The 144179-nt window shown below is 42.7% G+C and overlaps 3 protein-coding genes and 1 non-coding gene across 11 annotated transcripts in view; 1 reads left to right on the top strand and 3 right to left on the bottom strand.

Annotated features, from left to right (window-relative positions):
- Positions 1–409, bottom strand: part of LOC105480915 (uncharacterized) — a 1468-nt gene extending 1059 nt beyond the window's left edge. Inside the window, exon 1 of the mRNA XM_071097878.1 lies at positions 1–409. This exon is cut by the window's left edge and continues 1059 nt beyond it. Within this exon, the coding sequence (XP_070953979.1) occupies positions 1–208 (208 nt within the window). The 5' untranslated portion in view covers positions 209–409.
- A 36953-nt stretch (positions 410–37362) lies between these two features.
- On the bottom strand, positions 37363–42269 carry LOC105480914 (dopamine receptor D1). Of its 3 annotated transcripts, none has more exons than XM_011740107.3 (2): positions 42212–42269; positions 37363–40903 (listed from the first exon to the last, which is right to left on the bottom strand). In XM_011740107.3, exon 2 carries the CDS (start codon positions 40417–40419, stop codon positions 39079–39081), a length of 1341 nt encoding a protein of 446 aa, XP_011738409.2. In that variant the 5' UTR covers positions 40420–40903; positions 42212–42269; the 3' UTR covers positions 37363–39078. The 3 variants fall into 3 exon arrangements, with proteins under 3 accessions (XP_011738409.2, XP_011738408.2, XP_011738407.2); XM_011740106.3 differs by lacking the exon at positions 42212–42269 and adding an exon at positions 41965–42090; XM_011740105.3 differs by lacking the exon at positions 42212–42269 and adding an exon at positions 41020–41958.
- A 5838-nt stretch (positions 42270–48107) lies between these two features.
- LOC112426511 (small nucleolar RNA U13) lies at positions 48108–48210 on the bottom strand. Its single transcript, XR_003017862.1, has one exon. It is a non-coding gene; the product is annotated as a small nucleolar RNA U13 (small nucleolar RNA).
- Positions 48211–76073: 27863 nt separating this feature from the next.
- On the top strand, positions 76074–123202 carry LOC105480919 (sideroflexin 1). Of its 6 annotated transcripts, none has more exons than XM_011740110.3 (13): positions 76080–76191; positions 77343–77444; positions 83019–83123; positions 89299–89471; positions 105015–105185; positions 106095–106193; positions 107433–107508; positions 108079–108164; positions 109424–109551; positions 112594–112643; positions 118212–118261; positions 118665–118712; positions 122915–123202. In XM_011740110.3, the coding sequence occupies exons 4-13, from the start codon at positions 89308–89310 to the stop codon at positions 123009–123011; spliced, it is 969 nt and encodes a 322-aa protein (XP_011738412.2). In that variant the 5' UTR covers positions 76080–76191; positions 77343–77444; positions 83019–83123; positions 89299–89307; the 3' UTR covers positions 123012–123202. The 6 variants fall into 6 exon arrangements, with proteins under 6 accessions (XP_011738411.2, XP_011738412.2, XP_011738413.2 ...); XM_011740111.3 differs by lacking the exon at positions 83019–83123 and adding an exon at positions 80044–80102; XM_011740108.3 differs by lacking the exon at positions 83019–83123.
- The last annotated feature ends 20977 nt before the right edge of the window (positions 123203–144179 follow it).

Raw genomic sequence — 144179 nt, 5'->3', positions numbered from 1 at the left:
GAGCAAAGGCAGGTGAATACACAAAGCAGCAGCAGGTGGACTCCAGGCAGGTGAGTCGAGGAACAGTGAAACTTGGGAGACATGGTGCATCCCGGGCAACACTACAGGGAGAAGGAGACAGTCCTACCCAAGCCTCGAGGTCCACAGAGGCCCAGGAAGATGGCCGGGGTTTGGTTTCTGTAACCACTCCCGTGAGAATGCAAGTCATGGAAGACCCATCAAAAAGTTAAATAACCAGGAGGTATTCGCTCAAGAATGCAAGGCCCAGAGGTGAGGCATCTCGGGATTGGTTCATTCACCAGCTGAACGTCCTTATCCTCTAAGACTCCAGCGCCCTGCATCTTCCGCCACCCCCACCATCTTCAGCACACGGGCCATGTCTCCCCCCAATGGTTCCCCTGCTGCCACATTTACAGCCACATCCAGAGGTGGAAAAGTGGTGAACCGCTATTCTGTAAAACCTTTTAAGAGTGAGGAAAACTCCCCCAGAATCCCACCCTGACCCCTCAGCCCCCAGCACACTGCTCAGCAGTAAGCGGTCTATCACAGGTCCTTGGTGAAATTAAGACGATTGGCTAAATGAGCGACTCCCAAAATGTGGCCCCTGCATCAGCAACATCAGCGCCACTTGGGAATTATTAGAAATGCAAAGTATTGAGCTTCATCCCAGCCAATAAAATCTGAAACTCTGAGGGCAGGGCCCTGCAGTCTATGGCTTAATGGGCCTTCCTGGTGATTCTGATGGAACCGGAAGTTTAGAACCAGCCAAGTAGCTTAGATTAATAAACATGCATTTCTGGTCCTGTGGTTTGGATGCGTGTCCTTCCAAATCTCATGTTGGAATTTTATCCCCAATGTTGGAGGTGGGGCCTTGTGGAAGATGTTTGGCTCATGGGGATGGAGCTCTCATGAATGTCTTGGTCTCATCCTCATGGTTATGAGTCAATTCTCAATTCTCACTCTATTAGTTCCCCCCAAGAGCTGCTTGTTTAAAAGACCTGACACCTTCCCACTCTCCTTTGTTTCCTCTCTCACCATGAGATCTCTGCACACCTTGGCTCTCCACCTTCCAACGTAAGTGAAAGCTTCCTGAAGCCCTCACCAGAAGCACATACTGGAGCCATGCTTCTTGTACAGCCTGCAGAACTGTGAGTCAAATAAACCTGTTTTCTTTATAAATTACCCAGTCTTTTAGGTATTACTTTATAGCAACACAAATGAACTAAGACATCCGAGTTGGAGAAGATGGCACCATAGGAAGCACCTGCTGGTTGCCTGTCCTGAAGGTGGCTACTTATGCATGAGACAGGTGGACTGGAGAGAGCTGGCAGTATAGAGAGGGGCCCAAGTGAAGCCCACACGCTCACTGCTCGGCAGGACAAGAATGAGTGTGTTCTTCAGTCAAGTGGACTCATGAGAATACCTGGGCTGAAACCATCTTGAGAGGACCCATACTCAAAGGAAAAACATTGGCCCCATGTCCAAAGATTAGCAACTAAATGTATATTGACATGGTATTAAATAAAATGAAATGTTTAAGATACATTTGTAGGGCTGGGCATGCTGGCTCATGCCTATAATCCCAGCACTTTGGGAGACCGAGGCAGGCAGATTACCTGAGCTCAAGAGTTCAAGACCAGCTTGACCAACATTGTAAAACCCCATCTCTACTAAAAATACAAAAAGTTAGCTGGGCATGGTAGTGCACACTTGTAGTCCCAGCTACTCAGGAGGTTGAGGCAGGAGAATCGCTTGAACCCGGGAAGCAGAGGTTGCAGTGAGCCGAGATTGCGCCACTGCACTCTGGTCTGGGTGATAAAGCGAGACTCCATCTCAAAAATTTTTTTAAAAGAGGTACATTTGTATAGGTACTACTTCGAATAAGGAAGGAAACTTAGATACCTCTCACTCAGTAACCAATAGAACAAAAAATGCACAAAAAAGGCATAAAGATTGTATTCCAGTTCTTCAGGGAAAGAGAACCACGTAATATATATAGATAGATAGATAGATAGGTATATGAAAAGAGATTTATTATGGGAGATTGGCTCATGTAATTATAAGGCTCATGATCTGTCAGGTCCAAGTCCAGAAAACCAGGTCTGAGAACCAGGAATGCTGACATTCAAAGGCAAGAGGAGATGGATGTCCCAGTTCTGACAGGGAGAGAAAATTCACTCTCCTTCCACTTTTTCTTCTATTTTGGCCTCAGTGTATTGGATGATGTCCACCCACATTGGTGAGGGTGATCTTCTTTACTGTGTCTATGGAGTCAAATGCTAATCTCCTCCAGGAACACTATCACACGCATGTCAGAAATAGTGTTTTCCAGCTATCTGGATATCCCTTAGCCCAGTCAAGTCGGCACATAAAATTAACTGTCATGAAGATATAGACTATCTAAACAACCAATACAATTAACAAATTCGATGCAGCTTACATATATAGAACACTACACCCAACCATGGAAAATACTTGCTTTTTAAGTATACATTGATTATTTACCAAGACTAGCCATATACTGGGCCGTAAAGCAAATCTCCACAAATTCTAAATGACTAAAATTATTCTGAGTATGTTCTCTAACCACAGTGAAATTAAGCTAGCTATCAGTAACAACACAATTTTTTAACCAGAATGTTTGGACATTGAGCAACTAAAACACCCATTGGTCAAGGAATAAATCAAAAATAGCCATTAGAAATTGTCTTGGGCTGAATGGTAATGAAAATATCACATGGTGCTGGGTCACAGCTAAAACTGTGCTCAGAAGGAAATGTGTAACTTTATTTCTTTAACTTTTATTTTAAGTTCAAATGTACATATGCAGGTTTGTTACATAGGGAAACTTGTGCCATGGCGGGGTTGTTGTACAAATTATTTCATCACCTAGATATTAAGCCTAGTACCCATTAGTTATTTTTCCTGATCCTCTCCCTCCTCCCACCCTCCACCTTCCAATAGGCCCCAGTGTGTGTTGTTCCCCTCTAAGTGTCCATGTGTTCTCATCATTTAGCTCCCACATATAAGTGAGAACATACAGTATTTGGTTTTCTGTTCCTGTGTTACTTTGCTAAGGATAATGGCCTCCAGCTCCATCCATGTCCCTGAAAAGGACATTATCTCATTCTTTTTATGGCTGCATAGTATCCCATGGTGTATATGTGCCATATTTTCTTTATCCAGCCTGTCACTGAAGGGCATTTAGATTGATTCCATGTCTTTGCTATTGTTAATAGTGTTGCAATGAACATACATGTGCATTTTAATAGAATGATTTGGGATTGCTGAGTCAAATGGTATGTCTGTCTTTAGGTCTTTGAGAAATCATCACATTGTCTCCCACAATGATTGAACAAATTTACACACCCACCAACAGTGCATAAGCGTTCTTTTTTCTCCACAACGTTGTCAGCATCTGTTATTTTTTGGACTTTTTAATAACAGCCATTCTGATTGGTATGAGATGGTATCTCATTGTAGTTTTGACTTGCATTTCTCCCATAATCAGTGATGTTAAGCTTTTTTTTTTTTTTTTGACGGAATCTCACTGTGTCACCCAGGCTAGAGTGCAGTGGCATGATCTCGGCTCACTGCAACCTTCAGCTCCTGGGTTCAAGGGATTCTCCTGCCCCAACCTCCCAAGTAGCTGCGATTACAGGGGCACATCACCACACCCGGCTAATTTTTTGTATTTTTAGTAGAGATGATGTTTCGCTATATGGGCCAGGCTGGTCTCAAACTCCTGTCCTCAAGGGATCCACCCACCTCGGGAGGTTTTTTTTTCATATGATTGTTGGCTGCACATATGTCTTCTTTTGAAAAGTGTCTGTTCATGTCCTTTGCCCACTTTTTTATAGGGTTTTTTTTTTCTTGTAAATTTGTTTAAGTTTATTATAGATGCGGGATATTAGATCTTTGTTGGATGCATAGTTTGCAGAAATTTTCTCCCATTCTATAGTCTGTTTACTCTGTTGATGGTTTCTTTTGCTGTGCTGCCCTTTTTTTTTTTTTTTTGAGATGAAGTCTTACTCTGTCACCCAGCTGGAGTGCAGTAGCATGATCTTGGCTCACCGCACTTCTGTCTCCTGGGTTCAAGCAATTTTCCTGCTTCAGCCTCCCAAGTAGCTGGGATTACAGGCACAGGCCACAATGCCTGGCTAATTTTTGTATTTTTAGTAGAGAAAGGGCTTCACCATGTTGGCCAAGCTGGTCGTGAACTCCTGACCTCAAGTGATCCGCCCGCCTTGGCCTCCCAAAGTTCTGGGATTGCCAGCGTGATTTTTAGAATGTTCTATTGGTATTCATAAGTGACAGTGGTCTACAGTTTTTTGTTCATCTCTATATTTATCAGGCTTTATTAAAGTTATTCTCATTATGTAAAAGAAATTGGAAAAATATATTCCTTTTCTTTTGCTCCAGATAAATTTAAACAAAATTAGAATTATCGGTTGTTTATTACTTAACATTTTGTTTTGAAGAATTACAGATTTTCGGAAAAAAAATTATTTTAAAACTACAAAAATTGCTACATACCTAGATTCCCTGGAGGGATATACATATTTTTCTGAAGTGCTTGACAGTAAGTTGTAGATATATTTTTTAACCCTGAATTCTTTAGTGTATATTTCCTAAAAACAAGGACATAGCCTTATGTAACCACAATACAATTATCAAAATCGGGAAATTAACAGATACAATATTATCATCTAATCCATAGGCCTTATTCATATTTTATTAGTTTTCCCAATAATATCTTTTCTAGAAAAATATTTTTTCTGGTTCAGAATCCAATACAGCATCACACACCATTTAGTTGTCATGTTCCTCTAGTCTCTTTTAATCCGGAGCAATTTACCAGTCTTTTTCTTTCTTAAGCCCGATATTTTTGAAGGATGTGGGCTATTTATTTTATGTAACATCTCTCAATTGTATTTTGTCATGACTAGATTCAGGCCACGCATTTTTAGTCACAAATACCACAGAAATGATGTTCTGTGCATTTTATCAGGAGGCACGTGTATGTTTGCCTCATTACAAGTGATGTTAACTTTGATCATTTGTTGTGTTGTCTGCCAGGTTGTCCACTGTAAAGAATGTCTGTTCCTTAATCGTTTGGTAAAATTTCCCTAGAAACCTCATAGCATTTTTTCTAATGGATGGAAAAGTAGCTCTTTCAAAACTTCCATTACTCCCCAAATTTCCTTAAGCTGGCCCTTTGTAATCACTCCATTTCCCAATTCCTAACCACTGACAACCACTGATCTGTTCTCTGTCCCTACAGTTTTGCTTCTTCAGAATGCCATATAAATGAAATCATAAAGTATGTAACATTTTGAGACCGGCTTCTTTCACTCAGTCTAATGCATTTGCAATTTGTCTATATTGTTGCCTGTATCAATAGTCTGTTCCTTTTAATAGCTGAATAATATTCTATTGGATAGCTGTACCAGTTTGTTTATCCATTCACCTGTTAAAGAACATTTGGGTGGTTTCCAGTTTGAGGTGATTATGAGTAGAGCTGCTATAAACATCTGTGTAGAGAGTTTTGTGTGAGCACAGTAATTTTATCTAGGGTAAATACCCTGGGAGTGAATTGCTTGGTTTTTATTGATAGTGTATGCTTTGCTTTATAAGAAACTGTCAAACTATTTTTTCAGTGGCTGTACCATTTTACATTTCCACCAGGAATGTAGGAGAGCCCCAGCTATTCCACACACTTGTCAGTGTTTGGTATTGCCAGATTTTTTCTGCTTTTAATTTTAGTCATTCCAGTGGGCATGTCGGTGTATCTCATCACAGTTTTAATTTATATTTTCTTAATGGCTAATGATGTTGAACATCTTTTCATGTGCTTATTGCCATGTGTATATGCTTGTTAAAGAAGTGTCTTCAAATGTTTTGTCCATGTTTTTATTGAGTTATTTGTTTCCTTCTACTGAGTTTGGAATGTCCTTTGCATATTCTGGATACAAGCTGTTTGTCAAATATGTGTCTTGAAAATGTTTTCCCCCAGTCTATAGCTTTTTTTCTCATTCTCGTAACAGTGTATTTCACTCAGAAAAGTTTTAAATTAGCCCCATCGAAGAGTGGGCAAAGGATATGAACAGACACTTCTCAAAAGAAGACATTTATGCAGCCAACAGACACATGAAAAAATGCTCGTCATCACTGGTCATCAGAGAAATGCAAATCAAAACCACAATGAGATACCATCTCACACCAGTTAGAATGGCGATCATTAAAAAGTCAGGACACAACAGGTGCTGGAGAGGATATGGAGAAATAGGAATGCTTTTACACTGTTGGTGGGACTGTAAACTAGTTCAACCATTGTGGAAGAGAGTGTGGCGATTCCTCAAGGATCTAGAACTAGAAATATCATTTGACCCAGCCATCCCATTACTGGGTATATAGCCAAAGGATTATAAATCATGCTACTATAAAGACACATGCACATGTATGTTTACTGTGGCACTATTCACAATAGCAAAGACTTGGAACCAACCCAACTGTTCATCAATGATAGCCTGGATTAAGAAAATGTGGCACATATACACCATGGAATACTACGCAGCCATAAAAAAGGATGAGTTCACGTCCTTTGTAGGGACATGGATGCAGCCGGAAGCCATCACTATGAGCAAACTATCACAAGGACAGAAAACCAAACACCCATGTTCTCACTCATAGGTGGGAATTGAACAATGAAAACACTTGGACATAGGGAGGGGAACGTCACACACAGGAGCCTGCCATGGGGTTGGGGGGTAGTGGAGGGATTACATTAGGAGAAATACCTAATGTAAATGACGAGCTAATGGGTGCAGCAAACCAACATGGCACATGTATACATATGTAACAAACCTGCACATTGTGCCCATGTACCCTAGAACTTAAAGTATAATTAAAAAAGGGAAAAGTTTTAAATTTTGATTAAGTTCAACTTATCATTTTGTTTCATAGATTATGCTTTTGGTGTCATATCTAAAAATTATTTGCTTAACCTAAAGTCATATAGATCTTCTCCTATGTTTTCTTCTAAAGTTGTTAGAGTTTTTATATTTTACATTTATATTTATAATTTATTTTGAGATAATTTGTCAATAAGGTATGAGGTTTAGATCAAGCTTCATTTTTCTGCAAATGAATATCCAATGGTTCTGATGCCATTTGCTGAAAAACTATCCTCCATTGAATTGCTTTTGCATTTTTATCAAAAATTAATTGGCCATATTGATTGGTTTTTAAACTCTCTATTCCAAACACTGTTTCTGAAGTCTCTACTCTGTTTCATTGACCTATGTGAGTATGCCCTCACCAATACCATACTGTTTGATTATTATAGTTTTATAGTTAATCTTAAAATGCAACTTCATTCTTCTTTGTCAAAATTTTTGTAGCTATTCTAGATTCTTCTTCTTGCCATATATATTTTATAATAAGTATGTCTATATCTATTTTTAAAAATCCTGTTGCAATTTTGATTGGACTAGCATTAAATTCATAGATCAATATACAGAGAACTGTCATGATTAACTCTATTGAAGGTTCCAGCCCATGAGCAGGGCATGTCTCTCCATTTATTTCTGTCTTTCTGAATTTTGTAATATCATTTCTCATTGTTAGTATATAAAAATATAATTGATTTTCATGTGCTGACTTTGAATATGCAAACTTGCTAAGTTCACTTACATAGTTCTAGCAGGTTTTATTTCTTCCTTTCTAATCTATATGCCTTTTATTTCTCTATCTTGCTTTAATCCACTATTACAGGAGAGAACGAGAATGGACATTATTGCCTTATTCCTAATCTTAGAGGAAAGCATTCAGTCATTAAGTATGTTATCTGCCCCTTATCAGGATAAGGTAGTTCCCTTCTATTCCTACCTCACTAAGATTTTTTAATCACAAATGATGGTGTATTTTTAAATGGTTTTTCTGCATCAATCAAAAATAATCATCTAGGTTTTTTTTCTTTACTCAGTTGACATGGTGAATTACATTGATTGGGCTCAACTATTGAACCAGTCTTTCATCACAGCAATAAACCCCAGTTACTCATGGTATATTATTCATTTCATATGTTGCTGAGGTTTTTTTTGAGTTTTCCTGAGAACTTTTACAACAATGTTCATGAACAATATTGGCCCATACTTTTCTTTTCCCATTATTATTTTTGTCTGGTTTTGGAATCAGGATGATGTAAAACTCATAAAGTGAGTTGGGAAATGTTCCTTCCTCTTCTCTTTTCTGGAAGAAGTTATGTAAAACTGGCATTATTTCTTTTGTAAATGCTTTGTAGGACTCACCAGTGAGATCGTCTGGGCCTGAAAATTCTTTCTTGGAAGGATTTTCACTACAAATTCAATTTTGAAAATAGATTTAGGACAATTCAGGTTTTCTACTTTTTTCTTCGGTGACTTTTGGTAGTTTGTGTCTTTCAACAAATTTATTTTATGTAAATTGCCAAATGTATGTACATGCAGTTGTTCCTAGTATTCTCTTATTACCTTTTAATCTGTATGGAATCTATAGTAATATCCACCCCCACCCCCATTTTGTGATCTTATTTTTGCTCCATTTGTTTTCTTTTTTTAAATTTCTATTGTAACTTCTTACGGTTGTAGCTTCATTTGTGTTACCCCTTTTCACTTCTTAATATAAATCTTTTAAGCTGTGAATTTTCCCCTGAACACCATTTATAGGTTCTGATATGTAGAATTCATTTATCATTTCCTTCATATAATCTAATTTTGGTTGAAATTTTTTTTCTTTGCCCTGACTTAAAAGAGTTTTGTTTGTTTACTTCGAAGAGATGAGGGTTTTTTCCGATTTTATATTTAATTCCTACTTCTACTGCATTAAAACTAAGAAATTTTCCTGTACCATATCTACCTTTGGAAATGTATTGGGACTTTCTTTGTGGACTAATATGTGGTCAAGTTTTGCACTTCTTCCATAGGTACATGTTTTAAAAAGAACTCTATTCTTTATTTTCAAGGTAAAAAGTTTCCTTTATGCTAACTATATCTATATTACTAATTGATTATACTGTTTAGATCTACTTGGTTTGTAATTGACTAAGAAAGTTGAATTAAAATTCTTAATATTACTATATATCTGTTATGTATCTGTTTTTTTCTTTAGGTGATTCTTGTAGTTTTCACTTTGATCAATGCTGATACTTTTATTTAGTTCTTCATTGAGAATTATACTCTTTGTTCATTTTTTGTTTCTCAGCTTACTGAATTCCTCAATTTCATATATGTGTCTTACAAATATCATAATGGTAGTTTTCTTTGGTGACCCATCCAGAATTTATTCTTTCATTCATAGGTAAGTATATGAATTTCCTATTGCGGCTATAACAAATTATCACAGACTTAATGGCTTAAAACAACAGGAACGTATTATCTTACAGTTCTGGAGGTCGGAAGTCTGAAATGTGTCTCACTAGGCTAAAACCAAAGTGCTGACCTGGTTGTGTTCCTTCTGGAGCTTCTAGGGGAGAATCTGTTTCCTTATTTTTTTCCAGCTTCCAGAGGCTGTCTACATTTCTTGACTTACAGTCCCTTTCTCCATCTTCAAAGCCAGCAATGGTGGGTTGAATCCTCCTCGGACGGCGTCACTCTGACCTTCTTTTCTAGACTTAAATCTTCCCTCTGCCTCTTTAAGAAACCTTCGTGATGGCATCAGGCCCACAGATAATCCAGGGTAACCTCCTATTTAAGATTGGCTGATCAGGAACCTAAATTCCATCTGCCATCCTCACCATGTAACATAACAAATTCACAGCTACCAGGGAACAGTCCTCTATTTTCTTAGTCCTCTATGTTTTTACTTATTTATGTGTTCTTTATTAGCAAATGTTAGTTACTATTATATTTTTTAATATTTACATTTTAATATTTATATTTGTACCAGTGAAATTTTTGCAGATGCAGCATGAGCAGAGGCATGAAATGTTCTTTACTGGTTGGCTTGGTTGCTTATGCTCTTGTGGTATGCTATGAGAAGATTTCCTCTGGGTATCTGCTGCCCTTTCACCTGGGTCCCGAGCTAATACAGGTAGATATCTAAACCCCGTCCATGGCCTGGAACCAAGCCCAGATGGCCTACAGCCTCAGGCAGGGTTACCTGACAATATCATTTCTAATCAGCCCAAACCTCAGACAAAGAACACATCAACAACAATGATGTGATGTTCTCGTAAACCACTAGCTTCTTGAGGTCGATTGTTACATAGCAAAACCTGGCTATTATGGTTTGTATTGCTACTATTTAGTCAATTTTAAATGATATGTTTTTACTCTCAGCCATTACACGAAATCTTCAATATTATTTTTTTCTCCATCTATTTTTTTTTTACCTTTTCTTCACCCAGTTTGGGTAAGGTCTATCATTTCTATAATGTGTTACAATATATAACATTCACCTTTTGTCCTGCCAGTTGAATACCCCCATTAATATTAGTCTTAGTTCTTCTATCAAATATGTATAATGCTAACCTCCAGCCCTTGTATATAGTTTCTTGAAAAATGGTTGGTTGGTTGAAAGTTGTCATTTTTATTTTCCTCAAGGAAGGCTCATGGGAACACATTCTCTGAGTTCTTGTGTTTTTAAAATTGTATTTTTTTAACCTTTCTATTTAAAGAAATTTTTGACTGGGTATAAAATCATTGATTCATGCTCTCTTTCCTTAAATAGTAAGTGTTGTTCTACTGTAGTTTGGAATTAAATGTTGTTCTAGAGAAATCGGAAGCCAGCTGGGGACGAAGGAAATAAAGTCCTATATGAGGTATAATACTAGGAATCTTTATATTCACAGTCCACTAATTTTTCTAGGAAATGTCTCAGCATTGACCATTCAGAGTCACCTTTCTCGGGCACACAATGTATTCTTGGCAATGTGTAGATTCAAGTGTTATTTTATTTTAGGAATGCTTTTTTGATTTATACCTTTAATATTTGCTCTGTTTTGTGTTTTGTTGTCTTCTTTGGGAATGCCAGTTATGCATATATTTAATGTCCTTTGCCTGTGCACTAAATCTATCACTATCTATTCCTCTTTAACTCTTTCTGTTTACATTTTATTTTGTTCACACTTCTCATTTCTATTTTCTATGTCATTATCTTTTTGTAGTGTTTATTAACACTTACGCTCTTTCAAATATTGTCTTCGTTTTTATCATGGTTCTATTTTTCTTCCCCTTCTTCTCTGAGTTTTGCCAGATCACATTTCATCTTCTGCTGCCCTGCAATCCCATCTCTGAGGTATTACATAATGGTTATTTTTAGAGATTATTGCTTCATTATGATGTTTAATTCATAGTAGAGTGTTTGTTCACAATTCTAATCTGTTCCAAGGCCATTTTACTACTGAACATTTTTATTCATAAATTTTGCTGTTCCCTTCCTCCTTTTTTTCATAGTATCTTCTTAAAAATGCAGCACTAGTGTATTTTTTTTTATCACTTATTGTTAAATGCATTAGGATTTCATGAGCCATGTATTTGCTATAGATGGAGAGAGGCCAGGGTGGAATTATAATCAAGTCAGCTTTCACAACTCAGAGGCTCTCTTCTCCTCACTTGCTACAAAGTGAGGCTGCTTCTCTTAAACATGGATTGTCTAACATAATTCTTCTACATGTAACCTGGTGTGGAAGATTAAATTCCCATTCTCCCTTCTTTTCTCCCTGTAGTAACACCATATATCTACATCTTTGCCACTGCCTTCTGGTGGATGGATTGTACTTTTCTTCCCCTTAACTTTGGACTTGGTCATGCAACTTGCTTTAGCTAATGAGCTATTAGTGAGTATCTCATGATCAAAGGCATGATTCTTGGCTAAGCTGCCATTAGTGAGTATGCCATGATCAAAAGCATGACATATGTTCATGCAGTTGAGTTTATCCTCTTGACTCTTGCTTTTCATCATGAGAAGAACATGACTCAGGTAGCCATTGATTTGAGAAGGTTGAGTTACCTGTGGAAAAAAACAGCACTCAACCTTCAAACTAGGGTCAAACCTAGCTTAGAACAGCCTACATACATTAACCCCAGCCACCTTAAAGATGCATGAGCAAGAACAAATGTTTATTGAGTTTGGGTGTCTTTGTTACCTAGCTAAAGCTGACTGATACATCCAGCCTCCTCACTTCTCTGAACCTGACCAAGCTTAGGGGGACTTCTTCCACCTCTCAGTGTATTCTATTTCTTCACTCTCTTTTTTAATTAAATGACATAGTTTTTTCTCTTCAGAGTGGTTCCCCCAGCTTCAAAACGTTTTTTATAATTTTTTTGGTCCAATGCTTTACTGACCTCGCTCCTCTGCTGTTGGCTCCTCCCTCTTGCACAGCTCCTGGGTGCTCTTGGCAGCTCTTACCAAATATTTTTCAGTCTGTCTCCTAGCTTCACTGAAAAAGGAGTTTGAATTTTTGTTTTCTGTTCTCCTTATTGCTTTGGATGATTTCCAGGAAGAAAAGAAGAGATTATGAAGTTTGTGCATCCATTTTCAAATGGAAGTCTGACTTGCTTCTAGAATAAGAAGCTGGCATGGAGTGTTGGAACAAATGTGGGCTTTAGAATCAGACAGACCTGAATCAGATCCTGGGTCTGCCACTAATTTCTGTGTGAATTTGAAAAATTTACACTGACCTCTCTGAGCTCCAGTTTGTTTCTTCAATCTATAAAAAGGATCTAGTAACACTTATATCAGAGTTATTAAAAAGAACATCTTCAGAGAATGAAAGCTAAAATATGGACAGCATCTAGCAGTGCAAATAGTAGGCACACCAAAAAAATGAAATGAAAACCTATTTTTTTTTTTTTTTTTTTTTTTTTTTTTTTTTTGAGACAGAGTCTCATTCTGTCACCTAGGCTGGAGTGCAGTGGCGCCATCTCGGCTCATTACAACCTCCGCCTCCCAGGTTAAAGTGATTCCTGCCTTAGCCTCCCCAGTAGCTGTGATTACAGGCACACACCACCACAACCAGCTAGGTTTTTTTAAATTTTTTTTATTTTTAGTAGAGATGAGGTTTCACCATGTTGGCCAGGCTGGTCTCAGACTCCTGACCTCAGGTGATCTGCCCACCTCACCCTCCCAAAGTGCTGGGATTACAGGCTTGAGCCACTGCACCTGGCCTGAAAACATAATTATTATAATTCTTTCATTGCACTGTTGGTGGTGACTACAGAACAAAAGATATAAGAATGCAGTTTTTAAAACACCTAGATGAAAAGGCAATAAAAGTACAAAGATACGTCTTCCATTCTGTGAAATCTGCACAGGAACAGTGAGACCTGCTGATTCTTCGAGAAGTTCAGAAAATAATTTAATTCCTTGCATCCTGTCCCTCCTCTCCATACTTGGGTTTTCTATCCCCACCTCTACAGAGCACATGTCTTGGTCTGGAGATGGGGCCAATGGCTAAAGTCAAGCCAATTTGCATAACCTCATTCCCTGACCACGATCCATTTGTTCATTGATGGGCACTGGATTAATTCAGGGCCAATTAGATTGAAAGAGATGTTAGCTGGTGGTTTTAGAAGAGTAAGGTTTTAGTCTTCTGAGGGAATTTCTAGGAACAACCTTGTCCCTCTCCCTTGACAAGTCCCAGAAGATTTTGAGAGCCCTCTGAAAACTGCAACAGGAAAGGGATATGGTCTTGAGATGAGGCTGGCATGGCAGAGAGGAAACACGCAGAGAAAAAGACCCTGGATCCTTGATGATATTGTTGCACATCTGAATCAAACCAACACTGGAGCCCATCCAACCTCTTCACTGTATGGTAAATAAGCCACTTAACCTTCTTCCAATTGGTTATGCCCATTTGAGTTTGGTTGTCTCTTACTTGCAGCTAAATGTACTCCATTACATTATCAGACAGCAAAGTTTCCCAACAATTCCCATCACCATCATTAACACTTTCTCCACAAAAGACCATCTTGAATCCTGTGTCCCAGGTGGTTTCCAGAATCAAAAAACCATTGCTCAGTGTCCCTTTTATAATTCTGTTTTTTTCATAGACTATGCTCTTGCATGGTTCTAACAAACATTTATCAATAATAAAAGCTAATATCTGTTAAGTTCTTAATACATGCCAGTCTCTCCACCAAGCCCTTTGCTGCATTCTTTCATCTAATACTTACAACATTCGTATGAGATAAGCACCATTGCCTCTTCCTACAGAGGGAGTAACTAAGACTTAACCATCTTAGCCTCCGACCTAAGTTATAGATCAATAAAGTGGTGAATCCAAGAGTCAAACTGACTCCAAAGTTGAATTCTTAAACACTAGGCTGAACTGTGTCTAAAAAACATTTATTTGAGCCCCATCTATGCCCAGAGAGGAGTTAGTTTTTCCTCATGAGTTGCACATTAGCTAATGGGATAAGCAAATTTGTACACAAATCATCATAGCACAGCAGGGAATGCAGGAACATGCCTGAAGAGACAAGTGGAGGTCAATTCAGGAAAAGTCCCATACCATGCAAAGCAGCCAGGACTCTATCCTGAGGGTGATGGTGACCCAGGGAAAGGTTTCTGGCAGAGGAGTGACATGATGAGATGGGTTCTATAAACTGTGGATGTGACTGTAATGTGAAAGATAAATGAATGGAATGAGACTGGAGTTTAGCCAACCTATGAGGAAGGTGTGCAATACTCCAGGTGTGGTGCGATGTGCACATGGCCCATGAAAGAATATTCAAATGACTTCCCCTTGAATGGAAGAAAGAAAAGGAGCATAAAGTACTTCCACATTCTGCTGCCAGCCAACATTCAGCCCAGTGGGAACTACAGACGTGAACATCCTATATTAGAGAAGTGCCCTATCACACAAAAACCATATCCCTCCCACCCACAATGAACACCACTCTTTCTAGGTGAGCTGCTGGACTGCCCAGCAAGTGCCTATGATAATTGGATTGCAGAGAATTAGGCCAGTCAGCCAAGGGTGGGGTGTGGCCTCCAGAAGGAGAATGTGCTCCATCGTGCTTTCAACTGTTGTAAAGACTAAATTGACTCTGTGACTCATCCCCGTTCTCACCATGGAAATGGGCCCTTAACCATGCTAAAGCACACACATACGCACACAAAAAAATGTAAACACATCCACACACACACAAGAGGAAATGAAAAGAACACTTAATTGCAATCAGTCAATGACGTAAGCCATTTCTTTATTTCTATCTGTGTCCTAACCTTTGTAGCATTGCTTCTGAGCCAGAGGTCATCATCAGACTACAATTGCTAAAATTTAGTGAGCATGCACATTAATGTATTCATCTCATTGGATCAAAAAAAAAAAAAAGATCCTGTTATGTCAGTATTTCTGTCCTAATTTTGAAGAAGAGAAAACCAAGGTTCAGCAAGGAAGTACCTGAGCTGAGACTCAAATCTAGTCTGTGTGACCGGGACCCCATGCCTTCCAAAAATGAGTACTATCCTTCACATTTATCCAGCACTTCAGATTTACAGTAATACAATGTTATGTTGTTTAATCATCACAGCCACTGTCTACAAAACCATTGACATTTTTCAGGTTCATGGGTTGAGGCTTAGGGAGGGGAAATGACTAACCTGGGATCACACAGCAAGGAGTAGAAGCAAGGTTTATATTCAACCTCCTGAGACAGTGGTTCTAATCACAGGGATACACTGCCCATTTCACTGTAGGAACTTTGCACCTGCCTGGATTGATATACACCTTCTGTTTCTGACTCCAAATGGCTAAGTAATCTGCTCATGTTAATACATCAACCTAAATTACAGTAGAAAAGAATCTAAAGTTGACCACCACCTCATTATCTCACCCTTTTGCACAGAACAAATAAGAACAGTAGAGAATGTAGCCCTTGGCATTCTTTCAAAAAAACACTTTTCTTATTATTGTATTCTAAAGTATCTATGCACCAAAATTGCAAAGGAGTTTAAAGAACTGTCTTGAAACACATTTGGGAGTAGATTTGCTTCTCATTCTTTAACAAGTCCTGGGCTGAGGTAAAAAACATTCATTTTATTCTTAAGGGTCTTGAAATCCATGTCTTTCACTTTTTAAGAACTAGGATTAAAGCATCAAAAGAAAAGTCCTTATTGAAGGGCTTTGCATGGCTGGCCAAGAGTGAATTCACCAGCTATCTCTCCAGGCTCCTGTCAGCTCTGGCCACAGGGGACAGGCCACCATTGCCAGATCAGGGCAACTAGTGAACCAAGAGAAAAGGAACTGCCCTTTACTGAAGGTCCACCACATGCCAGGGGCATACCACTTGCCAAGCACTCTATACAGCCCAGGGGTGCATAGCTAAAGGGCTAAATGCACACACCCTGGAAACAGCCTGTCTGGGTTTGAAGCCCAGATCTGGGCTATTGGCCGGAGGCCTTAGTCAAGTCTCTTAACCTCTCCGTGCCTCAGTTTCTCCTCTGCACAATGAGGGCTGTAACAATAGCTTTCTCGTCGTATTGTTGTGGGTTGGGATATACAAAGAGCATGAAGTAATTCCTGGCACACAGTAAGAGTCCTCTTTCTTTAAATATTAACCACAATTGCTACTACTGTCTTTTTCAATTCTTACACCCACTCTGTGATATAGTGGTTCTCATCTCTTCTGGTAGATAAGGAAACTGCAGCTCAGAGCAACAAGGCAACAGTGGCTGGGGAAGTGATTGGAAAAGCTGAATTTAGCCCTGGTCAGGCAAAGCTCAGGCCTGTGGTCTGCACTCCCTCACCTCCAGCTGATAGGCACTATGCCAATATTTTCAAGTTTCATAATCCCGGTAATACCCCACAAGGAGAAACCCACAAGGTAGAAGTGCTATCAACATAGAACGGTATAAACAGATTGCTGGCAGTCAAACACACACAATAATCTGGTTGTGTCTGGTTCGGCTGCTTATAATCAGTCTCAGAAATTTTAATGACATTGTCTTCCTCCAATCCACCCACAGGCCCACCCATCCATCCCTTCACCCACTCACCCATCTGTCCATCATCCTTCCATCCACCCACACACCCATCCATCCACCCTTCCATACACCCGCAAATCCATCCCTCCATCCTTCCATCCACCCACACACCCATCCATCCATCCTTCCATACACCCGCAAATCCATCCCTCCATCCTTCCATTCACCCACACACCCATGCATCCATCCTTCCATCCACCTACACATCCACCCATCTATCCTTTCATCCACCCACACACGCACCCATCCATCACTTCATCCACCCACCTACCTATCCATCCATCCTTCCATAAATCCATCCCTCCATCTTTCCATTCACCCACCCACCCATCCGTCCATCGATTCACATGTCCATCCATCCCTCTACCTATTCACCCATTCATCTGCGTATCATCAAATATTTACATAGAACATACTTCTTGTCCTTCCTGGTAAAACTGCTAAAAATCTTTAAAATAATTCCAAATTGAACTGCTTACTGAATTATGTGCTGGGTGCTACAGGGATATAAAATGACTATTTGACAGATCTCAACCACAAATGTACACCCTTCAACACTGGCACACAGAATTTATTTATCATTTACCCTCTGTGCCCATCACCACCCCCCAACAGGAAAAGAATTACTCATGAGACAGTTCCTGATTTGCAACCAAGGAAAAGGGCCTTGTTATTTGGACAGCTGACACATCCAACTTTGCTAGCTTAAGATATATATTTTTCTTAATATTCAAATGAAACAACTTCAGTCTCCCACTTTACCTGCTACAGTCTGCATATTTGTCTTCAAAAACTTGCATGTTGAAACCTAATCACCAATGTGATGTAATTAGGAGGTGGGGTCTTTGGGCTGGTTAGATTTGAGAGCTCACGAGTTTAGTGCCCTTATAAAAGAAGTTCCAGAGAGCTGTCTTTCCCCTTCAGACATGAGGACACAGCTGTGAGGACACAGGGAGAAAACACCATCTATGAACCAGGAAATGGGCCCTCAACAGAATCTGACTCTGCTTGATCTTGGGCTTCCCAGTCTCCAGAACTGTGCTAAATACGTTTCTACTGTTTATGAGATACCCAGTCTATGATATTGTATTGTAGCAGCCCAAACTGACTAAGACATTCCCTATCAGGAGCAGGTCTATCTTCCCACCTAGGGTGATCCCAAATACCTGCAAGGTGTCTCTTCAGTCTAAGGAAGCAGGTCTTATAGCCACTATCAAAAGATCAGAACACAAAAAGCTCTGCTTTGCTCAATTGTTGCCTTAGGCAGCGTGGGCTATGGGGCTTTGGTAACTGATAGGGACATACTACTTTATCTCTGAGGAGGCGTAACATCAAGGCCGTGTCCAGTTGGGACATACATTCCCATGGCCGAATAGCATAGGCACTGTTTTCTTCGGATGCTTCATGAAGAGGGCAAGGGGAATAGGGAATACACAGTATCCTCTTCTTAAGTGTCTTGCTTAGTTGTGGTTGCTGCACCAAACCTCCACCTCCACAGTGAAGCTCTTTGGAGACTCAACTCCGTCAACACATGCCACACACACACAGAGTTCTATGCATCATTAATAATCCATAGAGTCTATGTTAGAAAGAATTCAGTCCGTTGTGCCATGTGTTCTGCCTAGAACTAGTCCTCCCCTAAATTTTGGAGAGCTTATACAAAGAGGTGGGTGGGTTTCAGCATGTTGGGTCCAACAGTGCCTCACAGGCCAAATAGATCATCCTAGCATCAGAACTTTAGCCTGGCCTCCACACACACTCCGGTCCAGCCTAGGGGAAGTCCTACCCTCCCCGATCCCAGGGCCCACCCACTCCCTGAGCCATGACGGTTAGCAGCCAGAATGCCCATTCTCTTGCCTCATGTTTCCCTAAAGACTGATATCAGCAAATTGCCCTCAGTTCAAGATCCTCAGTTACCACCCTATATTTCTTTCCAAATTTTCCACCACTTCATTTTCTGGTATCCTCCTCTTTTTCCCTGAGAAGCATCGCTATGCTGTAGGCTGGGGATGGGAGGGAGAATCCATGGGCTGTGGAGACATTTCATAGGCTTCTTCTAGGCATTAAATGAGGAAATGAATGCAAAAGTACCCAGCACAGTGCCTGACACATAAAAACACCAATAAACTTCAGCTGTCTTCCCCCTTCTTCAAACTACTTAATTTTCTGTGAAACTAACACTTCTTTTCTAATTGCCCTTGACTTCACATTCTTTAGCCCATACTTCATTACTAATCCATTCTTGCCTAGTTCCTCCTACATTCCTATTGTTCATGTTAAAGATGACTTTTCTGCTCACCTGTATAAGTCTTGCTGCCTCCTACACTGATTAATTTAGCTAGATTGAAAAGGAGGACTAGTGCTTCCTCCATAAAACTCCAATTAATCAATCATTTTAGAACTTGAGCTACTTTGTGTGATGGTATTTGTGGAAAGAGCAGGAACGTTGCTGTCAGTCCTGAGAGGTGGTATTTACTGGTAGAAAGACCTCAGACAAGTAATTTTACTCCTGTAAGCCTGAATTTGTTTATAGTACCCTAACTCATAAGATTGGTGAGATGTTTACGAATAACCTACGAGAGGTTTCCTGGGCAAAGCCTGACTTAAAGTTGCAAGGTAACATGAAATTACTGCACTGCGACAGATTTGATTCTGAGTACGTTTATGCCACTTAGCCTATTTTTGTGTATAAAATGTACAGAATACTTTATCAAACAAGAATAGGGTATACATTCTTCTCAAGCTCATAGAGAACATTCACCAAGATAGACCACATTCTGGGCGATAAGAATACACCTTAACAAATTGAAAGGGATAAATGCATACAAAGTGTGTTCTGATACCACAATGGAATTAAACTAAAAATCAACAACAGTAAGATAACCCTATCTATTTATAAGTTAAACAGCACGTTTCTAAATTTCACATGGGTCAAAGAAGAAGTCTCAAAGTTAACCAATAGTTCAAACTAAATGAAAGTATGATTATCAAAATATGTGTGATACAACAAAACAGTTCTTCAAGGGAAATTTATAATATTAAATGCATATAAGAAAAAAAAATCCCAAATCAATAAGCTAGGTCTCCACCATAGGAAACTAAAAAAGTAAGAGTAACTTAAGCCTAAAGAAAACAAAAGAGCTAGAGCATAAATCCATGAAACTGAACACAGAAAAAAACAATAAAATTAACATGTGTTCTGCCTAGAACTAATCCTCCCCTAAATTGATAATTTGATAAATTTCACAAATCAAGAAAAAAAGGAGAGACGACACAAATTAAAATATCAGAAATGAGGAGGGGAAATGACTTTACAACTGATTCCATGGACATTAAAATGGTAAGAGAAGAATACTATGAACTACTCTATGCCCAAAAGTTTGATAACCTAGATGAAATGAAAGACGATTCCTTAAAAGATACAAACTACCAAATTCATACAAAGAAAAAGGTAACCTGAATATTCCTAATCATTTTAAAACTTGAATATTCCTAATTATTTCCTAATATTCTTTTATTTAAAAATCAAATTAATAATGTTGCTCTCGGCCGGGCGCGGTGGCTCACGCCTGTAATCCCAGCACTTTGGGAGGCCGAGGCGGGCGGATCACGAGGTCAGGAGATCGAGACCACGGTGAAACCCCGTCTCTACTAAAGATACAAAAAATTAGCCGGGCGCGGTTGTGGGCGCCTGTAGTCCCAGCTACTCGGGAGGCTGAGGCAGGAGAATGGCGTGAACCCGGGAGGCGGAGCTTGCAGTGAGCCGAGATCGCGCCACTGCACTCCAGCCTGGGCGACAGAGCGAGACACCGTCTCAAAAAATAATAATAATAATAATGTTGCTCTCAACCTTCCAAAAAACGAAACACCAGGCTTAGACAGTCACACAAGTGAATGCTACCAAACATTTAAGAATTTAAGGAAGAAATAGTGTCAACTCCTTACAATCTCTTCCAGGAAATAGAAGCAGAGGAAGCAGTTTTTAACTCATTCTATTAATATAAAGCCAGTACCAAAACCAGATGAAGACATTACAAGACATTACAAAAAAGAAACACTGTAGACCGAAATATCTCATGAACATAAGCACAAGAATCCTCAACAAAATATTAGCAAATCAAATCCAGTAGTGTTTAGAAAGAAATTTACATGATGACCATATTGGATTTATTCCAGATACGCAAGGCTATTTCAACATTCAAAAATCAATCAATGGTCTGAAGTCTTACATTTGTGTCTTTAATTCATCTTGAGTTAATTTTTGTATATGGTGAGAAGTAGGATTCCAGTTTTAGTCTTCTGCATATGGTTAGCTGGTTTTCCCAGCACCATTTATTGGGTAGGGTGTCCTCTCTTCATTGTTTATTTTTCAAAGAATTTATGATGAAGACCCCAAAAGCAAATGCAACACAATCAAAAGTTTCGTTAAACTGAAGGAGCTTCTGCATAGTAAAAGAAACCCTCAACAGAACACACAGACAGCCTACAGGATGGGAGAAAATTTTTGCAACGTATGCATCCAACAAAGAACTAATATTCAGAATCTATCAGGAACTCAAATGAATCAACAAGAAAATAACAAAAAAAAAAAACATTAAAAGTGGGCAGAGGACATGGACAGACACTTCTCCAAAGAAGACATACAAGCAGCCAACAAACATACAAAAAAATGCTCAACATCAGTAATCATCAGAGAGATGCAAATCAAAACCTCAATGAGATACTCTCTCACACCCCAGTCAGAATGGCTATTATTAAAACTTCAAAAAATAGCAGATGTTGGCAAGATTGTGGAGAAAAGAGAACACTCATACACTGTTGGAGGAAATGCAAATTAGTTCAGCCCCTGTGAAAAGCAGTTTGGAGATTTCTCAAAGAACTAAAAATAGAACTACCATTTGATCCAGAAATCTCATTACTGGGTATATATCCAAAGAAAAATAAGTCATTCTACTAAGAAGATAATAAGCCAATAAGTCATTCTACATGCACTCATATGTTCACTGCAGCACTGTTCAAAATAGCAAAGGCATGGAATCAACCTAGATTCCTATCAGCAGTGGATTAGATGAAGAAAATGTGGTACATATACACCACGGAATAGTACACAACCATAAAAAAGAATGAAATCATGACCTTTGAAGCAACATGAGTGCACCTGGAAGCTGTTATCTACGTGAACTAATGCAGAAACAGAAAATCAAATATCACATGTTTTCCCTTATAAGTAGAAACTAAATCCCACTTGGGTTCACATAAACATAAAGATGGAAAAAACAGACAGTGAGGACTCCAAAATAAAGGAAGACAAGGAGGGGTCAAGGGATGAAAAACTTTCTTTTGGGTACTATGTTTACTATCTGGGTGATGGGATCAATAGAATGCCCAAACCTCAGCATCATGCAATATACCGTTGTAACAAACCTACACGTGTACCCGCTGAATCTAAAATAAATATATATTTTTTTTTGCGATGGAGTCCCTGTCACCCAGGCTGGAGTACAATGAAGAGATCTCGGATCACTGCAACCTCTGCCTCCTGAGTAGCTGGAATTTTAAAAAATCAATCAATATAATCCACCATATAAACAAGCTAAAGAAGAAAAATTGTATAATATCAGTCGATGCAGTAAAGACATTTGACAAAAATCTAGCAGCCAATCATGATTTTTAAAACTCTTAGGAAACTAAGAATAGAGATTAACATCCTCAACTTGATAAAACTAAGAATATTTACAGAATTCTATAGCTAATGTCATATTTAATGGTGACAAGCTAGATGCTCTTCCCTTAAAATAAGGAACAAGAAAAATATTTTTTTTCTTCAACCACTCCTATTTAATATCATACTAGAAATTCTAGTTAATGCAGTGAGACAAGAAAAGCAAATGCAAAGTATACAGATTGGAAAGAAATAAAAATATTATTTTCACAGATCATATGATTGTCTATTTTAAAAACCTCAAAGAATCTACAGAAAAAGAAAACTCCTGAAACTAAAGTGATTATAGCAAGATTGTAGGATACAAGGTCAATGTACTAAAGTCAGTTGCTTTCTCATATACTAGCAATGAACAATGGAATTTATTTTTTTAATTTCATACAGCACAACAAAACAAAATACTTATATATAACAAAATGTGTACAGAATCTGTATGCACAAAACTACAGAGCAGTGATGAAAGAAATGCAAGATACAAATAAATGGAGAGATTCTATGCTCAGGGATTTAAAGACTCAATATTGTGAAGATGCCCACTCTTTCTAACTTAATCTATAGATTCAATGCAATCATAATCAAAATCCCAGCCAGCAGTTTGGTAGATATCGACAGAATGATTCCAAAGTTTATGTAGAAATACAAGGGACCTACAATGGACAAAACAATTCTGAAACAGAACAAAGTTGAAAGACTCACATTACCCAATTTCAAGACTTACTGTAAGATACAATAAATAAGACAGGGTGATATTGGTGAAAAGGTAAACATAAATTAATGGAACAGAATAAAGAGCACAAAAATAGACCCACATACATGTAGTCAACTGATCTTTGAATAAGGACCTAAAGCAAGTTGCTCTTTGTGTTTTCAACAAATGATACTGGAATAATTGGATGTCTAGATGTAAACCAATGCACCTAGACACAGACCTCACACCTTACGCAAAAATTAACTCAAAGTTGATCATAGAGCAGTGTGACATGTAAAGCTTTAAAATATCTAGAGGGGGACCTGGCATGGTGACTCAGGCCTGTAATCTCAGAACTTTGGGAGACCAAGGCAGGAGGATTGCTTGAGCTCGGGAATTCAAGACCAGCCTGGGCAACATAACGAGATCTTGTCTCTACTAAAAATTTTAAAAAAAATTATCTGAGCATAGTGGTCGTACCTGTAGTCCCTGCTACTCAGGAGGCTAAGGCAGGAGGATCGTTTGAGCCTAGGAGTTTAAGGCTGCAGTAAGCTATAATCATGCCACTGCACTCTAGCCTGGGAGTACAGAGACCCTGTCTCAAAAAAAAATTAAAATAAAATAAAATACTTATGAGAAAACAGGAGAAAATCTCTATACCTTTGGGTTTGGTGATATATTTCTAGATACAACAGCAAAAGCACAGTCCATGAAAGAAAATATTAATATGTTGTATTTTATTAAAATTTCAAATTTCTGCTCTGTGAAAGACACTATTAAGAGAATTAAAAAACAAGCCACAGGCTGGGAGAAAATGTTTGTAAAACATATATTTAATTGTAAAAAAAAAAAAGTTGCATCTAAAATATACAAAGAACACTCAACAAAAAGAAAACAATCCAGTGTTGGGCAAAAGACATGAAAAGATACCTCACCAGAGAAGGTGTACAGATGACAATAAGCCTAAGAAAAGATGCTCAACATCACTTGTCATTAGGAACTTCAGGTTAAAACAGCAATGATATACTATTACACACCTATTGAAATGGCTATTTTTAAAATGCCAATACAATTTGCTGGTGAGGATGTGTAGAAGCAAGAACTGTTATTCATTGCCGGTGGGAATGCAAAACTGTATAGCCACTTCGGAAGATAATTTGGTGGATTTTTACAAAACTAAACAGAAGCCCCATATGATCCGGAAACTGCAAGCAGTCCTACATATTTACCCAACTGATTTAAAAAATTGTATCTACACAAAAATCTGCATGCAAATATTGATAGCCGCTTTTAAAATAATCAGCAATAACTGGAGGCAACCAAGGTGAACTTTATATAATAGGTGAATGGATAAACTGTCCATCCATACAATGGAATACCATTCACTGTCCATCGATGCAATGGAATACCACTGAGCAATAAAAAGAAATGAGAAAGAGAAAGCTACACAGAGACGTGGATGAATCTTAAATGCACATTGCTAAGTGAAAGAAGCAGTCTAAAGGCAGTGCATATTGTATGAATTCATGGATATGACATTCTGGAAAAGGCAAAACTACACAAAAGGTAAACAGATCAGCAGTTGCCAGGGGCTTGGCAGAAGGAAGGTTGAATAGGTAAAGCACAGGAGGTATTTTAGGGCAGTGAAACTACTCTACATGATATCATAGTGCTGGATACATGGCATTATGTATTTCTCAAATACCACAAAACTCTACAGCATAAGCAGTGTACCTTAATGTATGGATTTTTTAATCATTTGGGAGTTCAGGAGATCCCAAGATGGAATGTAGACTATGACAAAATAATCTAACTGTATTACAAATGTATGAAACAACCTCACTGAACGGGGTAGAAGAAAAAAGGACTGACGTAAGTAGCTTTGGCAATGGTGGAGTCTGTAAGACTGAAGGCCTTAAGGAACTGCACATAAACATTGTACCTACACACTTGGTAAAACTGATTCCCACAGCGATATGAGCTAACAATTCTGAAACCACTATACATGTGTCATGGGATTGAACAATTAAAATTCTGTAAATGTCCATGCATGCTTAATGTTTAGCTCCCACTTGTAAGTGAGAACATGCAGTATTTGGTTTTCTATTCCTGCATCAATTTGCTGCAGATTATGGCCTCCAACTCCATCCATGTTGCAGCAAAGGACATGACTTTATTCTTTTTCATGGCTGCATAGTATTTCGTGGTATATATGTACCACATTTTTTATCCAATCCACCACCATTAATGAGCACCTTGTTTGATTCCATGTCTTTGCTATTGTGAATAGTGCAGTGATGAACATATGAGTGCATGTGTCTTTTTGTCTTGTCTTTTTTGTATAATTATCTACATTCCTTTGGGCATATACTCAGTAATGGAGTTGCTGGATTGAATGGTAGCTCTGTTTTAAGCTCTTTGAGAAATGTCCAAATGGTTTTCCACAGTGGCTGAACTAGTGTACATTCCCACCAACAATGTATAAGTGTTTGACACTGCAGACTACAAGAAAGAGAAGGGAGGGAGAGGGACATGTGTTGAAAAACTACCCATTAGGTATTATGCTCACTACCTGGGTCCAACATACCCAAGTATCAATCCTACACATGTACCCCTTGTATCTAAAATAAAAGCTGAAATTAGAAAATAATAATAATAAAATAAAATTCGGTAAATGGATGGAAGATGGTAGGAGCCAGATTCCTCACTGTTAGAATGAGAGTTACAGATAAGCAAGGGGAGGAGGCTAGAATGACCCATGTGGTAATGGATTCAAGTTGGAGACATCAGCAAGAACTCAAGTTTAACTTAGTATAGATACAAATGGTTACACATAAAAATATTTATGTGTATGTACATGGGCTTGAAGATGCATATATTTATTTGCTCTGTAAGCTAAGGAGACCTAGAAGTAACGACACTCCAGTAGCAATGAGCACACCTAAGTACCCAGATCTTGGTTTCTAAAACCATCCTCCAATAAAAGGAACCAGAGCTCCCTGGAGAGAGGGTTGATTCTAGGGCTGGAGCAGGAAATATCTGAAATGAGCCTGGAACATCTTATAGAGTCAGAAAGTAAGGAAGTGCAGGAAAAAAAAAAGGAAACACAATGATAGGGATATGTCAAAGGGATCAAGTAGCCAATGACAGAACTCCCAATGGCCAAAGGTGGAATGATCTGAGCAACAGAATAAAGTAGTATTGGATTATTACTCAAAGTCAAACATAGGTTACATGAGCCATACCAACATAAATAAATAATTGAATACATAAACAAACATGGAAGAATAGACACATCTCCTATGCAGAAGAATTCCAAATAATTCACATAGATAACCCACCCCTAAGTGCAAACTGCACATAATGATGTTCTTCAAAAGAATATCATATTTTCCATATGGGTAATTTTACTGTGGAGAAATCTGATAAACACTACTTCAGCCAGGAGATGAAGGTAATAAGTCATGTTGAAAGTATACGTCCTTAAGGCCGGGCGCGGTGGCTCAAGCCTGTAATCCCAGCACTTTGGGAGGCCGAGACGGGCGGATCACGAGGCCAGGAGATCGAGAAACGATCCCGGCTAACATGGTGAAACCCCGTCTCTACTAAAAAATACAAAAAAAACTAGCCGGGCGAGGTGGCGGGCGCCTGTAGTCCCAGCTACTCGGGAGGCTGAGGCAGGAGAACGGCGTAAACCCGGGAGGCGGAGCTTGCAGTGAGCTGAGATCCGGCCACTGCACTCCAGCCTGGGTGACAGAGCAAGACTCCGTCTCAAAAAAAAAAAAAAAAAAAAAAAAAAAAAAAAGAAAGTATACGTCCTTGATATGATGTGATAAAAATGACTCGGCTCACGCCTGTAATCCCAGCACTTTGTGAGGCCGAGGCGGGTGGATCACGAGGTCAGGAGATCGAGACCATCCTGGCTAACACGGTGAAACCCCGTCTCTACTAAAAATACAAAAAATTAGCTGGGCGCAGTGGTGGGCACCTGTAGTCCCACCTACTCGGGAGGCTGAGGCAGGAGAATGGCGTGAACCCAGAAAGCAGAGTTTGTAGTAAGCAGAGATCATGCCAACGCACTCCAGCATGGGTGACAGAGCGAGACTCTGTCTTAAAAAAAAAAAAAAAAAAAGGCTCAGCAGTCTTCCTTCCAAACCCCATAACCTCAGTCTAATTATGAGAAAAGCAAACAAATCCTGATTGAGGGACAATCTACAAATGACCACTACCCCTCTAAACTGTCAAAGTCATCCAAATAAGAAAAATCTGAGAAACTGTCCCAGCCAAGAGGACCCTGAGAATGTGTGATGACTAAATGTAATATGCTGTGCTGAATGGGATCCTGGAATGGAAAAGAGCCTTTAGGGGAAAACTAAAGAAATTCAAACAAGATATAGATTTTAATTTATAATATATCAACATGAGTTCACTAATTGAGACCATATTAGCATCAGGTGTTACCAATAAGGGACACTGGGTGTGGTGCATATGGGAACTCCCTATACTACACCTGCAGCTTTTCTGTAAATCTAAATCTATCCTATAATAAAAACTTGCTTTTATTTTTTGTCTGTTTTTTGTTTTTATTTTTTATTTTTTGAGACAGAGTCTCTGTTGCCCAGGCTAAAGTCCAACTCAACCTCCACTTCCCGGGTTCAAGCAATTTTCCCACCTCAACCTCCCAAGTAGCTGGGATTATAGGCACCTGCCATCATGCCCAGCTAATTTTTTTCTTTCAAATTTTTGTAGAGACGGGGTTTCACCATGTTGACCAAGCTGGTCTCGAACTCCTGGCCTTAGGTGACTCGCCTGTCTTGGCTTCCCATTGTGTTGGGATTACAGGCGTGAGTCACCATGCCCAGCCAAAACTTACATTTAAAAAATGTGAACTGGTAGCCCATATTTTTTGACAAACCCCAAGCTCTCTCCTCTGCCAGCTCTCCTCTCCTCCTCCGTGCCCTCTCTCCCTCCCTCCACACCCACCTCCTTCTCTGTTGCATTTGGAATCTCTATTAAATGCACATCAGTATTTAATAGCGGTCAGGGAGAAAAACAAGAAGAATCGAGCTGACTGTTGAGTCTTGACTGCTCGTTCCTGTGAACGTAGAGTGAGTGTGGGCAGAGGCCTCACGACACGCAACCTTATTCTGGCAAAGCAGTCAGTCACTCGTGAACCGATGCTCTAAAAAGAGGTACCCAAAGACCTTCTCCTATACACACTTGTGTTTGAAATCACTTAACCTCATTTACCAATCTCTGTCTACAACTGACTACAGATTAGCAATGCTCCCTGATTGAGTATCTCGCCTCTGAGACCCCTCTGCATTTGACTCATTCTTCTAATGTTTTACAGGTTATACAATCTGATGCTTCTTCACACGTACATTTCTTCCTCCTTTTAGAATGAAAGATCAGATGAGGGAACCTGTCTTTGCCCTCAATACTGCCCTAAATGGTTTGATCCTCAAACCTTGGATTTAGAACTTGAAGCCTTCATTGCTCTTCTCTGGAAACATCTATAATTAGGAGCCTGTGGGAACATTTAACATAAAAGTATCACTAAAACATTTAATATCTGTGTCAATGATGAGAAAAATAGAATTTGAAAACCTCCCAAAAGGTTAAACCTAAGAACAAACACTGGAGTGTTTTTCAGTTTCAAAAGAATCAGAAGTGGTTGATGTCACAACGTAGACTGCTTTTTAGAAGAGGCTCTTAAACATTTGAGCAAAAGCAACCGAGCCAGAAAACAGAGAGGATTCAACAGGGAAAATGGCAGTGGTCATTCCTGCTGTGCCCAACAGCACCTGACATCTTTGCTCTCAAAACGTGGAGAAAATTCTTGCTGTGGTTTGTTCAGAGCCAGGGTACGAGAAGCCTCCAGGGCCCTGAGCTTTCACTATTAATAAAATATCCAAAACTGACCTGAGGGGAAATGCATTGGCTCCAAAATATGACAAAGGGACTGCAAAATTAAAATTAAGAAAAAATTCACAAATGAAATCTTCTTTTCTGCAGCAAATATACATATGTATATATTTAAGAAGGAGGTGGGAGCATTTTAATATGTTTGATCTGATTTGCATTGGAGCACCAAAAGTCAGAGTAGATGAGGTCTGTGAAGGTCTTAAAACAAGGCAGTCCCCTGAGAAGGGCCACTTTGTGTCAACTTGTAGGACCTCAGACCTGTTCCCACTAATGACCCCCAACCTGGAGTCCCCAAGGCCCCCTTGTGTGTGTTTCACCATTTCCCAAAAGCTGAACAGAGAAAATGATTTAACCTATGAGAAGGGCACACAATGCATTATTTTCTAAATGAGATGCATTTCATCAGCATTATTCCAAATATGGACTCTGAGGAAGCTCAGTAACAGAGTCCCTTTGTATAAGACCCCCACGTAGTGGTGAAAGTCATGTCCTTGGGGGAAGGGCAAGGGCTGGGAGCAGGGCAGGCCCTGTAACCCTGTGATCTGCACTGGTCCCCTGAGCCTCTACAACCCAGGCCCCAGCCCCAGCCAGCCTCAGCCAAACCAGGCGCGGATGATCAAGCCAGAGATGTGCACAGGTGAGCTCAGAAACACATACGGTGCTCAAGACTGTACCTTCTTTCAAGGTCTCAGCACCCTCGGCCCAACCCCGCCAGCAAAGCAGCCACAGCTGGAGCTCTCAAACCTAACACCCAGTCCAGCACGCTTCTCCAAATAATTTTAACATAGTTAAACCTACGATATACATAAACACAAGATTCTTGTAAAAAGCAAGAAATCTACAAAGTAAAACGTTAAGGCCTCCCCTCCTCGGTTCTCCCCAAAGCTCACTCTTCTCCCGAGAGAGATACCACAGAGGTGCACGGTCACGGGGTGGAGCTTACCCTTGAGGGCTGGACTTACCTACCTAAATTATTTGGAATTCTTCCACATGGGAGATCTGTCTATGAACGCACATTTGTTTATTTGCTTCCATTATTCAGGTGGGTAGGCACTTTTCTACATCTTTTTCTATGTATTTACATTAAGAAATATATACTTCTTACACTTTTTGAAAGAAAAGGAACTGTATTGTTTGACAACTTGTTTTTTCACTTAGTAATATGCTCTGAACGTTCTTTCTTAACTGTGCTTAGGGATCTACCTTTCTTTTAAACTACCACGTACTAGCAACAATGTGCATTTTAGTCATTCATTCCCCTCCTGCTGGACTCCCGGGTTGTCTTCAGCTGGCTTTTACAAGCAAGGCTGCAGCGTGCATCCCTTACACACACATCTCTGAGCACACAGGTGAGGAGGCATGTAAATGAGATTCATGGAAGTGGGATTGCTGGGCCAGACTGTGTGCATGCTTTCAAGTTTGGTTGTCCTAGCCAAATCCCCCTTCCACTTGTCCGTATCCATTTACACTGCTATGAATAGGACAAGAAAGTGTCCGTTTCTTGCCCCAACCCAGAAGTTCTGCTATTCAGTGGAACCTCATCCAACTGTGACATTCTAAATGTCATGGCCCTAGGAGCAAGCAATCTTATTAGTACCAATGAAAGCTTTCTAAAAATGGGATGCCAATTTGCTCTTGCCTTGAAGGTATTATGACCAGTCTTTTTAAACAAACTAGAACCCTCACCTTATTGCCCCCGGACTGGATCCTCTTTTTTTTTTTTTTTTTTTTTTTTTTGTATTTTTTTTTAGTAGAGACGGGGTTTCACGGTGTTAGCCAGGATGGTCTCGATCTCCTGACCTCGTGATCCGCCCATCTCGGCCTCCCAAAGTGCTGGGATTACAGGCTTGAGCCACCGCACCCAGCTGGATCCTCTTTAATCCTCTCATTTGCCAGTCAGGAACACACTGTTTTACAGTAAGTAAAAACCCACAGCTGTTTTGACAGAATTAGCGTGGAGCACCCGTCTCCCCTGACACCCCCCCTCAACCGTTTAACAGTAAACAGCAGGGTGCATTAAAGAAGCTCTTACAAATGGGGCTGACCATTATCTTAATTACAGTCAACATGTTTATAATGCTAAATACATCTGTCCTAAAAACTCAATCTCAAAACAGCATGCGTGGGGCTAGATAATCTGGGAGCACATTTGTGACATTTGGTTGACATTTCCTCTCTCTGCTGGGTAAAAGGGTTGACTGCTATCCAGGCACATTCCCATGAGAGAGAGCCATTGAAACACTATGTCACTTATTCTTCCTGTGATTGTGTCAGTGATGGAGAAACCTAATTTAACAGAAAAGATCAGCCCTTATAAACTCAGCAAAGTCAATCCCACAACAAAAATTAAGGTGTGTGTATAAGCACCTAAACTTTTTATAAAGTTATCAATTCACTTATTCATCTAATGGACTAAAATATTAACTTGGGTGCCTGTTGCATGCCCGGCCATGTGGGTGCTGGGAATACAGTGTTGAAAAGGACACACCGAGCCCTCCAAGGGCTGCCTCACTCACTGGAGAGAACGGGAACCAAACAGCACACAGGACAAGATGGATGTCCTGCAAGGGCGCTGGCGTCTGGAGGGAAGGATTCCAGCTCTGAGGCCCACACTTGAAATGGGTCTCAAACAGATGAGGATGACAGGGAGGAGGGGTGTCCCAGCTGGAAGAAAAGCGAAGAGGTGCCACCAGCGTGCCTTTGAGAGCAGTGGGCAGGTGAGCACAGCTGGAGAGGGTGTGCAGAAGGGAAGGTCGTGCTCACACCCAGGGGCTATCAGGAAATAATCTGGTTAATTATTCTGGCGACCGAGAAGGGGCTTCTGCAGAGGGTAGAGATCACCCCAAAGCCACTAACTTGGCAGCCTGTAAGTCCCCATTTGGACCAAACCTAATACATTTAAATGAATCTCCACTTCATGTCCTATAGCCAGAAAATCCATCTGGCACCCCCTTCCCAGTCCCATGTTTTCAGGCACTGGAGCTCCCACCCCAGCTCTCCTCGTTCCCTGTCTCTTTCCACCTGTCAAAGCTCTGTCCGTCCTTCAAGCCCACCTCCAATGCCACTTCCTTCCTAGCGCTGTGCTCAGTTCCGATGCTCTGCCAGTAACACTCCCCAGTCTTCCCCATCCTGCCTTTACGCTCTCGTGTCCCTCTCCAAAAGCACCTGGCAAGTGTAGGTAAACGTTTACTGAAATAAGGGGTAGCCTGATTGAACTGATCTGCAAACATAGGAATGTTTCAGCCCTTGAGTAAGCCATCTCCCTATTTTGTTATCTTTGAACTCCACAAGGTCGTGTTTTTGAAATGTAAATGTCTCAAACGTTTTCTTACACTCTACCCAAAGATACAAGCTTCCTGTTGTCATTGCTCACTTAACCCTTTCAAAGACCGTCAGCCTCAGTGTTGCTAATGTTCACAGCCCGGTAATGTTCACAGCTGGTTCGCAGGAGTTTGTAAAACCGTTGTCTATACTTTTTGTATATCCTTGAAAAATATCAATAATAATAAGAAATGTTTAATACACAGTCTTTGAGATATTTGGAACCCTCTTAGGAAGTCCTTGTTTGGTTAGGACTATTTCCTGGTAAACAGATTCTTGATTAAAAAATAGGCTTTGAAGTCAGACAGCCTAAATTCAAAGCTGGCCCCATCATTTACCAGCTATGTGACCTTGAACACATTACATGCCCTCTCTCAATATTAATTATGATCTGTAAGATAGCAGTGATGATAAGTGTGCCCACCTCATAGGATGAGTATCAGAATGGAGTGAGATGAGGAATATGTATAGTGCTTGACACAACGCAGGGTACGTGGTTATCAAGGCTCAATAAAATTGAATTATTGGCATTATCTGGAAAAAAATCTCCTTCTCCTTACATCATACTTTCAACACATTTTTTGATGATGGTTTATTTGCGTATATGTCTTTCTCCTCTAAGACTAGAATAGTGTCTAATCCATTTCTGTGTCCCTAGCATCCAGCACAGGGTCTGAATCATAAAAAGTGCTCCTGAAAGGTTACTAACTTCAAACTGTATTGAATCGTATATATACATATACACACATATGTATGTGTATGCATATATGTACGTTTATATATGTATATGTCTCTAAGTGCATGTGTGCGCGTGTGTGTGTGTATATATGCAATTACCTCTATACAACCATGTCACTCTAGGGAACTGCAAGCCTCAGAAATCATGTGGAAGTTGTACCCAAAGACTTTAGAGAAAGCCTAGTAGACTTACACAAATACATCAAGCACCCAGAAATAAACTTCGCTGAAATGGTGACTCCAGCATTCCTTCTTTTGACTTGTCCATTCTTTCATTCATTTAACAAAGATTTAATAAGCAACTCCTATAAGACAGGGAGTGTGTCAGAGGCTTAGGAATATACAAAGAGAGGAGGGAAAAAAATAAAATAGCTTTTGCTCTCATATGCACATAATTTAGGGAAAATGATAAGGAAGTCAGGAGATCGCTTCATGACAACGTGGTGGGCCTTTGGGAAGAAATGAGGGAGTAGAGGTGGGAAGAAGACGCCAAGGAGGAACTCCGACTGAGTCGGAGTGGACGGACAGGCAACAGGGAAGGGTGCCCCAGATCAGGGAACGGCAGGCACAGAGGCCTAAAAGCAAGAAAGGACTCCACAAACTGGACGAAGCTCACAATGCCTGCAGGGTGGTGAGGCTGCAGAGGCCACCAGAGGCAGGATCATGAAAGGCTCTGAATGAACTTTATTTTTTTACTAAAAGTAATTGGAAGCCATCGAACAACGTTAAGCAATGGCATAGCCATCAAATTTGCATTTTATAAATATCCCTCTGTTAGCTTTCTGAAAGCAAAGAGAATGGGGACTTGAGAAACTCATCGGGGGAACCTATCAGAGTCATATTTTGCCTATAATGAATTTTATATCTCCTATTTCTTTTTTTTTTTTTTTTTTTTTTTTTTTTTTGAGACAGAGTCTTGCTCTGTCACCCAGGTTGGAGTGCAGTGGCCAATCTCGGCTTACTGCAATCTCCGCTTCCCAGGTTCAAATGAGTCTCCTGCCTCAGCCTCCCAAGTAACTGGGACTACAGGCATGCACCACCACGTCCGGCTAATTTTTTGTATTTTTAGTAGAGATGGGGTTTCACTGTGTTAGCCATATGTCTCCTATTTCTAAGCCAGAAAATATCTTAGAAAGCATCTTATCTAACCCCCTTATTGTAGAGACCAACCCCCCACCTTACTTTCAAGGAATGTAAAGCAGCCTGTCCATTTTTTTTTTAAATGAAATGAAACATCTTGCCCTACAATTCAGCCTTCCTAGGTCCCACCACCACTGCCATTTTGCTAGCATTTCTGCCAGTGGAAGTATGAGAAGTAGTATCACTTCTGAGTACGCAGCTTAGGGCAGATCCTTTTCAATGGCTGAAAACATTTACCCATTTTGAAAGCTGGTAGAGTCTGTATTCTATGAGCATGAGAAAAATTCCAACTGGCTTTGTATATTTTCTCATAGTGATTAGAAAGTTAAACCCTTTTAAATCAGAGATTATCTTGAGCTTCTAATACTATTTAAATTACAACTCCCAAATCTTGAATGATGTAACAGACTAAAGTCCAAATGCTGCTTTTTAAATTCTGTGCATCACACGGAAGTTACTTAACGTGACAGAAGGCAACATAGATTGGCCTGGTAACAAAATCTTAGCGATTTTGTCTGTGCTAGAATGCTCACCATCCTCTCAATCCTCCATAAAATAAACAGGTTGATTTGTCATCATTTATATCCAGGAAGTCTCAAACATATCCATAGAGATGCATCTAATCTATATAGTACTACAATTTCATAGCCCAGAGGGCTCAATCCTTCTCATGACCAAAGTAACCAGATTGTGCAAAGCAGTAAGTCCTAAATTTAACAGCCGGCAGGCCATCAACTCATTTATTACTCCTGAAACAAATTCTACAAGATAAAGACATTTTAAGAAGAAAATGTTGTGGACAGATTTATTCAATCAGTATCTAGCGGTAACTGAAAGCAATTTTCTTAACCACACAGATATAAAAAGCCACTTGCTTCTGGAATACCAGATAACCGCAGCAAAAGACAATAGTGTCTGGGAAAATCCCAAACCACCTGTACTCTGCAAGTCATTTCCACTTGCTTTAAGCACACATACGACAAGTCAAGTATATAGCAAATCCATCATTACTAATGCAACGAATATTGTGATTAACCCCTTCAAAATAGAGATCTTGCAAAGAATCAGTGAGCACATCTCAGTGCTCAGAGCTCTGATAGGCATTAACTTCATTTTAACCCTCCCAAGAACCTGTATATTTATTTCAGTTTCACAAATGGGCAAACAGGCTGAGAGGCAAAGGCGTAGGGCTATGCTCACACAGGTAGCTGCAATTCCTATCTGAAATGTCAGCCCTCCCCTGCCTGAAACAAACCCTGAGCTTTTTTATATTCCAGGCCCTCAGCTGTGGGCTGGCTCTGGGGGAAGGAGTGGCTGACATGCTGCTGGTGCAGGCCTGGATATAAATCATGATGGAGTCCCCAGAGAGTGGAGAGTTCAGAAAGTCACTGAAGTTAGACTACATATCAATTTGCTTTGGGGGGCAACACCCCCACTGAAAAAGTTAATGCAGAGGTTTTACTCCTCCCATTTAACGGCTCAGGATAACTGAGGCTCAGAAAGCATGACTTGCTTAGATGCCAAGAGAAACCAGTAACTTTCCTGAATGAAGCCTACCCTACGCATTGAAACCCAGTGTTCAATCCCCACTTCCACAAAACTTCCTGCTGTGTCAGTGACCAATAAGACCTGTGTATCTAGTTGATTAGGAAAGATGCCTTCTTGGATGGAGAGGGGAAAAAAAGCCTCTCTTTCAAGCTGCCTTAATCTTGGTAAAGTGTTTCACATATATTTAGAATTATTAAGGCTCACAAATACAGTTAAAAATGAAGTGAATGTCATCTTGTAATTTCACTTTTATAATTATAAATCAAGTTCTCTGAAAGGTTCTTTGAGTAAAATTAACATTTCATAAGATGCCCTTTATCCATCCAATATGCCAGGAATCCAAAGTATAGTCTCACGGAAGGTGTATTGAATGTTATAATTATTGAACATAATTTCTAGACATATCACTCATTTTCACTCTTTTGCCAAGGAGATAAAACTGTAAAGGCTCCGATTTCATTAGTTTGACAATTCTGCCTGTGCATTGTAGCTTGTGTTGCTGAGCTTCCAATTTAAAAACAAAATTAGGCTTCAAAGAATAAAGATACCCATAAAGTTATGAAACAGAGAGAAAAGACATCATGCTTTATGGGTGCTCATTCTAGATATGTTCATTATATGCCAAAGCCCAGAGAAGGCAAATTCGGAATTGAAAAAGACACCATCTGTTATGTGATGTTCCAAATTACACACTTAACCCTTAATTTCTATATCACCTGCCGTTTAGCTGTTCTCTTTCCTCAGTACAGGAAAAAAAAATGGCTCAGCATATTAACTGAGTAGCTTTGGCAGGACCTATGGATGTGCCTCGTAAGACATTTTGGTAAGCTCAGCATCACAACCTGTATATTCTGTCCAGAAAAAAAAATTGTTATATTTTACTTTTAAAACAACCATCACATGTACGATGGTTGCCATCAGCTGAGAGGCTACAACAACCCAGTAGCAAGTCATGGTCTTTTCTGAAATTTTTATTTTCTTTAAAATAGGCTTTTTGAAAGAAAAAGCAGAGATTTTAGAAAGTTTTAAAATCTGTGAAATGAAAAGTAAAATAATTCCTCAAGTAATTCCTCTTTTCAAAAAAAATTATTAAGACAGAAGACAAAAGAGTATATAGCCCAAATCAGAAAACATTTTCACTCGGAATATTCAAAGGCAACATGTGCCATATGTAACAGAAGAAACTCCCATTAAAGAAAAAATATATATATACTTGAAAATGCCTGTGTTTCCTTCCTTGTAGATCTGAAATGTTCTAGTTTTAAAAACACGTTTAGCAAACGCAACACAGCTCATTCAGGGTTGATTTGAGTTCACAAAATATTTTTATTATGTGTAAGAAAGCATACAGCCAATAAAATTAAGAAAACATTCACAATACATAAATAACACAGACCTGATGCAGGAGATATTTTTCAGATTTTTTTTCTTTTCACGGATTGCATCTAAATGTTAAGTTCATTGCTTATCAAGAAGAATACTTTGTAAACATTTCAAAGAAACTCTGTTGAAATGCCTCACGAGTTGGCATCTGGCAAGGGAGGCTTATGATACTTTTTACAGTCCGGGTGATGATGCAGGAACTTGATTCCAAAGCACAGAGAAAGGACTAGCATTTGTCAAAAGAGATGCTGATGGCTTTAGGGGGCTCAATACCCCCAAAGGGAAGGATTCTTCTGTTTCTCCCACCAACAGAAGCATCTGACTGAAGGATGATAATGAGGCACTATTCGTTAGTCAGTATACCATTAACATTTAAAGACTTCTTTAAAACTCAGCTCTAAATTCAGATTGAAGCACTACAAAAAGTAGCCCCACTGAGTGGCTTGGTTTGACCTGCTAAGTTGGAAATGCAGGGTTTGAGTCTGGTCCCTTAGTGGGACTGCTGTAACCCACTGTCCTTGCTATGCATCTCTCTCCAGGAAAGCCATTTGTCTGGTTCAGAAAAACTACCTGACACGTGAAATGAGAAAAGATGGAGAGGGCCAATTATTTTACATAAATACAAAGCAGCGTATACTTTTCATTACCAACTAAGATCATAAATTTAATGCTGGGTTCCTCTTAAGCTGGCTTTTATTTAAGATATTTACAGAATTGCAAATTCCTCTGGGAAAGTCTTTTGTCATTTAAAACATTTTGAACACAGTAGTAGCTGTACTTTTTTAAATTTTTCAAAATCTTTTCAGAAAAGAAAGCATTTATAGCATTTGTCAATTCTCACCTTGCATTTATTTGTATCCATGAATTTTAAGGAATCATTTCAACTTTATTCTCTTATCTATCAGTTTCTGCTATGTTTCTAGAAGTTACATGAACATTTAGAATGTCACAGAATCTGTGTGTTTGTTTCATTGACTTATAAAGTGCTAGTTAAATGGCCAGAAATGTGGTTGTAAGGTCTTGGATAAAGCTCATTAATTTATCCTATTAAATATGATAAATATAGATTTATTATATAATAAATTAAAAATATCCATATATACAATAAATAAATAGAACCAATATCAACAAAACATCTCTCAATTCTGGAGAAAATTTTCATTCCTACCGTGAGGCTCAATTAATGTTTTAGAAATAATGGATGAAGGCATGCACCTACCTTTACAATCTGAAAACTTTGCTTGGAACAGTGTTAGCACCTGTTTGTATACAGCAAACTCAACCCATCTCATTTTCTTCCCAGAAAGATTTGATTTTAAGTGAAGCTGTTCACTGTTGATTCTTTGCCCTATTTTGTAAGTCCTAAGATAAGAATAAATTTCTAAAAACAATTCTGAAGCCAAAGACATGTCCCTTGTGGCTCCCCATGTTTATAGTGTCCCCGTTTGATTGACTATGAACAACACGGGAAATACACTGGAATGTATTTGAAAATAGAGTTAGTTGTGTGTTGGAAAGCAGCAGAGGGCTCTCCTGACACCTCAGAGTCTCACCATACCTTAGTTTCTTAACAGCAAGCCCCAGAGCAAGTTCCTCTAGCTTTTGGGATGAGCACGTGTGGCAGGATTCATCTGGGAGTTCAAGTTGGGTGCTGTCCGTTTTGTGTGATGGGTTGGATCTTCTCCAGAGAGACGTCAGTGTCATAGTCCAATATGACCGATAGGGCTGGGGACAGCTTCTCCAAGGGTCTGGCGATTCCAGCTGCCTCCTCCTTTTTCAGGTCCTCAGAGGAGCCCACAGCATGTGGGATCAGGTAAACCAGATTGCACTCCTTGGAGATAGAACCTCGTGGCTCGTGATGGCTGGAAAACATCGCGGCCCCATTGTTATTGATACTCACCGTCTCTATGGCATTATTTGTCGCCGGGCAAAGTCTGTAGCATCCTAAGAGGGTTGAAAATGCCTTCCGAAAATCAGCATTAAAGGCATAAATGATGGGGTTCAAGGATGAATTAGCCCACCCAAACCACACAAACACATCAAAGGTGATGGAATCGATGCAGAAGGGCTGCGTCTCCCCAGACCCGCAGAACGGCAAAATGCAGTTCAGGATGAAGAAAGGTAGCCAACAGCACACAAACACGCCCATGATCACTGACAGAGTCTTCAGGACTTTAGTTTCTCTTTTGAAGGACATCTTAAAAGAACTTTCCGGTTGAGAACATTCGACAGGCTTTCCATTACCTGTGGTGGTCTGGCAATTCTTGGCATGGACTGCTGCCCTCTCCAAGGCCGCAATGCGCCGTATTTGTTTCTGAGCAATCCTGTAGATCCTGGTGTACGTGACAATCATGATGGCCACAGGGATGTAAAAACTTATTACAGAGGATGAGATGGCATATGTCCTGCTGAGGCTGGAATCACAGTTGTCTATGGTCTCAGCCAGGGAAGTGACATTCCCATCAGAGGGGCTGGTGGGTTTTGCCTTGTGCCAGCTGAGCTGCACTGGGATGAAGGAGATGAGTACAGACAAGGTCCATGCCACACTGATCAGGATGAAGGCTGCCTTGGGGGTCATCTTTCTCTCATACCGGAAAGGGCTGGAGATAGCCCAGTACCTGTCCACGCTGATCACACAGAGGTTGAGGATGGACGCGGTGGAGCACATGATGTCAAAGGCCACCCAGATGTTACAGAAGGACCCAAAGGGCCAGAAGCCAGCAATCTCAGCCACTGCTTTCCAGGGCATGACCAAGACAGCCACCAAGAGATCTGACACGGCCAAGGAGATGACAAAGAAGTTGGTAACCTTGGACCGCAGGTGTCGGAACCTGATAACGGCAGCACAGACCAGCGTGTTCCCCAGGAGCGTGGACAGGATGAGCAGCGACAGGAAACAGGCAGTGAGGATACGAACAGAGAAGTCCCTCTCCACCACCAGCCCAGTCCCGTCCATGGCAGAGGTGTTCAGAGTCCTCATCTTCCTAAGGGAAAGCACATCAGGGGCTCTGACACCCCTCAAGTTCCTAAGCAGGGAATAGGGGTCAGTCAGATTTCCAGGAGTCCTCCCCACCAGGCAGCCCCTTGCACAGCCCTATTGCTTCCCTGGCAGAGGACTTCACCAACATTCCATCAGAGGACTGCTTGAGTGGCAATCCAAGTCAATCCTGCGGACTGTCACTCTTGATTTCTACATTTGTCTTCTGACTTCCTTGCTGCAGGTCACTGTCCTGGGCACCAGAAAGCCCCTGAATTCCCCCAAATAAAGCGTTGGCTTTTTAGCATGTTCTAAATCATCAATCCAGTGACTCCTGGGCCTCTGCTCTGCTAGTCAGTTGCAATCACATTTCGGGGCTGTTGCTTCTCTGGTGATCACAGGAAATTCTCCCCTTCTGAGACTCAGCTGAAAATACATGTCTTCTCGCTCCACCAAGCCGCTGGCTCCTCAGCAGCTCTCCAAACGCCTTCAAAAGCAAAGAGAAAACACACGGTCTTTCTCCAAGACTTAAGCAGATCGCGTCTTTACTCACGTCAAGCCCAACCTAATAATCCCCAGGGCAAGCCCGTCCCAGCCACCTACCTTGCCTTGGGGTCGTCTCTCTCAAAGCCCCTGGAGCTTGGAATGTGGACTTCGCCAGGCGCAACGGCTCTGAAACGCTGTGGAAGCGCGCCTGAGCCCAGTCAGCTGCGGGCAGCAGGGGTTCGGCTCCCGGTGCGCAAAAATCGCGGGGGTGCGTTTGGGGAAAGGATCCCACGCCAGGTACCCAGAGAGGAGGCGCCGCCCCACTGCCTTGAACAGCTAGGGATTGTTCAAAGGGCACTGGACCCAGGCTAAGGGCTCCTGGGCGCTCGAAGCTTCCTTGGGAGAGAGCATTCCCAGGACTGGTCCCCTGGGCAGCTTCTTTTCTCGTCTTCCTTTCGAGAGCCCAGAGCCTTGGCGAACCTCGGGCGGCCTTCAGCCCTACAGGGCAGGGCCCTGCGCCTCCCGGCAGAAACTGCCCGCGACTTCTCAGGAGCCTGTGGCAATGCGAGGCAGCGAGCCGAGCTGGCACCAGCAGGCGCACGGGCCGGCGGGGTTCCCGCGGGGCACAGCCCACCCCGCCCGCGCGTCCCCTCCCCTGCCCTGGGGGCGGTCCTCGCTTGACAGTCAGAGTTGCGGGCGACAGCCGCACGTGGTCCCCCTGGATGGTTCTGCGGGCGAGGTGGGCGGAGGACGCCCGGGTGAGTGCTTGCCCTCCTTGGTTATCTCGCCAGTCTCCGGAGCTCAGCGCAGCACGCGCAGGGCCGGCGAGACAAATCCGATGTCAGAACCTCAAGTAAGCTTGAGTCCCCTGAAAGCAAAGCTCGGCCCCGACATCCAGCGCCTCTTGGGGTCAACCCCTAGCCCGACCCAAAGCCATAAGCGAGCAGGAGCCCCCCATTCTCTGCACACCAACTCCCAGAACTGCCGGCCGACGTCCGACCTGCGTTGTCTCCAAGTGCCCCCTAAGTAGGCTGAGAGATGCCCGTGGGCGCCTGTACTCACCGCTCGCAGGGAGGGCGCGGCGCAGCGGCGATCCGGGCCAGCGCGCGCCGCTGCGCCAAGAGGGGACACACTCCTTCTCCGCCCCGGTGGCGGGCGCGTCCCGGCTGCGGTCAACGCCGGACTGCAGCGGGTGCCCAGCGCCTACCCAGCGCCCCAACCCGAGCGCCGCGCGCTCCGTGTGCCCGGAGCGCCCTCTGCCGGCGGCTGCGACTTCCCGAGACCCCGCTGTGCCCTCGCAGGGACCAACCTCACTCACAAGCGTTCCAGCGACCGCCAGGGACCCGCGCCGCGGCTCGTTTTTCCCGGTCCATGACTGCCAACCTGAAAACAGGGAAGCGGAATCTTCTTCACTCAGGGCTCCTCCGCTTGAAATGCCCCGAAAAAAGGACACGGGTGAAAAATTTTACTTTGCTGGCATTGTATTCGTGAACCAATGTTTCCTCCTGTGCGCCCACTGCGTTCAAACCTGGGGTGCTAGAGCAGGCAAGACGCAAGCCTTACTGTCAAAGAGAAAGGCAGAGCGGGCATTGACTCGGCAGCATCCGTGTTGCCGGTGCACTCTTTACGTTGTTCCCCCGTTAAAACAATCCTTCCCCCGCTCCGGGGTCGGCTCATCCCGCTTCGCCCAAGTGGAAATGCGGCTCAGAAAGGTAGCGGGGCCTGCTCAAAGTCACGCAGCTAACGCGGGAGCTGCGCCGCTGCCCACCTGTTCTTTTAACTCAGCACATGTGGTATAGGAACCCACAAACTGGAAACTTACCTACAGGGCTAAAATACAAGGAAGAGCCATATGGAGGCAGCAGGGCCTGGTGGAGAAGGAGCCCCCAGCCTCTCCTGGTTGCCCCAGGCAAGCTCACAGGTGAGACTTTGCACTAATTGTGCGGAAATTGCGACATTGTGGTGCCTTCCTGTGCCTTCCCGAAAGGTATGAGGAGAATAAGCATGGAGCCCCCAGGTCACACTGCCTGACCGCCTGGTCCTGCCCTGCCACTGTCGGCTGCAATGTGCACTCTCTCCTCTCTGAGCTCGGGTTCTTCCTCAATGAAACCACGAGGATTTAACAGGATTGTCCTAAGTATTAACTGAGACGGTGTTTCCAGAGGGCTTGGCACCAAACCTAGGAGCCCGTCAACCCTCCCTGGGCAGGAACCCCTGGCACCCAATAAAAAACCAACAGTCCAGGCCAGGCACGGCGGCTTACGCCTGTAATCCCTGCACTTTGGGAGGCCGAGGCAGGCAGATCATGAGGTCAGGAGATCGAGACCATCCTGGCTAACACAGTGAAACCCCGTCTCTACTAAAAATACAAAAAATTAGCCGGGCGTGGTGGCAGGTGCCTGATAGTCCCAGCTACTCGGGAGGCTGAGGCAGGAGAATGGTGTGAACCTGGGAGGCGGAGCTTGCAGTGAGCCGAGATCAGGCCACTGCACTCCAGCCTGGGCGACAGAGCGAGACTCCGTTTCAAAAAAAAAAAAAACCCAACAGTCCAATCTCCACAAGAGCCATGCAACATATCAGAAGCAAAAATTTTCTCTGGAAAAAAAAAAAAACCTAAACCAAGTAATAATTCCATTTAGTTCGCCAGCACAAACTGTACCTTGGTTATTTGTTTGTTTATTTATTTATTTATTTATTTAGAGGCAGAGTCTTGCTCTGTCACCCAGGCTGGAGTGTAATGGCTCTGTCTTAGCTCACTGTAACCTCTGCCTCCTGGGTTCAAGCGCTTCTCCTGCCTCAGCCGCCCAAGTAGCTGGAATTGCAGGTGTCTGCCACAACGCCCGGGTAGTTTTTTGTCTTTTTAGTAGAGATGGGGTTTCACTATGTTGACCAGGCTAGTCTTAAACTCCTGACCTCAGGTGATCCACCTGCCTTGGCCTCCCAAAGCGCTGGGATTACAGGCGCCAGCCATCGCGCTCGGCCTTTTGCACCTTGGCTTTAAATGAAACGACCGTATTGCTGGCACGGACCCTCCTGTGCCTGTGCTCACAGCTCTCTCCTCCCACCCACGGCCTTGCTGTCACACACAGTGTCCAACAGACTGGGGGTCAGGGACACAATTGTTGCCACACACATTCCCCAAGAACCGCATTTCTATAGAGCCCTAAGTCGTGCTTAACATAACACTTTTGGATCACTTTCCCCAAGGCCATCATTCTCCAAGCTTCTTGACCTTGTTTCATTTTCTTTCTTTCCCTTTTACTAATAAACACAAATTAAATATATGTTTCTGGTTCAAGACTGTCATGTAAGCCTGAGCATTTAACTCCTGACATTCTACATTGGCATCTGCAATTTTCCACTGAAACTACCCAGAAATAAAATAGGTAGGGGAAATTCAGCATTAACCTTGGAAAGCAGGAAAGGGTGGGGTCCTGATCTGCAGGATAAGAGCCAGCGGGATTGGACTGGGGGAGGCAGGACTCTGTAGGAATATTCCATATGGCAAGAAAATGTACTTCAGGAAGTAACCTCGAAAGAACACACTAACTGCCCTGCCACCCCAAAATCGAGGTAGCACACACCGGAGGTGAGGATGAGGCCAATTTGAGGGGTAAAATTTCTGTCTAATGACTGCCTTTCAGAAGTGCCCGCAGTTCCCCAGTCTTCTCAGAGCCAACAACAATGCCGCCGTTCTTGTAATTAAAACAAGGATGACAAACACATCACAACACCTGGGCTTCAGGTGGTATCACACTCAAGAAAACATCAGTTTAACAGTGGAAAAATATTTGACATGACATTTAAATATTAATCAAAATTTTGTTCAAAGGAACATTCATAGCATACTTCATGTTCTCATTTCTCTCAAGCCCACCAGCTGCTCAAAAAAACTTTTTTGTTTTGCTTGAAAAATCACCTAAAGTATTTCAAACTAGCCCATACTGACCTTTATCTTTTTCTCTCCACCCATTTACCTGACAAGTCCAGGTGATCAAATCAACACACAGCATTTTGGTAGTGGTTGAGAGCTATATTTCTCCACCACAAGTAAATTCCTGTCATTTTCAATGTCAGATATTAAATCTCCTCCCTACCCATATGCTGTGGTTTGAATGTCTGCCAAAACTCATGTTGAAATTTAATTGCCATTGTGACAAGATTAAGAGTTGGGGCCTTTAAGAGGTGATTAGGCCAAAGGGTTCTGCCCTCCTGAATGGACTAATACCACTATCTTGTTATCTCTGGAGTGGGTTAGTTACTGCTGGAGGGAGCTCCTGATAAAAGGATAAGTTCAGCCTCCATTCCCACCCTGCCTCTTGTGTACTCCCTTCTTCTGCCAAGTTATGATGCCACCGCATGATGTGGGACTTCCCAGCCTCCAGGAACTTGAGCCAAATAAACTTCATTGTTTATAGTTTACATAGTCGGTGGTATTCTGTTACAGTAGCAGAAAACAGACTAGACATCATAACACATAAAAAAGGCTCAGAAACCCAGCCAGCAAAGCAAAACCTGCTAAACAGGCAGAGAAGGAGAGAACCTGAGAATAACCAAGGAGGTGATTTTGTTTCAGATCACCAGGAAAACCAGAGTGTTGGACCAGTTTCTCTATCATTCTATAACTCAATGCCTGAGGTGCCTTCCTAACAGACATAGGTCACTGGCTTTTGAACATCATTGCTGAGAGAACAGGAAAGGGTAAAATGGAGCTTAAATCTCAGTGTTTCACTTTGCACAGAGTGTGAATTTCAGAGGAACTTACAGTTTTGCTAGAGGTTTGGAGTTTTTCCTATTTTCTTACTTGAAGCTAAGGTGAAACAAAGCCTTCCATTTTGTTCTATAAAAATCTCCCCCACAAACATCAAGAACACAAATAAAAATGCAATCAGGTATTAGATCATGCTGAGAATGTAAACCCAACACAAAAGCACCTTTGTTTAACAAATTAGTATGTCTTTTAAGCTCTACCGTGTGTGATTTACGCACAGAGAAGAGGGGGAGGTCAAAATGATGCTTTTCAACAAATCTTTATTTGGAGTATATAAAAGTCGGTGAATACAGAAGGCACACTATCAAAGGGGAGCTTAATCTCATAAAAGAATAAATAAAACAACGGAACTGTCAAGTATATCAAATGATGTATTTAAGAGTCTTTAGGATTGTTAAAGCTGACTTTATACACAAAATGATTAGCTTATGATGTTAGTGAAAAGAGAGAAAGTTTGGCTGACCTTGACTAAGTAACTAGAATGCTTGTTTCCGACAGTAAATGTAACTTCTCTGAAATTCCTAATCCTGTGTCGTATTTTCCTCTCCTATAGTTACACAATTCAAAAATCAACACTTTAAAATTTCAAAATCAATATATATCAGTTTCTTCAGTGGTTGATAGGTAGTGGAACGCGCATAATGTGTTTTCTATTGTTGCACCTGCTCTTTTTTCCCTTTTTCCCCTCTTTTCTGCCTTTTATAGGCTTAACTGAGTAGTTTTTATAATTCCATTTTATCTTTTTTATTGGCTAATTTTCTATAATTTTTTGTTATTTTCATGGTTGCTTTAGAGTTAATATCATTTCTCTGTCTATATATATTTATACACACATATACACATATATATTTTATAACATACATATGTAATATTTTTCAAAGCCTGCATTTAAGTGATATTATATCATTCCATGTATCATTAAGAACATTACAATAGTATTCTTCCAAGTCTTCTTAAATGGTCAATTATCTTTTAAAGAACTCTTAAGTAATAAGAAATAAATACTGTATGTTTCCCATGTGCCATTTCTGATGTTCTTCCTTTTTATGTAGATCCATATTGCCATCTGGGATCATCTTTCTGCTAGAAGGACGACCTTTAACATTTCCTGAAGTGCAGGGCTGCTGGTGGTTGATTTTTTTCAGTTTTTATATCTCTAAAAAGTATCCATTTTGCTTTCATTCTTGAAAGATATTTTTGCTAGGTATAGAATTCTAGATGGACAGATTTTTCATTTTAATGGTTTCAGATGTTGATCTGCTGTCTTCTTATTTATATTTTTTCCAACAAAATATCTGCTATCAACCTTATCTTTGTCCCTCTCTACATAACATGTCTTTCTTTTCTCTGGCTATTAAGATTATTTTTTCTTTATCACCGGTTTTAAGCGATTTGATCAAGATCTACCTAAGAATAGTTTTCTTCAAATCTTTAGCATGTTTTTCTAGTCTATAGGCTTACAGTTTTTGTCAATTTGGAAAACTGTGGTCATTATTCCTTAATTTTTTTTTTATTTTTATTTTTTTAACAGAGTCTCACTCTGTCATTCAGGCTAGAGTGCAGTGGCACAATCTCTGCTCACTGCAACGTTGGCCTCCTGGGCTCAAGTGATTCTTCTGCCCCAGCCTCCTGAGTAGCTGGGATTACAGGTGCACACCACCACGCCCAGCTAATTTTTGTATTTTTAATAAAGATGGGGTTTCAGCAGGTTGGCCACGCCGGTCTTGAACTCCTAACCTCAAGTGATCTGCCCACTCGGCCTCCCAAAGTGTTGGGATTACCGGCGTGAGCCACTGCACCTGGCCTAAATAGTTCTTTTTATCTTTCCCCTTTCATTCTCTTCTTTGGGTTCGTTAAATGCATGGACTGCTTGCAGTTGGCCTCCAACTCGCTGATGCAGATTCTCTTCTCTTTACTCTCTTTTCCCTCTGTATTTCATTCTGGATAGTTTCTATTGCTATATCTTCGAGTCAACTAACATTTTTCTTCTGCAAGGACTAACGTGTTGTCAGATCTCATTCTGTGTATTTTTCATCTCACATTTTGTAGTTTTCTTCTCTGAAAGTTCATTTTATGTCTTTTTTACATTTCCTGTGTATCCACTTAACTTTCTGAATATGTGAAATATGGTTATAATAACTATTTTAATGTCCTTCTTTGCTAATTCTAACCTCTGCGTCCATTCAATTGATTTTTCTCTTCATCATGGGTCATATTTGTCTAATTCTTTTCATGCCTGCTCATTTTTTTGGATGTCATACATTGTAAATTTTATCTAGTTGGTGCTAGCCTTTTCATATTCTTAAAAATAGTCTTGAGTTTTGCTCTAGAAGATATTACAGTTATTTGGAAACAGTTTAATCCTTCAGTTCTTGCTTTTTTTCTTTTTCTTTCTTTTTTCCCCTCTTTTTTCTTTTGTTCCTTTCTTTCCTCACATCAGATGAGTGACGTGCTGACACTGTAACAAGGCTTGAGGCAGCGCATCTCACACATGAGCATGAAAACCGAATCATTATGCTTATGAACCACAAAAGGACTCGGGTATTGCTTTTAAGAGGTAGTAGGTAGAACCAGAGCAGAGTTTAATCTGGGTTTATTGATTTTGTGTGACTGAAGCAAGATTCTTTTTCAGTGTATCTGGCTGGTGGTGGCAAACCCTGTTCATGGCCCTGCGTCAGTGCCGGGCACTGAGATACTGTCCTTGTAATTTCCATGCTTAGATTTCTGCACACTCATGTACTGGCTAGTCCTCTGCTGAACACTCAAAGGGGACTCTCTGAAGATCCCTGGAGTCCTTTCTCTCCCTCTCTCTATCTCTCTCTCTCTCTCTCTCACTCTGTCTCTTTCTCGGCAGGTCCCTCCTTTGCAGTACTCTGTTCTGTGACCTCTGGTCGTCTTGATCTCCCTGGACCCTTAGTTGTGTTCACTCAACTCAGGCAGTCTGCCCGACTCCTCCTGTGTCCCCCTCCCTGCACTATGGCTTGGAACGTCTTTTGAGGCAGCAAGCTGGGTGACAATAAGGCTCACCTCATTTTTCCCCATCTTTCGGGGATTGCTGTCCTTTGTTTCCTGATGTCCAGTATCTGCAGAAACATTGTTTCATGTATTTTGTTCATTTTATTGGTTGTTTCTGGTGGGAGGGCAAATCCCATCCCTGTTGTTCCATCTTGTCTGGAAGCAGAGATCAAGAAAAGTCACAACTTTTAGATTTATGTCTCAACTTTTTAGATTTTAAGTCTAAAAAGGCAAAGGAATCTAATCAGGCAGGAAAAACTGAGGTTGGAAATGGAGGCTAGTCCAGTGATACTTTAATACCACAAAACTGCTCCTGGTTCATGACTCTGGCCTGCCATAGAATCAAATCTAGCCCCGGCCCCACCTGTCATTACGGTTCCAGCATTCTCATCTTCCCCCACCTAAATCCTTCATTCTTAAGAGACATAGAGGGTCCACCTGGCTCTGCCTGGTCTTTGGAGGGTATGGGGAGTGCCAATGCTTTGAGAAGGGATGGAATGGTTATGAACACCACCATGCCTTCCCTAAGTATTTTTTGAGTGCCTATTATTGGCCAGGTACTGTTCTAGGTGCTGGGAACAAAACAAACCACCCTGTCCTCGTAGATTTTTTATGACAGTGGTAAATGATAAATACTTTTAGCACAACACAATATAGAATTGCTATAAGCTTTGATTTTGTTGAAAAAGAAAAATGTGCTTGCTAGCAAAATCATAACCTAAGCTGAGATGAAAGACAGGCTAATCCACAAAAATTGTTTACCCTGTGTAAACGTAGAAGCTATTTAAGTCACTTAGAGAGTCTTCTTTAGGCCATTTATAGAAGACATGAATGAAGCCCAGGGGAGAGTCTCTGCAGCGAAAAACGCTGAAGTGGCTCTTGAGGCTGAAAATCAATGCTTTGTGAAGAAACAAAAGCTACTAATTTGTCTGCTGGGCCCATGAGATTGTATATCACTGGAGGAGCCCAGAGAGTATCCTTCAATTCACAAAGGGCTTTCCTCTCAGCCTGTCTCTGCATTGATTTAATTACTTCCCCTCCCTAGAACATATGCACTGGTCACTCTCACCCCCAGCTTCACGTACCCCAATTCGGGAGACGAGCCTGGGGCTGCAGTGGAAGGAACAGCGGGTCAGGCAGACCTGGGTTTGAATCTTGGCCCCATTACTGTCAAGCTGTGGGGCCTTGTTCAAGTTTCTTCACCTAGATGCCCTCCTTATCTCCCACCCCTGAAACTGCAAATACAGCTGCTAAGAAGCTTACATGAAATCCCGTCCAAAGTATCAAGCAGGTGGGCACAGATCACGAAATCTTCCCTTGCATTGCATTTTGTCTTGGCAAAGGCTGTTTGTAAAGTGTACATTCATTGGTCTTTGCCAGTCCAGCATCCATTTCACCTTCTCTGAAGAAAACATTCCAGATTACTTTGGGGGAATTACCTGTTCTAGTGGTCTGATAGGGCCTGTCCCTCCCTAGCTAAGGGAATAGACACATGACCTGAGACAGGTTGACCAGATGCTTCCTCCCTGAGATTTGTGTCTTCAGCAGAAGAACAGATAAATTGAACCCATGTGAATGAAATAGCATCAGCCTCATCAGCATCCCTCTGACCAGACTGCTTCTGCTGTGAGACTATGCATGGAACTCATGCTTCCAGAAGCCCTGGGTGCTTTGTTCCTTGTCCTTTCTCAAGCCTGGCTCCACAGCCTCCCCTCCACTCAGTGTTACCTTTCCAGTGAATTTCCATTTGATTAGGTTAGCCATAGTACATTTCTGTGACTTACAGTCAGAGATTTCTATCTGATCAGCTGAAGAAGAGGAAGAGGAGGAGGAGGGAGAGGAGAAAGAGAGAGGGGGGAGGAGGGAAAGAGGAGGAGGGAAAAGGACAGAGGGAGAAAGGAAAGGGGAAGGAATAGGGAAAGAAACACATTTTATGTTTTGTTTGTATTTAACACAACCGGAGCCACAATTTTTGCTTGGCTGGCCAGCAAAGAGAAGAATTAAACACAAGGAACCTCAGGTTTTTTCCTAATTAACAGATGACTGATGACCCTACATAATCTATATAATGATGGATCTTCTCCCAATAATTTATTTCATTTGCAAACTTCATTCCCTATAATAAACATATTTAATAGATTAAATAAATGATGTGTATTACCTGCTTCCAGTGGGCAATCCCCTGCTATCTTACCTGGAATCATTGGAGCCAGCAGGCACCAAATCTCCCAATTTTGCACAGTGAGATTGGCCTGATTAGCTGTACCTCTAGAAATACAGCTAATGGAGATGCCCATCCCAGCATTGGGAGGGTGGATAGGGGCACCAAAAGAGACTTTACAGAGGATGCAACACTGAATCTGATCTTAACGGAAGATCTCAGAGGACAAGCTTAGATGAAGAAGGAAGGAAAAGTATGTTCGCAGAAGGAATGCAAAGACTCAGGTGGGAGCGTGTGGGGAGGGGAGAAAAGCAGGGATAGGGAGCGATATGGTTACAGGATTGGGAAAGAAATATAAAGAGGGTCCTTTTAAAATCAGAGCACTTTTGAGGTCAGTGTACTTTTATCCAGAGATTTCTAGAGTCTCAAGGATACCTGAGAGAGCTTGTTATGCTCATGAAGTAAAGAAACTGGAAGAAGTCCCCATATTTTAGTGGTTTTGTTACTGGAAAGGGGTCTCAATCTAGACCCCAAGAGAAGGTTCTTGGATCTTGTGCAAGAAAGAATTCAGGGTGAGTCCATAGAGTAAAGTGAAAGCAAATTTATTAGGAAAGTAAAGGAATAAATAATGGCTACTCTGCAGACAGAGCAGCCCCGAGGGCTGCTGGTTGCCCATTTTTATGGCTATTTATTGATTATATGCTAAACAAGGGGTGGATTATTCATGCCTCCCCTCTTTAGACCATATAAGGCAACTTCCTGACATTGCCATGGCTTTCGTAAACTGTCATGGCACTGGTGGGAGTGTAGCAGTGAGGACAACCAGAGGTCACTCTCATCGCCATATTGGTTTTGGTGGGTTTTGGCTGGCTTTTTTACTGCAGCCTGTTTTATCAGCAAAGTCTTTATGACCTGTATCTTGTGCTAACCTCCTGTCTCACCCTGTGACTTAGAATGCTTTCACCATCTTGGAATGCAACCCAATAGGTCTCAGACTCATTTTACCCAGTTCCTATTCAAGATGGAGTTGCTCTGGTTCAACACCTCTGACAGCACTAATTTGGAAGAGATGGAAAACTTTGAGGAGGTCCCAGAGAACGGCCAGCAACCTCACGGACAGAATCCTGGGTACCTTGGGTAAAAGTTTCCTCTCCATGACACCCACAAGACACTGTGGCCCCAATCGCCAGCCCTCCACCTCTCTGGGATTTTTCTATTATATCATCTGTCCACTCAACATCTCCCTCAGATTTTACCTGTGTTTTTTATCAAACTTACCATCTTCCTCCAAAACTCGCTGCTCCTCTTGTAATTCCTCCATTGGTGAAAAATACTGCCTTCGCCATACACAACAACAATCGGACTTCAAAATGAAGAACTTTTGCACATCAAAGGGCACTGTAAACAGAGTAAAAGCACAACCTATAGGCTGGGCGCAGTGGCTCATGCCTGTAATCCCAGCACTTTGGGAGGTTTAGGCAGGCGGATCACGAGGTCAGGAGATCGAGACCATCCTGGCTAACACGGTGAAACCCCGTCTCTACTAAAAATACATTACATATAAGCATTATGTAACGCTTCCCCTGCCTACACCACATTCAAAGTCATACATGCTTGCTCATTCTTCTGGGATTCAGGGAGACATCTGCTCCTTTCACCTGATTTTAACACCCAGTGTTCTAATCCAGGTCTCAATGTCTCTCATATGGGTTACCTCAACCAGCCTCCCCATCATCATCTCAGCCTCCCCAAGGGCTTACACCGTGGACCTGAGTTGTTAGGTCATGGGCTGTGTATCTCTAGCTTTCACAGCAACTCTGTAAAGTAAGATGAGCAGCACCCATAATTGACTGTTCTGTTTCTACCTGAGGCAACTGGATATGGTAGCAAATATTATACACTATTTGCCCCTTTCTTTAAAATCGATTGCTTCCTTACATAAACTTTTACTAGGTCTTAGATTTCTTTAGGCCGTGCTGTACTGGAAGAAATTCTGTGTGCAATCTTGCTGAAGAAGGTCCTCCTAAATGTAGGTAAAGAAAGGAAAAAAGCTGGTGTGGCTCCATCTGGAGATGAAATCCTGAACAGTACAGCCTTTTAGGAAAAAAAAAAAAAATGATAAAATTTGAAGTAGGAAACATTTCAAGAATAAAACTCCGGGGGGGAAGTTTAGAAGGAGGCTGAGGGATAAGACTACACATTGGGCACAATGTACACCGCTCAGGTGATGGATGCACCAAACTCTCAGAAATCACCACTAAAGAATTTATCCATGTAACCAACACCACCTGTTCCCCAAAAACGATCGAACTAAAAATTTTTTTTTAAATTAAAAAAAAATTTTTTTAACTCCATTCCCTGATTAGAAACCACAAAAGGGGCCTTAAGAGGTTGTCTGTACATGTCTCTTTGGAGATACCTGGGCTCAGGGTCTGCCCTGTGGAATGTACCTTGAATCTCTCAAGGTCTTTCATGCTCACTGACCATCACAGGAAATGGCCTTCAAATCAGCATCTATCATTTTTGGAAGGTTTATAAACTGACATTTTACTTTGCCAGAAATAGGAGACTCAGAATCCAACCTTGTTTGTGTCTTCTCTCGTGTTACAGAGGCAAATGACCTGATGGACCCGGCAGATTCCCCATCTTCAAACAATGATGGTTCACGCTGACACTCTGTCCCTGGCTGCAGAAGGCACCTCTTTTTCTGCGCACCTGACACCTTTCTCTCCCAAACTACCTGGTCCTGGTGGGCTGCCCATCATGGGCCTCAACTCCCCTGACCACGTGGGACAGGCACAAGACCCACAACACCCTGCTCAGACTCTCTCTCGGGCATCTGAAATTTCCATGGCGACAGAGGGACAAAAGAAGGACAGAACTGTCTTTTCAACAAATGATGCCGAGAGAACTAGATATCTACTTGCCGAAGAATGAAGTCATACCCTCATCTCACAGTATCTACAAAAACTCGCTTAAAATAGACTAAAGAGCTAAACAGAAAAGTTAAAATTATAAAATATAAGGAGAAAGCTTCATGGTATTGGATTTGGCAGTGATTTCTTCTTTATGACACTAAAAGCACAGGCGACAAAAGAAAAAAGACGGAAATTGGACTTCAAAATGAAGAACTTTTGCACATCAAAAGGCACTGTAAACAGAGTAAAAAGACAGCCTATAGGCCAGGCGCGGTGGCTCACGCCTGTAATCCCAGCACTTTGGGAGGCCAAGGCGGGTGGATCACAAGGTCAGGAGATCAAGACCATCCTGGCCAACACGGTGAAACCCCGTCTCTACTAAAAATACAAAAACAAAAATAGCCGGGCGTGGTGGCGGACGCCTGTAGTCCCAGCTACTCGGGAGGCTGAGGCAGGAGAATGGTGAGAACCCGGGAGGCGGAGCTTTCAGTGAGCTGAGATCGCACCACTGCACTCCAGCCTGGGCGACAGAGTGAGACTCTGTCTCAAAAAACAGAAAAAAAAAAAGAAAGAAAGAAAAGAAAGAAAAAAAAGACAACCTATACAATGGGAGAAAATGTTTGTAAATCAAATTCCTAATAAAAAATTAATATCCAGAATCTATAAAGAACTCCTATAACTCAACAACAGCAATTAAAAACTAGGCAAAGGACTTCAATAGACATTTCTCCAAAGAAGTTATACAAATGGCCAATGAGCACAGGAAGAAATGCTCAAGATCACTAATCATTAGGGAAATGGAAACCAAAACCACAGTGAGATCCCACCTCACACCCATCAGGATGGCTACTATCAAACAAGCAGAGAATAGCAGGTGTCGGTGGGGATGTAGAGAGATTGGAAGGAACTCTTGTGCATTGCTGGTGGAAATGTAAAATGGTGAAGCTACTATGGAAAATAGCACAAAAGTTCCTCAAAAACTTAAAAATAGAATTACCATATGATCCAGCAATTTTGTTTCTAGGTGCATAACCAAAGGAATTGAAAGCGGGAACTCAAAGAGTTATTTGTACACCTACGTTTGTAACAGCATCGTTTACAATAGTGTGAAGAGATCATCGTGGGCATGTTAACATATTAAAGCGTTTATTTGAGCAGACAGTGATTCATGATTTGGGCAGCACCAAACTGTGAGTAGTTTGGGCTCCACCAAGAGGGTGTGAGGGGAAAATGGTTAAAAGGTGTCCATGAAAGTAAGACAAAGAAAACATTTGATTGGCTAAGGCAGGAAGTCTCCAGTTAGAGGTTAGTTGGAGGTTTTTGATTAGTAAAATCTCTAGTGAGAGGTTAGTTAGTAGTTTCTGAATGGTTCAGCTGGGGTGTCATTTTCCTAGGCTATGGTCACTCACACTGAATGAGGTTTCAGTTTGCTTATGTAGGAATCCAAGGTGCTGGGTTCGCAGCCAAATGGACTCCAAATTAATTTTTTTTTAACAATAGCCAAAAGGTTAAATCAACTCAAATGTCCATCGATGGAATGAGTCAATGAATTTGTTTACTCGTCAATGAATGTGTAAACAAAATGTGGTATATACATACAATAAAATATTATTCGGCTTTAAAAAGGAAGAAAATTCTGAGCCATGCTACAATAAGGATGAACTTTGAAGACATTATGCTAGGTAAGATAAGCCAGTCACAAAAATAACAAACTCTGTATGATTCTCCTCATATGGGGTCGTAGTCAAATTCATAGAAACAGAATAGTGGTTTCAGGGGCTGGGTAGAGGGGGAGTCATTGTCTAATTTGCAGTGGTTTTTTTGTTTTGTTTTGTGTTTGTTTGTTTGTTTGTTTGTTTGTTTTTTGAGATGGAGTTTCGCTCTTGTTGCCCAGGCTGGAGTGCAACGGCACTATCTCGACTCACTGCAGTCTCTGCCTCCCAGGTACAAGCAGTAATTTGTAATGTTAAATTAAGCTTAACCCAAAGCTGCCTGCTTACATATTTTAAGTTCAGCCTAAAGATCCCTCCATACATGGTGAACTGTCCTCTAATTGGATGTATGAACAGACTGTAACCTACTCTTGCACCAGTCACTGAATTTCTGCAAATCAAAGGTGGCCAGACCCTGTTTAAATAATGCAAACATTGAGCTGTAGCCAATACAGTAGTTTCTGAACCTCACTTCCACTTTCTGTAGTTTCCTTCCTTTTTTCTGTCCAGCAGTCTTTGACCAGACTGCAGCAACAGGGTCTCTTTGAACCTGTTCTGGTTTAGGAGACTGCCCAATTCACAAATCTTTGTTTATTTAAACTCTGTTAAATTTAATGTATCTGAAGTCTTTATTTTAACAATTACAGAGTTTCAGTTTTGCAAAATATGAAGGGAGTTCTGTGGATGGATGGTGGTGATGGTTTCACAAACGTGTGATGGTAGTTAATGCCACTGATCTGTACCCTTAAACAGAATAAAAATGGTCAATTTTATATTGCTTTATCACAATAAAAAGAGAAGGAAGTCAGAGCTGAACCATCAGGCGACAGCCTCCAGAGTGATGGTCTGTCCTTGTGTGCTGTTGAAGACCCCGGTGCTTCCCTGACCCCTCCATGGCAGGCCTGAAGGATCAGCACTCCTTTCTAGCTCACGAGTGCCCCGTTGTGTTCACCTTTAAGTCCTCTTTTGAATGAAGTCACCCAGGATAGGCTTCTTTTTGCCAAAGAACATCCCCTGAAATGCCAGCATTCTACGTAAAGTGGCTGCAGCTATCTGCCTACCAGAGAGCCATCCCCAAATTGTTCTATGTAACAAAGAATGCCTGCCGTTTGCTTGCCACCCCTTATGCACTCTGCTGCCACCTCGTCCCAGGGTCACCCTGTCTGTCCAAGCCCTCCAGAATGGAGATTTATTTGACAGTACATTCATGTTTTTCTTTTGGTTTCTCTCTAATATTCTTTCCTATTTTCATTCCTGTAGATGACATGTACCACAGCTCATGGGCCAGTAAAAGCCACCAATTGCACCGGTCCTGATTCCTGGGCATGATGTGATAGTCTGCACTCACCTCGTCTGGGTGAGGAGCCTGTGCAGATATCATTTCCATCTTACCCAAGAGAAAACGGAGGCTCCAAGATGGGAGGGGGTTTGCCCCAAGTCTCAGAATGAATAAGATGATGGAACCAGTGTCTTGCCCAGGCCTGTCCAACTTCAAAGATCATAATCCCTATCCACTAGAGAGATTGTGGCTGATGTTCTGTATATCGAAGCAGCTCTTGGATCAAATGCTAAGGAGCTAGACAGAACTCTCCAAATCACATAGATTGGTTTGAGACTCATTATTATTACTTAAAAAATAGATTTTTTTAACTACTTATGGCATGAAAAACAAATTCACAAATTGAAACAAGGCAGTCAATATATCAACAGATGTCATTTTTTAAAGCCAAATTTAACACATTCATTAGAGCATAAGAGACTCAGTGGCAGAGCAAGAGATCACAAAATTAAACTTAATTAATGTATAAATTTAAAATGTAATTAATTGGGTTAAATTACTGCAAAACACAGCCAATCTCAAATGGAGGGGTTTCTGAATTAAAGCCAGTATAAAAATGTTGTTCTAATGAGAACACATGGACACAGGGAGGGGAAAATCACACGCAGTGGCCTGTCAGGGGGTGGGGGAGTAAGCGGAGGGAGAGCATTAGAACAGATTCCTAATGTACGCGGGGCTTGAAACCTAGATGACGGGTTGATAGGTGCAGCAAACCACCATGGCACATGTATAACTGTGTAACAAATCTGCATGTTCAGCACATGTATCCCAGAACTTAGTAAATTTTTTTTATAAAATGCTCTTCTGTATTTGCTGCAACATAATCAATGTCATGTTATTGCTCATATATATTGCAGTGAACACACACACAAAAAAAAATAATGATGACTACAAAACCAACACAGTGAGAAGGAAACTAATGTTTTGTTGGTGCCCTCTATGGGCCAGCTCTGATGAAAGTTTTATCATCCTTGTTTTGAATGTGAAGAAACTACAGCACTGAAATACTTGTTAACTAGCCTGAGGTCATATACTAACAAGAGGCAAAGCTGAGATTCATACTTGATTCTATCTGATTACAAAGCCTGGCCTCATTCCACGATCTTTCAAGTTTACATATTCATTTATCCGACGATGTATTTATACACACACAATACACACACTGCTCCTAAATCACCGTAGATTTATTTACAATTTATAATTGTAATAATTGCTGTGAAAGAAATCTAACAATAGGAAGTATTAAGAGAAAACACAGACTGGGGGTGACCTTTTTGGTAAATTATTGTTCATAATATTTGCTGCCTTTCTTTGGGAGAATATTCTACTTGCCCAGCTCGTTGACTTCAGGCTTAGCCATGAGACTTTACACATCCCTAAGGGACATATGCTTGATACTCTATGGGACTATTATAGGTCCCCACCCTGGGGAACTTGGGAGTGTCCATGTGACTTCATTTAGCCAATAAAATGAGGCTGGAGAGATGTGTATTATTGGCAGGAGGAAGCCGGGTTTTTACCCTGATGGCTCACCGTCTCTCTTCACTCTGCCCCAAGTCCAGCAATGTCTCAGGGAAGGCAGTTCATCAGCCTGTGTCCCAGAGTGAAGTCTTTGTGAACAGGAGCTGCAGCTGGCCCTCGATAGAGTTATTGTTGAACCAGGCATGGTGGCTCACGCCTGTCATTCCAGCACTTTGGGAGGCCCAGGTGGGCAGATCACTTGAGGCTAGGAGTTCAAGACCAGCCTGGCCAACATGGCAAAATCCCATCTCTGCTAAAATATAAAAGTTAGCTGGGCGTGGTGGCACACGACTGTAATTCCAGCTACTTGGGAGGCTGGGGCATGAGAATTGCTTAAACCTGGGAGTGGCTGAGATCGTGCCATTGCACTCCAGTCTGGGCGACTGAGCAAGACTCTGTCTCAAAGACAAAACAAAACAAAAAAGAATTGTTATTGTTGTAAGTCACTGCGATTTGAGGATCATTTGCTAGCACAGCATAGTTTGACCTATCCTGATGGAGGAACCTTCTTAAGGGGGTCAGGGAAGACCCCTTGGAAGAAGTGACATTTGAGCTGAGACCTGAATAAAGAGAAGGATTCTATCTGTGAAAGAGCCAAGAGGGGAGAGATTTCCAGACAAGGCAAAACAGCAAGTGTGCACGCCCCAGGGTGGGAAAGAACTCAGCATACTTGATGAAAGAAAGCCCGAGTTACTGAGCTGACAAGAGCAGTGAGGGATGAAGCCAGAGATGTGTCCAAGCTTGAACACAAGGGTGTCACCAGCCATGTGAGGAGGTTGGGCGGCATTCCATGTGTGACAGGAGGACACTGAAGGAGCCAAGGGGTGGAACGACGTGGTCAGATTCAAGCATGTAAGATTGCCCTCAATGCTGTGTAGTAGAAGAAGCAGGGAAACCAATTAAGAGGCTTTGTTCAGGCCTGTTAAGGGCCAAATGGTGTTCCCCAGTAAATCACATGCTGAAGTACTAACCCCTAGTAGCTCAGAATGTGGCCTTCTATGGAAATAGGATGGTTGCATGTAGAATTCATTAAGTTTAGATGAGGTCACACTGGAGGAAGGTAGGTCGGTCCTTAATCCACATAACTGGTGTCCTGATAAAAAGAGGAAATGTGGGTGCACACAGACACACAGGGAGAATGCCATGTGATGAAGGCAGACACTGGAGTGGTGCTCGTGCAAGCCACGGTATATCAACAATTATCAGCAAACCACCAGCAGTGGAGCCAAAGGCATGGAACAGATCCTCTCTCACAGCCCTGAGAAAGAACCACCCCTGCTGATGCTCTGAACTTGGACTTTCAGCCTCCAGAACTGCGAGACAATACATTTCTGTTGCTTAATCCACCCAGTTCATGGTACTTTGTTATGTCGCCCTAGCAAATTAACACAAGGTTGGAAAGAATGATGCCTTGGACTGGGGTCATAGCACTGGAAATCATCAAAAAGCAGATGAATTCAAGGTACATTTTTTTTTTTTTTTGAGACAGAGTTTTGCTCTGTTGCCCAAGCTGGAGTGCAGTGGCACTATCTCAGCTCACTGTTACCTCCACCTACCAAGTTCAAGAAATTCTCCTGCCTCAGCCTCCTGAGTAGCTGAGATTACAAGTGCATGCCATCATGCCTGGCTAATTCTTTGTGTTTTTAGTAGAGACGGGGTTTCACCATATTGGCCAGGCTGGTCTCAAACTCCTGACCTCAGGTGATCCGCTCACCTTGGCCTCCCAAAGTGCTGAGATTACAGGCATGAGCCACCACACCTGGCCTCAAGGTACAGTTTCGAGGGTGGAAATAATGGAAGTGCCTATTGGATTAGACATAGATTAAAATGGAAAGGGAGGAATTAAAGGGGAAATTCTCAAAATTGTGTATTATGCACTCTGTTCAATGCTTTCATGGATTATTGCCTCATTTCATCTTCACCAAAGGCCCACATGTCAGTTGGGTCCCCTGGGACGCAGACACTGAGATGGAATTAGGAATGCATGAAGTGTATTGGAGTAATGTCTGTGGATGATAAAAAGGAGAGGAAGCAGGACTGGGCAGGGAAAAGACTGCGATGCAGATGTGACAGAAGATTCAGGCACCCCAACCCAACAGGGACCTTCAGAGCAAAGATTTCCCATCACAGCATCTTGCATTGGCAGAAATAGGCCCTAGTGTTCCCACCACGCTTGGCCATGGGCTGGCAGGAGCTGGAAACAGTGTGGCCTCTGCTTAACAGTGAAGGTGGATCCTGAAGGCTCTGACAGCTGGAAGCTGTCAGCTAAATTTGCTCCCAACAGTGAAACAGCAAGTTCTTATTTGAAGGGAGATCAAGCCACTCACCATGCTCTGTAAGGTACAATTTCTAACTATATTTCTCAAATTAGGAAACGGAGGTTCAAAAATCATACTTTGAAACATTGCCTTGAATGGGACAACATAGACTCTGGCTCTGCTCCTCTAACCTCATGGTCTCTGCCAAATTATGGCATTTGTGGCAGAGGCTGAAAGCTGGCCCCCTCAGCGCTCGTTCCATGCCGGTGCCCTCGAAGCTTGCCTCACAGCACGGTAGAGGATGAAGAGCTAAAAAGCAAAGTCTCAGATACCTCTGAGGTGTGGGTACAGGTGTGTGACCTGGTTTTGGCCTGTCTGATGTGTCACTAGACTTGTTCATGACTGTCAGAAGTGAAAGGTAGGACTGTGGCAGATAAGAGGCTTACCTGGAGAGCTCGGTGGCTGAGTCCCTAGACTTACAGGTGGTGAGTGGCAGGTGGTAACAGCTGTACTGTTTTTACTAGAACAGCCCTTGATATGACTGACTGATTCTCCCAACTGTGTTGTGCCTGGTTCTTTAAACACTCTGGAGGCTTGCAAACTATCCAGGATCCTTTAACAAATTCCCTTCTATTTACACTAGGAAGAAGGACCTCTGTTGTCTGCAATAGAGAGCCTTGAGAGACACGATACTGGCTAGAGTACACTGAGCCATACAGACACAAATGCACTATTGAGCAAGGAAATTGAATTGAAATCCAAATGCTTTTTTCAAGTTCTGGCATACTTCACTGCAGCATTTCTCCTACATAAATTGAACACATTTTGGTCTTAGCAGCATGCAAACATATCTAAAAAAATCAAGTACACACCTGGAAGGCAGTGTGTTGGTTAGAAGGGTCTCAGATCTGCAAGAAATTGCCTTGCAAAAACCAGACTTTTTTCCAGCTGTATGCAAATGAACTATCAGCATCTTTAAACCAAGCAAAATACTAGCTGAAAAATTCGAGTGTCTTAGCTACAACACAGAATAGGTGTTCACAGATTTTTAATAGAAGGCCCTCTTAAAAAGTCCCATTTTTATCTGTGATGTAATTCGAAGAATGGGTTTGATTTTTTCCTCCCTACCTGTCCACCAAAAGCAAATCAAAGGCCTTTTTCCTCAAGGAAGTTGCCACCCTATGAACAGCCACGAATGTCAAGAGCTGACTTGCAGGCTGAGCTCAGTTACATTAGGGACTTCTTCCTGTGCAAGTGGGGCTACTGAAGGCGACAGTGAGATTAGTAAGGGGGAGAGTCATGCACCTGGAAACAAAAACCTTGACCCTCCTCATAGTCCTGCGAAACAACACTGACTGGGTGTGCAAGCTGGTCCCTTCCCTGAGCCTCTCTGTCCTCCTCCGCAACCCTGCCTATGCGTTCATTTTCAGGATTTCACTGAAAATCTCACAGCGCAGGAAGCTGACATGGTCTACAGAGGCACCGAATTGAGGCAAACAGAAATTTCAGAGGCCACCTCTGCTTAGAGAAGCCACAGGCAGAACCGTCCAGTGCACCACCACCTCGGATCACACCCCCCCAAGTCATCCAGTCCCCAGAGCGCCTTTTTCTGTTGTTTTGTTTTCTCTTTAGAGACGGAGTTTTGCTTTATTACTCAGGCTGGAGTGCAGTGGCATGATTATGGCTCACTGCAGCCTTGAACTACTGGGCTCAAGCCATCCTCCCACTTCAGCTTCCTAAGTAGCTAAGGCTACAGGCTCTCACCACTATACCTGGCTAATTTCTGTCTTTTTCTTTTTTTTTTTTTTTTTTTTTCCATAGAGACAAGGTCTGGCTATGTTGCCCAGAATGATCTCAAACCCCTGACCTCAAGTGATCCTCCCACCTTGACTTCCCAAAGTGCTGGGATTACAGGCATGAGCCACTATGCCTGGTAAAGCCTCTTGACCAAAAGCCCCACTCCAGTGGCTCCCAAGAAGCTGGTTTCAAAAATCCTATCTGTTCAATGGATTAAAAATCCAGCATCCTTATACGATGGAATACTACATGACAATGAAAAGGAACAATGCACAGATGCTCGCAGTAATGTGGAGGAATTTCACAGCCATTGTGATAAGGAAAACAAGACAGACACAAAAGACAACATGCTATAGGGATTCCATTGATTGGGCATGCTAGAAAAGGCTAGGCTAATTTAGAGCTACAGAAAGCAGACTAATGGTTTTGGGGATGGGGGCTTGACTGCAAAGGGACACAAGGGAAACTTTTTTGGACACTGAATATATTCTAAATTTCAATTGTGATAGTAGATACACAAATGTATATACCTTGGTCAAAACTGAGTAAACTACACAACTTACCATGAATTGTGCCGTGTGTGTTACATAAACTGTGCCTCAATAAAGTCAACAAGAATAATCCTGTCAGGATGACAAAGACTTTCCATGTGAAAACCCCTTTTCTATGTGTTCCTCTTTAAATACCTGCCCCCTTGCTCTCTCTGAGAGCATAGATAGTTTTGCTGCCAGTTAAACCTGAATTATAGTTATCCTCATCACAAAATGTTGTCTGAGAAAAATACGTAGGCTCTGCACTTACTTTCTGTGTGACTTTGAGCATAATACTTCACCTGTCTATGACTTGGTTCCCTCATGTGTACTATGGAAACAGCAGTACAAAGAGGGCCCAACAACACAGCTTACACAACAACACAGCTTACACGTGTGTTGTGTGCTCAATAAACCCTGGTTTCCTGTCTTCATGCATCAGTTAGGGCTCTTTAGATTGCATATAACAGAACATCTGGTCTGATTTATCTAGAGGTGAGACTAATGACGGAAGAGCCCAGAGCTTGTACTGACTCCAGAAGGTCAGCATCAAGGCCAGGCACTGGATTTCTCTCCCTCTCTCGGCCATGCACTTGGGCACGTCAGCATAATCCTCTGGCCCCATGCGGTGCACTCCCTCCCAGCAGCACCCACCTCTCCCTTTGGGCCTCCAGAATGCTTTACCTCCCATGCCATCCTGGAGGCCCTCTCTCTGTCCCCAGTTGGGACACATGCCCTTTGTCTTAGCCAAGAACTGCAACCACGGGCACATAACATGCTAGTAGGATTAAGCAAATCATCCTGGAGCTGCAATCTGGGTTCAACGTCCCCCAAAAAAGTGACTGCTACAAAATGGGGCACAAGTGACTGCTTCTCTCAGCAGAAGAAAGGGAGTCATTATATAGGAAGATAATCAACAAATGTCCATCGAACACATTCTGTCTGTCAGGGAATTCATCAGGAAACAGAAAATACAGAAGTTATTTTAACAGAGGATTTAATCCAAAGAATTGTTTAAACAGGTGACAGAACACTGAAGTCATCACAATGTAGCAACTGCAGGAATCAACTACCATTCCTAATAGCAGGGGAATGAAGAGGAGAGGCTGGGATGTGAAATGGGCAAGACTTGGGGAAAAGAGAGCACTCTTTGGCTGGTGCTCCTGGCCCAGAGATTAGAGGAAAGGCCCTTTGGTTCCAGGACCCAGAACCCTGCGGAGACGTGCTGGGATCTCTGAAGGGGTGTAATGGGGCTGAATCAGGGTGTGTGGGAAAAACCTAGCTCTTCGATGAAGAAGCAAGACTGGAGTGATGCCAACAAGAATAAGATGCAAACAGGAAGGGACATGTCTCTCCATCCGCTTTCAGTCTTTCCTCCCTCCCTAGGTCTGCATGTGAGCCAGCTGGCAAAGCACAAATGTGGCTTGCAGAGTCATAGAATCACAAAGCATCAGGCAGAACATTGGGTTTGGAGCAGAAAGACAATTACTTAGCAACTAGCCCCCAAACTATTCCACAATCAGGGTATCAATGAGGACATTTTCGCTGCAAGAAGTAGAAACTCCAACTTAATTAGCTTAAGCAATGAGAACATTTTCTTCCCCAGGAAGAGCTACCCCAGATTTGCCTGTAATTCAACTGCTCAACATTGCTGTTAAAGACAAGGTTCTTTCCATCTTGGAGGAGACGCTTCTTGGTTCTGGAACCCAGAACACTAACGGGGAGTGCTGGGGTCCACACTATGGATATGTGTGTGGATATATCACATATGTGGATATGCATATAGGCGCCTCAGGAGGTTTGCTGTCATGCATATACATATATACTATATGCGTATATACATGCTGAATATATGTGTGTGTATATAGAGAGAGGAAATTTATTTTATTTTTGAATTTTTATTTTTAGTTCTGGGGTACACGTGCAGGATGTGCAGGTTTGTTACATAGGTAAATATGTGTCATGGTGGTTTGCTGCACCTATCAAGCAAATTTATTATAAATATGCTGACATAAAGGATGTGTAGAGCAAAATTTACAAATGATAATAAATTATACAATACTCCTTATTATAAGTTTCATATAGGCAACTGGTTCTCACAGGATGCTTTCATTGATTTTTGCCAAACTCTTGGATTCTCAGCCAACCTATGGTTGCAACTGATGAAGTTTAGTTCAGGCATGACCTTGTTTGATATAGAAAAACAAACTGAAACCATAAAGATGTATGCGTGAACTTCACTTGTTAGCTGATAACATGAGCATTTCCCATAATTGAGCTTAAAAAAAAAAAAAAAAAAAAAAAAACTCTATCTGGAGCACTCCTCCCACCGGGGTGATTGAATGTTTATCTTAGTTAATTCAAAGTTTATCTATCTCCTCATTTTCTTGGAATTACATCCAATTTCCAGGACATGCTGGGAGGGCCCATGTGATCTTGCATCAGTTCAAAGAGCTCACTGTTTACATAGTTGCACATCCATCTGTCAGTACTTATGTTTGCATATCCCTCATTCCCATCCATGAGATACTTTGGATCTGCTACCTCTGTTTCCATATCCCACACTGAGAGCCCAAAAATCTCCATGAAGCGAAGTCCCCGTCTCCCAAGGCTCATCGCCATGCTCTGCCAGGGAAGCAGGATGCAGATTCCTTCTCCCTGGAACACATTAATGTCTGAGTTTTCCACGTTTTCCCTCTGCTCTCCTCTTCCTTCAGCCTGATGGAATCATTCCCATTCTGTGGGAGCAGTAAATCTCTACATGCCTTAAATGCCCTGATCCAGTTTAGCTGAGAGTGCAAGGGAAACTGGCTCACTCTTTGAAGAAAAGTAAAACTGAATTCCCACCTCTCATACTGCATACAAACTCTAGACAGATTTTAGATTACATTTTACCTTCTAGATGAATGAAAGACCCGAATGTGAGGTGTAAACTATACAACTAAAGCATTAAACATTAGAGCAAACCTTTTAAACCCAGTGTTGAGGGAGATCTTCTCTAATAAGACATCACAAGGCCAAAACAAAAGAAAAACAAACTGATGGATTTAATTACACCAATGTTCAAGATAATCTGTTCAACAAAAGTATACTGTAGACAAAACTAACAGGAGGATGACAGGTTGGGGGAAGATATTCGCAATGTTTTTGGCAGACTTGGAACGCTTACTAAGAGATAAAGAAAAGGAAAAAAAAGGCAACAAACATAAAGAAGTGCTAATAAGTAGATGAGAAGATTCTCAAATTTTTTAATAACCAAAGAAATACAAATTAAAATGACAATATAGCACTTTATTCCCATCAGATTTGCAAAACTTAGAAAGAAGTATAACACCAAGTCTTGGTGAGACATGAAAAAAACAGGAGCATTTTTGCACACTGGTGATGAGTTATACAATGCCATCATTCTGGAAAGTCCTCTGGCAGTGCTATCTAAATTAGACATGCATGTATCTACAGAAATTTCACCCTCGGATATGTTTCTGGAGTCCTTATTAAACAAGACCATAACTGGATATGCATTAATACATTTTTGCAGGGTTTATGGTACTGAGAAGTACCATAACACATCCTACATAGTAGATAAGTAAAAATGCATCCTAGGTAGTAGATAAGTAAAATGTGGTGGCTCTACACCAGGGAATCTTATCAGGAGTTAGAAAGAACAAACTAGATCTATACAAAACAACATAAACAGATCCCAAGCACTCAGTAGTGAGTGACAAGTGAGAAAGCAAATGGGATCTCCAAAAGAATACCATTTTTATAACTTAAAACCATATGCCCAAAACATTACATATTCTGCAAAGACATTTTGTAATGTGTTACAGCTGTTGCCCACAGAGGACAGGAAAACAGAAATGGAGGGCAGGGATAAAGTGAAAGATTTCTTTCAAACACATTGTCTCCATTCAGACTTTCTCCATTCCCCTAAGGATTCAGATTTATTGACCCTAGAGCTCCAAGTCTAGAGCCTTTCCTTCTGCCTTGATGCAGCTTATCATTGAGAAAATTAGCCCAGAACAGCTCAGTCATTTGATGGAGACTGAGGGGAATAGCAAAGGGAGTTGGGGGTTGGATCAGTTAATCAGCTAACTGCCAAAATCTCGATATATTATCCCACCACAAATGTTTCAGGGTTCTTGGTGAGAGTTTTCAAATCCATAACAAAATCACCAGAAAAAGAATGTCTACTTTATGTTGCAATTTGCCTATGACTTGGATAAGTCTGTTCCAAATGACCCTCTGTGAGGACTGCCACATTCAGTTGTGCAGCCTGTGCACTGCACAAAGATGCTCCTGCCCGGGGGAGCGGGAGGAAGCTGGAATTCACCTGGGACTCTGTTTATGAGCTGGGCCTACCTGGGGCTCTTTCAATCACAGACAGGAGCCTCAGGAGGTTGGCTGTAACTTGTCTGCCAGAGAGGGTAACCTTGCAAAATTCCTACAACGGTGCCGTATGTACTTGCTGGAGCCCTGACTTAGTTTACCCTCAGCCTCCCCATGTCTCAATCTGGTCAATATCCTTATCAGAAATTCACTCTAGCTTCCTTTACAATCTGCTTTTAGGACAGTCCTGAGGCAAATTTCACTTGTTCTTCCCTCTGCCTGGAATGCTCTTTCCCAGTTAGCCACATTGCTCACTCCCTTCCTCCACTCAGGCCTCTGCTCCAACATCACCTCCACGGGGAGGTCTTCCCTCCACATCTCCTCTAAAATAGGCTCCCATCCTGCCTTGCTCTCACCTCTCATCCCACATTCTTCATCCTGCGTATCACCCACGGAATGTGTATGTATTCGTTTACTGCAAGCTTCTCAAAGGGAGAGACTCAGTCTCACTCACTAATTGGTGCCTGTCCTGCGCTGGCACAGAGTAGGTGCTCAGCAAATACATGTTGGATGAATGCATGGATTGAATCTAAACAGCAAGCAGAGTATGGTATTATGGTATTCCTCTCCAAAAAGCACAGGAAACAGAACAGCAAGTGCTGAACCAGGGCAAAAAGAAATGTGAAGTATTACTTCTTCCTTAATTCTGGCCTATTATATATAATAAGATTAATTTGACTAAGAACCAGTCCCTTAAACCCCATAATGGAGTAGCTCAGTTTTCTCAGAATAATAAACATTGTCTTTAGCCTCCAGAAACGATTTCAAAGACATAATTGGCTTCTAAGCGATGCTTAGCATTCTTTATTTTTAAACAAAGAGCCAATTCATGATGTGTTCTTCAGAGGCTTTGTATGTGAGGCTGACTGGGCTTTCACTCTCAAACAAGAAATGCTGGCCAGGGGAATGGGAGAGGGATAACATTAGGAGAAATACCTCATGTTAAATGACGAGCTAATGGGTGCAGCAAACCAACATGGCACATGTATACATATGTAACAAACCTGCACGTTGTGCATGTGTATCCTAGAACTTAAATAAATAAATACATATTTTTAAAAAGTTTGTGCTTGAATGTTCTTGGCTGCTTTATTCGTAATAGCCCAAAACTGGAAATATTGTAAAGGTCCATCAGTTGAAAATTGAATACAAAAACAAATGTGATATATAACAGAATTCTATGCCCCAATGGGGAAAAATCCAACACCATGGATAAAACTCAAAAACATGCTGCGTGAAAGAAGCCAGACATATACACACACAAGTGTAGCCGTATGATTCCATTTATACGAATAATAAATATTTCAGAGCATGAATGAGTTCCAGAATATTAGCTTGGTGCAAACATAATTGTGGTTTTTGCCATTGAAAGTAATGACCAACAACGCAATTACTCTTGGCTACTCCAGACAAGTGGTTAGGGAAGGCACCTCTGAGGAAGGTGACACTAATAACTGAAAATTAGTGTCAGAAATTATGGAAAGCGGGTGACAGAAAACAGGATGATGTGATGTCGGGAGTGGAGGTGTCCTGACTGAGAAAGGGCAGGAGGGGACTTCTGTGTCTGAGTGGGAGGCAGGCGTCATTGGTCTCTACGGGAAAGGCCTGATGTTGCCTGGCATGTGACCTCAGCTCAGCCAGTCAGATGCTCCTGCCCAGGCAGTGGAGACTCCATTCTGGTAGTGGCTGCAACAACTAGTTTCAAGAGAGGAGTGGCGTTCGTCCAGTGTTCAAGGGTGCAAGCCACAGAGTCCTCACCATAGTGCTTCCGTGGCATAATCTGGGCTGTGACAGCAACTGCAGGCACTTTTCAAGGAGCCAAGAATATAGCAGGGGATAAAGAAGACAGGATTCCTGCCTTTATGGTAGAAAATTCTAGCTGAAAACTTAGAGAAGAAACAAATCAAAAACAAGTAAACAAGGTAATTTTTTGTTTAGTTTGTTTTTGGTTTTGTTTTGAGAAAGAATCTTGCTCTATTGTCCAGGGTGGAGTATAGTAGCGTGATCTCAGCACACTGCAGCCTCAACCTCCCAGGCTCAAGTGATCCTCCCACCTCAGCCTCCCAACTAGGTGGGACTACAAGTGTGCCACACCATGCTCAGCTAATTTTTTAATTTTTTGTGGAGAAAGGGTTTTACTAGGTTGCCCAGGCTGCTCTTGAACTCCTGGGCTCAAGTGATCCTCCCACCTCAGCCTCCCAAAGTGCTGGGATTACAGACATGAGCCACCACGCCTGGCCTAAATGAGGTAATTCTGAAAAGTGACAGTACGACAAAAGAAATAAACAAGCAATGAGCTCCAGTGTGAGTGGGAGGGACTACTCCAGACAGGTGATCAGGGAAGGCACCTCTGAGGAAGTGACATTTGACCTGAGAGCATTCCAGGCAGAGGGAACAGCATATGCAAAGGCCCTGTGGTAGGTAAAGTTGCCCTGTTGAGCCAGCACTACCATGAGCATAGGAAGCAGTGGTATATGGTAAAACTGAAGAACTGGAACAGGACAGATCATGAGGGTCCATAGGCCACAGTAAAGAGTTCAAATTTTACCATAAGTATAACTGGAAGGTGTTGATTATTTAAAAGCAGAGGGCACATGATTTTATTGACCTTTCCAAGAGATCAGGGACTGAACAGTTAGAGGCAAGAGCGGAAATGGAGATGTAAAATCAGGGGCAGAGTAGTGTGATGGTTGCTTTTATGGGCCAACCTGGCTAGTCTATAATAGAGTGAATTAATCAAACACCGATATAGGTGTTGCTGTGAAGGAGTTTTGTGGATAAGGTTGACATCTACAATGAATTGACTTTAAACAAAAAAGATTACCCGCAGTAATGTGGGTGGACCTCATTCAATTGGTTGAAGGCCCTAAGAGGAAAACCTGATTTTCCCAGTGAAGTTCAGCCTCAAGACTACAGCATCAACTCTTGCCTGAGTTTCCAGCCTGCTGACCTGCCCGAGAGATTTCAGACTTGCCAATCACCACAATCATGTGAGCCAATTTCTTAAATCATTCTAGACAAATAGATGGAGAGAGAGAGAGATGGATGGAGATATAGTATATATAGAGAGTTATAGATATATAGTTTATTGGGCAGGGCGCGGTGGCTCACGCCTGTAATCCCAGCACTTTGGGAGGCCGAGACGGGCGGATCACGAGGTCAGGAGATCGAGACCATCCTGGCTAACACGGTGAAACCCCGTCTCTACTAAAAAAAAAAAAATACAAAAAACTAGCCGGGCGAGGTGGCGGGCGCCTATAGTCCCAGCTACTCGGGAGGCTGAGGCAGGAGAATGGTGTGAACCCGGGAGGCGGAGCTTGCAGTGAGCTGAGATCCGGCCACTGCACTCCAGCCTGGGCGACAGAGCGAGACTCCGTCTCAAAAAAATAAAAAAATAAATAAATAAATAAAAAGATATATAGTTTATTGGTCAATTTCTCTAGAGAAGCCTGACTGATATAAATAATTAACCCCTCAGGGATGCACTGAAGACTAGAGAAGATGTTTGTGCAAGTATCCACTCACAGTGGATACTCAGTTACCGGCATTCCTCTCCCTCCCTTCTGTAAGGCTCTGCTGAGTTTCTGGACCCAGAATCTCCAGGTCTTCCCTCACCTGAGAAAAAAACACACTGAATCCAATGTGTGTGAGTGGGTACTACAAAAAGACTTTCTTTGACAGGTCGGGTGGACGCTGATGCAGCTGCTCCATGAAATGTTCTACAGCCATTCAAGCAAGAAAGGGCACCTTCCCCTAGGTCTTCCCTGGCCCAGCTCCCTGTCACCTCCACACCCCCTCCTTTGTTTACTTATAGGACTTACTACCTTCTAACATGCTATATATCCTACTTTTTTTTTTTTTTTTTTGAGACAGTGTTTTGCTCTTGTTTCCCAGGCCAGAGTGCAATGGTGCGATCTCAGCTCACCACAACCTCTGCCTCCCGGGTTCAAGTGATTCTCCTGCCTCAGCCTCCCAAGTAGCTAGGATTACAGGCACATGCCACACCTAGTTAATACTGTATTTTTAGTAGAGACCGGGTTTCTCCATTTTGGTCAGGCTAGTCTCGAACTCCCGACTTCATGAGATCTGCCCACCTTGGCCTCCCAAAGTGCTGATCCACCTGTGCTGATTACAGGCGTGATCCACCATGCCTGGCCTTATATATTCTACTTATTCATTGTGTTTATTGGCTGTCTTCATTTCCTACACAATCAGCTGTGTGAGGGCAAGGGGCTACACGTGTTCCATTCACTGTAGCCTCCTTAGCACTTAGAATAACGACTAATGTAGAATCAGTCAGTGTTCAATAAGCATTTACTGAATAAAAAGCATGAAAGAATGCATAATGAAGATTATGATGTGACCTGAGAACATGTTTATAAAATATAACTTTGAGTGAAGAAAGTGAAACATAAAATACATGTACCAGGATTCTCACCACATATTTAGCAAACAAATATGGCATTCACTGGATGTCCTGCTAGACACTGGGGATAGAAAGTTGAATGACACTGAGTTTCTTGTTTGAAAGAGTTCATGGTCTAGAGAGAAGACAAGACTGTAAAACTATGCAGAGAGAGTTTATGAAGTGCCGCAGGACCCATGAAGCTGCAACTCTAAGAAAAGCAGCTCTCAATTAACAAGGCTCACACTGACCAGGCGCCCTGCTCATCTCTGCACATATGTAATCTCAGGTAATAGTCACGATGGCCCCAGGTAAGTGTTAGTCTTACCCCATTTAGACATAAGCCAAGGCACGGCAAGGTCAAGGAACTAATTTGTGTAGGGTCTCACACCCGATCCAGGCAGAGGTGGAATCAGAACCCACGCGGACCCACCTGCAGAGCACTGTGCCGCGTGCTTCTGGGCTTGTGCATACAGAGAGCTGAAACTCAAGCATGGGATGAACCGAAGTTTGATGGGTCAGCAAAGGAATTACAATATTCAAAGGGAATACACTAAAAATCTAGCAGGGAGATTTCTGGGGAGTAGCATTGAGTATACACTTATACTTTTCTGTACTTTTCAAATTCATTTGATTACATATTTCTTTTATCACCAAAAACAACATGGGGGGCAGGCGAGGTGGCTCACGCCTGTAATCCCAGCACTTTGGGAGGCTGAGGCAGGCAGATCACGAGGTCAAGAGATGGAGACCATCCTGGCTAACATGGTCTCTACTAAATCTGTCTCTACTGAAAATACAAAAATTAGCTGGGTGAGGTGGCGGGCGCCTGTAATCCCAGCTACTCGGGAGGCTGAGGCAGGAGAATCGCTTGAATCAGGGAGTCAGAGGTTGCAGTGAGCCGAGATAGCGCCGCTGCACTCCAGCCTGGCTACGGAGTGAGGCTCTGGGAGAAAAAAAAAAGAGAGGGAGAATGAAAAAAAAAAACATGGCTAATATCATCTGGAACTTAAAGTTTTAATTAAAGAGTTAATTTAAACAAACCAACAAAAAATATGGTTCTCACTGGATTATCTGTTCTGCCCTGATGAAAACTTCCCTTTGTGATCCATTCAGCAAGATCTTCCCTCAGCTCCCTGAACGTTTGCTATGCTCAGAAATGCCCCCCCACCTTTGCGGATTTAAGCATTGTTTTGTCTTTGCTGTTCCCTGAATGGTCAAAGTCCATATTAAAATGCAAGGGTTTTGCAACTTTTGTTGATGCAAGCCTAGCAAGAATTCCCAAGCATTTGTTTTCTGAATTAAACAGAAATGTCATTTTAGCTTTATGGAAGCTGTTTCTGAACCGAAGTTTGATGGGTCAGCAAAGGAATTACAATATTCAAAGGGAAGACACTAAAAATCTAGCAGGGAGATTTAGCAGGGAGCTGTATTTGAAACAATGACTGGAAATCATATAAACGCTTGCTTCCCACTTTTAATTCCCTCTCATTTTTCTTCCTTCATCCATCTGCTGTTCCCACTTTTTCAAATTTAGTTGCACTAGCTCGGATGTCACCACCTCTATGAACATCTCCTCACCCCAGTTAGTTAGGGATGAAAATCCAGCTCACAAGAGCTTAAGATTTTAAAAAGAAGGAAAAAAGACAAGCAAGGGAAAAGAAAAGAGTTGGGGTGGGGGTGGGGTCTATTGACTCCCATAGCTGGAAGCCCAGGAGGCAGACCAGGAGGCAGATCTAGCCTCAGGCTTGGCTGAGTCCAGAGCCTGACATGATGCCATCTGACCTCTGTCCCTCTCACATCTTTTAGCCTGGCTTCCCTTCCACAGCTCCAGCGGCCCTCAATCCACATTCTCTTAGATCAGTTGTCCCAATATATGTGTGTGGTGGGGAAGGGAGGCAGGGAGGAGGGGTTACTTCTCTTCCCCAGCACCTACATATAAATTCAGGGTGGAATTCTGGCCCAGCTTGGGCCACGTACCCATGACTGTGGCAGACAGGAGAAGATCAAGTACCACGATTGATAATTGGACGAGATCCAGTGAAATGCGGGAGGGGAATTCCCCAAGAGAAATTGAGATGCTGGAAAGACAAAAACTACACATGACGGAATTTTTTAATAAAAAAAAAATCCACAATTCTCCACCAGTCTATATATCTACACCTGCTTGCCATGTTGCTTGGCAGTTTCTCTCATCAAAAGATAAAGTCTATTTCACCCTGAATAGCGGCTGGCCTTGTTGACCTGCTTTGACCAATAGGATGCCTTGGAAATGAAGGTTTGCCATTTTCAAGCCTTGGCCTCAAGAGGCCTTGAGTTCATCTATTCTAGCCTTTCTCTGCCTTTGCTATGTGAACATGTCCAGGCCAGCCTGCTGCAGGAATGAGACGTGGAGCAGAGCCATCTGGACCCAGTAATCTTGGCTGAGGCCCCAGACACCTATGAGAGAGCTCTGCCAAGATCAGCAATGCCACTGATGGCCCAAAGGTGACCACAGACACATGAGCAAGCTCTGCAGAGCCCAGCTCGGGTCAGCAGAACCTCCCAGCCAACCCATACACTCAGGAACAAAACTAAATGTTTACTGTTGCATAGTCCCAAGGTTTTGTGGTTGTCATATAGCATTACTGTGGCAACAGACAACTGATACATTTGTATCTACTAAACCTCTTCCACATGCCCATTCTGCAGGCAACTAGTCAATCCCTTCTCTGTGTTCTCAGGACACTTAGTTATACAATATATTCCACACTCTACTGTTGCAAGTTTCCTATTGAATTGTTACCATTTATTTTAAGCAAGTATTTACATGTCTATCTCCTTGCTCATAAGCTCTTTGGAGAAACTGGTTTTAGTTTTTTCTTTTGTAAATTTGTAAATAATTGTTAGTTTTCTTTTGTGTGAGAGAGAGAGAGACAGGGTCTCACTCTATCACCTAGGTTGGAGCGCAGTGGCACAATCACAGCTTACTGCAACCTCCACATCCCAGGCTCCAGCAATCCTCCTACCTTAGCCTCCTGAGTAGCTGGGACCACGCGCCACCATGCCCAGCTAATTTTTTGTATTTCTGGTAGAGATGGGGTTTTACCATGTTGTCCAGGCTTAAACTTCTGAGCTCAGGTGATCCACCCACTTCGGCCTCCCAAAGTGCTAAGATTATAGGCGTGAGCCACAGTGCCCAGCCAAGAAGGGGCGATCTTTTGTATATCTTTTTGAGCCCAGCACTTGGCACAGGGTATGGTACAGAGAAAAAGCTAGTTAAATATTCACAGGAATTTGGAGGATGAGGAATACCACTCAAACTATCTGTGACATATTGCTTAAGTTTTGGAAGTTTTGTTTTTCACATTTGGATCGTTAATCCACCTGGAGTTTAGTTTCATGCATTACACAAGTAGGGATTTGGCTATCCCAGTACTGTTTAACGAATATCCAACCTTTTTCCCCTGACCTGCGATGCCAAATCACAGCAGATTTCTACATGTGCAGGCTGGCAACTCTGTTTGGCTCCATGAAGCTTCGCTGACCCCGGAGCAAACACACCACCTTTCTTATTTACCATTGTTTTATAACAAGTTTTGTATCTGTAGGACAAGTCACTCGGCCTTGCTCTTTTCTTCAAAGCTTGCTTGGCTATTTCTGGCTCTTTATTTTTTTCATATACATTTTGCAGTCTGCTTGTGCAGTTATAACACACACTCCACCATGCACACCAGTGTCAAAAAATTTTTTGGAATTGTCATAGGTCATTTGGGAGAGAATTTACATCTTTAAAAATGGAATCTTCCTATGAAATTTATGATGTAATTCACCATTTATTAGATTTCATTTGCCCTTTAAATATGCCCAGGTTACCCACCTGGTCCAAAACACCATGATTCCTCTCCTGGATAACCTCAGCATCTCGCTAAACAGCCTCTCTGCCTGCACATCCCCTCCCACACAGTCTGTTTTCCATAAAGAAGACGGGGTGGTGGTGGTGGCGGCGGTATTTTTTAAGACGTAAATCAGGTTGTGGCACTAAAGTCCTAAAATCGCCTTGTAGCGCCAGTCTTGCCAAGCTCCACACTTTAATTGGGTAAATGAGTGCGTGAATGGACGCTGGCTATGCCAGGCCCCGGGAATAAAGAAATGATAAAGAGGCAGTTCCTTAAGGGAAACCCAAATGGAAAACAGTGGCCCCGGCCCGCGCAGAGCCCCACACCACGGTGAGGATGGGCTTGGAGTTCTCCCGGAGCCGGGGCGCGGTCGCTAAGCCAGAAGCGGAGTCGCGCGCGCGGGGCGGGGCCTGGACCGGGAGGGCGGGTCCCTGAGCCTGTAGCTCCGGGGCGCGGACGCGCGCTCGCAGGCCCGCACGAGGACGCGCTCCGGGGACGCGCGAGGACACCGTGGCGGGAGAAGCGCTTCCGGTGGCGGCAAAGGCTGCACTGAGCGGGACCTGCGAGCTGCGCACGCTGCGGCCCGGGGGGAGCGGTGAGTCGCGGGAGGCAGGCAGAGCCAGGTGGGTGGGAAACGCGCAGGGGGCCCGGCGGAGGCGCGCAGGCTCGGGCAGGCTTGGGCCGTGCACCTGCGGGCCGGCTGCCGGGAGACCCCGGGCTGGGAGGTCGGAAGCCCCTTCGCGGGCCGGGGATGCCTCGGGCCGGGGGGTCCCTGCACCTGGGGATCCCTGCCATCCTGCTGCCGGACAGCACCCCGCTTCCAGCATCCCGAGGCCCAGCATCCCGTGGGCCTCCTCTCCGGTGGGGAGAGCCCTCCGCCGCGTCCCCGCGCGCCTGGCCGCGCTGTCTTCGGCGCCTGCGTGGCGAACTCGCCGCGGGGACACCAAGATGGCTGCGTCCCGGACAGCGGCAGCCAGGTGGCCCGGTGCCTGACCCTGCGCTCCGCGCTCTCAGCTTTGCCTCCTGGTGCTGGGGTCGGAGGGGAGACCACCTGGTTCCTGTCCTGGAACTCGCAATCCAGTAGGAAGGTGATGTGCAAGGAAGTAGATTCTTGGAATAGTAGTTGCTTTTCTCCTGAACTTTCACATCTGTCACAGGTCTCTAACCTGCCCAGAATGACAATAAACAGTCTACTAAGTGCGTGCCAGGTGACTTAGGTCCATGTAGTTTTACACTCTTCCAGCCCTGCGAGGTACTGGGTTCCAGATGAGAAAACTGGGGCTGAGAGAGGTTGAGTGCCCAAGGTCGCACAGCTGGCCATCCATAGTCCAAGGCCATCTGAGTCTCAGTCGTAAATGCTGCGTTCTCAAAGATGCTTTTTCTTGGCTATGCTGCCTAAAATTGCACCCCCATTCCCACACACACCGTTTGTAACACAAACTCTAGATTTTTTCTTTAGTGTCTTTTGTCACTAGTTGAAATTAAAGGTGGTTGTTTCCTTCTCCTCATGTGAACAGGGCCTATTTTGTCTTGCTCAGCCTTTCTATCCCCTGCACATAACAATTGCCTGCACCAAGAAGGCCCTCAGTGAATATTTGTTGGCTGCCTGAATGAAAAAGCCTAGCTCTGCTTGACCCCAGAGCTTGGGCACTTAGCTGCTCCGTAGGCAACTCTTTTCTGAGTCCCCATAGCTTTTCCCTTGTGCATTTCTCACAGTCCTAGTCCCTCTTCTGCCTTGACTTCTAGATTTTGACTTGGGTGCCTCTGGATTCTCCATTCTTTGTCCATCCCCCGTTTGATCTGCTTCAATGTTCCCGGGATTGTCATAGGTGCCCAAGGAGGATGCAGGTAAATGAGGGGGCTTTGCAGCTCCTACAGCTTCAGACTTGATGTAAAAGATGAGAGGGAATTGTTTGGGAGGATGAATGGGGTGGCTACCAAGAAGTTCGGGAACCTCAAGCAGGTTCTTTCTCTCCTCAGCACTGAGCAGGTGTCTCACTTTCAAAAATACAGTGTTTGGGCCAGGCGTGGTGGCTCACGCCTGTAATCCCAGCGCTTTGGGAGGCCGAGGCGGGCGGATCACGAGGTCAGGAGATCAAGACCATCCTGGCTAACACGTTGAAACCCCGTCTCTACTAAAAATACAAAAAATTAGCCAGGCGTGGTGGCGGGCGCCTGTGGACCCAGGACTCTGGAGGCTGAGGCAGGAGACTGGCGTGAACCCGGTAAGCGGAGCTTGCGGCCAGCCGAGATCGCACCACTGCACTCCAGCCTGGGGACAAAGCAAGACTCCGTCTCAAAAAAAAAAAAAAAAAATACAGTGTTTGGCAGTGAGGAGCTATCAGCTCCCATCTCAGCTCAGTACATATTCAAAGGTTAGATTGAGGCTTTCAGGCCACATGGATGTTCAGAAGAGGGATGATATCTGTGGTTACAGTTGTTAGAGAGGAACCTGTGTGGCAAGGGGTGTCATAATTCAGGATCAGTGAAATGTTTAGCATGTTCTTAATTTTCTGTAGAAGTTTTATGAAATCCCATGGGGATGGCTACAGAAAGGCACCAACTGGCAGGGATATCCCTTCCTGCTCCTCACTTTCTGCAAAGAAAGCTGAGAGGACAGCCAGGGCACAAAGGCCGTAAGAGCAGACCCGTCATCGAACTTTGTTGTTCTGGAAGCCTTACATTGAAGTCAGGCATCTGTATCCTGTTGTGTAGCAGTGGTGAGCTGCATTCGGTTAGAGTAGAAACATGAGTGTGACCAATTTTTCCTTTGTGGTTAAAGGTAAGAAATCAGAAGTAGTGAATCCATTGTTTTAAAAAGGGGGGAACAAAGAGCTGTTGTCCAGAATGTGAAAAATCATTAAGTTAGACCATGTATCAAACCTGCACTTAATTATACAAAGTTCAAAGTTACTAAGTTTTTCTTTAGCAGCTGTTAATTTGTAAAGTAGTTTTATAGACTTTGGTATATGGCATCCCTGAGTTGATTCCTATAAATGGATGGTAAAACTTCATCCGAATATGTCTAAAATATTACAGTTGGGTAGTGTTTGTCATTTTTTTCCAAGCTGATACCACCATCTCAAATAGAAATCAATAGAATTTGTTTTAACTGGTAATAACATCACCCATCCTAAAATACTGCTTAAGAAATCCACACCCATAGTTGATCTTAAGGACCGGAATATGAGCAGTGGTTGTAATGTTACATCAGTGTTTTTGGTTTTTGTTGTTGTTGTTTGTTTGTTTGTTTTTGGGGACGGAGCCTCGCTCTGTTGCCCAGGCTGGAGTGCGGTGGTACGATCTCTGCTCACTGCAACCTCTGCCTCCTGGGTTTAAGTGATTCTTCTGCCTCAGCCTCCAGAGTAGCTGGTATTACAGGGGCCCACCACCATGGCTGGCTAATTTTTTTGTATTTTTAGTAGAGACGGGGTTTCACCATGTTAGCCAGGATGGTCTCGATCTCCTGACCTCATGATCCACTCACCTCAGCCTCCCAAGGTGCTGGGATTATGGGCGTGAGCCACCACGCCTGGTAGATGGGTGTTTTAAAGTTAATAGAATAGTGGGATCTGCATGGGGGGGAGGACATGGCAGTGGGAAGGGCAGGAGGCCTTGATTTTCCGTGTATTCCTGATTCTAGGCAGGCCCCACGTCTCCATGCAGAGCTATCCTGGAATAGGGAAGCATATGCAACACAAATCCATTGCTGAATGGAAATACCCTTGGAATGAATCTGATGCTTTGCACAGAATTCAACTCTCTGATCTATAATTCGATCCCCTGTGTGACCACGCCCATAAGAAAGGGATACTATATGCAGATGCCCAGCCCAAACAGAAATCAGGGAATTTGCTTTTTAGGCTCCTTGAGTTAGTGTGATTGTCCTTGTCAGACACATGTTCTCTGGCCTCCAAAGACTCAGAATTGAGTTTCAGAGTCAGATAGAACTGTGAAGGCTGTGTCATCTTGGGCATGGCACTAAATTTCTCCGAGTGGCTCTAGAAAACAGGGGAAGATAACTTGGAGGGCTGTCATAAGGATTTAGCAATCTAACCATGCATGGAAAGCTTAGTGTCTGGGTGCTCCGTCATGTCCCCTGGACAGTGGACAGCAGTGATTGACGGGCTGTCTCACACCTGCCTGGCCCTAGCTAAACAAACTGGGCAATCATACCCTGTCATAACTCTCAAAATACAGTAGTTTTAACCAACAGGCTTCCAGCTTAATAACGTAGTTATCATTATTAATCTTTAGCCAAGATTAAAGGTCTTTATTACTAAACTCCTGATGAAGCACATTCCCTGCTAACTTGTTTTCTACAATATTTTGGAAAATTCTTTTTTCTCGAGTAGTTAAGCATTTTCTTAGCATGCAGCTAAAAATTTGAAATAAAGTTTATCTTGGAGATAAATTCTTTTTCTTACATGTTTCTGATCATCTTCAGGAAGCTCAGGCAGCCATTCCTGGCACCAGGAGCTGCATTTATGCACAGGACTATGGCCGGTAAGGACAGGAGCTTCCACTCATGGAAAACCAGCTTATTAATATTGATTGCACTTTTGTTTGGCACCTTAATAAAGATTAATAAAAGACTCATACTCTTCAGTTTGCTAATCCTACCAACTCTATGAGCCAACTCTTATCTGTGTTTTATAGATGACAAAATTGAGGCTCGGAGATGTAAAGTAATTCACCCAGTCACATGTCTAGAAAGGAAATAACAGAATCAGGACTGAAATCTAGATTGTATTTGCTTAAGTCCAGTTCTCATTCCATAGGTTATCAGGGAGATTACGCCACAGGGCAGGGGGCCTCCATCAGCAGGGACCAGCCAGAAAAAAACAGCTGTGTGTTGGGTCTTTCCAAACCCAGGACCAAGCCAGTGTTGAGTACATAAGAGGCCTTCAGTGGATACAGAAGGCATAAGTTAATTTTGTTTGTGAATGAATAAATAAAAAGACTTTCAGAAATCTATTGGGATGAGGCTCCATGAAACTATATTTACTCGAAACCTTAGTTAAGGGATTGAATTTAAACAGTTTTTAATTTCTCTATGAGATTATTTCTGTCCCTTTTAAAGGGTGAAATAATTTTTAAACATATATCATCTGTAAAATAATCTGTTCATTTAAATGCAGTATCATGTTATAATTGTTAACAGTTCCAGATAGCCAACATCATTGTGAGAATGTCTTTATGTGATCAAACCTTAAAGTCATTTTTCTTAGCATAAGTGGCATCAGCCAACCACAGAATTTTTTAAGTCCCACTTTTTTCTCATACCCCACCAAAATTTCTTAATACCATTAAAATCCAAATATTTCTTTAAAATCATTCATGAAAAAGATTCTTAGAATTAACACCTCAATTGGCCAAGCACCAGGAAGCCACATTACAGCTACTGCAATACACGGAGACCGTCTGTCACCAATCATTTCCTTCTAGCACGTCTGTTCTAGGCCCCTTCTCTTCCCTCCACACCCCATTGCATCATTTCTTCAGCTCATGAAAACTGAGCTTGCTGGACGTGAGAAACCTGCCAGTGTGCCGCTGTGTGAACCATCACATTTTGCTGCTGCCTTTCTGCAGGCCTGAAGCCAGCAAGTAACTGCTCAGTAAGCATCTCTAATACAGCTTCCCTGGGCCCCTCTGTGTCTGTGGCGGGCTGGGGCCTGCTCCCCTGTCTCCTAGCCTCTCTGAGTGCCTGAAGGCACCCCCCCAGCGCTTCTGCATAACTCTCAAAGCCTCAGGTGGACAGGGCAGAGAGAGCACCCTCCCCACTGACTGTCTCCTCACTCTCCCTGGCATCGCTCACTTGCTTCACGTGCCATGAGGGTGATGAACCCACACACTCTGGAACACATTCTTTGGCGTCCTGTGCCGTCTGGCCCTCTGAGGGACATTCTTCATGATCCTTGCCGCATCTGCAATGGGAATGCAAATATCTTATTCTCCAAAACTTTCTTTTGAAGCCTCTGTGGTTTCATGATTATTCACACTGTTCCCAGTGTCAACGCAAGGCTGGGCAGCACGACTTCCTCCAGCGCAGTCTGCAGAAATCCGGAGTCGAGAAGCCTGTGTCCTAGCACTGCCCCTATCCTAGGTCATGAAAGACTGTGAGTGATGTTCAAGATACCTCTGTAACAAGGTGTCTGATCTTTACCCAGTTTCAACCTTGCAGGCAAGCCTGGGGGCCATAATTTGCCAGATGGATGGCTGCATAAACCAGACCATGGATAAACAAAGGCCATTCCTGCACCTTCACCCCCACCCCAGGACCTCGTTCCCTCCCCACAACAGTGCCTGCGGCAGCCCCGCCCCACCACCCAGCCCTGCTGACCTGTCAGTACCAGGTGTGTGAAGCACATGCCCTCAGCACATCTCTGCCTTGCCCGGGGCCAGCAGGTGCGCACTGGAATGCTACAGACCAACCAAGTCACCCGGCCAGCCCTGACCCTGGCGAGTGGAATGGGGTGCACCCTGGGGATCCCCACATGGCGGCCAAGGCCTTAGGGATACCAGCATCTCGCTCCCTGAATAGACTCCAGGCACAAAGCGGAGCCAGCCCAGGGCGTGCCTAGGCGCACCCTCCCCAGCCCAGGCCCCATGCATAAGGAGTGCTCCATGTCAGCATGCTTGGTGGGCCCCATTGATTTTTAGAGACGGGTTTTACTATGTTGCCCAGTTTGGTCTCCAACCTCCTAGGTCCAAGCAGTCCTTCCACCTCCGTCTCCCAAGTCGCTGGGATTACAGGCGCGTGCCACCACGCTCAGTGCTGTTGACTTTCATGTGAATAGGAAATAAGTTTTGGTGTTTGTTTTTGGTTTTTTTTAAGTGGGACTCCTGTTTTTAAAAATTGATCAATTTGTCTGGGGTGCAAGCTACTTCTGTGCTTAAAGGTGGAAGTAAGTTCATGCGTGAAAGAAGTCTTGTCTAATTGAAACACAGCATCATGGTTAATAATAAAATGTTATCTGATCTGAGATCAGCTGTTTTTGTGAGAATGCTAATGTGCCATTCCTGATTAGTCTGCATGTTTTTTGGGTTTTTTTAAATTCTGGGGGCAGAGGAACACAGATCATCACATCCAGTTGGTAGTTCTTATGCCACTATAGTACAACTTGAAATCCTTTTTAAGTAGAGGAAACAGTGTTGTATTCATTTCCTATTGCTGTTATAACAAATTACTACATATTTAAGTAGCTTAAAACAACACAAATATATTATCTTAGAGTTCTGGAGGTCAGAAGTCTAGAACAAGTGGGCCTTCCTTCTGGAGGCTCTAGGGCAGAGCCCCTTTCCCTGCCCTTTCCAGCTGTTAGGGACTGCAGCTCACAGCCCAGCATCACTCCAACCTCTGCTTGTTCCTACATCTGTTTCTTTGCCTCTGCCTCTTCTGCCTCCTTCTTTCTCTTATAGGGACCCTTGTGATGACATTGGGCCCACCAAATAATCCAGGATCATCTCTGCATCTCTCAAGATCTTTAATTTAATCTTATCAGCAAAGTCCCTGCACCATGTAAGGTAACATATTCATAGTAGTAAGTGTTCAATAAAAAGATATTAAAGATAGCCGCATTTTTTATTAGACCTTCTCACAGCTTTCGGGGATTCGATGGAGATATCTTTGGCGGCCGTTATTCTGCCCATCACAGGTACATGCGGTAGGCGCTTCCACTGCCAGGATTTCGGTGGGTTTGACTGGAGTCTGCAGATAAAGCAGTTGGAGTCAAGCACTCCTGCTTCTTCCCTTGCTGGAAAGATGCGGTGGCTTTGAGTGATATCCCAGAATCTTGATTCTTCCGTCTGCAAAATGTGCGTAGGATGTCTGAATCACACTGTTGTTGTGAGAAGTTCTAGATGGAATATTCTCTAATATTGCAAGCTTAGGCCAGCATCTAGCCCAATTCCTTGTATGTAATGGAAATTCTTAAGATGTCAGGGCTCCCTTCTCCATCTCTCTCCTTTTTCCTTGCCTTCTAAGGAAGACATTTTTTCTGAGGCCTCCACAGCATTCTTGATCACTTGTACTGTAGAGTAACTTTAAGGTTATTGTAATATAGAACTTCGTAGTATGAAGGTCAAGTTTTTATTTAAAGGAAAAAAGGGAGGGGCCTCCAAGATATCATTTCTCTGCAGACATTAATTGGTGTCATACTTCAAGAAAAATGGCTAGAAGAGAGTGGTGAGTGGAAAGCTGGCCAGTGCCCTGGAGGCTGGTCCTTCTTTGAGCTCTCCCAGACTTGGTTCTGCCGCCAGCATCTACTATGCAACCTGGGCAAGTTATTTCCCCTCTGGACCTCGGCTTCCACATAATAAGCACATTGCAGAAATCATTTTTAAGACTATCCAGCTCTTATACATGATAATACTTAAATTTTATAGAGTACCCATATATTTGGCTGGGTGCAGTGACTCACACCTATAATCCCAGCATTTTGGGAAGCCAGGGCGGGCAGATCACTGGAGCCCAGGAGTTTGACACCAGCCTGGGCAATACAGTGCCTGGCTCTACAAACGGTATACAAATTCTAAGAATACAAAAACTAGCTGGACATGGTGGCAGACACCTGTAGTCTTAGCTACCCGGGAGGCTGAGGTGGGAGGATCACCTGAGCCCAGGACGTCAAGGCTGCAGTGAGCTGTGATTGTACCACTGCACTCCAGCCTGGGTGAGAGAGAAGACCCTGTCTCAAGAAAAATAAATAAATAATATAGTAACCAATTCTCAAATAAGACCATGATGGCAGCAACTTGCCCTAAAGGTTGCCCTTATATTTAACAAATTAGAGATAGTTATTAGGAACTAGAATTATATAAAAGCTACATATTAATTTTTGTTTTCATTATTTATGTTAAGCATAAAGGAAAAATACTGACAGTGAGAATTATAATTAAAAGGGAAAAGAGATTACTTGGTATTCAATTTTCTGAGAACAACCCCTATCAGATCTCCACCAGGGAACATCACAGATCACCTAGGCCCGAGGGCAGGCACCAGAGGGTAGAGAACGGTGCAGGGAAGGAAATGGCTCCCGGCCTCATGTACAGCCACAGCCTGGGGTCCGTCCAGCATGAGGTCCACACCCAGAGCACATGCTGAATCCCACGCCCAGCCTTATGTTGAACCTCCTGGATCAGAACCTCTAGAAGGAGGATAGTATTTGTGTTTATAAGAAGCTCTCCAGGTGATTTTGATGTGTTGCATTGGTTCAGAACCATCAATCTGCACCAGCAGCTTTGCAGGAATAAAGTCTCCTGAGGAGGGGAGGTTTAATGTGTTGTTCCATCTTGCTACCACCATCATTGCTGTTAAATCCACCTCCTCCCCCTTCACTATCCAAAAATGGAAGTGACCGGCTACCAAGGTGTCTACCTTTTGGCCAGTCGGGCTAACAATAGATTTACCTCTCATCTTCCAGGATGCTACTCTCTCCTGGTTTTCCACCCACCAGTCACTCCCCAGCCCACTGTGCGTGCCTTCGGTCCTTTCTGACCTCTTCACACCAGAGTCCTTGGATCTCTTCTCTATTTACCTTCACTTCCCTGGTGATCTCATCACATCCCGTGACTTTAAATATAATCTCTGTCTGACAACTCCCACAGATAATCTCCAGATTAGACTTCTCCCCCGAACCTAGACCTGCTCATTCTGCTGCCCGCTGGACATCTCCACTTGATGCCTCCTAGGTGCCTCAAACTTACTCCGGGCAAATCTGAGCTTCCTGTCTTCTCCATCGGCCCTCTCTCCTCCTCCAGTTTTTCCAACCAAATACTTAGGAACCTTGCTTTTCCTTTCTCTCACATCCCACGAGTGTGAGGTGTCAAGAAATCCCGCTGGCACCACTGAAGAAACACCAAGAGCTCCAGTACCTCTTGCCACCTGCGCTGCCCCCCGGCTCTGTCTGGATCTCTGCAGGAACCTTGCAGCTGCTCCTCCTGTGTCCACTCTTATCTCCCCGTTGTCTGTTCTCCACACGGCAGCCAGAGAGATCCTTTCAAATTGTGAGTCCGTTCATTTCAGTCCTCTGATCAGAACCCTCCGATGACTCCCATTTTTTGCAGAGTGAAATGCAAAGGCCTTACAGAGGCTACACAACCTATATCATCTGACTCCAACCTAAGCCGTTACGCCTCTTACCTGCTCATCTCCCATCTCCCGCTTCCTCACTCCACTCCAGCTCATGCCTTCTTGCTGTTCTCTGAAGTCACCAGATGCATTTTTGCCTTAAGGTCTTGGCAATACCTTTTCCCTCTGCCTGGAATGCTCTTCCCCCAGATATCCACATGATTCAATTCTTTACTGTCCTCTGGTCTTGCTGCGGTATTACCTTCTCAATGAAACATGCCCTGACTACCTTATTTAAAAATGCAGGCCCTGCTCATGATCCTTCTTATCCTGTTCTGGGGTATGTTTGTTTGTTTGTTTGTTTGTTTGTTTGTTTGTTTGTTTTCCCCAAACCATTTACTGTCTTATAATATAATGAATAGTTTACTTGTCTTTTGTGTTTTTTGTTTATTGCTGTTTTCCTTTCACCTCTGCCATCCCAGCGTCAGCTCCAATAGGGCAGGAATTTTTGTCTTCTTCGTTCCCTGATACAGCCCAAGAGTCCCAAGAGTCCGTCCTGTAGTAGGTGCTCAATAAATAGATATTAAAGATAGCAGCATTTTTTAGGCCTTATAGAAAAAACAAAGCTAGCAGATTTTTTTTTTCTCCTAAGTATTTATTCTGTTATGCATTTAAACTATGGTCTATTTGAGAGTAGGAATTATATCTTTTATTGGCTCATTCAGAAAGGGGAGGAAATTAGGCCAGATTTTCTGTTTTATTCAGTTGTATGATTACGTATGGCATTTATTTGATGACCTCTAAGGATAGAAACAAATGCTGTGTAATACATGTAATTGTAACTTCAAAATGTGGCTCATGGACAGGGGCCAGCATGTGAACCCACCTGCTTGAATTCGCCTGCACGCCCTACGGGTTGCTAAGATGCCTCAGCAGAGCCCAAGCCTCTGTAGACAAGTCTGAAAAGGGCTGCTTTTCAGAATATGAACTGGACTCTGCTTTTTGTAATACACTTGATATATTCTAATTCAAAATTTAGTCATGTCTGCATACAATGACATACATTTCTTGTATCCCCATGATGGTGGTAGCAAGAAGGAAGACACTGCACAGCACATTCAACTCCCCTCCTCGGGGAACTGTTTATTCCTGCGAAGCTGCTGGCGCAGATCAATGGTTCTGAACCAGTGGAACACATCAAAATCATCTGGAGAGCTTTTGAAACAGACAAATGTTATCCTCCTAGAGATTCTGATCCAGGAGGTCCAGCACAAGGCTGGGCATGGGATTCAGCCTGCACTCTGGGTGTGGACCTCATGCTGATGGGTACCAGGCTGTGGCTGTACATGAGGCCATGAGCCATTTCCTTCCCTGCACCCTTCTCTACCCTCCTGTGCCTGCCCTCAGGCCCAGGTGGACTGTGATGTTCCCCGGTGGAGATCTGATACAGATTTTTCTCAGAAAATTGAATACAAACTATTCTCTCTTCCCTTTTAACTGTAATTCTCACTATCACTACCACATCCCTGTTTCCTTAGAAGCTACAAAGTTAAGATGGACTTGCAACGTTGCGTCCAAAAGTTTCCTAATCTGAAGCTCTACGCCCGGGCTGGAAATCTGGGCCGGCTTTCTGTGTCAAGAGTGGGATGTTTCATTCTGTGCGTTAGGATTTCAAGTAGCGAAGTTTCTGACCGTCTGTGATGATAGATAACAAGATTTCTCAGTGAGATGAGAAAGCAGTGGTCACAAAAAAAGAGAACTATTATGACACCACATAGCTGCATTCTGACCTTGGGGAAAATAGGCTTCCCATTAGCTTTCTGGCTGGCCTTCTCTGTGTTTGTTACCCCAGCCTGCTCTAGGAATAGCAGGGCTGATTCTTACCTTCTCACTCTCACCGCCCTACTGTTTTCCATACACTAGACTCCTCACATCCGTGGACCTCACATGCTCAGTTTTGATCCTGTGGTCCATGATATGTGTTAATTGGAGATTTTGAGAAAATATGCCTTACAGGAATGCCCAGCATTTGCATCTGACATCTTAATATACCTCCGAACCTGTAAAGCACTAAGAAAGTAACTTAAGGAAAAGTGACCTGAAAAGTGAATTAAAATTAAAACTGGTATTAGAAACGTAGGGAAGGGAAGCAGGTGTAAGTAAGCCATGGTTTGAAACCTTCATAGTGGGTAAAATCCTTTGGCCTACTAATATCACGCAGAGAGAGCTAGTCTGAGGAAATCACTAGCTGTAAGGACAAACATGCATAGACAGGGATAAGCAATCATATGTCATGGTGAAAAATCAAAAACCACTTAAACATTAAAGGTGTAGTTATATATCCAAAATGAACAGCGGCCACAACGATACTCATGAAATAAGTACAAAAAAATCGGGATTTTAAAATACACAGTGTGATATCAACTATTTTTTTAATTGTATAATAACATGTATAGAAAATATCTATAAGGAAAGGTACCAAAACATTAACGATGATTTCAGAGTGCCTGGATTATGGGAGATTTTGTTTCTTTATTCTTTATTTTCTATAATAAGCTTGTGTTTTTCAGAATACCACAGTAAGCATCTATTACAACAATACAACGCAGTTCTAAAATAAACATGTATTACTCAGAGAAAGAAATTAATTACTTTTGGAAAAAAAGTAATGCTCTTTAGCCAGAAAATAAAAATTTTATGAGGATAATTATACGCTACAGAGTTATTCCTATTCATGGGGCTATGCAAATGTGTTTTTCCCACTATGTTCCTGGTAGCTTGAAGAACATAATTCTTAATTTTTGATTGGTGGTTTATGTGCTAAACAAGGCTGAATGAATCTGCATCTTTTTTAGTTGTGTAATTTTTAGCATTTAAACCTTTTTAAAATCATTAGTCATTTCTCCTAGTAGGAATAACAACTTTAGTAGGCTTTAAACAACTTTAGTAGTTTGACGTTGGTTGTTTCACTCAGAAAAATGGGTTCAAACTTCAGGCCTTGTTACTGTTATTATTTTTAAACTTCTTTTTTTTTTTTAGAGACATGGTCTTGCTTTGTCACCCAGGCTGGGGTGCAGTGGCATGATGACAGCTCACTACAGCCTCCAACTCTTGGGTTCGAGCAGTCCTCACACCCCACGGCCTCCTGAGTAGCTGGAACTATAGGCATGCACCACCATGCCTGGATAGTTTTTTAAAATTTTTTGTAGAGATGGGGTCTTGCTTTATTGTCCAGGCTGGTCTCAAACTCCTGGGCTCAAGGGATCTTCCCTGCTCGACCTCCCAAAGTACTGGGAACACAGGTGTGAGCCGCCGCACCTCTCCTAAAACTTCATACCTTTATTTTCTGCAGAGTAATTCTAAGTATTCAACAAGTAAATATTAAAATACTATGTATTTATAAAGACAAATATGTAGGAAACTATTGAAATTTAGTTAAGATCAATTGAGATTTATAGACAAAGTTAGCTTTGAATTTAGATGGCCTTTTTGCCATTTATAGCAAAATTATCTTTATAAATAGGAAGAGTACGTAAACCTTTACTTGAAAATTAAAAGTGACTATAAAGTTTCTAAATATGTAGTGACATTGTAAGCCTTACTTGAATTTGCCTTTTTGACTCTTTGCAGTCCGGGACCATGTCTGGAGAACTGCCACCAAACATTAACATCAAGGAACCTCGATGGGATCAAAGCACTTTCATTGGACGAGCCAATCATTTCTTCACTGTAACTGACCCCAGGAACATTCTGTTAACAAACGAACAACTAGAGAGTGCAAGAAAAATAGTACGTGATTACAGGTAACATTAATTATTGTTTTTTGGTTTAATGTATAAATAGATCATCATGTTAGGCTATTATCTTTAAACCTTCACTTAGTGATTTTTACAACCTTTTTTTTTTTTTTGCAATGGAATTCTTTTGACCAAAAAAAAAAAAAAAAAGGGAAGAGTAAAAAGACTTGTTGTATCCCTCATTGCTCGCCCTTAACACAAATATCTAGGGTTCATATTAACCTGACAATGAGAGTCACCCCTCTTTGTTGTGGATACCAATCCCTTTCTCCTGGCAGCTTGCCTTCTGTTCTCCAATAGCACCACCACCTCCGCTATGACATCCACAACCCCTCCATGCATTTTTCTGTCTCTGGACAGAAACAGCATTATGCAAAAACAAATTGCCAAGAATCAGGGGTAGTTTGGTTCCTTCTGAATTATAGGCCCAGTAAGTAAAATCCTGTAGGTAGGAGCTCAGATGGCAAGGGTGCTGCTGGCAATGCCTACAGGGACTGCAGATATGGGATGCACGCCATCAGCTGAGAGAAGCAAACAGGGGGGAAGAGAAGATGCTACCAGTGTAGAGATATTCCATCCAAGGCAGCAGTTGGCCACTTTTTCTGTAAACGATCACATAGGAACTATTTCAGGCTTTGTGGGTCATTGTCACATATTATTCTTAAATTTTTATTTGTGTTTTTTGTTTGTTTGTTTTAACAATCCTTTAAAAAAAATGTAAAAACCTCTTACCTAGCAGGGCACACAGGCCACGACCGGTAGTTTTGCTGACTCCTGCACTAGGGGAAAGTCAATCCAAAGCTGGGGACTGGATTGTTAGAAGCTTTGTGCCTAAACGTGCCCAGAAGTGATACATCAGAAGCAGGTCCTTAACCATCATCTAGGTAGAGAGAGAACCAACGACAGCCAATAAACACTGAGTCTGGCCAAGTACTGCCATGTGCCAATGTGCGTAAAGAGGGAATATACAGACAGCAGATATACAAACAGCAGAACATCCTGGAGCCTTATGAGGAAATAGTGAAGACAGGCCAAAGCCATAGAAAGCGGAGAGGTTGAGATGAAAAGACAACTACGTGGTTGAAAAGAAGATGGCATAAGGAACATTGCCAAGAACCAAAAAATGTGATTGAAATTGAAAGGTTTACTGGAGGCAGTGGTAAAGAACCAACATCAGAAATCACACAGTAAGAAAAAGAATTACCGGCCGGGCTCGGTGGCTCACGCCTGTAATCCCAGGACTTTGGGAGGCCGAGGCGGGCAGATCACAAGGTCAGGAGATTGAGACCATCCTGGCTAACACGGTGAAACCCCATCTCTACTAAAAATACAAAAAAATTAGCCAGGCGAGGTGGCGGGCGCCTGTAGTCTCAGCTACTCAGGAGACAGAGGCAGGAGAATGGCGTGAATCCAGGAAGCGGAGCTTGCAGTGAGCCAAGATCATGCCACTGCACTCCAGCCTGGGTGACAGAGCGAGACTCTGTCTCAAAAAAAAAAAAAAAAGAAAAAGAAAAAGACAAAGTAGAATTACCGATGGAGAGAATGAACCTGAGAAGCTTCCTGGGTGAAGACCAGAGGTCGGCAAACTTTCCGTAAAGGGCCAGACAAAAAGTATTTTAGGCTTTACAGGCCACGCATTCTTTGTCACATATTCTTGTTTGTTTTTACAACCCGCTAAAAATGTAAAAGCTATTCTGAGTTCACAGACATAGAGAAACAGGCCAGGCCATGGACTGGTGTTTGCCAGTCCCTGATATAGATGGAAAAGAAAGATATGAAAAAGACTTTATAAGAGGAAAAGAGAGTAGAGACTGAAGATGAAATTAAGTGGTGCTCCTAAAAGAGAAACTAAAAAAATTGCAAATAAGCAATATTAAATATATTTCATAGCAACAGAAAGTAAAATGGAATTCTCCTCAGGTGAGGAAAACCATTTCTCTAATTAAAGAGACCTGCCCTATTTCAAGCAGAGGCACCCACACATGGCAATTTTTTTCCTTTTGTTTTTTCTATAAACTTTTAAAACTTCCAAAAGCATCCATGAACAGGAAAACAAAAAAAGCTATTAAAAAAGAACCTGTCAGAAAGGGCTCAGTCTTTTCATCTTTATACTGAATGCCAGAAGATAGTAAGTAGGGTGTGCAAAGTTCTCAAGAGAAAGAGTTGTCACTTGGGAATTTTAGAGCAGATCTTCTATTTCCAACAGCAACAGAAAATATGCAAGTGCGGCCAGGCACAGTGACTCATGCCTGTAATCCCAGTACTTTGGTAAGCCAAGGTGGGTGGATCGCCTGAGGTCAGGAGTTCGAGACCAGCCTGGCCAACATAGTAAACCCCGTCTCTACTAAGAAAAGTACAAAAAATTAGCTGGGCATGGTGGTACATGTCTGTAATCCCAGCTACTCGGGTGGCAGAGGCAGGAGAATCACTTGAACCCAGGAGGCAGAGATTGCAGTGAGCCGAGGTCATGCCACTGCACTCCAGCCTAGGCAACAAGCACGAAACTCCATCTCAACAAAAAAAAAAAGAAAGAAAGAAAGAAAATATGTAAAATATGCAAGTGCATCAAACATAAACTCTTCATGAAACCTTCTTGGGTGGTCAAAAGATAACACAAAATAGAGTTAAAAAAAAATAAGCCGTAATATAAGGAGATTCCTCAAACAGTGAAACATGAATCACTGTGTGACCCAGCAATCCCACTTCTGGGTATATACCTGAAAGAAATGAAAGCAGGAACTCAAACAGATGCTTGTATACCCATGTGCATAGCAGCAGTATTCACAGTAGCCAAAAGCTGGAAGCAACCCAAGTGTGCATCAGCAGAGGAGTGGATGAGCAAATGTGGTCCCGCCGTACAATGGAATCCCATACCATGAAATATTATTCAGCCTTCAAAAGGAGGGGGATTCTGATGCATGCTACAACATGGTTGATCCATGAAGACATTATGATGAGTCAAATAAGCTAGTCACAAAAGAACAAATATTGCTGATTTCACTTATATGAGATACCTAGAGTAGTCAAATTCACAGAGACAGAAAGTAAAGGGGAAGTTGCCAGGGGCTGGGGGAAGAGAGAATGGGGAGTTAGTGTTTAATGGGCACATAGTTTTAGTTGGGGAAGATGAAAATGTTCTAGATGTGGTGGTTTGATAGTGGTGATGACCACACAATAATGTGAATGCACTTAATGCCACAGAATTGTATACTTAAAAATGATTAAAATGGCTGGGAGTGGTGGCTCATACCTATAATCCCAGCACTTTGGGAGGCCAAGGCAGGAGGATCACTTGAGGTCAGGAGTTTGAAACCAGCCTGACCAACATGGTGAAACCCCGTCTCTACTAAAAATACAAAAATTAGCTGAGCATGGTGATGCACACCTATAATCCCAGCTACTTGGGAGGCTGAGGCAGGAGAATCGCTGAAACTCGTGAGGCGGAGGTTGCAGTGAGTTGAGATCGCACCACTCCACCCAGCCTGGGCAACAGAGCGAGACTTCATCTCAAAAGAAAAAAAAGGGGGGGGGGGTTAAAATGGTAAATTTTATGTTATGAATCTTTTACTACAACAAAAAAGAAATATAAGAAAGTCATCATATAAATAGACAAGTGATGAATGTTGAAACACATTAAAATAGAAACAGTTGTACATCTAGTATGAAAGAGTGTATATAGAATAAAAGAAATTAAAAGTGGTTGCTTTTTTGTTTTGTTTTGTTTTGAGACGGAGTTTTTCTCTTGTTGCCCATGCCGGAGTGCAATGGCGCGATCTCGGCTCACCGCAGCCTCTGCCTCCCGGGTTCAAGCAATTCTTCTGCCTCAGCCTCCTGAGTAGCTGGGATTACAGGCATGTGCCACCACACCTGGCTAATTTTGTATTTTTAGTACAGATGGGCTTTCTCCATGTTGGTTAGGCTGGTCTCAAACTCCCAACCTCAAGTGATCCGCCCTCCTCAGCCTCCCAAAGTGGTGGGGTTACAGGCGTGAGCTACCACGCCTGGCCTTAAAAGTATTTTATAAAAAAATGTAATAGATAGCTGGGCATGGTGGTGCGCACCTGTAATCCCAGCTTGGGAGGCTGCGGCAGGAGAATCACTTGAACCTGGGAGGTGGGGGTTGCAGTGAACTGAGATCGCTCTGCTGCACTCCAGCCTGGGCAACAGAGCAAGACTCTGTCTCAAAAAAAAAAAAAAAAGGTAATAGGTATCTGAATCTAAAGCCCTAGATTGTAGTGTCAAAAACCAAAAAGGAAATGGAAGAATTAAAACATCTTGTCTCAAATAGGAACAAAACTCAAAAATATACATGATTTTGCTCCTTACTGTATTCAAGAAATGCATTAACATGTTTTATTTTAAAGTTAGTAGAATATGCATGAACAGAAAATTGTACGCCTTAATAATTTACTAACATACCAACAAATTAAAACATTTTTAAATCAAATCAAAGACTTTAAAATTGGGTGGAAACACTTAAAAAGCTCAGTGATGACATGACACCCCACTTAGAATACCTGAAGCTTGCGTGATGTAATTGTACTTACGAAATTACAATACACTTTTCCAAGAATCCCTCAATGTCTCCCTTTTTTTTTTTTCTCTTCACCTTTTTAAAGCATATAGACCCTTAAAGTCTGGGTGATAAATTGACTAGGCCTGTTCCAAATGAGCTTTGGGGTATTTGTTAGGTTCTGTGCTGATATATACTCTTTTTTTTTTTTTGAGATGGAGTCTTGCTCTGTCGCCCAGGATGCAGTGCAGTGGCGCTCCAGCTCACTGCAACCTCTGCCTCCCAGGTTCAAGCAATTCTTCCTGCCTCAGCCTCCCAAGTAGCTGGAAATACACGCGCCTGCCACCATGCCTGGCTAATTTTTATGTTTTTAGTAGAGATGGGGTTTCAGCATGTTGGCCAGGCTGGTTTTGAACTCCTGGACTCAAGTGATCTGCCCACCTCGGCCTCCCCAAGTGCTGGAATTACAGACATGAGCCACCACGCCTCACCTATATACTTTTATATATATTAATTAGTAAGCCAGTTGTTGAATCAGTATGTAAGAAATAACTCATCGAGTTTCTTACCTCCCCTCAAGAGATAAATCAGGTGGGGAGATTAGCTCAAGGGCTAGTTAGGGTTAAAGAGATACCATGTTTTAAGTGTGACTGCCAATATACAGTTCTAGTGGGATACCAACAATGCTATTTTAAAATGAACCAAAAAGGAAGTAATAAAAATGGCTAACATTAAAAAGCAGGACAAAGGTAATTGCAAATAAAAAGCAAGAAATCGCAACTCTGGGCAAATAGACCCAAATATCTTGATATTGATAAAGATATAGTGAATGCTGAACAGACAGTATTCATGAGCTGGTGGTGTTCCATCAAAATATACAAAGAAAGGGTGGTTAGCAATACAAATAGAACTTGATTAAAACACAATCGTAGGGCTGGGCGCAGTGGCTCACGCCTATAATCCCAGCACTTTGGGAGGCCGAGGCAGGTAGATCACCTCAGGTTAGGAGTTTGAGACCAGCCTGGCCAACATGGTGAAACCCTGTCTGTACTAACACAAAATGTTAGCCAGGTGCGGTGGCGGGCACCTGGAATCCCAGCGACTTGGGAGGCTGAGGCAGGAGAATTGCTTGAACCCAGGAGGCAGACGTTGAAGTGAGCTGAAATCATGCCACTGCACTCCAGCCCGGGTAACAAGAGCAAAACTCCGTCTCAAAAAAAAAAACAAAAAACCCACAATTATAGTAGGAAATTCTAACATACATTTTATCATCTTTGATAGATCATCTAATCACATTAGAATTTTTATGCTCTTTTAATTCTTTGATCAAAACAAAAAGAAATAAAATTACAAAGTAAAAACAATGAGAAAATTAATAAGAAACCTTAAGGAATTGTACTCAGGGGAAAGACTGTAGCTTTACATATCTCTGTGATTAAACAATAAAAGCCGACAATGAATGAACTGAGAATCCAGCCTAAGAAACTAGAGAACAGCAGAATAATAAGAAAACAGCAAACCCTGCAGGGTACTTCCTGAGTGCTGGATACTGCTTTAATCATTTCACATTTACTAATTTAACCCTCACAGCCTTTGAAGGTAGGTAATGTTATTTCCATTTTTCAGATTGAGAAATGGAGACATTAACAGAATCCTGCTGCAGTAGGTGGTAGAGCCAGGATTGAAACCCAGACAATCTGACCACAGAGTTCATGCTATTAACTGTTAACTACTACATACACTGCTTTTCTTTTTTTTTTTTTTTTTTTTTTTGAGACGGAGTCTCACTCTGTCGCCCAGGCTGGAGTGCAGTGGCGCGATCTTGGCTCACTGCAAGCTCCGCCTCCCGAGTTCACGTCATTCTCCTGCCTCAGCCTCCTGAGTAGCTGAGACTACAGGCGCCCGCCACCGCGCCCGGCTAATTTTTTGTATATTTTTTTTTAGTAGAGATGGCATTTCACCATGTTAGCCAGGATGGTCTCGATCTCCTGACCTTGTGATCTGCCTGCCTCGGCCTCCCAAAGTGCTGGGATTACAGGTGTGAGCCACTGCACCCGGCCTACATACACTGCTTTTCAAAACAGAGAGGAGTTAATTTTAAAAGTCAGAAATTAATTAATAGGATTAAAAAATAAATGTAAGAAATTGTCCTTTGAGAAACCCAGAAAAGGATAAGCCTCTGGTAAGTCTAACCAATCTAAAGGAAACAAATAAAACTCAAAATACATAACAAAAGGAGTAAGAAGGTTACCTAAAAGAGAAATAGAAAATAAAAATAAAGCCTACTATATAGCTTTTTTGCTAAAGATTTAAAAAATCTTAGTGAAATCCATAACATTCTATGAATACAGTATATAGATTACCAAAATTGACTCAATCCAAAAGAAGGCAGGGAAAGGGGGAAAAAGGGAATGAGGAGAAGAGACAAACAGAAAACAAATAACAAGATGATAATAAAACAAAAATCTTTCCCACAAAAATCTCAAAGGCCAGATGGCTTTACACAGGTAAAGAAAGAATTTTTTCACAGGAAGAATATCAAACCAGCCAGGCGCAGTGGCTCACTCCTGTAATCCTAGCACTTTGGGAGGTTGAGGTGGGCGAATCAACTGAGGCCAGGAGTTCAAGACCATCCTGGCCACCATGGTGAAACTCCGTCTCTACTAATACAAATTAGCTGAGTGTGGTGGCTCGTGCCTGTTATCCCAGCTACTCAGGAGGCTGAGGCAGGAGAATTGCTTGTACCCAGGAGGCAGAGGTTGCAGTGAGCCGAGATGGCACCACTGCACTCCAACCTGGGCAACAGAGTGAGACTCTGTCTCAAAAAAAAAAAGGATATCAAACCACAAACTCCAGCAGAAAGCAGAAGAGTCAAGAAACACTTCATCATTCATTTCCTGAAGCTACAAATACCCTGATGCAAAACCAGAAAAAGGGATAAGAGGAAAAATGACTAATACCCCTGGTAAACATAGACATGGAAATTCTTAACGGAATTTAACAAATCTACCCAGAAAGGGCAATACCAAAATAAGCAGAACTCAAGTGGAGTTATGACAAGAATGCAAGATTGGTTTAACATTTAAAAATCACTGTATCAGGCCAGGCACGGTGGCTCACGCCTGTAATCCCAGCACTTTGGGAGGCCGAGGCGGGAGGATCACGAGATCAGGAGATCGAGACCATCCTAGCTAACACGGTGAAACCCCGTCTCTACTAAAAATACAAAAAAAAGTAGCCAGACATGGTGGCGGGCGCCTATAGTCCCAGTTACTCAGGAGGCTGAGGCAGGAGAATGGCGTGAACCCGGGAGGCGGAGCTTGCAGTGAGCCGAGGTGGGCAACAGAGCAAGACTCCGTCTCAAAAAACAAATCACTGTATCAGCAGACTAAAACAGAAAACCATATTACCATATCAATAGATGCAGAAAAAGCAGACAAAATCCAACATCCATTCCTGATACAGCTGTCAGCAAACTAGGAATAGAAGGGGAAGGTACAACTACAAAAGCCCTACCACTAACATCAGACCTGATGGTGACAGTATGAACACGTTCCTTCCGAGGCTGGGGAGCAAGGCGAGCATTTCTGCTCTCATTAATTTTCTTCAGCATTGTGCTAGAGGTTCTAACTAGGGCAATAAGACAAAATTTAAACATTTTTTTTCAAAAAAGGCAAAGATAGGAAATGAAAAAGTAAAACTTTCCTTATTCACAGAAATTGTGATCATCTATATAGAAAGAATTTACCAGGCCAGGCGCGGTGGCTCACGCCTGTAATCCCAGCACTCTGGGAGGCCAAGGCGGGTGGCCAACATGGTGAAACCTTGTCTCTACTAAAAATACAAAATTATCCAGGCCTGGTGACGCATGTCTGTAATCCCAGCTACTTGGGATGCTGAGGCAAGAGAATCACTTGAACCTGGGAGGTGGAGGTTGCAGTGAGCTGAGATTGCACCATTGTACTGCAGCCTGGGTGACAAGAGCAAAACTCCATCTCAAAAAAAAAAAAAAAAAAAGGAATTTACAAAAAAACCCAACTAGGATAAATGGATTTAGTAAGGTTACAAGATCTATATACAAAAATCGATTTCATTTCTATCTAGTAGCAATTAACAACTGTAATTTTGAAATTTTTAAAATAATACCATTTTCAGTAGCAACAAAAATATTAAGTACTTGGAGATCACTTTAACAAAATATATAAAATGCCTGTACACCGATACACACACACACACATTACAGAGAAAAAAACAGAGGTTGGGTTTTTTTAAAAAATGGGGAGATACGCAGTGTTCCTGTATTGGAAGACTCAATATTGTTAAGATGTCATCTCTTCCCAAATTTATGTAAGATTCATTGTAATCATCAAAACCCCAGCAGGCTCTTTTTAGACACTGACGAGCTACTTCTAATGTTTATGTGGAAATACAGGGAGCCTAGAATATTGGAAACAATTTTGAAAAAGAATGAAGCTGAGAAACTTACACTACCTGGTCTTAAAACTGACTGTAAAGCTCTCATAGTAACGACAGTTTAGCATTGTTGTAAGGAGACACATTTAGATCCATGTAACAGAAGAGAATCTTGAAATAGGCACAAATATATATAGTTAACTGATTTTACATAAAGGAGCCAAGATAATTCAATGAGGAAAGGATACTCTGTTCAATGAATAGTTCTGGAAATAAAAAAATGGATCTTGATCCTTAACTCATCCTGTAAACAAAATTTAACTTGAAACGGATAGTAGACCTGAATATACTAGCTAACACTATTCAACTTCTAGAGAAAACAGAAGAAAATGTTTATGACTTTGATATGGACAAAGAATTCTTTTTTTTTTTTGAGACAGAGTCTCATTCTGTCACCCAGGCTGGAGTGCAGTGGCACAATCTCGGCTCACTGCAACCTCTGCCTCCCAGGTTCACACCATTCTCCTGCCTCAGCCTTCCGAATAGCTGGGACTATAGACGTGTGCCACCACGCCCAGCTAATTTTTTGTTTTTTTAATAGAGACGGGGTTTCACCATGTTAGCCAGGAAGGTCTCGATCTCCTGGCCTCGTGATCCACCCGCCTCGGCCCCTCAAAGTGCTGGGATTACAGGCGTGAGCCACCGTGCCTGGCAATATAGGCAAAAATTTCTTAGATAAGACATAAGAATGAACAATGATCAATTTAAATGGAAAGAGAAAAACACTGATAAATTGGACTTCATCAAAAATAGTCTTTCCATGACAGAAGACACTTTAGAAAATAAAAATGCAATTCACAGACTGAAGGAAAATATTTGCAAAACTTATATCTCATAAAGGATTTGTATCCAGAAGATATAAAGAACTCTATCAATACTGAACTATATCACTTGAACTATATCCAACCAGTAATTACCCAACCCAATTTTTTTAAGTGGACAAAAGATTTGAGTAGACTGAGGACACTTCACCATTGAAAATACAGGAATAGCAAGTAAGCATATGGAACTATGCTCAGCATTTTTAGTTACTAGGGAAATGCAAATCCACAAGAAGATACTACTTCACACCTACTTCACCTACTAGACTTGGTAACCACCCGTTGGGTTCACCTTGCCTGCTGCCCAGACAGAACCGATTTATCAAGACAGGAATCACAATGGAGAAAGAGTAATTCACGCAGAGCTGGCTGTGAGGGAGACCGGAGTTTTGTTATTACTCAAATCAGTCTCCCCGTCGGTGATGAGAGTTTTTAAAGATAATTTGGCGGGTAGGGGCTTGGGAAATGGGGAGTGTTGATTGATCAGGTTGAAGATGGAATCATAGAGGTTCGAAGTGAGGTTTTTTAATGTCTTCTCTTCCTGAGTGTGATGGCAGAACTGGTTGGGCCAGATTACTGGTCTGGATGGCGTCAACTGATCCAAAGTGCAAAATATCTCAAGGTCTGATCTTAGGTTTTACAATACAGTGACGTTAGCCCCGGGAGCAATTTGGAGAGGTTCAGGTTCTTGGAGCCAGAGACTGCACGACCCTTAAACTGTAATTTCTAATCTTGTAGCTAATTTGGTAGTCCTGCAAAGGCAGACTGGACTCCAGGCAAGAAGGGAGTCATTTTGTTTCAGAGTCAAACCATGAACTGAATTCCTTCCCAAGGTTAGTTCAGCCTATGCCCAGGAATGAACAAGGACCGCTTAAGGATTACAAGCCAAATAGAGTCGGTTAGTTCTGATTTCTTTCACTGTCATAATTTCCTTAGTTATAATTTTGCAAAAGCAGTTTCAGAATAACTAAAAAGAGAATTGATCCATGTAACAGAAGAGATGACCGGTGCAGTGGCTCATGTCGGTAATCCCAACACTTTGGGAGGCAGAGGCGGGAGGATTGCCTGAGCTCAGGAGTTCAAGACCAGCCTGGACAACATGGAGAAAACCTGTCTGTACTAAAAATATAAAAAATTTGCCGGGCATGGTGGTACATGCCTGTAGTCCCAGCTACTTGGGAGGCTGAGGCAGGAGAATCGCTTGAACCCAGGAGGCAGAGGTTGCGGTGAGCCAAGATCACGCCATTACACTCCAGCCTGGGCAACAAGAGTGAAACACCATCTCAAAATAATAATAAATAAATAAATAAATAAATAACTGGTATGTCCATCCATCGAATGGATTAACCAACTCATATAAACAACAAGGTGCATCTCAAAAGCATTATGCAAAGTGAAAGAGGTCAAATACAAAATACACAAAATATATATCTACTCGCTCTATGATTCCATTTGTGTGAAATTCTTGAAAAGGCAATATAGTGTTAGAAAGTAGATCTGTTGGTTGACCGGAAGTGAGGAAATAACTCCAGAGGGGCCCAAGGGAACTGTTGAAGACATGGAAATATGCTGCACCACAGTTCTGGGGTGGTTACACCACTGAGTACATTTTTTCAAAACTTATCAAATTGGACACTTAAAGTGGATGACTTTTATGGTATTTAAATTATACCTCAATAAAGCTGATTTAATTTTAAAATGTTATGAGATCATAGGAAAAAAAGGAAATGCTTCCCAATTCATTGCAACCCTGATAAAATAAATGATTAAAAAAAAATACAAAAAGAAACAATGGCCTGTCTTACAAATTGATAATGCAAAAATCCAAAATAAAACACCAACACATAACATCCAACCTTGTGTTAAAACATGCACTGGTAGAATTTATTCCAAGAATGAAAAGGTGATTTATATTTAGGACATTTATTAATGTAATTTATCACATCAGTATGTCAGAGCAAAAAAGCCACATCTTGATAGATGCCCAAAAGAAGGTAAAATTATATATTTCCCATAAAATAATTAATCAGGAATAATGCATAGTACTTCTTTAATTATTAAGAATGCATATCCCACATCAGTAGTGACCAGTGCACAAAATAATGGAACACTAGAGCTGAACTTCCCAAAAAGACCTCTAAAGAAAAGGAACCCTGGCCGGGCGCGTCGGCTCACGCCTGTAATCCCAGCACTTTGGGAGACAGAGCCAGGTGGATCACCTGAGGTCGGGAGTTCAAGACCAGCCTGGTTAACATGGTGAAACCCCGTTTCTACTAAAAATACAAAAAATTAGCCAGGCATAGTGGCACGCACCTGTAATCCCACCTACTCGGGAGGCTGAAGCAGGAGAATTGCTTGAACCCAGGAGGTAGAGGTTGCAGTGGGCCAAGATTACGCCATTGCACTCCAGCCTGGGCAACAAGAGTGACTCTCCATCTCAAAAAAAAATAAAGAAAGAAAGAAAAAATAATAATGAAATTCTATGAAATACTTAGAGAAAGAAAAGAGCGGGGCAGGGGAAGGGAGAGAGGAATCAAGGGAGGCAGAGAGAGAGAAAGGGAGAGGGTTTTGGTAGTCAAATTTGAGAAAGTTTACATTCCACTTTTGAGAATGTCACATTCTATTAACTGTTCAAAGTTTCTAAAAAGTCCAGGAGTAATAATAAAGCTGCTTAATCATTTTTCCCAAACTTGGACATGAGCCCTGTCTTTTTTTCCATAATGTATGTAATATGTATGAGAATACTCAGCCAGGCGAGGTGACTCAGGCCTGTAATCCCAGCACTTTGAGGCCAAGGCAAATCACCTGAGGTCAGGAGTTCAACACCAGCCTGGCCAACGTGGTGAAACCCCGTCTGTACTACAAATACAAAAACTAACCGGGCATGGTGGCGCACACCTGTAATCCCAGGTGCTCCAGAGGCTGAGGCAGGAGAATCACGTGAACCTGGGAGGCAGAGGTTGCGGTGAGCCAATATTGCACGACTGCACTCGCCAGGGTGACAGAGCAAAACTCCATCTCAAAAAAAAAGAAAAAGAAGAGACCATAACAACTGAAAAACCATAGAACAAATAAAAATACAATGAGGGGACTACTTATAATAAACACAAAACAACAGTAGTTTCCTATGTACCAGCAACAAGCAATTACACAGTGTTTTTAATTCACTTCATAAGAACAATTTTTTTTTTTTTTTTTTGAGACAGAGTCTTACTCTGTCGCCCAGGCTGGAGTGCAGTGGCACAATCTTGGCTCACTGCAAGCCCCGCCTCCCTGGTTCATGCCATTCTGCCTCAGCCTCCTGGGCAGCTGGGATTACAGGCGCCTGCCACTGCACCTGGCTAATTTTTATATTTTTAGTAGAGACGGATTTTCACCATGTTGGCCAGGCTGGTCTTGAACACCTGACCTCGTGATCCACCCACCTCGGCCTCCGAAGTGCTGGGATTACAGGTGTGAGCCACCGCGCCTGGCCTATTAATTTATTAAGGCTGCCATAACAAATTGCCACCAACTTGAGCCTCACAGTTATGGAGGCTCGAGGTCTGATATCAAGGTGTCAACAGGGCCGTGCTCCCTCTAAGAATCCTTCCTTGGGGTTTCTAAGGTTCTAGAAGCTCTAGGAATGTTTTGATGTGCCTTGGTTTATGGGTACATCGCTGTCATTTCTGCCTCCTTCATCACTTGGCCTTCTTCTACGTCTGATTGCACGTGGCCTTCCTATAAGGACACCATTCATTGGATTTAGGGACCACTCTAATCTAGTATGCCTTCATCTGAACTAATTGCGTCTGCAGAGACCCCATTTCCAAATCGGGTCACATTCTGAGGTTGCAGGTGGACATGAATTTGGGGGAGACACGGTTCAACCCAGTATAGATTATATAGAAGAATATCTGAAGACACAGAGAAATGTTTACAATGTATTACTGAATAAAGAAGGCGGTTATAAAGCAGCAGATCCGGTGTGAGGCCTTTAAGTAAACACATCACATTTAGATTCCAGAAGAGAGACTGAAAATGTACGCATGCAAACATTACCACTGGAGATGAGTAGGTGAAGACTTCAGTGATTTTAAGTGCTCTAATAGGTTCCTGTATTTTCTAAATTTTTGACAATGAATATGTGTTTTTTTGATAAAGGGAAGGAAATAAAGAATGATGTACCTAACGGTTTTTTTTTTTTTTTTCATCAAGAGTCTTCTGAGGCTGGACATGGTGGCTCACGCCTGTAATCCAGCACTTTGGAGGCCATGGCAGGCAGATCGCTTAAACCCAAGAGTTCAAAACCAGCCTGGGCAACATGGTGAAATCCTGTGTCTACGAAAAATGCAAAAAAATTAGGCAGGCATGGTGGTGCATGCCTATGGTCCCAGCTACTCAGGAAACTGAGGTGGGAGGATCATTTCAGTCCAGGAGTTCAAGGCTGTGGTGAGCCAAGATCATGCCATTGCACTTCAGCCTGGGTGACAGAGTGAGACCCTGTCTTTAAAAAAAAAAAAAAAAAAAAAAGGCCGGGCGCGGTGGCTCACGCCTGTAATCCCAGCACTTTGGGAGGCCGAGACGGGTGGATCACGAGGTCAGGAGATTGAGACCATCCTGGCTAACACGGTGAAACCCAATCTTTACTAAAAAATACAAAAAAAACTAGCCGGGCGAGGTGGCGGGCGCCTGTAGTCCCAGCTACTCGGGAGGCTGAGGCAGGAGAATGGCGTGAACCCGGGAGGCGGAGCTTGCAGTGAGCTGAGATCCGGCCACTGCACTCCAGCCTGGGCGACAGAGCGAGACCCCGTCTCAGGAAAAAAAAAAAAAAATTTCTTCCTGAACTAGCTTTTCATTCTATAGGTATAAAAATGAATATCCTTAATTACCATAACTTTTGTCTAATTAGTTAAAATATTTTAGAGTTTACAAATTCAAAATACATTATAAAATATGTCACTTAAAGAGTATTTCAAAGTTGAATGCTCTCCTTTTCCCTATATATAATTTCTTTTCTGGCTTTTCCAAACTACAGGTAATTTGAGATAACAGGTTTGAATTTTTTTTTTTGAGAGGGTCTTGCTCTGCCTAGGCTGGAGTACAGTGGCATGATTTTTATTTTTTTGTAGAGACAGAGTCTCACCATGTTGCTCAGGCTGGTTTTGAATTCCTGGGCTCAAGCAATCCTCCTGCCTCAGCCTCCCAAAGTGCTGAGATTACAGGCATAAACCACCACGCCCAGCCTAAAATGTTCATTTTAAGTGCTTATTGTCCTGTATGTTTTGAAATTTTTGCTGACTATATGTAACAAATTTGTCACTCCATCTAGGCACAAGTGTTTTAGGTGAGCATAAACTTTTTTTTTTTTTTTTTTTTTTTTTTGTGAGTCAGAGTCTCGCTCTGTCACCAGGCTGGAGTGCAATGGTGCGATCTCAGCTTACTGCAACATCTGCCTCCCAGATCCAAGCAATTCTCCTGCCTCAGCCTCCCGAGTAGCTGGGATTACAGGCGGGTGCCACCACACCCCACTAATTTTTGTATTTATAGTAGAGACAGGGTTTCACCATGTTGGCCAGGATGGTCTCAATCTCTTGACCTCGTGATCTGCCTGCCTCAGCCTTCCAGAGTGCTGGGATTACAGGCATGAGCCACCGTGCCCGGCCAGAGCATAAACTTTTAAAATCTTGTAGCCACTTGTCTCTAGGGTACTGGGGAGATACTTGAAATGAGCAATTGCCATATTATTTGTTATTTTCTTAGGCAAGGAATTGTTCCTCCTGGTCTTACAGAAAATGAATTGTGGAGAGCAAAGTACGTCTATGATTCAGCTTTTCATCCTGACACTGGGGAGAAGATGATTTTGATAGGAAGAATGTCAGCCCAGGTTCCCATGAACATGACCATCACAGGTTGCATGATGACGTTTTACAGGTACGTTATAATATGTAGCAACAGTTTGTTTACCATTACAGAAGCCCAAAGTCTATTTTTGCATGTAAATAATTTTGTTGAAATAAGTTTTATTGCATAAGTATACGAAGTGGCAAACAAGGTAATTAGCTTGCTTGAATCGTTCCGTAATGTACTTATGAATCGAAACATCATGTTGAACTCCTTTAGTTTATACAATAAAAAATAAAATTGAAGACAATAAAAAACAAAAAACGGGGCATTATGGATGTAAAAAGAAAAAAGTCATTTCACTTTTAGTTCCATTATGTTTGAATGTTGTTACTCTGGGACCCCTTTTTTTTTTTTTTTTAACCTTTCCCCTCTGCTAAATAGCATCTTCTTAGTTGTTCAAAAGGAGGTCGAATTTTTTTTCTAAATCTTAGCCCCAAAACAGAATGAAATGGAGAAAGAAAATAAAGAGGCTGCAAACAGATTCTCCTTTGACTCCATTCATATACATATAGGTATAGGCATGAGTGTAGATATAGGCACACTAAAGGTGTATGTGTAGACATAGACATATAGCACTCCTCATGCTGTTAGGAGGGCCCAGGACTGCTTAGCCTACACATTGTGTCTTTTTTCCCAAAAGAAGGGATCTGGCATTTATTGAATGTCTATTCTGTACCAGGCTCTCTACAACTTTTATCTTACTTCATCCTCATGGTAACCCTCTGAGCTTGGTGTTGTCTATATCTACGGAACGAGGACATGGATGACCCCAGAGGATAAAAGCTTGCCCAGCACACAGGTCCTAAGCCTGTGGCCTTGTGGCTTTCTCCCTTCCCCAGTACGTCTCCTCTGTGGTTACTGGTGTCCACATTTTCTGTTCTGTGCCGCGGCTGGGTCCCGATGGTGGTGGGTATGTGACGGATGGCTCTGTTTTAGGACTACGCCGGCTGTGCTGTTCTGGCAGTGGATTAACCAGTCCTTCAATGCCGTCGTCAATTACACCAACAGAAGTGGAGACGCACCCCTCACTGTCAAGTAAGGCTATGAGATTTGACCGCTCTCTGCAGTTCTCCAACCTTCATGTTATTAAGTGGCGATACTCTCCTATTTAAAAAAGCGTATGTGTACACATTTTTATATTGTTCCGAATATTATGTAGCATCTTCTTTTGTAGCTTTTTTTTTCAAAAAAGTCAAGTGTTTCTTTTTCTCTCTCTCTATCAAGAAAACTGTCTTCTTCCAGCCTGCCTTCTCAGACGTTACTCATGGCTTTGGAGGTACTGATAGGATGATACCTCCTTCTCACCCTGAAGCTCATGGCCCTATAGAACACACAGCAGGCAGCACCAGCCTGGCCTCTGATAAGTGACAGGCTGTTCTCCCATCTACCCTGCCTGAGTCGACAGACACGAACGTTAAAAGTAGAGGCGACAAAGCGTGGTCTCTGCAGAAATCAAGGGGAGACCATGGCGGTGTGACCTTTGTATCTGATATGTTTTTAAAATAGCTCATCTGTGGAGCCCAAAAGAAAGCAATGAGTTTAATTTTTTGTCACCTGTTAAAAAGAAAAATAGGCTAACAAGATTAGTTAACCACAAATGTTAGTTAGCGTAATTGTATTATACTTGAAAGGAAAGTGCTTCTCTTTTTTATCACTTAAAATTGCTTTTGACAACCCGTATTTTTCTACTGTTGTCATATGGAACAAAGGATCTTGAACTCTGTAACCCAGTGGTGTTTATCGCAATTAAAATTTCTTTTAAGAGAGAATTGCTTGGGCTTTATAGTTTTTGGACGATAAGACTTAGTATTTTTATACAGTTAAAATATCATTTTTTAAATGGCAGCACTTCGTTTTTGCTTTCAGTGTGTATATTAATATTTTGAGAAGTATTTTAAACAAATATGCTCCACACATTTAGCCCAATATGCATTCCCCTGTATTCATAGCTTCCTACACGCAGCACACAGCTCCCCTCCTTTCCATGAATACAAAGTCTGTATGTTTATTTATTTATGTATTTTAACCACCTCACCTCAAAGAATACGTGTCTGCTTTTGGAGTTACAGTCAAGATACGTGTGAAGAATCCCATTTTTACGGGTCTGCTTGCTTTTTCTCTAGATTCCCCTATTTGTGGAGTGATAATGTTGTTTTGTAGACTCTTCATTCTGAATCATTCTCTTTTATATTTCCCTTTTATTTCTTCAAATAATGTTGCACCAGTTTCCTGACATGCCCTCGTTATCTACACGATACCCTTTTTTCTTTTCAGTGAGTTGGGAACAGCTTACGTTTCTGCAACAACTGGTGCCGTAGCAACAGCTCTAGGACTCAACGCATTGACCAAGGTACTCAGATTTTTATTTCCATAATAAAGCTGCTTAATTTGTTATCATATGTCTGGCTCTAAATCCCTCTATTATTTCTTAAAATAGTTCAAGTCATATGGCTTTCTTGTTATAGTCCTTATCTTCAACTGCGTATTTTAGTTATATTTTCCAATAACTTTGGGAAGAGTTGTCACCGATAACACCTACCAGGACTATGGTCTGTGCCTGGCTCTGTGTACAAAGTGCTAAATGTTCACCATCCTCACAGCCCTCCAGAGGCATTGCAGTGGGCAGTGTGCTGCAGGCCACAGCTCTGAAGAGAGGCGAGAGCATCTCTCTCTCGGCACTCCAAAGCCCATCCTCCTGCAACCACACTTAGCTACAATGCCTTAGAAGCTTGCACGGTCCCAGCACACCCATGTGGGAAACATACAAATACTGCCAGGAAAATTTTGAAAGTATTCTTGGCCTGAGTTTCTATGCAAATAGGACTCTGCATTTTTCAGAGTTTTCAAGAAGAAATAAGTTAATTCCATGCACTAGTACAGGAAAAATAAGATAAAACTTTTGAAATTTTCTCCTCTGCAGCATGTCTCACCACTGATAGGACGTTTTGTTCCCTTTGCTGCCGTAGCTGCTGCTAATTGCATTAATATTCCATTAATGAGGCAAAGGTAAGACGAATATGCACTCTCAGTAGGGACGTGTGCTTGATGGGGGAGTCTCTTGTAATAATTAGGTTTGTTGAAACTTTCAAATATTCGTTTTAATATGTATAGGTGAAATTATGTGAGATCTTGGATTTCCTTCACAATAATCTGGGGTTGGGGATGAGGATGGGTGTGTTGATAAAACAAGCTTAGCTATGAGTTACTGGTTATTGAAGCAGACTGAGGAGTGCGGGGAGGGGGCTGAGCTGGAATAGTCTTTCTGTGTCTGTATAATAAAAAGTTTAAAAGATATATCTCAAGCTTACATTGAGTTGTGCTTGGGTTAGACAAAGTCTATCCAAAGAAAGTTTATTCTCTAAAATAGATTCCTTTTTTTCCCTCCAGAATTTTCTTTTGGAGCTTAAAGTAACATTATTCTGTATCTTTGGAAGTATTGTTTTAGAACTGGCAAAAATTAAAGGAGAAGAAAGGACAACAAAAGCATTTTGGAATGGATAACAAAAAACAGGGGTAACCGTAGTAGTTATACTTAGTGTTAGTAAATGTAGTTAATAAATATACAATAGGGCCATGTGCGAGTGACTTTCCATGTCAGCATACTAAGTTTGTTGACGTAATAATGTGGTGTGTTATGTCTGTTTCTCATTTGGAAAGTTGCTCAAATTTGCACATGAGCATAGATTGAAGTTAGCATATCCACCCTTCGAATCGTATTGTTACTGAAAAAGGTACACCCTGTTTTAAAAGTTTTCTAGGTTGTTTCAGTTTTATTTCTATCAAAGGAGGATTAAACTTGTCCATGGTATTTAAAAATAGATGTGTCTGCCAGGCGCAGTGGCTCACGCCTGTAATCTCAGCACTTTGGGAGGCCGAGGCAAGTGGATCACCTGAGGTCAGGAATTCAAGACCAGCCCAGCCAACATGGCAAAATCCCGTCTCTACTAAAAATATAAAAATTAGCCAGCACACTGGCGCACGCCTATAATTCTAGCTACTCGGGAGGAGGCAGGAGAATCGCTTTGAACCTGGGAGGCGGGGTTTGCAGAGAGCAGAGAAAGCACCACTATACTCCAGCCTGGGCAACAGAGTGAGACTCTGTCTCAAAAAAAAAAAAAAAAAAAAAAAGATGTGTCAGTACCAAAAAATGACACTTGAGTGGGTATTTTAATTAGGTAGAGGCTTGATCTTTCCCAACATCGTACTGTTTCGGGACATTTCTTGAAGGCATTGGTGGAGCTCTCTGTATGTGTTTTGCTCTGCAGGGAACTCAAAGTTGGCATTCCTGTCACAGATGAAAATGGGAACCGCTTGGGGGAGTCAGCGAACGCTGCGAAACAAGCCATCACACAAGTCGTCGTGTCCAGGATTCTCATGGCAGCCCCTGGCATGGGTTAGCAGGACTTTGTCATTTATTCCAGTACAGGTTGAACAAGCGTTCACAGATTTGTGAACCAGAAAACAAAGACAAATATCATGCCTCTTAGTGGAAATCGCCTTCCCGTGGGGGTGGCAGAAAATAAACAAGTAAATAAAGTTATAGTATGTGCAGTGGTGATGAGGGCTAAGGGGGTAGGGGGCTAGGGCAGGTGGGGGTGGAGGTAGGGCAGCCGGGAAGAGCACTAGGTGGAGGTGTGGGAGTGAGCCAAGTGGCTATCAGGGATGAATATTCTGGCAGAGGGAACCGCAGGCAGGAGTTTGCCTGGTGTGTTGCAGGCATTATGGGTGCAGGTGCAGCTAGGGCACAGTGGGAGGGGTGGGGAGCAGTAGGAAGGGAGTCAGGAGCCACAGACAGCAGAGCATGGATGGCGGCCCTGGCGTTTCACACTTGGGTTTTAGTCTGAGAGGTAAGAAGCCAGGCAGGGTTTTGGATACAGAAGCAGCACAGTCTGACTTAGGTTTTATTTGTGTGACTCTGGGTGGTGGATTGAGAATCGGCTGAAGGGGAACGAGAATGTTCAGTGGAGGCTATCCAGGAGGCTGCCTCGGTAATCCAGGCAAGAGGCAGTGATGGGCTGGACCAGGGCCATACAGCGGGAATTTGACCAGAAGGAACTGATGGAGCAAATTGGAATGGTTAGAGCAGCTATTGATAAATTGTGTGCCAAGCAACTAGTCAGTTTTCCCTATAGGGGCTGGGATCAGCATGACCAGAAACAGAAACTCTACATTGTATTTAGTTCTGCTGAGATTCTCTAGTCCACCCGAAGGCTGCTCAGAGCTACCTTCAGACCAGGGGCCTAAAGAAAGTTCTCAGACTGAGAAATCAGAGGGCCTGGGAGTTAGAGTGCTCTTCACAGAAAACAAACAAATTAGTATGTTTCATTTTCATCATCTAAACTGAATGCAAACAATACTTGGCAATTAAAATGAAGCTCGCCAATGAAGTATACTTCACCAGCTGCTGTCAAGTCATCCATTAATACTTTCTGGAGGTTTTTAAATTCCCTTTGTCACTGTGACTGCTCGTTAGCAGGCAGGCAGAGCAGGCAACAAAAGTTGAAGAAAAGTGCATGAAGGAAAACTTTGAGGAACATTCTATTCACATTCCGGCAAATTGGGGGAAAACTGCTATTATCTGATTTCACACAGGAGTGCCTTGGTGCCCTGTCTGAGGCTAATGTGTTCTGTAGGGCTGGCTGCATAGCCACAGTCCTGAAACATGGGCACAGCATCCCCTGAGTCCAGGGACCAGCACGTTTGTCACTAACCTAAGAGGAGGCTATGGAACCCACCCCGGTGTGCCTGCTGAGCCCTGATTTACAGATTTGCTGAAATCGAGGTTGCAGCTCCAGCTTCTGCCCTGGATTTGTTTTGTGGTGGTGGTGGTGGTGGTTGTTGTTTTTGAGACAGGGCATTGCCCTGTCCCTCAGGCTGGAGTGCAGTGCTGTGATCATGGCTCACTGCAGCCTCAACTTCCCTGGGCTCAGGTGATCCTCTTACCTCAGCCTCCCAAGTAGCTGGGACTACAGGCATGCGCCACCTCACCCACCTCATTTTTATATATTTTGTAGAAACAGGGTTTTGTCATATTGCCCAACTGGTCTAGAACTCCTGGGCTCAAATGATCTGCCCACCCTGGCCTCCCAAAATGCTGAGTTTACAGCTGTGAACCACTATGTCCGGCCCTGGGTTTGCTTTTGATTGTGGTCTTTTCTGTTTTGAATTGCCTCACTCCTCTTAGAGTTCAGCCAGCCCAGCCCATCAAATCCATTTCTAGTGATTTGGCTATTTTAAACACTATTTAGTCCCCAGAGAAGAAATACAATCTTTCTGTCCCAGTGCAATTTATACGAATAATTGACGTATTAAAGTAGTGGATATAACAGTTTAGTCTGATAAAATTTGTCAGCAAATGAACAAATGCTGTCCACCACATACCCAGTGTTTTATATGCATTATTGTATCCAATTTCCCCCATTTTATAGAAAAAGAAAGAAAACTGAAGTTCAGAGAAGTTAGGTAACTTCTCCAGGGTCACCCAGCTAGCAAGTGGTCTAGCCCAGCGGTCCCATACCTTTTTAGCACCAGGGACCCATTTCATGGAAGACAATTTTTTCATGGACCAGGGGTCAGGAGGATGGTTTCAGGATGATTCAAGCACATTAAATTTATTGTGCACTTTAGTTCTATTATTATTACATTGTAATATATAATGAAATAATGACACAACTGACCATCATGTCGAATCAGTGGGAGCCCTGAGCTTGTTTTCCTGCAGCTAGACAGTCCCATCTGGGGGTGATGGGAGACAGTGACAGATCATCAGGCACTGGATTCTCATAAGGAGCAGGCAACCTAGATCCCTTGGATGTGCAGTTCTCAGTGGAGTTCGGGCTCCTGTGAGAATGTAATGCAGTCGCTGATCTGACAGGAGGCAGAGCGCAAGCATAATGCAAGCAATGGGGAGCGGCTATAAATACAGCTAAAGCTTCATTCACTTGCCCGCTGCCCTCCTCCTGCTGTGCGGCCCAGTTCCTAACAGGCCACAGATCCAAACCAGTCCATGGCCCAGGGATTGGGGACCCCTGGTCTAGTCTGTACGGAAGCAGTTTCTGCCTGACTCCAAGGCAGGATTCTTTACACCATCCTCCCTGCCTTGTGCGCTTTGTTTTATTAATACTGGAAGAAAAAGTTCTTGATATTTTTATTTTTGCCTATTTAAACCTAAAAGTAAAGTTATTTTCAAGATTATAAAATGATCTGGCTGGCAGAGGATGTGATATTACTTTTCAAAAATTTAGAAAACAGGAACAGTTTTCAATTTAATGAATTCAAATATAATAATTTAAAGAATTACTACAAACTGTTTTTACTGTGACAGTGGAAACAGCCTAAAAGTGACAGAAGTTTTCTGTTAAGTGGTTGAAAAAAAAAATGTAAGCTGAAAATTGACATTAAATAAAGATTTAAGTGGATCTGTCTTTATTTGCAGCCATCCCTCCATTCATTATGAACACTTTGGAAAAGAAAGCCTTTTTGAAGGTAAGCTATAGTTCTTTTGTCATTTTCTCAACCCTTTTTATTTCTTTTTAGATTTCAAACTGTACAGAGTATTTCTTACCTAAACAGTATAGAATTTGAAGGCCACTTTCTCCTGGGCACTTATGTAAATAAAAAGATGTTCCCAGGAAGATTTGATTTCTAATCTCAGATATTTGAAAAAGCTTTTTGTAAATAAAGACTGCTACTTTTGAGAGGTTTTAACTCAGTTACACACACAGTCATCTATTGGATGCCTGGCTGGGTAAAAATGAAGGGATGATGTGAATTTGGAATGATATGTGTACAAGTCAGTAGTCATCCTATCAGGAATGAAAAAATCATTCAGAGTAGCAGCTTCATGGGGTCTCAGTTTGGGAACAGTTACCACAGTTCCTCTCATCTCAGTGACAAACACTGAACAGAAGACAGTTGGGCATGTTGCATAAGTTTCTTGCTGTGACAGATGGAAATTTCTGTAGATATTTTCCTGGCATTTTCTCATGCGAAGGAGCTGGCAAATGATAAAAGCAGTTAGCCCCATCTTAGCCCACCATTGCCGCATTGTTCCAGGCTGTTACACAATGATAAGATGAATAACTGTTGTGTTCTCCCCACTTTCATCTTAAGTTGTGGTTTTTTTAGCTTTGCTTGATATCGTACCCTTTGATCATCATTTGGAAGTATGTCGCCTCGCCTACTCTTCCCACCGAAGCCCCCTACCTGCCCCACTCCCCACATGGAAGGGCCCACTGGTTTCAGAACCCCACATGAAGGTCCAGAGAGATGATCAGGACAGCTCATGGCTCAGTCCTGGCACCTCAGTGGCTACAAGGGGGCCTGGTTGTAGCTGTATTCCTCCAGACCTCAATGAGAGATAATTGCTCTGAAAAACTAATGGCTAAATACTGTTAAGGTACCCATGCATACCTACCACTCCCCAAGTTCACGGTTGCTGGTATACGTCAGTGTTGCATTTCACCCATGCAGAGAGGACCGTAGGACAGAAATGATAGTACAGTCATTGCTTATGACACAGAGGCAGCTTATATTAAAATCCCTACTTTTCCATGTTCAAAACACTTTCAGATTCTATCGTGAAGGCAGGCTTCACCGTGCCCCTTCCGCAAAGGCTGAAGAGATCACTTCCTCGGCAGCTCATGATACCCATGCGGGCTGTTCACCTTGGTTGGCCTTCCGCTTGTTCCCACTGCCCCAGGGCCAGGTGTGCCTCCTCTGCAAGGATGTACTCATCTGGGCTTTTACCTTAGAAATGACCAGACTCCTCCGCAAACAAGAAACTAATTGAACATTCTGGGCTTTTTTAAACGATGATGCTTGGGGAGCATTCAGTATGACTCATCCATCCCCCCACGCCTTATCTCTCCCCAAGTGGAGAGCTGGGAAAAAAGGCATCAGCTGTAGGCAGGTGACTCACGGAAATTTTTGCAGTAAACCAAAAAGTTCGCTGCCTAAAATCTGGTGCTTCTGTGAACAGTTTTCTTGAAGAATAGTTCCGTTGTCTCTTTACACTTGGGTCATTCTTAATGGCACGTTCATTGGGAGCGAAATTGATATGGTTTGGGTCCTATGCTAGTTCTTATTCCTTAAGTTCTAATTCTTTTATATTCCCTTTTATAAACGTGGACTGCTGTGTCTACTCAGTAGGCTTTCAGGACTGCTAGTTGAATGGGAATGTAACATTTATTTGTTCATTCATGTTTTTTTTTCAACAGCCCTTTGCTGAATGCTTGTTTATGCCAAGCGATGTGGTAGACGCTAGAGTCCCAGAAAGAGGATGTGACTCCTGCTCTCAGGGAGCATGTAGCATGGTATAGGGAAGAGGCGCAAGACAGATTGTGAAAAGACACAGTGTTTAAAGTTTGGGGCACAGAGGGAGCGCATAGGAGGTATCTTACCCAACTGGTGTAGGTGAGCAGGGACTTCTTTGAAGAGGACGGGGTGAGGGCCACACGCTCTGCAGAAGCTCAGCAAGTACACAGAGCAGGAATTGTTGGAGATTTGTGGATGGTGAGGTTGGCTGGGATGTAGGCAATGTGTAAGGAATTGACTATATCATATATAAAAGTTAACTCTCAGTGGTTCATAGAATCTAAATGTAAAAGTCTACAACTATAAAACTTCTAGAAGAAAATACAATAGAACACTAGGGCTAGGCAAAGACTTATTAGACTCAACACAAAAAGCACAGCCCATGAAAGAAAAATTGATAAATTAGACTTCATCAGATTTGTTAAATTCTGTTCTTAAAACTACACAGAAAATGAAAAGACAAGAAACGGCATGGGAAAAAATGTTTACACGGCATGTATGTGATAAAGGACTTGTGTCCAGAATACATAAAGGATCCTCAGCCCTTAAGCTGGGCAGAAGGTTTGAACAGACGCCTTACCAAATACATACGGTTCTCAAGCACCTAAAAAATGCTTAGTATCTTTAGTCATTGGGAAATCTAAATTAAAACCACATGAGCTGCCACTCAACGCTTATTAGAATGTCAAAAACTAAAAAGATTAATCATAACAAGTGTTGGTGAGGAAATGGAAGAACTGAAACCTTCCCCAGTGCTGGTGAGAATTAATGCGGTACAGTCATGTGAGAAAATACTGAGGCGGTTTCTTACAAAGTTAAACAGATGCTGCCCTGTGATCCAGCCATTTCCTTCCTACTTCTTTACCTAGGAAAAATAGAAGCACATGTCCATGAAAGACAAATGTTCATAGCAACTTTATTTGTGACAGCCAAAAACTAGAAACAGCTCAGATTGCTCAACAAAAGGAAAATGGATAAACACCTTGTGAATACAAGGGAACACTTAACTCAGCAATAAAAAGTAACAAACTAGTGCTACACACAACATGAAGGAGTCTCAAAGTAATTACACAAAAGAATAGATACTGTATATCGAGTCCTAGAAAGTGTAAACTAAATCTAGTGACAGAAAGATGAGAGGTTGCCATAGAATGGGGTGCAGGGTTTATGGAAGAGGGAGGAACTGCAAAGGGTACAGGAGCAAGAAAAACATTCGGGGTGGTGAATATTTTCATTGTTTTGATTGTGTTTATGGCTTCACAGCTGTATATAGATGTCAGAACTTCCACACTTCAAATATGTGCAGTTGTATGTCAATAAAGCTATTAGAAAAAGATCATGGAGGGAGAGAGAATTTAGAGTCATTAACTTTTAAGGGTTTTTCTTTTTTTGCCTTGTGTGTGTGTGTGTGTGTGTGTGACCGAGTCTTGCTTTGTCACCAGGCTGGAGTGCGGTGGCACGATCTCGGTTCACTGCAACCTCCGCCTCCCGGGTTCAAGAGATTCTCCTGCCTCAGCCTCCCAAGTAGCTGGGACTACAGGCACCCACCACTGCGCCTGGCTAATTTTTTTGCATTTTTAGTAGAGACGGGGTTTCACCATGTTAGCCAGGATGGTCTCGATCTCTGGACCTCGTGATCTGCCCGCCTCAGCCTCCCAAAGTGCTGGGATTACAGGCATGAGCCACCGCACCCAGCCTAACTTTGAGCTTTTTACTTCATTGAAAAAAAAAATATATATATATATATATAAAACATATAATTACTCTCTTTAACTCATTTAGACTTTTCATCTAAACATCCCGTTTGCACAGTTGTGTTAGGTATGATATGTCTCTACCTTGAGACATTTTGTGAGTATCTAGTGAAACACCAGCATCCCAGCTGACGAATGTTGTATCTGACTTTCTGATTGAGAGGAAGGGATGAATAAGGCAGGATGGGATGCTGGGGTAGGAGCTGGAAGAAGACATGGTATCAGGTTGGGTTTTGGCAGGATACTGTAATTGTCTAGGAGCCTTGTCTGTGCAAGGAGCCTTTCCATCAAAACCCTCTGCGTGAGCCACAGTCAGCACGTAGTTTGCACATGCCCGCCTCCAAGGTGGCACACAGCTGCCCTCTTTTGGCTAACAGGTTAGCTCAGTTTGCTGCAGACCAGAGTCTACTTAAAATGAAGTGGCTGCTCTCACAGGTTCATGTTCATCCATGAACAGGCTCTCGCTCAGTACTATGCCTACCCTCCCGTCACCAAGTCTGTCCCAGCCCAGATGTCACCTGGATAGGAAGTGCTAGGGGAGTATTTAGCATCTCCTTATGACAATCCTTCACCATCAAACAGAGACGGTTGCCAAAGATACAGTGTTTTCCTTTTCATTCTGTCTTTTTTTTTTTTTTTTTTTTTTTTTTTTTGAGATGGAGTCTTACTCTGTCACCCAGGCTGGAGTGCAGTGGCCAGATCTCAGCTCACTGCAAGCTCCATCTCCCAGGTTTACGCCATTCTCCTGCCTCAGCCTCCCGAGTAGCTGGGACTACAGGCGCCCGCCACTTCGCCCGGCTAATTTTTTGTATTTTTTTAGTAGAGACGGGGTTTCACCGTGTTAGCCAGGATGGTCTCGATCTCCTGACCTCGTGATCCGCCCGTCTCGGCCTCCCAAAGTGCTGGGATTACAGGCTTGAGCCACCGCGCCCGGCCTCATTCTGTCTTTTGAGGAGAGAGACCACTCTGTGTAACCTGTGGGGATCAGTTTCCTTGCCGATGCTTCTCCCTTCCTCTCTAATCCATCCCTTTCCCCTCTTACGCCAACCCTGATGAGCCTTTTCTCCAGAGGAGTCTCTGGGGACCAGGGTGCGCCTCCCATGCACGTTGTCTTCTAACAGCTTGTGTTGACTCCTGACTAAGCTGGCTGATTTCATTACAACCAGCTCACACCTTGGTTGCAGTGATTTCTGTAGCCCTATTTATATAACCATATATCTCATCACTCTTTATATTGTGTATTGAAGTACCACTCCTTTTTTAAAACTAAAAATCTAACAGCATTTATTCTCCAAAAGACCAACCAACTTGTTCATTTCCATTAAAAAAAAAAAAAAGTGTGACTAGCAAAAATGTTTTATGCTAGAAATAGTTTTAACCATACTGACAGCAACTAAAACCAAAAAGACGAGGTGCAAAGGGGGGTGAGGGATGGTGAGCATTTGTTGGGTTTCTGGTATATTCCAGCCACCATACTAGGTGCTTCATGAATGTGATCTGGCATCTTCCTCCACACACTTTTAGGAAGCTGTTAATGATGTTCATTTTGCACCATAACAAGGAAACGGAAGCTTGGAGAGGCTATACTCTGCCTGTGCTTCCCCACAGTCAGGAACCAACCGGAAGGGCAGAGACTTGAGACCTTGGCACCAGGCTATCCTATCTCCTCAGCCAGGGGATACGTTACAATTAAATGACAGCTATCTCCCCACCTCCACTATATACCCAGGCAGTGCTCAGATTAAATGGGGGGATGTGGGAAAAAACAGAAGCCACTTGATCTTTGCGTGTGTGCTGATTTACAGATCAAAGAAGGCTACAGGAAGTTAGGCTAACACCGTTGTTGCAGCGTTTCCCCCAAATTTCACTAACCACCTTCTACCTGGATCTTGAAATATGGTGAGGTTCCTTCCAGTTAATCGCAAGAAATTGTCTCTAAGACCCTGTATGAAAAGTATTCAAAGTCATTTATTTCTCAACGCAGAGGTTCCCGTGGATGAACGCACCCATTCAAGTTGGGTTAGTTGGCTTCTGGTGAGTAGAAATTACTTTTACATAATTAATTTCTTTTTAAAATATAAATACACAGCGTATGAAAGGTGACTGGGTAATATGGGATACAAATTTTGAAAATGAGCCATCTCAGAACGTCTGGAATGCATGGCCCCAGATAATTAAATAGAAGTAAACTGTCTTTAGAGGAACCTACAACATGGGGGCTATTCGTGTGATTCTTTTTTAAATCGTTTTATCTCTGTGACTTTTCCATTATTTTGGCAATCCTAGGTAATAAAACTTACACAAACAGGACTTATTTTTGTTAGACAACACAGAACATAATGCTCTGAAGAAAGAAGGGATTGTTGTAAAATAGAAAAATAATCTGAAAAGTTAACCATTTAAAATGGTCTGACTTTTTTTTGTATTTTTTTTTTAGTTTGGTGTTTGCTACACCCCTGTGTTGTGCCCTGTTTCCTCAGAAAAGGTATGTATTTGTTATTCTTCAGAATAATCATGAGTTTTAATCCTAAAAACCAATGGAAGGTGCAGGTGCCATTATTCCATTTCATTGGCAGGGAAGTTGAGACTCAAAAGATACTGAAGCCAGGGTCTCTAAAAGGAAGGGATGGAGGCAGAAATCAAACCCACATCTGCCTAATTTCAGATGTACCCAGTTCTTTTCTACCCCCTTCCATTAAATTTTAAAACGCTTTATTCTTTTATAAGAATCAGATTAACTCTGGTGCAAATTTGCTTTTATGAAAATTTAAAATACGGTCCAATCCATTGGCAAATGCATCTGTAATACAGATATGATAGGATGTAAGTTCCGCCCCCAGGGACAGCAATTATATGCACTTAGCTTAGGTGGTTGGTATATTTGCTTCCCTTCTTCCCACTTAGTTTTTTGCCTTAAAAGCTTTCTCGTGCATGCCTTTCATCACAAGCTGCCCTTGAATCCTGCCTTTGATGTGAGAACAGGACTAACTGGCATTAAATCGGCATTTTCGACATCAGGTCTCCAGCCTGCTCTTGACCTGACACCAACATGCAAAGCGGCGGCATTTTGTTGTCTGTCGTTTTCTGTGTTATCAGGCCCCTTGCCATGGTAATACCCTTTCCTTCGTGGGCCAGTAGGTCCCGAACATACGGTCTTTAATCCCCTAGCCTTGCGGAGTCGGTTTTGGATGAAGTGTCTGTTCTAGAACTAATGCGGTCACATCCCTCTACCTGATGGAGAACTCCACCTTGTATCTGCTCTCCCACTCTGTCTCCGACCCCACTGTTTTTGAATAGACATTTAAATCTCATGGACAGGAGCCCTTCATCACCTTGGGCCTGCTGAGGAGCCCCCTGTGAAGAGGGCAGGACCTTCAGAACTTGCTCTGGGAGCCTGATTCAGATGAATTTCCTCATCTCTACAGTGGGATAATGATACCTGTTTAACTGCACAAACCCCAGAGTCTTGGGGCTCAACCTGAGAATGTCCATGTCTGTAGTATGTGGGCTTATGAACACTGGTGTTCAGCAGCTGACCTTGATTTAGCAATTTAGACTTCGAGCACGTAAAATGCCGAGGGGCGTGCCTGATACCAAGGAAACGCCTAAGAAATGTAGCTGTAATTATTTTCAGGTTGAAAAGATTTTAGATTTGAAAACCCATAGAGAAACTTTCTACTTTGGCCTTGATTTTCTTTGAGTGCTGCGAGAAAAAAATATATATATATAGTCTAACATTTATTTTTTAAGATTCATTTAAACTCTAGGTGTAGAAATGAAAAGCTTTCTGTAACTACTAGTGTCCTCAGGTCAAGGCCCTCAGAAAGCGTGTGGTTTTACATTTGTGAAACCAATGGTCTTTTGTTTTACTGTATTTTAAAATAACTTCTTACTCTGTTTTGTTGTTGATACATTGTTTGTATGTTTGGCTTCTTTAGGTCTCTGGCTCCTCAGTTTCATAGATTAGGATTAATAATATTCCTTGGCTCGTAACATAGTATCCTCATTGATCCAAGCATGACCCTGTTTTCCGTATTTTTATTTTATTTATACTAGTAATATAATGAACATCCACAAATTCAGTGCCCAATGAGGCAGGAGAATCACTTGAACCCAGGAGGTGGAGGCTGTGGTGAGCCAAGATCACGCCACTGCATTCCAGCCTGGGCAACAGTGCGAGATTCCATCTCAAAAATATATATATATATGTATATATATCTCCAGTAAGTTACATCTTATAGACTCATCCCAACCTGTGTCCCTGCCTCCCCTGCAGATTTAACCACTATGCTGAATTTCATGCTCTTGCATTTTATATTTGTGTATGTATTTTTAGTTTGTCTTCTTAGGAACTTGTTAGACAAGGGTGTCACACTATCATAAGATATATAGTCTTCTAGTACTTGTTCTTTTTATTCAGTATCAGAACTAAGATTCATCTACATTATTGCATGTACCTGTAGTCCATTCGTTGCTATTGTTGTATCATAGTGCATTGTATGAATGCACCACAGTTGCCCATCTCCCATGTGAACAAGTGATAATGAAAACATTCTTTATTAACATTTTTGAGAAGCAGCAAATGTGTTGCTTTGAGAGATATTTATAGCTTTAAATGTTTATATTTTGAATAATGGATAAAAATCAATGCACTAAATGTCCAACTTAACTTAAAAAAGAAGCACAAAAGAATAAACATCAGAAAAGAAGGAAGGAAGGAGATTAAGATCAGAAATAAATAACAGAAAGAGTAGAGGATCAACAAAGTGAAAACTTGGTTCTTTGAAAATAGAAACAAAATAGACAATTGTCTGGTGAGATTAATCAAAACAAAAAGAGAGAAAAGCACAAATAATATGAATGAAAAAGAGGCATAACTGTAGATTCAGCAGTGATTAAAAATAATATCAACATTATACCAATAGATTTGAAAACAGGCAAAATAGACAAATTTCTGGAAAAAATATTAGCAAAGCTGAAAAATTAAAAAGTCAGAATAAGCAAGATAGTCATTAAGGAAGCTGAAGCAGCATTTAATCTTCCTCCTACAAAGAAAACACAAGAAACAGGTAGTTTTACAGGTAAGTTTTTCCAGCTGTCAAGAAACAGATTATTCCAATTTTGAACAAACTCTCCTGGAAGATAAAAAAGAGAATACTCCCCACCATCCACCAAGGTTTGAATAACTTTAATTCCAAGATCAGACTTGGGCCTTTAACATACATTCGTAGTAATTACAGATACTTAGAGATCAATGGCAAAACAGAAGGACCAAGAGGCGGCATAGCAGGGCTTCGGGATCAAGAAAGATCTGCCTTCAACATCTCAGTTGCACCTCAGGTTTCCTTACCTGTACAATTATGATAATACTGGACTTCTAGAGTTTTCATAAGGATTAAAATGCATAATGTCTGGCCCAGCAAATGAGCAATAAATCATAGCCATTATCATTACCATCATCAATGTCATCATCATTTAAAATGACTCAAAGGCCCACTACATAAGCAGTAGCCATCGTGGGATTTTTTTTTTCCTACCTTTTTTCTATATTCGTAATTGTTAAAATTTGTTTTGCATATTTGAAATATAAACTTGTATCCTGACTTTTTTTTAACCTTACAGTCTATCACATGTCAACTATATTAAATACCAATTTTTTTATTGTTTTTTAGAGACAGGGTCTCACTCTCTTGCCCAGGTTGGAGTGCAGTGGCACAGTCATAGCTTACTACAGCCTTGAACTTCTGGGCTCAAGCAATCCTCCTATCTCAGCATCCTGAGTAGCTGGGGCCACAGGCATACACCAACACACCTGTCTTATTTTTTATTTTGATAGATACAAAAATTTGGGTCTCACTAGGTTACCCAGGCTGGTCTCAAACTGCTGGCCTCAAGACATCCTCCTGCTTCAGCCTCCCAAAGCTCTGAGATTACAGGTGTGAGCCACTGCGCCCAGCCTCAAATTTTTTTTTAAACTAATTACATATCAAAATATTAGCAGTTTTTCTGGTAGATATTCTGGACAATTTTCTTTATACTTTAATGAGTATGCGTTTCTCTCAAAGAATAAGCTTTTATGTATATATATATGCACACATACCCATAATACCTTCAAATACATTCTTAAGCACTTAAAGACTAACAGCAATTATCTCTCAGTGGGATTATAAATGTTTTGGGGTTTTTTTGTACATTTTAGTATTTTCTGAAATTTTTTCAATAAGCATGTATTATATATGGTAAACAAAAGCACATTAATGCAGGCAAATTATTAATGTTATACATTTCACTGACTGCATATATCTTTTTTTATCAATGGTGAACATTGCAAATGATTGATACTGTTTTTCTTAGGAAGTGGCATTGCCACAAATGGTTTTTCCAGCACCAGCAGGGTCTGAGAGTGTCATCACCATACCCTCTTGCCAGCAATAAGAGATTTCACCTTTTAATAACGTGAGAGGGAAAAGCTGGGTGTTGGGTTCTTAAGATGCATTTCTTCCATTATGAGTGACAATTATCTGAAAGGAACATAATCTCGTTTTCTAGCCGCATGAAGCATTTCTCCAACAAGACCCACTGTACCAGTCCTGGGATCTCCACGCCTGTGCCTTCTCCATGCTCTTTCTAGATCCTGATTCTCACCTCTGCCTGTGTAATAACCCTATCATTTCTCCCTTATCCCAGTTCCATGTCTGTGACAAGCTTGGAGGCCGAGTTGCAAGCTAAGATCCAAGAGAGCCATCCTGAATTGCGACGCGTGTACTTTAATAAGGGACTGTAAAGCAAGGAGGAAACCTCTGCAGCTCATTCTGCCACTGCAAAGCTGGTGTAGCCATGCTGGTGAGAAAAATCCTGTTCAACCTGGGTTCTCCCAGTTACAGAAACCTTTTAAAGATCCACATTCGCCTTTTAGAATAAAGCTGCTACTTTAACAGAGCACCTGGCATGGGCCAAGTGCCTGATACTCCCTTACATTGAATCATGTTATGATTTATAGAAATACCCTTCCTTTAGCTTTTATAGTCATTGTTTTTCAAAGACAGTATACCAGCCATCACCCAGGGTTTTAAAAAAGTACTAATAGACATAGAATAGGTGCTCAGTGTATGGTCAGTAAATATTCTATTGATTATCAATCAATGAAAAGAGAATCTGTTTAAAATATTGAATTTTCATCTCACTCCCATTCCAAATCAAGGAGATCTCAGCAGTGAACTGAGAAAATACAAAAGCTCTGGGCTAATGTATAAAAACTTACCACGAAAATATTAAGGGCAGTTTGCTTCTAGTGTGGGGACTGTGCTAGCCCAATGAAGGTAACGAAGTTTTTGGATTTGGAGAGTGAAAGCTCTTTCACACCCCTTCCAAAAGTCAGTCACGGACCACTGCAACATGCCTTCCTGCTGGATCATTATATACATTCAGATTGTGGGTGGATTGCCTTGGTTGACTTTTAATTTATTGTTTTATGTTCTTATAAAGATGTTAATCTTACCTTGCAGTTATTGACTTTATATTCAATTATTTACATCAAATAATGAAATTACTGAAATGTACAAATGTCAAATTTTGGAAGTATATTCAATACCAATGCTGTGTGAGTGGGCTGAATCTAGTTCATTGGTTTTTTTTTTGGTAAGAAGTGAGACTACAGTTCCAGCTACCTACATGTCTTTTCTTGTCATCCTTATAGATCTCTTTGGCTTTCAGAAAGATACAGTGATAATGTGTATGAATCAGTCACAGTGAATTTTACTTGAATATTGTATGTTGCATTCCACTTCATTGGAAGATAATGAAATGTACCACTGTTTACATCATCTGTAGTGATTTCACAGATAATATATTTAATATAACAGATTATGTTTCAAGTCTGTAGATGTCGAAGGTCGTAGACAGTCGGCCCTCTGTATCCATGAGCTCTATATCTGTGAATTCAGTCAAGTTTGGATGGGAAATATTTTTTAAAAAGATACAAAATATACATAATAATGAAAAATAATACAAATTTAAAAACCAATACAGTATAACAACTATTTACATAGTGCTTACATTGTATTAGGTGTTATAAGCAATCTAGAGATGATTTATCAAGTGAACAGGAGGATGTGCCTAGGTTATATGCAAATACTGCGCCATTTTATATCAGGAACTTGAGCAGCCGCAGATATTGGTATCGGAGGGCGGTCCTGGAACCAGCCACCCACGGATACTGAGGGGCGACGTTTCACGAAGTGTAGATCATTGTATTCAGAGATTGTAAGTGAAAAAATATATAGAAACTCTTTAGTTTTGGCAGATTTTTTTTCTGACAATGTGACCAGACTGAATTTCCTCATAAAGAAAAAATGGCGTGCCTTGTGTCTGTGTTTCTCTTTTCTCTGAAAGGATTAATAGATCTGAAGCTTTGGGCCACTCGGAGCCTTCCTTGATGCTGCCAGAATCTCCTCATTTAGATTTTTTGTCTTAAACCATTGGAAGCAAAACAGCTTTCCCGTGACACTCTGGTCTTGGACAGGTTCTATTGTCCTCGACATGTCTCTTTAAAAAGTGGTAAAAGCCTGAAATTCAGGGCAGATCTCCATAAGGTGCTGAAGGGACTCTTTTCGTAGGAAGCTAAGGCACGGCTGCCTGCCCCAGGTGTCCTGCTCCTCTCAGAGTCCTCCCGGCACCAGGTAATCTGTAGCTCCGTTTCAGAATGTTAACCTCCAGTGAAGAGCTCATGACTGGTTAGAAGACTGACAAACTAACCAAAATTTTACACACTCCAGTTATGTGTGTTAAAAGTTATAAAAGGAATGGCCAGGCGCGGTGGCTCACCCCTGTAATCCCAGCACTTTGGGAGGCCAAGGCAGATGGATCACCTGAAGCCAGGAGTTTGAGACCAGCCTGGCCAACATGGAGAAACCCTGTCTCTAAAAATACAAAAAATTAGCCAGGCGTGGTGGCGCACACCTGTAATCCCAGCTACTCGGGAGGCTGAGGTAGGAGAATCGCTTGAACCCTGGAGGCGGAGGTTGCGGTGAACCGAGATCACACCATTGCACTCCAACCTGGGCGACAGAGCAAAACTCCATCTCAAAAAAAAAAAAAGATTATAAAAGGGATGATGAACATGGAGCTGCGTCTTTTTAAACGTTGTTTTTTGATGCTTCAGACTCTTAATGCTTTTATATAAAGCTATAAACTGTGTATGTTAATCACGGTTTATAACAAAGAACAAATAAACCAAGATTGGCAATCCTTGCCGATCTTTTAGAAATACCCTTTCTGGAGAAAAAAATCCACATGAAGTGCAATAAGCTTGTAAAGCTAAGTAGTTATTAATATTTCTATTAACATGATATAAAGGATTATGATTGTAAGTGTTTATTGACTGGCAGTTTTCATTTCAGTATTAGCACAGTGTCTTGCCAGTGTTGGAGGCCATGTATTATTTCAGTTCAACTGGATGAAATGTTAAATAAACTCAGAATGAAAATAAATTCTCTCTTTTATTTGTACATAAAGGATAAAGCAGTTTGTATGTTACAATTGATGGTACTTTTCATTCAAACTTAGTATCTGCAGTACCATCAGCAACTCCTAATGAAAAGATATTTTTGTATTTTGCCTTTGACAAGAAATATATTTCTATTTTGAGCTACCAGTCTTCCACCTTTTTAAACCTCATATACATAGAGGCACACCCACCCCCCCCAAACCCCAACGACAGTGTGATTCCAGGAATATTAATGATGGGCATGGGGGATGGATTTTGGCTTTAAACTCTGATGGCCAACACCACTGCACATGACGGTGATGTAAATGTGCTTTTATATTATTGATCTGATTCTAACCTGGAACTGCATTTACTGACAAAGTCTAAATTAACCTAAGATTGGGGAGTGCCTTAATAAAAGACTTGATACGGGCCAGGCGCAGTGGCTCAGGCCTGTAATCCCAGCATTTTGGGAGGCCAAGGCAGGCGGATCACAAGGTCAGGAGATCAAGACCATGGTGAAATCCCGTCTCTACTAAAAATGCAAAAAATTAGCCGGGCGAGGTGGCGGGTGCCTGTAGTCCCCAGCTACTTGGGAGACCGAGGCCGGAGAATGGCATGAACCCGGGAGATGGAGCTTGCAGTGAGCTGAGATCGCACCACTGCACTCCAGCCTGGGCGACAGAGCGAGACTCCATCTCAAAAAAAAATAAAATAAAATAAAAGACTTGATACAGAGCTGAGCATTTTAACTTCCTTGGCCATGTTTCTGCATTTGTTTTGCTACAGTAACTCTGTTGTCACTGAAATTATTTAAATATATTCAAGAGCGTGGGTCTAGAAATCAGAGCCAGGTCCAATCTTCATTGCACCCTTTTATAAAAGATACGCATTTAGGCCAACGACATTCTCTGTGACCTTCAGTTTTGTGGTTTTTGTTTTGACTCTTTGGAAAAATCATTGAATCATAGAGTTGTTATAAAGATTAAATGAGCTAATCCCTGCACAGTAGACACCATATTGCCTGGCACTTAGTAAACATTAAACGAATGGTTGCCTCTTGTATATTTGCTCTAGAGACAGTGGGTGTGCATTCAAAATGCCAGCGTGTCATTGCTAAAGGTAAGATTTCAGAACCCTGGCAACTTTGCCAGAGATGGCACACAACTTAACTAAAAATATCAGATTAAAATTGTCAAGTGGAGACTTTAAATCTATCCCTTAAAAATGTCCAACAATTAAGGTTTTGCATAAATGAGACAGAAGCCGGAAGAGTCTCCACTCACAGATGAGCAAATGGGCTTGCCGTTAGTGAAGTGCATGCTTCAGGCTGCTCCTGGTCACTTGAAAACCAGATCTGACATCCATACCTACAGCCTTGTCCAAAAATGTAGACAACTGGAATATGCTAATAAAATTAATTTTTCTTCTGTGTATTCAGAGTTTTACTAAAAGCTGCAGGAAAATAAGATTACATTTGGTGGGATGAGATAAGGCATCACTTAAACCCTAGATAGTCAAAGTGTGGTCCGTAGACCAGAGACATCCAAACTTGTTAGAAATGCAGACTCTTAGACCAGACCCCCGGCCTGCGGAGCCAGGATCTGACAGGTGCCAAGAGCCCCAGGGGATCCCTGAACACATCGCAGCTTGAGAAGTTCTGGCTACAGCCACATTCCTGGTGTTCCCAGGGGTCAGTGAGCTTCACTGGGTCAATTTGAGGACAACTTGTGGTTTTCTATGAATTTTGAGTATTTACCCCTCACCAGATTCCAAGAAACCATGGGAAGGGGTCCTCGTTGACAAACAAGCTTACAAGGACAAGGATTTGGATTTCTCTTTTGTCCATTGCCATATCCCCAGCACCTAGAACAGTTGACACTAGGCCAGGGGCCATGTGGTCACTGGGTTCAACCTAGGCTGTTTCTAGAATCTGCAAAGTGTCCTCACCTACCCAAATGTGGAAAAGAATCCATTGTGTGTTTCAAAGAGGGCATCCCCAGCATGTGGAAAGAACAGGGAATAGGAGATTTTCTGAGAAGACAGCTAGAGGGGAAATGACTGAGCAACCACGTTACAAGTGTGTTCTGGAATGAACCCTTTCCTCACAGACGACAGAGTGCCTCTGAGTTTCTGCAACAGAAGGAAACCAGGACTGATGCACATAGGGGCTTGTTTAATCCTCATGGAACCCATCATATCCCCACTTTCAAAGAAAAGAGATTTGATGCTCAGGGAAGTGGACTGACTTGCCCAGTGTCACACCATGGTGGAACCACGATCTTTTTTTTTTTTTTTTTTTTTGAGACAGAGTCTCACTCTGTTGCCCAGGCAGGAGTGCAGTGGCCCAATCTCGGCTCACTGCAACCTCTGCCTCCCAAGTTCAAGCGATTCTCCTGCCTCAGCCTCCCGAGTAGCTGGGACTACAGGCACATGCCACCACGCCCAGCTAATTTTTTATATTTTTAGTAGAGATGGGGTTTCACCATGTTAGCCAGGATGGTCTTGATCCCTTGACCTCGTGATCTGCCCACCTCGGCCTCCCAAAGTGCTGGGATTACAGGCGTGAGCCACCGCGCCTGGCCTAGAACCACAATCTTAATTTATACCTTACAAATTCTCATAGCTTCCCCATCAACAGGAATAATTATAACCAGCTTTAGAACAACATTTCACAATCTCCAAAGTGTTCTTTACATACATTCTTCCTTGTAATTCCCACAAGGGTTCCTCTGAGCATCATCTCCATTCAAAAGGTGGGGAAAGTCTTGAAGAAGTGAAATCATTTGCCACAAACCTTACCCAAGATATTCAAAAGACCATAAAGGATTCTATTCACGTTCACATACACACACATACGAGGTATGTAGAACATGTAGAGTTCCAATGAGCACTCAGCCAAGGTCAAAGGTAATTTCCAGATGGGGCCTCATATTAGAGTCATAGAAGCAATGGTTCTGAAAGTGTGATCCCTGGACCAGAGCATTAGCATCACTGGGACCTTAGAAATTCCCATTCTCAGGCCTATCTCACACTTATCAAATCAGAAACTTAAGCTGGGGCCCAGCCAACTTTTAACAAGCCTTCTCAATGATTCTGATGGACATTCAAACTTGAGAACCACTGGTTAGGAGGATGAATGCTTGGAGGTGGACCTCTCAGGCTTGGATTCGGCTCGGTTCTTCAAATTGAGGTAGGCTAACCTCTCTCAACCTCAGTTTTCTCATCTGTAAAATGAAGATAGTACTACTTCCCTCATTGAGTTATTGTGAGGATGCAGTGAGGATTAGCAAATAGGCAGCCCTTAACCTGGCACCTGGCACAGTGCATGCACATCCAATACATTTTAGTTAAACTTAAGATGGATGTGTGATCCCTGGGACAAAAGGCTGACAACATTTTGCTGGTGACCCTATTGGGAAACAGGTACTGTCATGACTGCCGATAAGAGTGCAAACTGCTACAATATCTCTACAAGAGTTTGGCAGTATGTATCAAAAGGTATAAAAGCATAACTCTCTTTTAAGCAGTTTCACTCGTGAAACCTAATCCCACAGATGTATACACTCATGTTCACAGAACACCATGGCTACTCCTATGGAAGCCATATGAATGGAGCCTTCTGGGTGGATTTGGAGGAAGGGGAAGTTGGAGGATGTTTTCCAAAGATAGTGAGAAATTTTCAGGCAGAAAAACGAATAAAAATAAATTTTTCTCCAGGTGCAGTGGCTCACGCCTGTAATCCCAGCACTTTGGGAGGCCAAGGTGGGTGGATCACGAGGTCAGGAAATCAAGACCATCGTGACTAACACGGTGAAACCCCATCTCTACTAAAAATACAAAAAATAGCCGGGCGTGGTGGCAGGTGCCTATAGTCTCAGCTACTTGGGAGGCTGAGGCAGGAGAATCGCTTGAACCTGGGAGGCAGAGGTTGCAGTGAGCCAAGATTGCACCACTGCACTCCTGCCTGGGCAACAGAGCAAGACTCTGTCTCAAAAAAATAAATAAATTTTTATCTTGGGAATTTTTTTAAATTTCTGATTTGAATTCTTGCTAAGTAGATTTTATATATATATATATATATATATATATAAAATGATTGACTGTCACAAATATAAACTAAATTGGGAAGCAAGGCTATCTCTACGCAATGAAACTAAAAGTCAGTTTTAAATTTTCTTCTTTATGCTTTTCTATTTTCCCAGATTTTTTTCTGCTTCTGCACTCAGGACATATGAAATGCTATTTTTAAAATTCTATGTACATTCTAATCTCAATTTTGTAATAAATACATTGATACACATAAAAGACATATAAAAATAATATACACCAAAATGGTTAACAGTTGGTGTCTCTGAGTTTGCAGGTAATCTTTATCTTATTTACACTTTTCTGATTCCCAAATTTTCTGAAATGCACGTGTATTCATATTATAAACGGAAAACCATCCAGTTCAGGCCTTTGAGTAATGTAATAGCTTGAAGCAACACCCGAGTCTCCAGGCCTTCTCGCAGGGTGGGCCGTGATCCCAGCCCAGGCACCCACGCTGGCAGCCCTGGGGCCAACTCTCGGCTCTCCCAGCTCGAAAGCCCAGGGGATACTGAACCAATCGTGGACCCTTCCCTAGATTCCAGCTCCCTACTGGAAAAGATGGAAAAGCGTGGACCTCAGGAGCCTTGTCAGGCCTGAATCAGGCTCTGATTTCCGAGCCAGGCGAGTGGCGCAGCGCTGAGAAGCGACGCCAGGGCGCAGCATTGCCTGCAAGATCGCGCGGCCGGAGCCGGGCGCTCCCCGCAGCTGCCGGCAGGTGGCCCAGGGCAACCCACGGCCGCCCGCGGACGTGCATCTCCCAAGCGAAGTCAGGGAAGAGGTAGAGGAAGCTACAAGAAAGACATGGTCTCTCCAGCTGCGGCAAGCTGGAAAGATGCCCTGGCTTGGCGTCCCACAGATAGGAATGGATTCATGGATTCCGGATGCATTCCTTTGGGGTACATTGTACCGGGCACCTGGTTGGGGGTGAGAGGGGAGGACACAAAACCAGGGTGGACCAGCCCCCGTCCTTGCCCTCAGCATCGTCAGCACTGTGACACAGGTCAATAACACCAGGTGCTGCAGGAGCACGGAGGCTGAGCCCTGAACCTTGGCGGTGGGAAGGGAGCAGGGAATGGGGAGGGCCTTAGGGGATGAAACCGCAGCCACACCAGAAGGATGTGCAGGACTTCCTCACTGGGAGCAGAAAATGGCAGGAAAAAAACCAGGACTTCTAGGTAAGGGAGACAGTGCATACAAAGACCTGGAGACCAGGGAAAGTGTGGCTGAGTGTAGTGTGCAGGAAGATCTCACCAGGATGCCAAGTCATGAGGGCCCTGCAGTGCCCACAGAGGCAGCACGAATTTCATCCTGAAAGTTGGGGCTCCTTCGGAACAGTTTTGTGCAGGGAAGGAGCAGTAGTTAAATCTTAGTTCTGCCACTGTTTCTGTGATATGAGGCAAGCCACTTGCCTTCTCTGGCCCTCAGTTGCCTCCTCTGTAAATGAGTACAATAAAAGCCACCTTGCAGTCTTCTTGTGAAGAGAACGCTGAGTCAATGCCCAATATGTGTGACTTACCTTCCCTTGTCCTTTAATTTCTTTTTTTGTTTTATACTTTAAGTTCTAGGGTACATGTGCACAACGTGCAGGTTTAATACACAGGTATACATGTGCCATGTTGGTTTTGCTGCTCCCAACAACTTATCATTTACATTAGGTATTTCTCCTAATGCTATCCCTCCCCCAGTCCCCACCTGCCGACAGGCCTGGGTGTATGATGTTCCCCTTCCTGTGTCCAAGTGTCCTCATTGTTCAGTTCCCACCTATGAGTGAGAACATGCAGTGTTTGGTTTTCTGTTCTTGCGATAGTTTGCTGAGAAGGATGGTTTCCAGCTTCATCCATGTCCCTGCGTAGGACATGAACTCATCCTTTTTTATTTGTCCTTTTATTTCTCTGCAATAACATTCAGATGGAAAAGACAGATAAGCGGGCCGTCTCCAGCACGGCCACAGTGCCAGTCTGGCAAAAATTAGTAGTCCAGGGGAGTCATCTCAGCTGGCTTCCAGGGGCCAGGAAATCATTTTCATCATGTTTGATTGCAATCAAGAACAAGTTCTGCCCTCTTATTCCCGTTAATAATAAAAATGTATCTTTAAAAATGCATCTTACTCTGATTATAAAAATACTATCTCCAGGAAAGATGGTAGCTGAGAGAACAATTTAAAAAATTAAAAATAGAGAAGAAAATGCCAACTCCATTGAATGCAAAAGACCCGACCTCATGACACAAACTCTAAATAATCATTTTCATCCAGAATGTAGGAGGGGGGATTCTGGGACCCACTTCTGGAGTGGAGCAGTATCAGGTAAGTGAGAGAAGGGCTGGGCGCTGGGTAGGACATGAGGGTGCAGACACGTGCGAGGAGGACAGGAACCAAGAACGTTTTCCTCTGATCTGGTTCCCTCACTGAGGGGTGAGTCAGAACAGGAAGTCCAGTGACAGATCAAGATCCGATGAGGAGGAAGAAGATACCATAACCGAGAGAGAAAGCTGCATGCAGCTTTCCTGGGTAACTCAGCTACCTGCGCTCCTTTGCAAGACAAAATCTAGGTCATGGGGAATTAACAAAAGAATCCTAAGCAGCTAAGTTGAGCCTCACAATAAAAAGCAGAGAGAGTAAGAAGAGGGGGCAGATAGAGAGGGTCCACAGCCACTGAGAGTGGTGAGTGGGCAAGAGGTAGTTTCGGAGAGAGAGGGTGCAGAGAAAGGCAGCGACGGAAGATGCCATTCTTAAAAGTTGGCTGAGCATGGACAGGACGTGCCAATTTCGGTGTGGAGCAAGGCTCCTCATCCCCGGCTTCATTCCAAAATCACCTGCCAAGCCTTTCAAAGTATCTGTTGCTCAGGCCGCATCCGAACCTATTATATCTCCATACCCAGGGGAAGCCTGGGAATTGGAATTTTGAGCTCCCCAGGCCGGTCTGAGGTGCAGTCAGGATGGAGAATTGCTGTTCTAGAGATAGAATTGTGCTTTGATGTACTTTAATAACTTTGGGGGTTGATGGATGGTGTTTTTAAATGCATTATACTGATGCGAATGTCCAGCCCTGAGCTAAGAATATTGGCATTTGTTATCTCATTTAAATCCAGTGAGCCCCTGTTTACAGCTAGTGGTGGCTAACATTCATTGAACAGTTATTTTGCCTTAGACAACACCTCATTTAATCTCACAACAACCCTGTGAAATAACTAGTTTTTATCCCCCACTACACAGATGAAATTATGGCATAGAGCATTTAGGTAACTTGCCCAAGATCAGCCAGTTAATAAACGGCAGAGGCAGAACTGAGCCTGCGCATCTGGCTCTAGGGCCCCCTGGTCAATACAACAACATCTGCCCAGGTTCCCCCTTCACTTGCCTTTCATCAGAGGGAGGGGCAGGCCAGCCTCTGATCCCAAGGTAACCACAACCAAGACTCCATTCAGACTGGCCTGGGAGAAGGAACCTAAATGAGGCTGAATGCGAGCAGCAGATGTCCCCACACAGCAATTCATTTGCTACTGGGAACATGGCTCGGCAAAGACTCCAGTGTGAATGGAGTTTGCAATTTGAAAGATGATATGTCTGGAACCCTGTGGCGTGCTCTATTCTGGCATGCACCTGCCTCCTCCATTCATTCCCATCCCCGCTCCCATCCTGGTTCCACCTCAAACTCCTCTTCCTCCCCCCTGCCCTCCTTCACGCCTCAACCTCTCTGACCTAAAAAACTCTATTTTTACTATAAAAATAATAGGCCACACGCAGTGGTTCACATCCTAGCACTTTGGGAGGCTGAGGCAGAGGATAGCTTGAGCATAGGAGTTCAAGATGGGGCATAGCAAGACCCTGTCTCTACAAAAAAATTAAAAATTAGCCAGGTGTGGTGGCATGTGCCTATGGTCCCAGCTACTTGGGTGGCTGGGGCAGGAGGATCCCTTAAGCCAAGGAGTTTGAGGCTATAGTGAGCTATGATCGTGCCACTGCACTCCAGCCTGGGTGACAGAGACAGACCCTGTCTCTAAAAAATAAAAATTAAATTAAAATTAAAATAATACTTTCTCATAAAAATAAGATAGCACAGAAGTATATCTCAACTCTGCATGCCACCATCTCCTGCTGGGTACAATTTCCTGTGTGTTCCCCCAGACCTAGCATAGGCTCACACAAACATTATGCTCATCTGTAAATGTTTTTGCTTTTGAATTGTCTGTAAAAATTAAATCCTGTTATTCAAATTATACTACAACCTTATTTTTTATCCTTAAATATATGCCATGAACTTTTTTCAAGACAAAATATATTAATCTTTCTCATTTTTAAGAGCTTCATAGAATTCTGATATACTAATTCCTATAATTTATGTTTCATTCCCCTATTGATGAACATTTATTTCCACAATTTTGCCACTATACACACACACACAAAATGCTGTCATGAGTCCCCTTGTGCGTAGCTTTATATTCTTATGCTATCGTTTCTGTAAAAGAGGTTCCTAGAAGTGAGATTAGCTGCTAGTTCATAGCATGTGAGCATATACATTTCTTTTCTTTTCTTTTCTTTTCTTTTTTTTGAGATGGAGTCTCCCTTCATCACCCAGGCGGGAGTGCAGTGACGTGATCTCAGTTCACTGCAACCTCTGCCTCCCAGGTTCATGCAATTCTCCTGCTTCAGCCTCCAGAGTAGCTGGGACTACAGCTACCACGCCTGGCTAATTTTTTGTATTTTTAGTAGAGACGGGGTTTCACTTTGTTGGTCAGGCTGACCTCGAATTCCTGACCTCAGGTGATCTACCCTCCTTGGCCTCCCAGAGTGCTGGGATTTCAGGTGTGAGCCACCACGCCCGGCCTAAGCATGTACATTTGTAACGATAATGATGATGATAATCATCTTGCTAACTGTATTTAGCACTTACTTCAGTGTGCCAGGCATTATAAGAACATTATATTCCTTATCTTATTTAGTCCTTCCAACAGCCCTGTAAGATAGATTTTATTATTATCTTCATTTTCATGCAATAGCATTAAGGCCTAGAGAAGTTGGGTTCTTGCTTCAAATAACACAGTTAATAAGTGGACTGTCTGTCAAAAAGGCAGTACCAATTTTCACTCTAGCCACAGGGCCATTTCCCCAACAGGATATCATTGTCTTTGTGAGAACGAAAATCTAAAGGTCCCTCATTTTTGGTTTGCTTTCTCACCCCTTGAGGTGAACGTCTGTGGCTTCCATGATCACCACCCTGTTTCAGACCATTTTCTCTCCCTATTGGACCAGAACCTCCATGGGAGCAGCTCCTGCTCCCAGACTTCCCCCTTCCGCTCCATCCTCCACACTACCAGAACACTCACACTCTCTCCTAAAGCCCTTTGGTCTCTCATTGCCACCAGGATAAACTCTTGGCTCCTTGGTCTACTATTTGAGGTCCTCCATGACCACATCCCTGCCAGCCTGTCAAAGTCACTATCCTTTCTCTGGCCCTTCTGTCCTTTTCCTGTCAGCTTTTCCAAACCATGACCCTGCACGTTCACATCTCAGAGCCTGTGCACACGCCATTTCTTCTTTCTGGAAGGCCTTTCCATCTTTGATTTTCCTGGCAAACTCTTACCCATCTTTCAAAGCCCAGTTTAAATGGCGTCTCTTGAAGCCAGGATGAAACCAAGGAGAACACCAAACTCAGTGACAGCGAGCTTGCAAGTGATAGTTATTCTGTGTTATACTTTTTGTGCTTTTTAAGTGTTTTGCAATGAGTAGCTGTTACTTTCATAACGAGAAAAAATAAAATACCTTCAATTTTTTAGCATCTTTTCCTATGAAATTTCTTAGTCTGTGCTTTATGAAGTAGTCATAAAGCATACTTGGACACACTTGTAATCCCAGCTAGGAAGGCTGAGACATGAGAATCGCTTGAATCTGGGAGGCAAAGGTTACAGTGAGCCAAGATTGCACCATTGCACTAAAGCCTGGGTGACAGAATGAAACTTTGTTTTTTTTTAAAAAAAAGAGTGGATTTGGAGGACAAGCACCTGAGACTGTGCTGGAAGAGCTGGAGTCACAGCTTGTCCCACTGGCCAAGTGCCTTATGTCCCTGACCTAAAGAATGCTAAACTACTCTCTGAGAGGAATATTTGCTTGCCTCCTGGTTTGTAGTAGAGTCAAAGTAGGCATCCTTTTCCTCTGAGAAAATATCCAGGATGCCTGGTGTATAGATGACCCTCAATAAGGGGTTGCTGAATGCATTAATTAACAAAGAAGTCAAGCACACACACAATTTGGCTAACGTCTAAAGCTTAAGCTCCTCGTGCATCCAAAAGAAGATTTCTCCCTCATCTCCTCGTCCGCAGGGCCTAGGGATGGGCAGGACCCTGAAGCAATGGCTTCCATGTGGTAATTCCAGGATCCTGTTAGCCTTTGGTAGCTGTGAGAGCATATGTCACACTTCGGGCTCTGTGATGGGCCTGCGTCTCATTCCCAAATGCCGCAGGTACTGTATGAGACTCTGCTCTGCTGCATGATGTGAAATCCTGACTCCTTTGACCTCTCTGTGGGAGGGCAGCCTTGCAAATACACAGCAACCAGGAAACGTGTCTTTTGCTCCTGGTGGACTTAATCGTAAGGTTTCAGAGAATTATCTTTTCTCCTTGGAAGGTGTTTTATGGGTACATGTGTATTAACTATTACTGAGTAATAAACCCCTCCAAACATAGTGCCTTAAAACAACAAGGCCTTTATTATTTATTCTGATTCTGTGGGTTGGTGGGGCCATTCTCTGACGGGTCTCACCTGGGCTCACTCATGTAGCTGCATTCAGTTGCTGGCAGTTCCCAGATGGCCTCAGCCACAGGCTTGGTAGTAGGTGCTGGCTGTTGGCTGGGATACCTCGGTGCTCCTCCACATGGCCTCTCCTCCTGCAAAAAGCCAAACTGGCTTTCCTGTACAGTGGCCTCAGGACAGCATCCCAAGAGACACCAATACACAAGGCTCTGCTTGGGTCATGTTTGCTGATGTCCCACTGGTCAAGCCACATGGGTAAACCCAGAGTCAGCCAGTCAGGCAGGAGGCTTGGAGCTCGCCTCTTGATGGGAGCAGTAATAAGGAACTTGTGGCCAATTTCAATTCACCACAACGTGTGAGAGTCAGAGACAGAGGGGAGCAGAACCTGATCCTCACCTAGTGGCTGCACAACTGAGAAGACAGAAGGATGTATCCATGGCACAGAGGTGGGGAGATGTCAAAGAGGGGATTGGGGCTGGGCATGGCGTCCACGCCTGTAATCCCAGCACTTTGGGAGGCCAGGTGGGTGGACTGCTTGAGGCCAGGAGTTCCAGACCTGCCCGGACAGCATGGCGAAACCCCATCTCCACTAAAAATACAAAAATTAGCCAGGTGCATTGGCACATGCTTGTAATCCCAGCTACTGGAAAGGCTGAGACATGAGAATCGCTTGAATCCAGGAGGCTGAGGTTGCAGTGAGCCAAGATTGCACCATTGCACTAAAGCCTGGGTTACAGAGCGAAACTTCGTTTTTTTGTTTTGGTTTGGTTTGGTTTCGTTTCGTTTCGTTTAAAAAAAAAAAAAAGAGTGGATTTGGGGGACAACCACCTGAGATTGCACTGGAAGAGCTGGAGCCAAGGCCTCCCCTAGCTGTCCCACAGGCCCCTGCTCTCTGAGGCTTTACCTTACACAGAGGAGGAACTGAGGACATGTGTTGCTGGAGGAATGGAAGGAAATGCTAGGGAAAGACCAGTCCTGCCAGCAGGGAGAGAATTTTCCAAAAGCTGCATGAAAACCAGAAGAAAAATGATCTCTTTAAGGAGGTTGCAGGCCCGAGCAAGGCCAAGAACTGGGTGTGCTTCAGAGGGGACCCCCGGTGGCAGCCACAAAGGTGCATGCTCCAATTTCCCTTCAGGAAGAGCGTGCATTTCAGCTACAAGACACGCAACTGGCTGCTCCTGCTGCTACAGCTTTTAGGGTCCATCTCTGCGTGCAAGTTCTAGCCAAGGCCGTACTCTTCCCAGGAAGCCCCCTCAGCCAGTGACTGAGCATGGTGGGGGTTCTCAGACTTGGCCATTTCTGTCAAATGTGGGATTCTTCCAAGACCCATCTTTGCTCTAGGACTTTGTGCTGCATTGACGGAATGTCAGACCGGCATCATAGTCTGAAGGTTTTCCCTAATTCCTCCCTCTTTTACCTTTCATAGCTGCCGTGCCCAATACGCCCTTTGCTTGGCTAACATTTACTGAGCGTGTATTATGCATCAGGCACTGTACTAAGGGATCTATGTGCCTTGCCATTTAGTCTCTACAGCAATCCTATCAGATAGGAACCGATAGCACCCCACGTTATCGGTGAGGAAACAGGAACAGAAGGATGATGTGGCTCACCTTGCGTGTGGGGAGAGGGGAAGCACAGCCAGGAAGAGATGGAATCAAGATTGGGTTTGGGGATCGGATCTGCACCCTCCACAGGGGAAGACATGCTTCTCACTGCTCTGTCCTTTCCCCTGGATGTTTTCCAGGTTCTAATTTCCTCCAGCTTTGAAAAATGAACTTTCCTTCTTGGAATTTGTCCAATTTTGGAATGATGTTTCCTGGTCTAGTCACAAATTCATCAGCAAGAGCTAAAATTAAGGGCTTCCCCTCAGTAGGGTGTCCCTCAAAGTCCTGCCTTGGGGACTTGACTGACCAAGTAAAGGAAAGCACTTACTGTGCAGATAGCACAGGAAGAGCCGCTTTGGCTTCCCCGAGATCAGCAGGCCCTGAAAGGTAAAGACCTGGGTTTGGAAGGTGCTGCCCGTTGGAGGAAGACTGGGGCTTCTCCGCCTTTCACATCAGAAATGTGCTTCTGAGAACAGCATGGGGACGTTCCCAGCAGGGTGCCTGCCTCTCCGAGTCACACAGGGTTAGTCACTCCTCTTGCCCCAGAGGCTCTGCTTAGCTCTTCCGTCTGTCAGAATCTCAATTTCATCTATACCTCACAGCCACAGACTTTCAACTGTAGACCTCCATGGTCTAGATATTCTCTACCCATTGTCACCCCCAAGGAGCTGGTCTCCAAAGTCTCCTCTGTGTAGGAGATTCAGCAGATCCAATGAATGAAATAGACTAGAGCAGGAATTTGATTTTGAAATGAAATCAAAACAGAATCATCCAGCACAAACCTGGCTTCCAGCCCAGGCACCATGTCCTGGAAAATAAGTCACTGTGTGAATTTGGGACAACCACTTACCTCTTTGAGCCTGTTTTCTCATCCGCAAATGGGGATAATAATAGTACCTGCCTAATGAGGATTTCACGAGGATCACAGGCGGTATGCTCAGCTCAGCACCTGGCACAAAGGCAGCTCTTAATAGATCTTAGTTACCATCTCATTTTGGGTCCCTTGAAGAGTAGGACTTCTTGAACCTACTTCAAGGTTGACTTATGAGGTAATCTCAGGAAACACAGTTGGAAGAGTGAAAGGAGAAAAGCCATTAAAAGTTGTCATCCCGAGTGGCTTCCTACTGTGGGCACCTAGGGCTCAGGCCCTCTAAGAAACTGTGGAATATGCATGAGAACTGCTGGGAAGCTGGAGCGCTTGTCCCCAGACTCCCAAGCCTCATATGTAAGGGATGCCCTGGGAGGCAGTAACAAGCCCCACAGCACATCTGGGTGCACCCGTGTGAAGAGGGAAACCCTCAGCCCAGTGAAGAGAGCCCAGTGTTCGAGAAGGAATGCGGTCAGCTTGCAGGCCAACTCAGGAGGGCAGGAGGGTGTCGGGGGCGTTCCTTCTGCTCCAGTTCCCATTAATGTTACTGTAATGACAAACACGGGTAACAGGGTATGTTATCTTGTGTTACTCACGTAAATATGTAGACCACGACAACTCAGTCCAATTTTCATTGTCTTCTGTGATGCTCAAATTTCAATAAATACCCTAACGGGCTTCATGGTTCATTGCAAAGGAAAGAAGGGGAATGACCAGTTATTTTGTTAAGGAGTTTCGTGGCCAGGGACTGTGCTAAGCATGTAATCTTCATACAACTCATGAACTTGGATATGAATATCCCCATTTTGCAGAGAACAAAACTGAGGCAAAGAGAGGTTATATATCTCGCACAAAATCCTACATCCTGTAAGAGGCAGAAATGGAATGCAAATACACAAAATAAGACTCCACTGTCAATCATCTAAACCTTTGTGGAATTGAACTGAAAATGGCATGATTTTATGAAGTGGTTTGGAAGCCTGCTGAGTGGGTGGGGCAGGCCAGCACTCAAAGTCAGGCGCTAAGAAGACTGAGTTCAAAGGCCAGGCACGGTGGCTCACGCCTGTAATCCCAGCACTTTGGGAGAGAGAGGTGGATGGATCCCCTGAGGTCAGGAGTTCGAGAACCTGACCAGCATGGCGAAACCCCATCTCTACTAAAAACACAAAAATTAGCCAGGCGTGGTGGCAGGCGCCTGTAATCCCAGCTACTCGGGAGGCTGAGACATGAGAATAGCTTGAACCCGGGAGGCGGAGGTTGCAGTGAGCCGAGATGGCGCCATTGCACTCCAGCCTGGGCAACAGAGTGAGACTCTGTCTCAAAAAAAAAAAGAAGGCTGAGTTTGTAACTTTATTAGACACCTCCCAAGGGCTTTCCTCTACACCAGAATGCTGTCTCTTCTGTTATTAGGGAAGCTGTATGGAGTACCCTTGACATAACTAACTCCATCTTAGGAAAAGGCTCCACTTGATAATTCACAGGGCACTCTGCCAACAAAGATAAAATGTTTTGTTTAATAAACAAATGTAAAAAGTAAAGACCGCATCCAACCAGACAAGGACACAAACAAGCCCCTCTTCCACTATCAGTTCTCGCCAGAGGACTCTGTGACCATAAAAGATTAGGCCTTCGGCAGCTCAAATGGTCATCTTAACTGACACCATCTGGCTGTCACTCATGATAAGAACTTGACATCTGCTGCCAAAGGCTCTGCCACCTCAAAGACTCTTCCTTGCAAGACCAAGAGACTGCCCAGCCCAGAACAGGACACCTTGTGTCTTCTTTGCTCCCCCTGGACTGGTTTATTAACACTTTCTTCTATCTCTTTTTCCCCTTGATGTTAAATGCTCCATTGTTGTGGAATGTTTGATCTGTAACACTTCAAGTACAGTATCATGCATGGTTTGTGGTATTGACTGACTTACGGAGTGCCCGCAGCTCTGACTATGGAGTAAGTGGGAAGTATTCAGGAGAACTCCCTCCTTGGGAACTCCACAGACCTCGTGGCTTTTGTGATTGGATCACAATCAATACAAGCCTGACATTGTGGAAAGACACAAGCATGTGTGGACCGGGCTATCTCTAACCTGGCACCGCTCATGACAGAAGCCAAAGGGACAATTTGCATACGTAGAATGAGAATGTTTGGCCTTCAGATGGACTTCATTCATTGTTAGTAGTGCTCCCTTTCATTCTCAACGGTCCTGGTTTGGACAAGACATTGTACATCTCCCTATACAAAATGCTATTAAATTAACAAAGAGCTTCCGCACAGGTTATTTTATTTTATTCTCCCCACAACCTCAAAAGGGAGCTGTTTATGACACCACTTGATGGAAGGGCAAATCAAGACCCAGAGGGGCTGCCATGAAAAGCCCTGGCCGAGACTGGAACCCAGACATCTCTTTTGATTCCAAAGCCCAGGGTCTTTCTGCTTGATCTTCATGCATTGTTCTTACATTGATTCGGTCCTTTATTTATTTATCTTTCACTCGTTCATTCTTTCTTTTTCTTTAGAGCACACCGTGCCAGTTTTTATGTTTCTCTCTGCTTCCAGAAGTTCAGGGTACAGAATGAAGCAAAAACCAGGCTTGACAGCAGTGAGCCATCTTCACACCACTGCACTCCAGCCTGGGTGACAAATGAGACCCTGTCTCAAAAAAAGAAAAAGAAGAGAAAGAAACTCAATTGTTATGCATCTCCCTGTGGATTTTATCAACCAGGAAGGATAAATTGGGAGCGCAGGAGAGGCAACTGGAGGTTGACACCAGCCCACACAGATTATCACCTGTTCTTCTAAGAGCTGCTCCAGAGAACTTTCATTACCTGAGAGACTTTTTGTCTGTAAACAGGACAGCGTTTATCCCCATGCATTTCCTCCCTCACCCTCCCGTACCTAGTGTCTCTACCACCCTCCGGAAGCCCCAAGTCCCTATCCGTTTCTGTAGCTCAGGATGCTATCTAAGCTTCAATCATCTGGTCATTTCTCCAGTGTCATATTCTGTGGAACTTCTGTGCATACATATGTAATTAGCTTTTCTCCTCTTAGTCTGTCCTATGTCGATTTGATTCATAGCCTAGCCAATGAACCTAGAAGGATGGAGGGGAGTCATTATTCCTCCCCTAAAACATAACATCTATGTATATGAAATTGTTAACAATGCTGAATTTGTATGGGCCTGCAGCAACCTCAATTCTTGCCTGCTCAGAAGAAAGAATTCAACTGAGGGACAGAAAGCAGAGGAGTGAGGGACAGAAAGCAGAGTCAGAGACAGAGGCAAGTTTTAGAGCAGGAGCGAAAATTTATTGAAAAGTTTAGAGCAGCCGGGTGCAGTGGCTCACATCTGTAATCCCAGCACTTTGGGAGACTGAGGTGGGCGGATCACGAGGTCAGGAGTTCGAGACCAGCCTGACCAACATGGTGAAACCTGTCTCCACTAAAAATACAAAAAATTCGCCAGGCATGGTGGCACATGCCTGTAATCCCAGCTACTCAGGAGGCTGAGGCAGGAGAATCGCTTGAACCCAGAAGGTGAAGGTTGCAGTGAGCTAAGATCGTGCCACGGCACTCCAGCCTGGGAGACAAGGAGAGACTCCATCTCAAAACAAAAAGTTTAAAGCAGGAATGAAAAGAAGTAGACTGGAAGAGGGCCAAGCAGGTGACAAGAGATTCAACTGTGCTGTTTGACCTTTGACTTGGGGTTTTACATGTTGGCACGCTTCCAGGGTTGCATTACTTCCCTGATTCCTCCTTGGGGTGGGCTGTCTGCATGCACAGTGGCCTGCTAGCACTTGGGAGGGGCTGCAAGCTCAGTGTGTTTACTGGAGTTGTAAGCATGTTCGTTTGAGGCATTCTTTCATTACCAGCCAAGTGTTTAAACCCTGCCATGTTGCCTCTTAGTGAGCATGCTTGAACCCACTCTCCCAACTTTTGCTATCTTATTGGGAAGCTGCTGATCACCAATTGCAGGTTTTGTTTTTTTTTTAGACGCGGAGTCTTGCTCTGTCGCCCAGGCTAGAATGCTGTTGCCCCATCTCGGCTCACTGCAAGCTCTGCCTCCCAGGTTGCCGCCATTCTCCTGCCTCAGCCTCCCGAGTAGTTGGGACTACAGGCGCCCGCCACCACGCCCATCTAATTTTTTTGTATTTTTTTAGTAGAGACGGGGTTTCACCATGTTAGCCAGGATGGTCTCGATCTCCTGACCTCGTGATCCGCCCGCCTCAGGCTCCCAAAGTGCTGGGATTACAGGCGTGAGCCACTGCGCCAGGCCTCAGGTGTTTATATCTATGGGGAGATGGCCTTTCCCTAGCGCCGGCTGCACCCAATTATTATTTTAGAGACACAGTTCACAACTGTCTGACCATCACCTGATGGTCACCTCCCATTCCTGGTGGGAGGGAAGGGGGCCCCTCTCCTCCCCTGCTCATGTCTGCCTGACTACCTACTGTAACAGAATTACCACTTTGTACACCTTGAATATATTCAGTCTTCGTGTCTCAATGTCATATTTTAAAACTAAAAGAAGAAAAAGCAGGCTTGAGTCCTTGTCTCAAAGCCCTTGGGATTCTTCACATACTATAGTGTGGGCACAGCTCTTTGAACCTTTCTCTGGGTTTAAATCCTGGTTTTGGCACTAGCTAAGGGACCCTACCTGGGCAAATCTCAGATTCCTCAGCTGCAAAATAAGATAATCAGAACAAGTGCCCACCTCGTGAGCTGCTGGGAGGAGAAATGAGATAAAGCATGGGGACAGCTTGGCACCACGCCCTGTACACGCAAAGCCCTCAGCAAAATGCAAGCCAGTATTTCCTTCATCAGGCGGGAACCACCACCCCGATCTAACCTAGGGGATGGAGTGAGCTTTAGGAAACCAGAGGATTGGGGTTTTGCTTTTTGTTTTTAGCTCTTAGCCAGGAACAATAATTGAAAATCTTATTTCTCCCCCAGGGAACACGGGCCATGTTTTAAAGAAGACAATTGGGGGTGTGGGGGGAGGTAAAGGGACTTGGGAAATGTTGAGCCTTGATTTCTGCATCTATGCTCCATTTATCCTAAGAGGAGAGTTCCCGTTTAATCATACAAGGAAGGCAGAATCAAAGGGGGCACATTTGCATCATAAAAGAGGTAATTGAATTCAAACGTGTGGAGTCTTTAC

This window comes from Macaca nemestrina, chromosome 6 (genome assembly GCF_043159975.1).
Source record: "Macaca nemestrina isolate mMacNem1 chromosome 6, mMacNem.hap1, whole genome shotgun sequence".
Classification (NCBI taxonomy): domain Eukaryota; kingdom Metazoa; phylum Chordata; class Mammalia; order Primates; family Cercopithecidae; genus Macaca; species Macaca nemestrina.
Note: the sequence above shows the minus strand (reverse complement) of the source record. Positions and strands in the feature narration are given on the sequence as shown.

Excerpts from the sequence above, each read along its gene's own strand:
- LOC105480914 (XM_011740107.3), bottom strand. The coding sequence starts at position 40,419 with ATGAGGACTCTGAACACCTCTGCCATGGACGGGACTGGGCTGGTGGTG.
- LOC105480919 (XM_011740108.3), top strand. Across the intron at positions 89,472-105,014 it reads AAAATAGTACGTGATTACAG|GCAAGGAATTGTTCCTCCTG; the intron begins GTAACATTAATT and ends TTATTTTCTTAG. Across the intron at positions 118,713-122,914 it reads GCCCTGTTTCCTCAGAAAAG|TTCCATGTCTGTGACAAGCT; the intron begins GTATGTATTTGT and ends CCCTTATCCCAG.